Genomic DNA, 121896 nt, shown 5'->3' with positions numbered 1-121896 from the left:
GGGCACAAGGGGGCATTCTTTGCGTCTGGAGGAGAGAAGGTTTTTCCACCAACATAGAAGAGGATTCTTTACTGTTAGGGCAGTGAGAATCTGGAATTGCTTGCCTGAGGAGGTGGTGATGGCGAACTCAGTCGAGGGGTTCAAGAGAGGCCTGGATGTCTTCCTGGAGCAGAACAATATTGTATCATACAATTATTAGGTTCTGTAGAAGGACATAGATCTGGGTATTTATTATGATGGAATATAGGCTGAACTGGATGGACAAATGTCTTTTTTCGGCCTTACTAACTATGTTACTATGGCCGACCCCACACAGGGGTCGGGTTTCAGGAAACCCGACTTTGCCAAAAGTCGGCGACTTCTGAAAATGGCCGACCCGTTTCGCTCAACCCTACTTATCACCATGTGATTTCATTTTTTCTTTTGAATAAATTTGCAAAATTTACATTTGTTTTTTTTTTTTCAGTCAAGATGGGGTGCAGAGTGTACATTAACTCCTTCATGACCGGAGCTTTTTTCGGTTTTGAGTCTTCGTTCCCTCTTTCCAGACCCATAACTTTTTTATTTTTCCGTCAATATGGCCATGTGAGGGCTTATCTTTTGTGGGACGAGTTGTACTTTTGAACGACATGATTGGTTTTAGCATGTTGTGTACTTGAAAATGGGAAAAAAAAGCCGGATTACTTACCGGTAATGCTCTTTTAATGAGTCCACGACAGCACCCCACATGAGGGAGAGGGATCCACCCATAGGAACAGGAAACCTACAGAATAAAAGGAGGTGGTCCCCTCTCCTCCTCAGTTTAGTTTATAGAGTATAAAAAGGGAACCGCAAAAGCTTTAGTATTAATTCTTACTCAGCAATATAAATTTCTTAACTCTATACAACCATTATTTGTGAACTTAAAATTTGAGAGAACTGTGCATAATTTAGGGAGGGTAGTAAATGGGTGCTGTCGTGGACTCATTAAAAGAGCATTACCGTAAGTAATCCGGCTTTTTACCCTTCGCCACGACAGCACCCCACATGAGAGACTTTCAGAGAATCATTATCTGGGTGGGACTACTGTACTAAGCACAGCTCTACCAAAGGTCAGATCAGAAGATGTAGATAGATCAAGTCTATAATGGTTGTAAAAGGTAGAAGGTGTAGACCAGGTTGCGGCCTTACATATTAAGTGGACTGGTACATCCGCTTGTTCCGCCCAGGAGGAAGCCATGGCTCATGTTGAATGTGCTTTAATCCCAACTGGAGGGATCTCGCCCTTTGATGTGTAGGCCAAAGAGATAGCTTCTCTGATCCACCGAGATATGGTAGCTCTCGTGACCCCATGTCCTTTCTTGCGGCCCTAAAAGGAGAAACAGAGCCCTACTCTGCCTCCATGTCTGAGACCTTTCTATATACGTCAAGATGGCCCTTCTGACATCTAAGGTGTGGAACTTGTGTTGTTCTGGGGTTACAGGAGAATCAAAAAAGGAAGTGAGAAAAATTTCCTGAGATCTATGATAGGTGGATGCTACATTAGGGAGGTATGAGGGATCAGGTTTTAGGACTATTCGATCTTGAAATACCAGTAAGGTGGGTCTACTGATAGGGCCTGGATGTCACTAACCCTTCTAGCTGAGGTTAGGGCTACCAATAGGGCTACTTTATATGTTAGAATATTCAGAGGTATGGAATCTAGCGGTTCAAATGGGGAACCAGTTAAGGCCTCTAACACTAAATTTAAATCCCACGGAGGTAGACGGGGAATATGGACCAGATTACTACATTCACAAGATTTAATAAATTTGGAGACCCACTTATTAGCTGCTATATTGTCCCCATATAGAGCTCCTAACGCTGAGACCTGAACTCTTAAGGTGTTTACCGATAAACCTAATTCTCTACCTTTTTGTAGGAACTCTAGAATAGGTATTACCGGAACTTGGTTAGTGAACGGCATTGTATAAAAGTTTAAGAATTTCTTCCATACCCTACTATATAATAGGGTGGTAGATCTCTTCCTACTCAGTAACAGGGTGTTTACTAGTTGTTCTGAAAACCCTCTTGAATTTAATAACTGCCGCACAAATTCCACGCCGTCAAGTGAAGACCTTTCACTTGCGTGTGGAAAAACGGGCCCTGGGACAGCAGCTCTCTGTCTGAAGGAAGTATCCATGGATCACATAGACACATGCTCTGGAGACAAGAGAACCATGGTCTCTTTGGCCAGAAGGGTGCAATGAGGATTACTCTTGCTTGTTCCCTCCTGATCTTCCTGATCACTAGAGGAATCAGAGACATCGGAGGAAAAGCGTATGCCAGTTTGAACTTCCAAGGGTGGTGAAGGGAGTCCAACATGTCTGGGTGATTCATGAGGTTCAGGGAAGCAAATCTTTTCACCTGTCTGTTGCCTCTTGTGGCGAACAGATCTATCTGAGGTATACCCCATGCTTTTGTTATTATCCTGAATATGTCTCTGTTTAAAGTCCATTCTCCTTGGCGTAGTCTGTTTAGACTGAGGTAGTCTGCCTTGGTGTTTTCCACCCCTCTGATGTGTAGGGCTGTTAAAGATGCAAGATGAGACTCTGCCACTTGGAAGATGTCTGCTGCTATGGTCATCAGGGCTCCTGATCGTGTACCACCTTGACGGTTTATATATGCCACTGTGGTGGAATTGTCCGATAGAACTCTTACATGTGCTCCTCGAATCTGTGGAAGAAAATGATTTAAGGCATATTCTACTGCTTTTAACTCTTTCCAATTGGAAGAGCATGTTAATTCTGCCTGATTCCAGGTATCTTGGACCAGATTATCTTCCATATGTGCACCCCACCCCATAGGGCTGGCATCAGTGGTAATCCTCTTAGAAGGATCTATTATCCACGGTACACCTCCTGAAAGGTGTTCCAAATCTAGCCACCAGGATAGTGATTCTAAGACATCTCTGGAAAGAGACAATTTACTCTCCAGATGTCACTTCTCCCCCTGGACTGACAATACTTCATACTGTAATTGATGGGTATGGAATTGAGCCCACGGTACAGCTGGTATACATGAGGATAAGGACATAGCCTTCCTTAGTGTCATGTGGGGTCTTCCCATTGCCTCTGACACCTTTGATTGTATAGTCAATCTTTTTGAATGCGGGAGGAAGCTTTTCTGACTTACGGAGTCTAGCTGGATTCCTAGAAATACCTGAACAGTGTCTGGATTCAGCCTGGATTTTTCGTAGTTGACGATCCAACCCAACTCCTGTAGGGACAAGATCGCATTAGATAACCGCATCTTACATTGAGTTATGGAATCTCCTATTACTAAGAAATCATCCAGGTAGGGTATTATCAAAGTGTCTTGCTGGCGTAAATGAGCCATCACTTCTAACATTACTTTTGTGAAGATACGGGGAGCCATAGAGAGCCCAAAGGGCATCGCTACATATTGAAAATGACGAACCTGTCCCGCCAGAATGACTGCTACCCTTAGGTACTGCTGATGTTCGGCGCGTATGGGAAGATGGTAGTAGGCATCTTTTAGGTCTATCCCGGCCATGACACACCTAGGGAACAAAAGCTTGATGGCAGAACTAATAGATTCCATTTTGAAAGTATGGTTACGCAGAAAGGAATTTAATTTCTTCAGATTTATGATGGTTCTAAATTAACCATCTGTTTTTTTGATCAAAAACAAAGGAGAGTAGAACCCCTTTCCTTTTTGATCCTGGGGAACCTCCACCAACACTTTTTTAGGTAGAAGAGATAGGATCTCTGACTCCAGAGCTTTTTGTTGTTCCCGTCCTTTTGGTGATGTTACTATAAAAGAATCCCAAGGAATTCTAAAACTCTAACTTTAATCCGTGTCTAATAATGTCCAGAATCCAATGGCTAGATGTTATCTGTTCCCATTTAGAAAAGAAAAATTTTAATCTGCCGCCCACTTCAAAGTTAGCAGTACTTGCCACGTTTTGTATTATAGGATCCGCTAAACAGAGCGCCTCTTTGTTTAGGATCCTTTGTTTCCCAACGGTCCCTTTGCTCAAACGGTTTGTTCCTGGTAAAGGGGCGTCTTCCGAAGGCTCTCCTGTAAGATGGAAGATATTGGTTAGGGAAGCCTTTCTTTCGCTCTCCCGCTTTATTTAAGAGCTCATCCAGTGTCTTTCCAAAAAGGAACTCACCCTGGCAGGGGATCGCACAAAGTTTTGCTTTTGCTTGTGCGTCCCCTTTCCAGTTCTTCAACCAGAGTGCTCGCCGGGCTGTATTCACTAGGCCGGCTGACCTGGCTGCTAGGCGTAGCGAATCCACAGAGGCATCTGCCAGGAACGCTATAGCCTCTTTTATTAGAGGGATTTTCGGTAGAATTAACTCTCTAAGTTCTTCCTCTAATTTGTTTCATCCACACTAGCAGCGACCTCGCTGTGCAGGTAGCAGTGATGTCTGGCCTGAATGCCCCTGTATTGGCCTCCCATGATTATTTAAGCAAGGCCTCTGCTTTTTGGTCTAATGGGTCAGTTAGAATCCCCGAATCTTTGACTGGCAAGACCGACTGCCAGGAAGTTGAGGCTACTGCTGCATCAACTTTTGGCACCTTCGACCAAGAATTCAGCTCCTCATCACTGAAGGGATAGCGTCTCTTAGAGGATGATGGTAGGAATCCTCTTGTTTTGCTTATCCCACTTCTTTTTAATTAAATCTTTAACCGTGGGTACTACGGGGAAGGATCTACGTTTCCTTTGTCCTAACCCCGCGAACATGATGTCCTGAGCTGATTTTCTTCCCTTCTCGTCTGGGCACGCCATCGTGCTTCTGACAGCTTTTGCTAAGTTGTCTACACTGCTGTTAGGCTGACACAGCCCCCCTTCATCTTCGGATGAACTCGGCCGAGATTCTGATTCGTCTGAGGACTTATGTACCACCTCTCACTCTGGGCTTGCTGGAGATGGGGACCTGCTTGGTTGGCGGGTACTGGTGCTACTTGCATGCGCCAAACCCTGCATCTCTTTCCGAATTATGGCTCTAACGTCAGACGGAGTCATTATATTTTCCTGACGTAAGGTTAGCATGATGCAATCCGAGCATAACCTTTTCGTATAAGAATCCTGTAGGGGCTGCGCACATAAAGCACACTCCTTGTGCTTGGATTTGTGTGTCTTTTTCCTAGTCTAGAGGAAGGGGACACAGGAGGAACATACATCAGCCTATAGGTAGAGGATTCTTTAAACTCACCCAGAGAAGCTGACAGGTACCGGATCTGGAGGCAGATTCTTTGAGGGATCTCTTTGTTTGGTGGAAGATTGCTCCTGTCGACCACCATCTTTGGTGCTGCTCCTGGCGCTTTTCTCCTTGCTAGGAGAGAGCTCTGTCACAGCTAGGTGCGCCTCGTCGGCCGGTGAAGCCATACTCACACACACCGGCTGACACTAGCACTGCAGATTTAAATCTGGCGCCGAATCTCCTGCCTCCCCGGCCCGAACCCGGAAGTGCTCCAGCGACTTCCGGGTTAGACGCGCCGCTCCTCCTCACCATGCGGCGGCTGTGAATATTAAGCCGGCCGCTGAGCGCGCGCGCCCTCATGGAGCCGGGCGGACGAGCGGTGACCGGACCCGGACCATGGTGACTGATCAGACGAGGGGGAAGGCTTCAAACAGTGGCTCCCCCGCCGCTGCCTCTGGAACCGCAGCCCCTGCCGTTCCCACGGAGACCGACGCAGGCGGGTGCATGGCCCAGGAATCCTATTAACTGTAGGTACCTCGGATTCCCATAGGAACAGGAAACCTAAACTGAAGAGGAGAGGGAACCGCCTCCTTTTATTCTGTAGGTTTCCTGTTCCTATGGGCGGATCCCTCTCTCTCATGTGGGGTGCTGTCGTGGCGAAGGGTAAAATTCCAAGTGCAGTCCCACACTTGTTTTTTATTTGGCTTTTTTGCTAGGTTCACTAAATGCTAAAACTGACCTGCCATTATGATTCTCCAGGTCATTAGGAGTTCATAGACACCAAACATGTCCAGGCTCTTTTTATCTAAGTGGTGAAAAAAAAAATTCCAAAATTTGCCAAGAGAAAAAAAAAAAAAATTGCGCCATTTTCCGATACCTGTAGGGTCTCCATTTTTCGTGTTTCGGTTTGGGTGAGGGCTTATTTTTTGCGCGCCGAGCTGACGTTTTTATTGATACCACTTTTGTGCAGATACATTCTTTTGATCGCCCATTATTGCATTTTAATGCAATGTCGCGGCGACAAAAAAAAAAAAGTAATTCTGCGGTTTTTACTTTTTTTTTAAAATCGCTACGCCGTTTAGCGATCAGGTGAATCCTTTTTTATTGATATAGCGGGCGATTATGAACGTGTTGATACCAAATACGTGTAGGTTTGATTTTATTTTTGTTTTATTTTGAATGGGGCGAAAGGAGCGTGATTTGAACTTATGAGGTTTTTTTTTCAACACTTTTTTTTTTTTATTTTGGCATGCTTCAATAGTCTCCATGAGAGGCTAGAAGCTGCCGTAACTTGATCACCCATGTAGTAAAATTACAGCAGGGTGATGCTCATAGGGATCTGGCATCAACAACCTCTAATTGTCATGCCGACACACCGCTGACCCCAGATCACGTGACGAGGGAGTTGGGGTGGTCAGCGGTGCGCGTATTTCCAGCCCAATGGCCGGAAGCGTGTGTTAAATGCCGGTCAGAGTTTGACAGCGGCATTTAACTAGTTAATCAGCGCGGGCGGTGAGCCCACCTCAAAGCGGGGCGTTGGACGTACTATCCCGTCCGATGTCAAGAAGGGGTTAATGAGAAAAATATAAAACTTTTTTGAATTTACCAAATGGCTGCAATGAAACAAAGAGTGAAAAAATTAAAAGGGTCTGAACACTTTCCATACCGACTGTATATACCAATATCCCATACACAAACCTTCACCTCCCCCCAAAAAAAGACAAACCACTCACCTCACACTCCTTGTTCCTCTGATGCACCAAGACTCAACAGAGGCGCAATGAAATTAAGTCATTGAGTCTGGTGTCTCACATGCTGGTTGGTGGAAGATGACCCGGTGGTCCTCTCCTCCACCGACGTCTTTGCTTGCCGTCTTTATCCTGAGGATGCAGACAGTGGTGACAGCAGGCGGGAATGGGTGAGGGCATGGTGCAGCCAGGGCTGATTTACACTATGATATTTAGCACGGTAATGGTGTTTTAGTTAGTGAAGAAGACATGCATCTGAAAATCATTAGTCTTTAATACATCCATTGCTTTATATATGCTCTACCACACCACATCACTCTGTAGGCGATACCTGTACAGCTAGTAAAATGGCACATATAAAACAGATGTCTACTCCAGTGTCCAGAACAGCAGAGTGTTCAGGTGGCTTACTTCGTTTAGGCACCCCACGTGGTAGGAGCATTGTGCCTGGAAATGCAGCAACATTAAAAGTTTACCAAGTACCTTTTCCCCGTGTCCAGAATATTCACTTCTAGACACATGATTATATAAAAGCAATAGTGTTCCCACTCATCTATTTACACCGAAAAATAAATGTCGTTTTTTGGGGAGCTCAATATAAAGCAACATTACTGGGGAAAATGCCACACACATTGATACTCTGCAGAATGGTGCTGCAGCCGGAGGTGATGTTCTTACCCAAGACAATTTGGGTACATAACGCTGTGGATCTGGAAGGAGAAGTTCCAGATCTGGGCACATCGTAGTTAGGATGGTGCGAGGAAAACTTATTTTCTAGAAGACAGCACTCTCATTACTTGGTGCATTCAGTACACTAAGTCTCAGACTGGTTATTCAGGAGAACTACTTTAACATGGTCTGTAAACATCAGGGTGTAAAAATGCCCAGAAGGGTCGTCTTGGCTGATGAGCATTCATTAGCATGGTGTCACAAGTCTACGACGTCGAATGCATTCCCATATCCAGCGCGGTGTGACACGCTTTGCATCGTCAGCGCATTCGGAAACATCATCCATCACATGTGTAGCAGAAGGAATATCAAATTCTGGGACAAGATCACCATCATAGGCAAGGAAGTAACGGCGCAGTTTCGGAAACTCCTCCAGGGACGATGGGAGATAAAGCTTCACGCCAGTGAAAATATCTAGAAGAGTCTAAAAACACACCATTTTATGAGTGAGAATTCTGTACAATAGGAATAGAATTAGTAAACTCTGGATTAGACAATGCAAGTACATACATACAGTTGTGGCCAAAAGTATTGACACCCCTGCAATTCTGTCAGATTGCAATCATTTTCAGGAAGAAACTGAGTATTATCACAAATTCTTTGGTATTATTATCTTCATTTAATTTGTCTTAAATGAAAAAACACAAAAGAGAATGAAGCAAAAAGCCAAACATTGATCATTTCACACAAAACTCCAAAAATTGGCCAGATAAAAGTATTGGCACCCTCAGCCTAATACTTAGTTGCACAACCTTTAGCCAAAATAACTGCGACCAACCGCTTCCGGTAACCATCAATGAGTTTCTTACAATGCTCTGCTGGAATTTTAGACCATTCTTCTTTGGCAAACTGTTCCAGGTCCCCGATATTTGAAGGGTGCCTTCTCCAAACTGCTATTTTTAGATCTCTCCACTGGTGTTCTATGGGATTCAGGTCTGGACTCATTGCTGGCCACCTTAGAAGTCTCCAGTGCTTCCTCTCAAACCATTTTCTAGTGCTTTTTAAAAGTGTGTTTGGTGTCATTGTCCTGGAAGACCCATGACCTCTGAGGGAGACCCAGCTTTCTCACACTGTGCCCTACATTATGCTGCAAAATTTGTTAGTAGTCTTCAGACTTCATAATGTCATGCACACGGTCAAGCAGTCCAGTGCCAGAGGCAGCAAAGCAAACCCCAAAACATCAGGGAACCTCCGCCATGTTTGACTGTAGGGACCGTGTTCTTTTCTTTGAATGCCTCTTTTTTTTCTCCTGTAAACTCTGTTGATGCCTTTGCCCAAAAAGCTCTACTTTTGTCTCATCTGACCAGAGAACATTCTTCCAAAACGTTTTAGGCTTTTTCAGGTAAGTTTTGGCAAACTCCGGCCTGACTTTTTTATGTCTCGGGGTAAGTAAGAAGTGGGGTCTTCCTGGGTCTCCTACCATACAGTCCCTTGTCATACAGACGCCGACGGATAGTACGGGTTGACACTGTTGTACCCTCGGACTGCAGGGCAGCTTGAACTTGTTTGGATGTTAGTCGAGGTTCTTTCTCCAACACACGCACAATCTTGTGTTGAATTCTCTTGTCAATTTTTCTTTTCCGTCCACATCTAGGGAGGTTAGCCACAGTGCCATGGGTTTTAAACTTCTTTGACACTGCGCACGGTAGACACAGGAACATTCAGGTCTTTGGAGATGGACTTGTAGCCTTGAGATTGCTCATGCTTCCTCACAATTTGGTTTCTCAAGTCCTCAGACACTTCTTTGGTCTTCTTTCTTTTTTCCATGCTCAATGTGGTACACACAAGGACACAGGTTGAGTCAACTTTAATCCATGTCAACTGGCTGCAAGTGTGATTTAGTTATTGCCAACACCTGTTAGGTGCCACAGGTAAGTTACAGGTGCTGTTAATTACACAAATTAGAAAAGCATCACATGATTTTTCGAACAGTGCCAATACTTTTGTCCACCCCCTTTTTATGTTTGGTGTGGAATTATATCCAACTTGGCTTTAGGAAAATTCTTTTTGTGTTTTTTCATTTAAGACAAATTAAATGAAGATAATAACAAAGAATGTGTTTGCAATCATTTTCAGGAAGAAACTGAGTATTATCTGACAGAATTGCAGGGGTGTCAATACTTTTGGCCACAACTGTACCAAGAATCATGCAACTAGCAGTCAATGAAGGGAAGAATTGGAGTTATTGGTTTTATATTTGGGTGAAAGGTTAAGATCCTGGGTGATTGGAATAAGGCTGCTGCTACTACTGTATTCTACCAGTCCTTGTCTATGGTAAAGGAGCCCTTGAGGAACACTTTTGGACATTGATATAAAAGTCCGGTGAGGTTGTTCCCATTTCTGCATCTCCATGTGAAGTACCAGGTCCTCTGTCTATATAGACCTATCAGGTTTGACCTCTGACTGTTGCTTTATTTGGTATCAACACGGTTGGTATATGATGTATGCTAGAGCACACAATTCTTTACTTTTCTTTGCAATTGAGGTGCCTATGCACCAATTTCTGTGTTTGTCACACTGCTTAGTTTAGGTTCTTAAGACCTTTTTACATTTCTAAATGATGGATTAAAAGGTTAAGTTTTAAATAACCACTTTTTGTAAAATAATGTTTCACATACGTTGGTGGTGCACTTTCAGATTAATTTATTGCAAATTTTGCTCATTTATTGGTTTTAACCCACTATTTCCTTTCTTATAGTTGCTCACATCTTCACTTTCATGACATCTAGTATAAAAATAAAAGACTGATACTTACTTTGGAAGTCGTTGTAGATTGCGCCACATTGTGTCCATTGCTTTGGTTAGAATTTATTTTAGCCTGCAGAGACAAGGAAGTTTTTAACAAAACAGACATAGCCATAGAAGGGCAATGGACAAAAATGGGTGGACAGTTGAACATTGCATATTTATTTTAGTGGCCATGGTTTTGAATTAAAGGGAACCTGTCACCCCCAAAATCGAGGGTGGGCTAAGGGTACCGTCACACAGTGCAATTTTCATCGCTACAACGGTACGATCCGTGACGCTCCAGCATCGTAACAATATCGCTCCAGCGTCGTAGACTGCTGTCACACTTTGCAATCTACGACGCTGGAGCGATAATTTCATGACGTATGTGCGATGTAGAAGCCGTTGGTTACTATGCGCACATCGTATACGATATATGTTACACCATGCGATCATGCCGCCACAGCGGGACACTAGACGACGAAAGAAAGTTTCAAACGATCTGCTACGACGTACGATTCTCAGCGGGGTCCCTGATCGCAGGAGCGTGTCACACACTACGATATCGTACTTATATCGCTCGAACGTCACGAATCGTGCCGTCGTAGCGATCAAAATTGCACTGTGTGACGGTACCCTAAGCCCACCAGCATCAGGTGCTTATCTACAGCATTCTGGAATGCCATAGATAAGCCCCCGATGTATCCTAAAAGATAAGAAAAAGAGGTTAGATTATACTCACCCAGGGGCGGTCCCGGTCCGGTCCGATGGGTGTCGCGGTCTGGTCCGGGGCCTCCCATCTTCATCATATGACGTCCTCTTCTTGTCTTCACGCTGCGGCTCCTGTGCAGGCGTACTTTGTCTGCCCTGTTGAGGGCAGAGCAAAGTACTGCAGTGCGCAGGTGCTGGGCCTCTCTGATCTTTCTCGGCGCCTGCGCACTGCAGTACTTTGCTCTGCCCTCAACAGGGCAGACAAAGTACGCCTGCGCAGGAGCCGCAGCGTGAAGATCAGAAGAGGACGTCATCCTATGAAGATGGGAGGCCCTGGACTGCGACGCCCACCAGATCGTACCGCCCGCGTGAGTATAATCTAACCTCTTTTTCTCATCTCTTAGGATACATCGGGGGCTTATCTACAGCATTACAGAATGCTGTAGATAAGCCCCTAATGCCGGTGGGCTTAGCTCATCCTCGATTTTGGGGGTGACAGGTTCCCTTTAAGAGTAGTGATGAGTGTGTGTGCTCAGATAGAGTATCTTCGGCGTGCTCAAATACTAGGTTTGTGTCCCAATGTCTGCATGTGTCAAGCCTGTTCATCAGCTGCAACACATGCAGGGATAGCCTGTTTGTTAGACAATCCCTGCATGTGTTACAGCTGTCGAACAGCGAGACATGCAGCTGCCGGAACTCGAACATATTATTCGAGCACGCCGAAGATACTCTTATGACATGAGAATGCTTGGATAACTCCTTGCCAGAGCACGTTCGCTCATCGCTAATGAAGAGGCTTTCAGAGCCCCTAGAGCCACTGATCAAAGTTACTAGATGTTCGTTCGCAAGATCCTTTACCAGTTATTGGAATTAAGGTTATAGTTTTTATTCCCAGATCAGTTGCATTTCTTTTCCATATCCAGAATATATAATGAAATAATAAAATATAAATAGTAGTAAAAAACATAGATTTTCACACACGACAGTAGAAAATAGCTACAGTACTAATGTACTGTATATAATCGTGCATAAGTTGACCCGAGTATAAGCCGAGCCACCTAATTTTGCCATCAAAAACTGGGAAAACTTATTGATTTGAGTATAAGCCAGGTATGCATTGTCCCCTCATCCCTATCCTTGTATTCATGGCTCCTTATCCCCTATCTTAGTGTGCATGGCTCCTTCTTCCCTATCCTTGTGTGAATGGTTCCTATAAAAAAAAACAAAACAAAAAAAAAAAAAAAAAAAAAAAACACATCCTACTTACCTTCCCTGCATCTCGTTCTGTGCCAGCTCTTCCAGCCGAGCGATCACGTGTCCCGGCTCATTAAGGTAATTAATATTCACTCCACGCCTATGGGAGTGGAGAGAGGTGAATATTAATTACATTAAAGAGCAGGGGACACGTGATCGATCGCTCAGCCGGAACAGCTGCTGGCACCAGAACAAGATGCAGCGAGGGCTCGCAGGAAAGGTAAGTAGGATGTGTGCTGGAAGCCGGAGGCTGTGGCAGTAAATGTGTGCGCTATTAGAGAAATATTCATTGCTAGCGAAGTGAATATTCATTTCTCTTTAGCAGACGCACAGGCTTTAGCTGCAGCCATCTCCTGCCTCTGATCCGCTACTCCGCCGCTCCCCCTCCCCAGCTGTCTTTCTGACAATGACTTGTATATAAGCCGAGGGGGGCGTTTTCAGCACACAAAAAAAAAAAAAAAAATGCTGAAAATCTCGGCTTATACATGAGTATATATGGTACTTGGCAAGGAGATGTCCTGTTTATGTGAATAGAGCAGGACAGTGGAGATAGAGTAGCATCCAACAAAGGAGAAAAGTAATGTATGATTGCTGCAGCCAAACTACTAGTGAAGCGGAGTATGGAATTTTTTCTATTTTTTTGCAAACTCACATTATAATTAGAATAAAGAAAAAAAAAAAAAGCAAACAATACATAATGAAAAGCCTACAACCTGCAGTAACCACTGATCGACCAAACCACTGCACGACCAGCTCTATCCTCACCTACTGTATCCTCACCCATCCCTTGTAGATTGTGAGCCCTCGCGGCCGGGGTCCTCACTCCTCCTGTACCAGTTATGACTTGTATTGTTCAACATTATTGTACCTGTTTTTATGTACACCCCTCCTCACATGTAAAGCGCCATGGAATAAATGGCGCTATAATAATAAATAATAATTATTAAGTAAAGTATTAATAAAAAAAAATATACAAACATGAAAAAAAAAAATGTAAGACTTATAATTCTACTGTATGTTCCATTTATTTATGGGTTGAACTAGGGAATGTATAGACAGGATTACAATGAAGGCATGGTCAGGAAAAATGAATGGAGGAAAACCATGGTGACGATGGTATTAAAGGGGTCTCAACGGCATCATCTCTGATCGCCGTCAGATTTTCACATATCATAACTACTTGTTGAGATGCATTGAAGATTCTGGCAACAGGTAGGAGGTACCGAGCCATTTAAAAGAAGAAGTTAGCATATTTAACGATTATCACCCAAAAGACATATGATTGTAGTGTGGGACATCCTCAGTTAGGGCAGTAATACTGGTAAGAAGGAGGATAACATTGGGAAGGTGTACCACATATGATGCAAGGTGCCTCTCATTCGACAGCCCCTAAAGCACAGGTGAAAGACCTCAGGGTGGGTTAAAGTGCCGGGTGTCAGCTCTGAGAATCAGCTGACACCGGCCGTGAACCACCCGTGTGCGCGGCCGATCGCGATGACATACGATTCCGTCCATGGGAAGTAAGTCCCAGGTCACATGGACGGAATAGTACGTCCGATGGCAGAGAGGGGTTAAACGCATCCAATTGTGGAACTTATTATTCCAAGATCTATTGATTAAAATGAAATTTGTTAATGGGAAAACCCCTTTGTGCCAGAAAGGCCAACATAAGACACATGACAATCTTCCAAAATAAAGGACAATTCAGGCAGTAGCTATATCCTGCTAAAACTATATCATTACAGAAATCTAAAATAATTGCTCACCTTTTTACTCTCAGATGGGGCAAAAGACACAGTTTTCCTCTTCTGTGCCTTAGGTGGCTCTTCACTTTTCTTTGCCTGTTGAGGCTTAGCACCTTAACACAATAAAATGAAAATTAGAACATTTACACCACAACCACAGATTAATCTAAATAAAGGATATCTTATTTGTATATACATGAGGGGTTACACACAAAATATAAAAATCAATTACAGTAAATAGACTGGTGCAGAGGGAAGAGGACCCTGCCCTTGCGAGGTTAAGTTTTACAGGATGATGGGGAAGGAGACAGTAGGTCGGGGGTGATGCAGTGGATCCTGTGGTGTTGATGTAGCAGCGTGGTCATTGCAGGTTGTAAGCTTTCTTAAAAAGATGGGCATTCAGGTTCCGTGTGAAGCATCTGAATGTGGTGGCTTATTGGACGTGTTGGGGCACAGAATTCCAGAGGATGGGGGATATTCGGGAGAAGTCTTGGATGTTATTGGGTAAGGAATGAATAAGTGTGGAGGAGAGAAGGAGGTCTTGGGAGGATCAAGGATTACATGAGGGAAGATACCAGGAGATTAGTTCATAGGAGACAGATTATGGATGGCTTTGGATATGCTGGAAAAACTGGGAGACAATGATGGGATTTGCAAAGAAGGGGGGTGAGGGCAGGGGAAGTAGCGACAGTGTTAGAAGGTAGGCAACAGAGGAGGATGCTGCAGAAGTTGAGGCAGGAGATGATGAGGGCATGCATAAGCATTTTAGTAGATTGAGCGTTGAAGAATGGACGGATTCTGGAGATATTTTTGAGCTGGAGGCTACAGGAGGTGGCAAATGCTTGGATGTGTGCAGATTTCTGGTACAGGGGAAAGCGTGATGTCATTTATTGCGATAGATTAGGAAGGAAGATATGCGAGATGGAGGACACATAATGAGTTCAGATTTGTCCATACTGAACTTGAGGAAGCGAGAGGAGAAGGAGGATATAGCTGATAAGACACTCCGGGATTCTGGACAGCAGAAAGGTTAGGGTGGGGATAAGTGATGGTCAGGTTGGGGAGGAGGTGGGATAGGGGTAAAGTTCACAAGTTGTGAGGTGTGATTTTTTTAGTGAGATTATTGTGCCAGGGTTGTTTATTGATTCATTGCACAAGAGGGTCGACCGAGTCAATAGCGGATGCAAGAGTGGCATTGCAGAAAGCAGTGGTGTTGTCTATGTTGTAAGTCTTACTGTTACTCCTTTTGTCTTTCCCGGGTGATTTTGAGGTTGACGTTTTAGAACCCTTCAGTGAGCCACTTGGTGTTGATGGTCTTGAACTTCCTTCATTTTCACGACTACTGTTTTCAGATGAGCCTTCATCATCTTGAGAAGTTGCGGCAGTAACAATAAAATCAGATTTCTCCTTAGAGACCCGGTAAAGCTCCTAGATGGCAGAGAATACAACTATCATTACACAGCAACTCATAGGCACAACTCGAAAAGTAATGCTCAGCTAATAAAAGAAAAAAAATAAGAAGTTTAAAAAGGGAAGCCATCATCAGAAAACTACTTGTTTAAGTCAGGATGTTTTGTTAAAAAAACAAAACTTGTCTAACATTACGATCTTCATTAATAAAATAAAAATAACCTTGCAGTTGTCGTGCTGGTCACTGGGGCTGTTTAAGGCCAAATTCCCATCCTCTCGGGAAGAATTTACAAGAGTTTTCTCATCATCAGAGGAAGGATTACAATGACAAGTAACACCTTTATATACAGTATACAGAATCCACCATTCACAACAGGCAGCATCACAGTCCCCCTGCTATCAATCCCTTCATGCTAACATTTGCACAGGCTCATTAGATCTTTCAAGAAAGAAAGATGGGGTTGGAATCTGAGCATTGCAGCTAATGCACACTTGTTTCCTGAAACCGCACGTTATAGAGTCTAAAAAAAAAACCCAGTGGCCAGTGTGAAAATTGCTAATTTTAAATGTAACACAAAAACCGGATTTAGTCAATGGGTCACTTTATGATGAAAGAATATTTTTATTTCTTATGTTGTTCTAAAGATCCATTTTTGGACACGTTTTATCCATTCAAGCAAAGTTAAAGCAATGGATCCATCTGTATTCTGTTCTTGGAGAAAACATGGGTTACATTAACACTTGGGCCTGGGCGGTTTTCTTGCCAATCTTTATGAACGGGCATGTTGGAGTCAGATGCTCCCGATTCATTAAAAGGCACACGAGCATCTGAAAACTGGCACACACCTCAACAAGTCTTAATCTAGTTGGGCACTGTGGTGAGGCAAACACCACCGCTCATCATTGATTTGACAATACGGGGTTGTATGAAAAGGGAATGAGAATACTAAGTCACTATATTTTAGCACAGCCTTGCACTGCACCAAAACGCTGCAACTTTCAAAACTTTTTATGGACAGAATTTTGTAAAAAAAACAAAAAAACAAAAACTTTTTTTTCCTTTAAGACTATTTCAACCCACTTTGAACTGATTTTCAGTACATTTAAGTGAATGGTTATATTCAAAACTACAGTTGTCCCACGAGCAGAAAAATAAAATTCATGACTAGCTCACAAAAAAATAAAAAATAAATAAAATCATCAGCCCAAAGGGGAAAGATATTAAGTGTTCAGTAAAAAACACAAGAGAACAATGCTACGTAATCCTGACCAAAACTACAAGTCTAAATCCAGCCTTCCAAGTTTTTGCTCTGAGCCAACCTTAAGTTGCTGCAGTGTAGTGGATGACTTCCAGTCCTTGTCGTCTCTGAAGCGGGTGCAGCGTGGAAAACGAATGGATATGCCTCCAGCTGTATGAGCCTCCGCCTTGGAAAACTCTGCTCCAGTGATTTCCCAGATAGGAGCTTTCTATTAAACGGGTACAAGGAAAACTTTCCGTTTTATAACCTGCCTTGTTTATTACTGATGACTTTCAGTATGCATGAAATAAAATAAGTAAATAAAAAATGACTACATTCAGCCAATATTAATCCATCTTTGGCATGCAACAATTACTCAGCTCATTACACGAACTGTACCATTACCGACCCTGCAATTACAGTGATCATTACACCACAAATTTACATTATGTTTATTGCCATCCCCTTGCTCAATGCACTTTACATAATAAACTTTAAATTCTTATCTACTTTTAAGTCTGAGTTATGGTCGAGAAATGAAAAAACAGGACATTTCATCTTCTGGATTACTGTCCAAGTCTGAAATATAACAGATCACCCAAATTGTCATATTGTAGAGCGGGCATATGGATAGCTGGGTGGCTCACCTTGGCTGAACACAGAATACATTTCTTGGACTACATGGTTGGAGACTATGGCAGTACATATTGGAAGCCTAGATGAGTAATCATATTTCTACCAATGTTTGTCAAGGACATTGTTAGGCTTGTCGACTATAACAATATTGTAGACTTAAATGGACTTTACCTCCGGCTCTCGTATAATGAAATCTGGGTAATAGTTCTTGTTGATCTTCAGCCATGATGGAATTTTCGCTGCATCCTACAATTTAAGCAAAGATCAGAAAGCAAAGTAAAAAACAAACAAAAAACCCACGAGATTAAAGATTATATGTTGACCTATTAACAGTAAATTTAGCCCTCTTGGTAATAACCATGAAAATGATCACTAAATAAGAAAACCCAACATCTCGAACTGAGTACTCAGGGAAGCGGTGGGAGTAAGGAAAAAAAAAAAAAACGAAGAGTAAAAACTGAGCACTTTGTCCTGGTGCCAAATCCGGTTTGACTTCATATTCACTTTACTCCAAAATCAGGAATAGCTAACCTTGCTAATCTTCACCATGTCCAGTTCCTTTTGTAAGCGTGCAAGGGTGGCATCATCATAGCCGCTTGAACACTTTGTTACTGTGCACCATTTACGAGTTTCAGGGTCATAGCATCCCATGAGAAATATGGACATTAGGCCACCTATAATGAAAAACAAAAAGCATGTGTATTAAACGGAACACTTAATTTTAGCAGTTTGAAAAATGAAAAAATGGTTGACAGAAACACAAACCATTTGCTCCCTTTCCGTAGAATGCTCCTAATACTGCAAGATCAGCAGTATCTGCCATAGCGCCTTCATTCAGATAATCCTTCTTCACTTTTAGCCAATGGCGCTTTCCAGGTTCATAGATTGACTACAAGAGAGAATGATAAAATATCAAAGATTAGAATTTAGGTCAAGATGACCTTTCACTTGGCAGATATGCCATTGAGCGGCATTTTCTAAGTGATAATGCATTCAGATCTTAATATACAAAAAAGGAGATTTTTGTGTACTCACCGTAAGCCTCTAATTGGGGGGACACAGGACCATGGGTGTTATGCGGCTGTCCACTAGGAGGCGACACTATGCATAATCTGAAAAAGATTAACCATGGCTCCTCCTCTGCAGTATACACCCCTGGACGGCGTCAGCCTTCTCCAGTTTTGTGCAAAAGCAGTAGGAGCAACGTGACATGAATACCATAACCATGCCTATAAGAAGGCAACTATGTACGAGCTCAAGCAAACAATATGAGAACTCGACAGTAACAACGGCCCGGAAGGGCAACAGGGTGGGAGCTGTGTCCCCCAATTAGAGGCTAAGAGAAAGATTTTACAGTGAGTATACTAAAAAATCTCCTTTACTGTCGCCTCACTGGGGGACACAGGACCATGGGACGTCCCAAAGCAGCCCCTGGGTGGGAAGCAATGGACGAATATTGTGCAGAGAGGCTGCTACACTTGGGGCACCGCCACCTGCAGAACACATCTACCCAGGCTCGCGTCCGCTGAGGACTGGGCATGAACCCTGCAGTGTTTAGTAAACATGTGTAGGCTAGTCCAAGTAGCCGCCTTACACATTTGTTGTGCCGAAGCCTGGTGCCGAATGGCCCAGGAGGCCCCTACCGCCCGTGTAGAGTGTGCCGTAATACCGGCTGGAAGAGGAGAATTCTTAAGGCGGTAGGCGTCTTGTATGGTCGATTTGATCCACCTGGCAAGGGTAGCTTTGGAAGCTGGCAGACCCTTGCGGCCGCCTTCCGGAAGAAGGAAAAGAGAATCAGACCTCCGGAAAGACGCAGTCCTAGACACATATATACGCAATGCCCTGTCAAGGTCAAGCGTATGCAGAGCCTTCTCCACTCTATGAACCAGGACCGGACAAAAGGATGGCAGTGAAATTTCCTCATTGAGGTGGAAGTGGGACACAACCTTCGGAAGGAAGGATGGGACCGTACGGAGAACTACCTTGTCCTGGTGAAAAACCAGGAAGGCCCGTCTGCAGGAGAGTGCCGTCAGTTCAGACACCCTGCGTAGCGAGGTGATTGCCACCAGGAAAACCACCTTCTGGGATAGAAGGCGGAGCGGGACCTCCTTAAGGGGTTCGAAGGGTGGTTCCTGCAATGCTGTCAGGACCAGGTTGAGGTCCCACATTTCTAGTAGTCGTCTGTAAGGGGGAACCAATCAGGAAACCCCCTGAAGAAAAGTCCTTACTTGTGGCTTGGTAGCAATGCGCCTTTTAAAAAGCACTGAGAGGGCTAACACCTGGCTCTTAAGCGAGCCCAGGGACAGCCTGGCCTCCAGACCCGATTGGAGAAAACCAAGTACTTTGGGTAAGGAATAAGGGAGTGGAGTCTGGCCACGAGATTCGCACCAGGTAAAGAAAGCTTTCCAGGTACGGTAATAGATCTTGGCAGAGGCTGGCTTCCGTGCCCTGATCATGGTTCCAATGACGTCCGGCAAGAGCACTGCCTGGGTTAGAACCCAGGTCTCAAGGGCCACGCCGTCAAATTGAGAGCCCCTGAGTTCTGGTGGTAGAACGGGCCTTGTGATAGAAGATCGGGGCGGTCGGGGAGACGCCAGGGGGCGTCTACTGTAAGTTGTACAATGTCAGCGTACCATGTACGTCTGGGCCAGTCCGGTGCGATTAGGATGGTTGGAACTCCCTCTTGCTTGATCTTCCTCACCACCCTGGATATTAGGGGGAGAGGTGGAAAAATATACAGAAGCTGGAACTGGGTCCAGTCCTGAACCAGAGCGTCTGCTCCGAGCGATCGCGGATCGTGTGTTCTGGCCATGAAGTTGGAGACCTTGGCATTGAAGTGGGATGCAATTAGGTCCACATCCGGTGTCCCCCAGCGATGGCAAATCTGGCGAAAAATTTCGGGATGGAGAGACCACTCTCCCGAGTCTATTCTTTGTCGGCTGAGGAAGTCTGCTTCCCAGTTGTCCATACCTGCAATGTAGACCGCTGAGAGAACCGACCCCAGTGGAGGATATGTGACACTTCTCGCATCGCTTGGGTACTGCGGGTCCCGCCTTGGTGATTCACATATGACACAGCTGTGGCATTGTCTGACTGTATTCTGATGTTAGAGGCTGCCAGTAAGTGATGAAAGGCCCTCAATGCAAGGAAGATGGCACGAATTTCCAGGATGTTGATGGGCATGGTCGCTTCCACTGGGAACAACTTGTCCTGTGCCCTGTGGTGTAGGTGCACTGCACCCCAACCAGTCAGGCTCGCATCGGTGGTCAGAACTTTCCATTGACCTGTGAGAAAGGATTTCCCCTTTGCTAACGTGGTTGGCTTGAGCCACCAGTGCAGGGACCTCTTGGTTGACGACGTTATCCGGAACTCGCTGTCGAGAGAGAAAGGGTTTTTGTCCCAGGACTTGAGAATGGCTAGTTGGAGAGGCCTGAGGTGAACCGTGTAACATTGTCCCTTTAAAAATATAATTTTAATCAGATAATCTTTAAAAATACCACTTCCCAGTGAAAACAAAGAAATATACAAAAGAATCTAATGGTGCACCTAGCCTAATACAGTAACCCTACACTTGCCTGCTGTCCCTTCCTAGCAGTGGAGGTTGGCACCCTGATAGATTATTTGGCGCCCCCACTCCGCGGCGGCTAGCACCTGCTCACCCTGTTAAATAACTATCAAACTATAAGAGGGAAAACAATGAGCAAATAAAAGAAATGATAGAAAGCGGAAGGTAAGGAAACTAAGGTGCACAAAAAAAATTAATATCAACCTCCTGCATTTAGATCCCGTGTAGGACGCTAGAAACAGATGAGCAAAAATACAAATCCATATACTTATAGCGTTTTTGTATAACAGTCCTACTGCACACCTCACAGGGATACAACTGTGTGCATAAATTAACGAGATGATAATGGCAAGGGAGATATAAATTAACAGATGACCTGGTTCAGTCTCAGATAAACCTTGTGCATGGCAGCGCCCCCCAGGTAGAAATTAGCAGCAGTCATTATCGGTGCATTCAAAATATTCAACAATGTTAAATACCTCAGTATAGCAATTAGTATCTATAAGCACCCAGTAGTTCATAATGCCATACAAGAGAAGAAAAAATAATGAAGGAATGCACTCAGCTGCACACTGATGGATGAGATAATAGACGCAAGCAATAACAGGTGAGAACTGATAGCCAATAGAAGGTGCTTGTACACATGCACAGTCAGGTAGACAGAGATAGGTGGTTCCGAAGACAGCAAACAAAGAGGGTGTTAACCCCAAAAAGACACTTAGCTGTCAACAAACGCCCCGACGCGTTTCCCCGTCATACGGTTCCTCAGGGGGCAGAGATGATGGTGAACCGGAGGTCAAAGATACAGGTGCCCTGATGTCTGGGCAGACCTGATTAGATCCCAAAGAGGGCGCTTATATAATGAAACATATTGCCTGCTGACCAATGAAACCAATCAGCAGGGAGCCACCCCCCAATTTCCGGAAACACCGGGTGTAGTAAACAAAAACTTGGTCCATAGATACGGACCAGTGGATAAGTACCTGCCCATAATAGTGTGGGGTTCCCACCCCCCGAGACAAGGAAGGATCATTAGTCAAATAAAGAATAAAACATACCGCAACGGAAGCAGATCCCAGGGACTGTTCCCCGCCACATGGTGTGCGCTGGGCGCCGCCATACTGGATATGGAATACCTAACTGCGCGTGCGCCCAAGACCACAGACAGATCGATGGAGTGGCGTGCGCGCACCAGGCACTAGACAGATAGGAAGCCAGTGCGCACGCGCCACCCACCAAAGGTCAGAGGGCAATGGAGCAAAGGGAGGGGGCACGCGCTAGACACCAGAGCGCACCAAAAAGGAGCGCAATATATGGCAACAAAAAAAACGATGACGTTATAGTGGCCAGGCATAAGCGTCCTGAACCGCAAGGGTGCTGGAGGCGGAACCTAAAACTATACAACAAAAACAATTATGCGCTCTAGAGACAAATACAGGTGGAAGAAGGGGGCAGTGATAATATAGCCATTGAGCAAGCGTGCTCGCTTATGATAAATGTATCAAGCACGCCACAAAGTGGCAGACAAACCCCCATGTACAAGCACATTAGAAGATGTGTAGCAGACCCAGGATAATATTAGAAAAATTAACCCCTCAGAGAACGCCCACTGTGATGGCCCATTACAGGTAAAGAATAGTAAAAAAATATTGAAAACGGAGCGGTTTCAGGGAGAGTCCGTGCGGTATCTAGTATAGGGAAATACTCAATTTTCAAAATAAATGTTGGTCACAATCGACATCTACAAAAAATATGTAGAATTGGTATAACGGCTCCAAAATCAGGCTCCCCATTTATCAATGCACCCTGGAACAGGGGCAAAACATAGTTTTAAAGTGTATAGCAGATGAATGAATATGCTATGTTACAGAAAGCATCTATAGGTTAATGATTCATTCAGTCCTCGTGGCGACACGGACTGCATGCAAAAGATCAGAGGCCTGAGGTGAAAATGGGCAAATGGGACGGCTTCTATTGCTGCCCCCATCCTGTCGAGGACTCTCATGGCAAACCGGAGATCGAGGGGGTTTGCGGAGGAGGATGCGAACTCCTAGGCGAAGAGCCAGTGCCTTGTCCTTGGGAAGGAGCACTAGACCCCTGGAGGTGTTGAATAGCATTCCCAGGAAGGTCAGAGACTGACTCGGGGTTGGTGATGACTTTTGTAAGTTGACTAACCAGCCCATGCGACTCAGAGTGTCGATTGTAATTGAGACGCTGAGCTCGCAGTCCTTGAAGGTGGGAGCCTTCATGAGTAGATCGTCCAAGTATGGAACGACTACTATGTCTCTGGAGTGCAGGACGTCCATGGTGGCTGCCATGACTTTGGTAAACACTCTGGGAGCCGTGGCGAGTCCAAACGGGAGAGCCACAAACTGGTAGTGGTCCTGGTCGACTGCGAACCTGAGAAACCTCTGATGGGCAGGTGCAATCGGTATATGCAGGTATGCGTCTTGTATGTCTATGGAGGCTAGATATTCTCTCTTCTCCATGGACGCAATGATGGACAGAAGAGACTCCATGCGGAAGTGACGGACCCGTACATATTTGTTGAGTTGTTTTAGGTCCAATATGGGCCGCACACTGCCTCCTTTCTTGGGGACTACGAATAGATTGGAGTAGAACCCTCGGAAGCGCTCGGCCGTGGGGACCGGTACTGACTCCTGCTTGAAAAAGCGAGGAGACCGCTTGTCGGAAGGCACGAGCCTTGGCCGGTGGTTTTGGGGGGACAAAGAAAGAATCGGTCCGGTGGGTTGGAGGTGAACTCTATCTTGTATCCGGAAGACACTAGTTCCCTGACCCACCTGTCTTCTGTAATAGGCAGCCAGACTTGATGAAAGAGCAAAAGTCGGCCGCCTACGGGTGTGGTGTCTTCCGGAGTCCGTGAGTCATGATGAGGAGAAAGTCTGAGATTTTCCTCCTCTGGGCTTAGACTGGGCTGCTTTTGACTGCCGGGTCCTGTCCGACCTTTGCGTCGACCGTGAGTTTTCCCTGCGTGGGGAACGGTTACGATTTTGTGCTGGACACGAGACGGACCAGCCCGAAGAATTCCGAAAGGATCGGAATCGAGTTTGGTTACGCTTCTTGTAAGTGCGTTTAGGTTTCAGTTGGGGAAGAGAGGTACTCTTACCCCCGGTGGCGTTGGATATCATTGTGTCTTACTGTTCACCAAAAAGTTGCTCACTGAGGTAGGGGAGGTGCGTGAGGGACTTCTTTGAGGCTGCGTCCGCCTTCCATTCCCGCAGCCAGAGGATACGCTGAATTGGGATGGCGTTTGATGCTATGCCCGCTACACCCCTTGCTGAATCCAGAGCTGCATGAAGCATGAAATCTGCTACGACTGCTATTTGAACCGCTTGGTCCGACAGCTCAGGAGCTGATGCTTGGAGGCCAGCTTGTAAAGTTTTGGCCCAGGCCAGAATGGCCTTGGCAGCCCAAACTGAAGCGAACGCAGGAGCCAGGGATTCCCCTGCAGCCTCGAAAATTGAACGAGCCATGTGTTCTACCTGCCGGTCTGCTGCATCCCTGAGGGTTGAGCTATCTGGCAGTGAAAGGAGGGTCTGTGCTGCTAGTCTAGAGACTGGGGGGTCCACTTCGGGTGGGTCTGTCCATTCCTTGGTATCCTTCTGTGGGAAGGGGTACCTCGCCTCCAGATATTTGCGATTAGTTAATTTTTTCTCAGGCTGTGAGAGCTGCTTTTTAAGGATCGCCTTAAACTCTGGGTGGTTAGAGAAAACCTTAGGCGGCTTCAGAGGTCATTCAAAGGAAATCTTGTGTTCTGGGGCCTCTGGTGGCGGATCAGCACCCGATGGATGGAAGAGATTAAGTCCTCAACTAGCGCTGAATTGCTAGGAGGGATTGGGATCAGGGACCCCTCCGTTTCCTTGTCTGAGTCGGAGTCACAGATGCCTTCCGAATCCTGTGTATCACTGGGTGAGCTGGGGCGGAGGCCTTCTCTGGTCGGGGATTGCGGAGATCTGCATTGTCTGCCCCTGGAAGGGGACGGTCTAGATGACCTAGAACTACGGTGTCTCTCCCTAGAAGGGGATGACCGTGTGCTATGGGATGACGCAGATGAACGTGACCTGTGGGTCCGCTTGCGTCCTGACCTAGACGTGGATGTGCCAGGGTCGTCCTGTCCCGGAGTCAAGCTCTCCCTTTGCTGGGTAGCGGTCATAGCCGAGGCATGACTCTTCAGAGCCTGAAGCAATGTGGAGGTTAGGTTATCTATAGACTGCGTCATAGATTGCGACATCTGAGTGACCCATTCCGGCATGGCATTAGACACTGAAGCATTGGCAGGGGCCTCTTGGGGCTCTGACACAGTAGTCTGAGTGCAGTCCTGGCAGTGCGGGTTCGTGCTGCCACTGGGGAGAGCGGTCCCGCAGGCTGTGCAGAATGCATATTAGCAGTCCTGCCTGGTTCTCTTAGACCTTGAGCCCGGGATAGTGCACAGAGTGCAAAAGGGCTGGCTAGCACCTTACAGGGGTAGCTATGCAGAGGAACCTATAGGGGAGCCTTATAAGGAATATGGATTCACAGCCGAGTAAAACAACGCAGCTGTGATCTTACCCCACCAGTTTGCTCCTAGGTCCAGCGCCGAAGAACCACAGTCCTGTGCTCCCGGAGACTGGCTGGCCTGGTCCTGCTGACTGGGAGATACAGGGTTAATCCTTGCTGCAGTAGAAATGGCAGCCGAGGAGAAGAGGCAGGGGGAGAAGGGGGCGGAGAGCTGAGGAAAAAGGCAGCAAAGCTGTGTAAAAGCGCGCCCTTTCTGTCTCGATCCGCCCCCTCTGACACTGTAGAGTGTCATATTTGTCATCCGGGGGGCGGAGAGGAGGCGGCAGCTTAGCTAGGCCAAAGCTGCGGCCTAAATTAGATGCCTGATGCCCAAAAAGGCTCCAGGCCGGAGCGGAAGTCCGGGAGGGGGTCGGATCTGAACCGGACCCCCCCCGGATTTGAAGGCAGGATAGCGGTGGGGCTATAAGCGGAAGGGGGCCCTGTGAGGGGTCCCCCTGAGGCAGTATAGAGCTGGTGTTGCTGCAGACACAGGGCGCAGGGAGCCCTGTGTCTCTATTGTGCCATGCCTGCGTGCACTCCCCCCGGCCCCGACAGAAGCCCGCAGCTGGGCTGGGGTCCCTGGATGCAGGCGCAGTGTGCTGGCCCATTAATGGGAGCTGCAGAGTGCTGCCTGTACAGGCCCTACCTGAGGCGTCTCAACCTAATTCCCCTAGAGGGGGATTAGGGAGGGTGCTGCTATGACCTTCAGGGGGCTTCATCCTCGCCTCGACCTCAACCCATAAACCAAAAGGAATTGGGGAAGGAGGGGGGTTCTCGACTTCGAACCAGAACCCGAGGGACTGGGGAAGGAGCGACATAGGGAATAGCCATCTCGACTTCAACCGGGCACCCCGTAATAGGGGGCCGAGGAAGGAGCCATGCCGGGAGTCTCACAGGAGACCCACTTTTCTTCATCTGTAATCCGTCGGAAAAAACGGAGTAAAAAAATCTTAGGTGTGCCTCCTATGCGACACTAAGCAAAAACTGGAGAAGGCTGACACCGTCCAGGGGTGTATACTGCAGAGGAGGAGCCACGGTTAATCTTTTTCAGATTATGCATACTGTCTCCTCCTAGTGGACAGCAGCATAACACCCATGGTCCTGTGTCCCCCAATGAGGTGAAAGAGTAAGGGTACCGTCACATTTAGCGACGCTGCAGCAATATAGACAACGATGTCGATCGCTGCAGCGTCGCTGTTTGGTCGCTGGAGAGCTGTCACACAGACAGCTCTCCAGCGACCAACGATGCCGAAGTCCCCTGGTAACCAGGGTAAACATCGGGTTACTAAGCGCAGGGCTGCGCTTAGTAACCCAATGTTTACCCTGATTACCATTGTAAAAGTTAAAAAAAAAAAAAAAAACACTACATACTTACATTCCTGTCGCGTCCCCCAGCGTCAGCTTCCCTGCACTGTGTAAGCGCTGGCCGGAAAGCAGAGCGGTGACGTCACCGCTGTGCTCTGCTTTATGGCCAGCCGGCGCTGACACTGGGGGACGCAGGGAAGCTGACACTGAGGAACGTGACAGGAATGTAAGTATGTAGTGTTTTTTTTTTTTACTTTTACAATGGTAACCAGGGTAAACATCGGGTTACTAAGCACGGCCCTGCGCTTAGTAACCCGATGTTTACCCTGGTTACCAGTGAAGACATCGCTGAATCGGCGTCACACACGCCGATTCAGCGATGTCAGCGGGTGATCCAGCGACGAAATAAAGTCCTGATCATTCCCCAGCGACCAACGATCTCCCAGCAGGGGCCTGATCGTTGGTCGCTGTCACGCATAACGATTTCGTTAACGATATCGTTGCTACATCACAAAACGCAACGATATCGTTAACGATATCGTTATGTGTGACGGTACCTTAAGCTGTACATTGAGAGAAATATTCTTAACACTGGTAAGAACCAATTGTGTAATCACTATTAGGACTTTCAGAAAAAAAACAATAGACACCTTCAAGTCTTTAAGGACAAGGCCTTCTAAACCTTCCCGGATGACTCTTGTGATCATATCTGCAAGATCTCCCGCTTTCTAGAAATAAAAACATATCAGTTAAAATAGGCAGACACAATGAAAGTAGAGATGGCCATACACTATAGACGGAAACAGGGCGATTATGGAACAACCCTTGAACAAAATCATAGGATAAAATCAATTGTTCTACCAGTGCAGTAGTTCTAAAATATATGGCCACCTTAGGACATGCTGAACGCCCAGTCAATGCACTCACTGTAACGTGCTTCATCTCCGAGAACAGGATATGGTTAGGGATCTCGATCATGTTGTCTCGCATAAACTTTCGTCGCTCATTAAGTGGTCTGTAATAAGAACAAAGGATCGTTACAGATTGACACAATAAAAATAATTGACTGATCATCTAATTCTGGATAGCTCACACTTACCTGTCCATTAAACTAACGCCATTAAAATATATGCAGTCAAAGACAAAGAGGCAAACATTAGCATCCTGAAAGGCCGCTTTCTAAAAACATAAAATTGAAAAGTAAAAATTAAGCGATACAGATAAGAAAAAAAACAATAAAAAAGCAGCTTATACTGCTATAAGCTTTAAGGTCTATTACACCAATAGTAGGTGGGCATCTATGCATCGGATACCAAGGTTCATTCATTTATCCAGATCACCTTGACCACTCTCTAATAAAAAATGCAGAAAGCCTCGGTCACGATTCTGTAGCCGGATATCCTGGGGCTATGGGCTCCTTCCCTGTCCTTCAAGCTAGGAGGACCCTAGGCTATCCCAGTTCATCAGATTACCCCTGATGGTGAAGATGCTGGGGTCCCATACGTTGCTATGCTCCTATATGTACGATGATCTGTTTCCTTCCCCACGATAGAAGTGTACAGGATAACAGAAAATCTGACAGACCGGGGAAACTGACAGGAATAAAAGAAAACGACAATCATACCAACAGACTCACAAAACAACAGAGTGGAAATCAAGGGAACAGTAGGTGGAGTAAACCAAATGGGAAGGAAGAATTTGCACACACAATATCTAATCCACGCAGATATCTCCTGTAAACACCAGACTGCCAATTCAGAATTCCTTCACCCAAAAAAAAAAAGCTGTAACCATCACCAGCAATTCCCTAGTGCAAGCAGGGAGCATATATACCTGAGCGGAGTGGCCAACACAGAACAGCTGAGGCAATTATGGATGGAGAGCTCCAGGAGATAGACAAAACTGATTAACCCTTGCAATAACAGAGCAAGGAAGACCTGCACTGCTAAAAGGAAGGTGAAGCAGATCCAATACGTGCAGGAATTTGTGTAATCAGACGTCGCCATCTTTTTTTTTTTTTTTATTCTTTATTTTCAAGTTTAAACAACACAGTTAAAACACAACACCATTTAAACGTCGCCATCTTCTGGCCCATCCGTCACATCATTCCCATGACAGCCCCCTTACCTTTAACCTTCTAAAATAGAGCCATGATCCAGTCTGAACCATGATATACTTTTACAGGTGAAGGAAAATATTGTGAAAAATAAAAAGTAATATTAAACAACATACCTTATGAACACCTAGCGTTCCAAATGGAAGCGGCTTGCCAGTATTGGTGTCAATTAGCAGCACTTCAGAGTCCAAGATCATGCTATTCCCACCTGGAAATGCTTTGGGAATATAATCTTTGAAATGAGCAACCTATGAGCAAAATGTAATGAAGGCTCACCAATAAATATTAACCAACATGGCCCCCTCTGTCCAAAACCTTACAACAGCCGAATTACCTTATGAGGAAGAACAGGCTTTAGACTACGACTGAAGTAACTAAAGTGATCCCCGTTTTTATGCACTTGGACTCGCTCCCCGTCATACTTTATTTCTGCATACATTCCATTTGGACATTTCTTCATGGCGTACTCTATAGATTTGCAAGCTTCGGCCTACAAATTTTAAGGAGATGATGTGAGTTACAACTGTGTTACTGCATCCCACTGACACCCATCACCATGGATCCTCTTTTGGCTCACACTGAACCCTTACTTAACTACGGCATGATAGCAGCGGTAAGAGAGACCTACTTCACGTTTATCATTTTTTCTGATGGACCACACAAAGTTGTTTTAACATCTGTAACTGAGGTTTGTAGTCCCCCTAGATTGATCACTGTATGTGTACCAGGGTGACTAATGCTGGACTATATTGGAAATTCATGTCATTTGACGGTTATTGTTCTCCTCCTGCATTGTGGATAAATGTCTACCGGAATTGTAGGTTCAGTTCTACACACCCACTCAATATTGTGGGTATGGATATGTGTTTGTGTAAATCATGGGTTTGTTGTTTTTAGGCAAACCTTTACTCAAACGTTTTGGTACCAACTGCATCCCTCGCTCAACGCACGTTTCGCCTATTCTTCTGGGGCAAAAGAATAGGCAAAACGTGTGTCGGCCCAGGGACACAGCCGGTACAAAAACATATACCTAGGTATTCTCCATTTATGGTATCATATACCACTATAACAGCAACCAGTTTTTTTTTAAACATTCAATATGTCCATATAGCGCTTTTATGTGTGGTTTTCAAGTGACTATATACATATATTTTTATATTCCTTTTAATCTACTAATGCACTTTGCACCTTATCTATTGGATTCTGAATTTATGCACTAGGCACTTTAATGGCAGCATTTGTCTTACTGCATGAATATATGAACATTGTCCTATAGCAATTATTGAGACTTACTCTATGCACTGCATATTTAGAATTTTGACATTTGTGCATATACGAAATAATACCTGCATATTCGTTTTGTGGTTATACCATATATAGAGCTAATGGAATACAATAATATACTCACTGTGATCTATATGAGATATACCTGCACTATATACGTGAGATATATATTTACAATCTTTTTACAATTTGGTTGACCTGTGTATTTTTCTAATATAGACAATGGTAACCGGGCAGAGTCCTTTAATAGCACGAGGCATCTTGTACTTTATTATTTTATTCTTTATTATACTTCTAAAAAGGAGTTTTACATTTTACTGAAAACACCTCGACTCTGGATTATCATCTGGTGTCCTTGGATTTGGCATGTATATTGAAGTGTGACCTTGCTAGTTCAAGAAGATTGGGACAGATAGGTTTGCTTCTTCCCATGTAAATGTAGGTTATCAGCCTAAGAGAGGATTAACATTAGGCAGGTTCCCAGCAATGAGAATCGCCTTATCGTGGCTGCTGGGTACACATGAATAGGCCAATTTATGCGCCAAGTATTCTCAATTTTTCTAATTTTATAGAGCAGTAATGCAAGTCAAATTTCATATATTTCATGCCTGCATGCTATAGCGCTAGAGAGTGCTACTTTATTTGTTGGTTACAGACTAGTATGCGACACATCACTGCAATCAGTTTCAGTCCCTACATTATGCGGGTCTCAGATTATATAGCAAGAACCCGCTGATGGATTCCCTTTAGGTGCAATACATATATTCAAAAAGAGAACTCAAAAACTAAATTTTACCAGCATAGGTTGAACTGGTGTCATAAGAGAAGCTTCAACACTAAGCGTTTTTTTCCCTCCTGGACCTTGCTGTCTGTTGCGCAGAACACGTTCTACAACATCCCCTAAATTACGAGAGGCTTTGAAGGCATCGTACGCATTAGGGTCAAGAGCATCAAGACTGAAACAAAGATAGAATTCAGGTAAGTTTATATAATATCTTACATAGAAATTTTTTTTTAAAAAGTTTATTTTTTTAAAACCATCTAGAAAAATTGGTTGCCCCATGAAAGCAACCACCTGTGATAAAGTAGACCCCCAAACAGCAAGAAAACCGAGCAATATGGCAATCAGCAGTTATCATTGGGCAGACTGAGAACATTTGCACATTTATGCAAAGGAAATGTAGCATTACACCAGACTCTGAAATCAAAGGGCAATCACGGAACGCATGGCTCACAGTCCTTCAGAGCAAATGCAGCAGCTGTACCCTCTTTTGAGAGGCCACTGAGCATATGGACAGGACAACTTCCAGTGCTGAGAGACGAGGTTTATAAGTTACATAATGATTTCTCTAGAATATACAGTATCAATAAGAAAGCATCTAGATGCAGAATCACTTACACATGTTTAGCTCCAGAGTTCATCTTCAAATCATGTTTGATTAGACGAATTATGCACTTGAGGTCATTGCTGGTACATCTAGAAAAAGTACAAATGTAAAGAATCCACTTTAAGAATTAAACAACCTTTAACCTATTCAGATATGGATAGAATATGTCCATTTATAAAAATATAAAAAGAAACAATTAGGCCAGTTTCGAGATCCAGGTATAAATCACGATGTCAGGACTGGTCATGTATCTCCTGACCACAAGTTTTGGCACGTGGACCTACGGTCAGTCTGGACATTGCAGTCCGTAGTCAGATTGTGAAATTAGGACATATGAAACTGGCTTTTGTCAACAGTCCAAATAAGATTTGCCTTTATCAATAATACCATTATATTATCAATGCAGTTATGTGCTGTGTAGGGTTTCTCTCAGGGAGACAATCCCTTTTAACCTCTCCTCAAAGTTGCCTATTTCAGTTTTTGTATTTTTGTCTTTCCTCTTTTTCTTCCCAGAGCCATAACTTTTATTTTTCAGTCCACATAGAGGTATGAGGACTTGATGACTTGTTTTTTACAGGATGAGTTGTACTTTTGAATGACACCATTCACCTTACAACATAAAAACAACACTTTTTTGAGTTCTTGCATTTTTTCCATTAGCTAAATCTGGTGTTAGTACCTGCGTGCAATGTCCTCCAGGACTTTCTGTTGGTCCTCCTCTTTGGTCATTTTGGAAAGCTGATTCAGCATTTCATCCACTTCATGTATTGTCAGAAGACTCTTAGCAGCGGGTGGGAAAGTTTTGCTATCTTCAAAGAAAATTCGAACAGTTTCTGACACATCGCCCTAACCACAAACACATGGGAGTGTGAGAGCAACAATGAAAAGCCGCCATAAAAAAAAAAAAAAAAGACAGCCTCTTATTAAAGGCTTGTCTGGCATCAATCACTTCTGCATCGGGAAGAATGTGCTGCTGATGACATCTGCAAAAACCTGCCAGGACACGTGCACCATAGACCAACATCATGCAGGCAGAATGAGGCTATGTGCACACATTGCGGATTGTATGCATCTTTGCTGCGTTTTCGCCCATTGAATTCAATGGGATTCCGCAATGCTGTGCTAACATTGCGTATTTTTCCATGGCGGAATCGCATCGCAGAAAAATACGCAGCATGTTCATTCTTTGTGTGGAATCGCGGCGATTCCGCACACATAGGAATGCATTGATCTGCTTACTTTCCCCATGGGGCTATGCCCACCATGCGCAAAGTAAGTGGATCATGTGCAGATGGTACCCGGGTGTGGGGGAGAGGAGACTCTCTTCCAGGCCCTGGGAATAAAAAATAGTTATATACTCACCTTCTGGCGGCCCCCGGATCCAGCCTAGGCCTTAGCGATGCTCCCAGCAGCTCCCGTTCCCAGTGATGCCTTGCGACAATGACCTGTGATGACGTAGCGGTCTTGCGCGATGCTACGTCATCTGGGATCATTGTTACAAGGCATCGCTGGGAACGGGAGTTGCCGGGAGCATCGCGAGGATCGGGAAGGCTGCGGGGGGCCGCCGGAAGGTGAGAATATCACGATTTTTTTTCCCTATTTTTAACATTATATCTTTTACTACTGATGCTTCATAGGCAGCATCAATAGTAAAAAGTTGGTCACACTTGTCAAACACTGTTTGACAAGTGTGACGACCTGTCAGTTTTCCAAGCGATGCTACAGATCTCTTGGAAAACGCTAGCATTCTGCAAGCTAATTACGCTTGCAAAATGCTAGTGTTTAGCGGGAATACGCATGCCAATTCCGCATGCATATTTCCCGTGGTAGGTAGTTGCGGAATTGCCACGGCAATTCCGAACGGGTGCTCATAGCCTCAGACTCGTGCCCATATACTGGTGGATAAGTGCAGATGTTGTGTCAGCATTTGCCTAGCTCCTCCTAAGGTAGTCCAGCGCTGCGCCCTTCTATCTTTTTTTTTTTTTAACTCATTACCTGTTCAAGGTCTCGAACCATTTCCTCCTGGTTGCAGTTGAACACCCGACTATAAAGCTTCACAATCTGCTTATCATTGAGGTTGTAGACATTCTTGATAACACCAGGTAACAACAGCTTCACCGTTAAGTATGTGTCTCCATGAAAGACATCTGTTTGAAGGAATAACAAAAAAAAAAATTCATATTCATTACCATTTTTAACAAGTACCGTTTCCATGTAAAATGTTCCCAGAGTTCGAAAAATATGGCACCTAACCACAGATGGTGTGTGGTATTGTAGCTCAGCCCCATCAATAGAGCAAAGCTGTGTAATTCCAGACACTGTCTCACGTGGCAGTAGTTTCTCGAAAAACACAATGGTGTTTTTCTTAAGAGTCCCCAAGGCAGCATAACTTGCGGCCGTTCGACAGCAGCGATGTAGGTAGGTATTGCCTGTTTGTTAGACAATCCCAGCATGTGTTGTGGGTGTCAAAGTCGCAAAACATTCAGCCGCAGGGACTGGAACATACTGCTCAAAAAAATAAAGGGAACACTTAAACAACAGAATATAACTCCAAGTAAATCAAACTTCTGTGAAATCAAACTGTCCAATTAGGAAGCAACACTGTTTGACAATCAATTTCACATGCTGTTGTGCAAATGGAATAGACAACAAATGGAAATTGGCAATTATCAAGACACCCTCAATAAAGGAGTGGTTCTGCAGGTGGCGATCACAGACGACATCTCAGTACCAATGCTTTCTGGCTGATGTTTTGGTCACTTTTGAATGTTGGTTGTGCTTTCACACTCGTGGTAGCATGAGACGGACTCTACAACCCACACAAGTGGCTCAGGTAGTGCAGCTCATCCAGGATGGCACATCAATGCGAGCTGTGGCAAGGTTTGCGGTGTCTGTCAGCGTAGTGTCCAGAGGCTGGAGGCACTACCAGGAGACAGGCCAGTACACCAGGAGACGTAGAGGGGGCCGTAGGAGGGCAATGACCCAGCAGCAGGACCGCTACCTCAGCCTTTGTGCAAGGAGGAACAGGAGGAGCACTGCCAGAGCCCTGCAAAATGACCTCCAGCAGGCCATAAATGTGCAAGTGTCTGCACAAACTGTTAGAAACCGACTCCATGAGGATGGTCTGAGTGCCCGACGTCCACAGACGGGGGTTGTGCTTACAGCCCAACACCGTCCAGGACGCTTGTCATTTGCCACAGAACACCAGAATTGGCAAATTCGCCACTGGCACCCTGTGCTCTCCACAGATGAAAGCAGGTTCACACTGAGCACATGTGACAGACGTGACAGAGTCTGGAGATGCCGTGGAGAGCAATCTGCTGCCTGCAACATCCTTCAGCATGACCTGTTAGGCAGTGGGTCATTAACCCCTTCCCGACCCATGACGCCACGTAGGCGTCATGAAAGTCGGTGCCATTCCGACCCATGACGCCTATGCGGCGTCATGGAAAGATCGCGTCCCTGCAGATCGGGTGAAAGGGTTAACTCCCATTTCACCCGATCTGCAGGGACAGGGGGAGTGGTAGTTTAGCCCAGGGGGGGTGGCTTCACCCCCTCGTGGCTACGATCGCTCTGATTGGCTGTTGAAAGTGAAACTGCCAATCAGAGCGATTTGTAATATTTCACCCATTATAACGGGTGAAATATTACAATCCAGCCATGGCCGATGCTGAAATATCATCGGCCATGGCTGGAAATACTAGTGTGCCCCCACCCCACCCCTCCGATCGCCCCCCCACCCCCCCGATCTGGCCGGTACACTGCTCCGGCTCCCCTCCGTCCAGTGCTCCGCTCCCCCCCGTGCTCGTGCCCGCTCCCCCCGTGCTCCAATCACCCCCCCGTGCTCCAATCACCCCCCCTGCACTCCGATCCACCCCCCCCGTGCTCCGTTCCACCCCCCCGTGCTCCATTCCAGTCCCCCCGTGCTCCGTTCCACGCCCCCCGCGCTCCGTTCCACCCCTCCCGCGCTCCGATTCCTCCCCCCGTGCTCCGATCCCCCCCCCCCCGTGGTCCCCCCCCACCCTATCATACTTACCGATCCAGCCGTGGTCCCGTCCGTCTTCTCCCGGGCGCCGCCATCTTCCAAAATGGCGGGCGCATGCGCAGTGCGCCCGCCGAATCTGCCGGCCGGCAGATTCGTTCCAAAGTGCATTTTGATCACTAAGATATAATCTATCTCAGTGATCAAAATAAAAAAAATAATAAATTACCCCCCCCCCTTTGTCACCCCCATAGGTAGGGACAATAAAAAAATAAAGAATTTTTTTTTTTTCCACTGTTAGAATAGGGTTAGGGTTAGGGGTAGGGTTAGGGGTAGGGGTAGGGTTAGGGGTAGGGTTAGGGGTAGGGTTAGGGGTAGGGTTAGGGGTAGGGCTAGGGGTAGGGTTAGGGGTAGGGTTAGGGGTAGGGTTAGGGTTAGGAATGTGCACACGTATTCTGGTCCTCTGCGGATTTTTCCGCTGCGGATTTGATAAATCCGCAGTGCTAAACCGCTGCGGATTTATGGCGGATTTACCGCGTTTTTTTCTGCGCATTTCACTGCGGTTTTACAATTGCGATTTTCTATTGGAGCAGTTGTAAAACCGCTGCGGAATCCGCACAAAGAAGTGACATGCTGCGGAATGTAAACCGCTGCGTTTCCGTGCAGTTTTTCCGCAGCATGGGCACAGCGATTTTTGTTTCCCATAGGTTTACATTGAACTGTACACTCATGGGAAACTGCTGCGGATCCGCAGCGTTTTCCGCAGCGTGTGCACATACCTTTAGAATTAGGCTATGTGCACACGGTGCTGATTTGGCTGCGGATTGGCCGCTGCAGATTCGCAGCAGTGTTCCATCAGGTTTACAGTACCATGTAAACATATGAAAAACCAAATCCGCTGTGCCCATGGTGCGGAAAATACCACGCGGGAACGCTGCGTTGTATTTTCCGCAGCATGTCAATTCTTTGTGCGGATTCCGCAGCGTTTTACACCTGTTCCTCAATAGGAATCCGCAGGTGAAATCCGCACAAAAAACACTGGAAATCCGCGGAAAATCCGCAGGTAAAACACAGTGCCTTTTACCCGCAGATTTTTCAAAAATGGTGCGGAAATATCTCACACGAATCCGCAACGTGGGCACATAGCCTTAGGGTTAGGGTTGGAATTAGGGTTGTGGTTAGGGTTAGGGGTGTGTTGGGGTTAGTGTTGTGGTTAGGGGTGTGTTGGGGTTAGGGTTGTGATTAGGATTATGGCTACAGTTGGGATTAGGGTTAGGGGTGTGTTGGGGTTAGTGTTGGAGGTAGAATTGAGGGGTTACCACTGTTTAGGCACATCAGGGGTCTCCAAACGCAACATGGCGCCACCATTGATTCCAGCCAATCTCGTATTCAAAAAGTCAAATGGTGCTCCCTCACTTCCGAGCCCTGACGTGTGCCCAAACAGTGGTTTACCCCCACATATGGGGTACCAGCATACTCAGGACAAACTGCGCAACAATTACTGGGGTCCAATTTCTCCTGTTACCCTTGTGAATCTAAAAAAATGCTTGCTAAAACATAATTTTTGAGGAAAGAAAAATGATTTTTTATTTTCACGGCTCTGCGTTGTAAACGTCTGTGAAGCACTTGGGGGTTCAAAGTGCTCACCACATATCTAGATAAGTTCCTTGGGGGGTCTAGTTTCTAAAATGGGGTCACTTGTGGGGGGTTTCTACTGTTTAGGCACACCAGGGGCTCTGCAAACGCAACGTGACACCCGCAGACCATTCCATCAAAGTCTGCATTTCAAAAGTCACTACTTCCCTTCTGAGCCCCGACGTGTGCCCAAACAGTGGTTTACCCCCACATATGGGGTATCAGCGTACTCAGGAGAAACTGGACAACAACTTTTGGGGTCCAATTTCTCCTGTAACCCTTGGGAAAATAAAAAATTCTGGGCTAAATAATTATTTTTGAGGAAAGAAAACGTATTTATTATTTTCACGGCTCTGCATTATAAACTTCTATGAAGCACTTGGGGGTTCAAAGTGCTCACCACACATCTAGATAAGTTCCTTTCAGGGTCTAGTTTCCAAAATGGGGTCACTTGTGGGGGGTTTCTACTGTTTAGGCACATCAGGGGCTCTGCAAACGCAACGTGACGCCCGCAGAGCATTCCATCAAAGTCTGCATTTCAAAACGTCACTACTTCAATTCCAAGCCCCGGCATGTGCCCAAACAGTAGTTTACCCCCACATATGGGGTATCACCGTACTCAGGAGAAACTGGACAACAAATATTGGGGTCAAATTTCTCCTGTTACCCTTGGGAAAATTAAAAAATTCTGGGCTAAATAATTATTTTTGAGGAAAGAAAACGTATTTATTATTTTCACGGCTCTGCATTATAAACTTCTATGAAGCACTTGGGGGTTCAAAGTGCTCACCACACATCTAGATAAGTTCCTTTGGGGGTCTAGTTTCCAAAATGGGGTCACTTGTGGGGGGTTTCTACTGTTAAGCCACATCAGGGGCTCTGCAAACGCAACGTGACGCCCACAGAGCATTCCATCAAAGTCTGCATTTCAAAACGTCACTACTTCACTTCCGAGCCCCGGCATGTGCCCAAACAGTGATTTACCCCCACATATGGGGTATCAGCGTACTCAGGAGAAACTGGACAACAACTTTTGGGGTCAATTTCTCCTGTTACCCTTGGGAAAATAAAAAATTGCAGGCTAAAAGATCATTTTTGAGAAAATAATTTTTTTTTTTATTTTCATGGCTCTGCGTTATAAACTTCTGTGAAGCACTTGGGGGTTCAAAGTCCTCACCACACATCTAGATTAGTTCCTTTGGGGGTCTAGTTTCTAAAATGGTGTCATTTCTGGGGGATCTCCAATGTTTAGGCACACAGGGGCTCTCCAAACGTGACATGGTGTCCGCTAATGATTGGAGCTAATTTTCCATTTAAAAAGCCAAATGGCGTGCCATCCCTTCCGAGCCCTGCCGTGCGCCCAAACAGTGGTTTACCCCCACATATGGGGTATCAGCGTACTCAGGACAAACTGGACAACAATATTTGGGGTCCAATTTCTCCTATTATCCTTGGCAAAATAGGAAATTCCAGGCTAAAAAATCATTTTTGAGGAAAGAAAAATTATTTTTTATTTTCATGGCTCTGCGTTATAAACTTCTGTGAAGCACCTGGGGGTTTAAAGTGCTCAATATGCATCTAGATAAGTTCCTTGGGGGGTCTAGTTTCCAAAATGGGGTCACTTGTGGGGGAGCTCCAATGTTTAGGCACACAGGGGCTCTCCAAACGCGACATGGTGTCCGCTAACAATTGGAGCTAATTTTCCATTCAAAAAGTCAAATGGCACGCCTTCTCTTCCGAGCCCTGCCGAGTGCCCAAACAGTGGTTTACCCCCACATATGAGGTATCGGCGTACTCGGGAGAAATTGCCCAACAAATTTTATGATCCATTTTATCCTACTGCCCATGTGAAAATGAGAAAATTGAGGCGAAAAGAATTTTTTTGTGAAAAAAAATTACTTTTTCATTTTTACAGATCAATTTGTGAAGCACCTGAGGGTTTAAAGTGCTCACTAGGCATCTAAATTAGTTCCTTGGGGGGTCTAGTTTCCAAAATGGGGTCACTTGTGGGGGAGCGCCAATGTTTAGGCACACAGGAGCTATCCAAACGCGACATGGTGTCCGCTAACGATGGAAATAATTTTTCATTCAAAAAGTCAAATGGCGCTCCTTCCCTTCCGAGCCTTACCATGTGCCCAAACAGTGGTTTACCCCCACATATGAGGTATTGGTGTACTCAGGAGAAATTGCCCAACACATTTTAGGATCCATTTTATCCTGTTGCCCATGTGAAAATGAAAAAATTGAGGCTAAAAGAATTTTTTTGTGAAAAAAAAGTACTTTTTCATTTTTACGGATCAATTTGTGAAGCACCTGGGGGTTCAAAGTGCTCACTATGCATCTAGATAAGTTCCTTGGGGCGTCTAGTTTCCAAAATGGGGTCACTTGTGGGGGAGCTCCAATTTTTAGGCACACGGGGGCTCTCCAAACGTGACATGGTGTCCGCTAAAGAGTGGAGCCAATTTTTGATTCAAAAAGTCAAATGGCGCTCCTTCCCTTCCAAGCCCTGCCGTGCGCCAAAACAGTGGTTTACCCCCACATATGAGGTATCAGCGTACTCAGGACAAATTGGACAACAACGTTCGTGGTTCAGTTTCTCCTTTTACCATTGGGAAAATAAAAAAATTGTTGCTAAAAGATAATTTTTGTGACTAAAAAGTTAAATGTTCATTTTTTCCTTCCATGTTGCTTCTGCTGCTGTGAAGCACCTGAAGGGTTAATAAACTTCTTGAATGTGGTTTTGAGTACCTTGAGGGGTGCAGTTTTTAGAATGGTGTCACTTTTGGGTATTTTCAGCCATATAGACCCCTCAAACTGACTTCAAATGTGAGGTGGTCCCTAAAAAAAATGGTTTTGTAAATTTCGTTGTAAAAATGACAAATCGCTGGTCGAATTTTAACCCTTATAACTTCCTAACAAAAAAAAATTTTGTTTCCAAAATTGTGCTGATGTAAAGTAAACATGTGGGAAATGTTATTTATTAACTATTTTGTGTCACATATCTCTCTGGTTTAACAGAATAAAAATTCAAAATGTGAAAATTGCGAAATTTTCAAAATTTTCGCCAAATTTCCGTGTTTATCACAAATAAATGCAGAATTTATTGACCTAAATTTACCACTAACATGAAGCCCAATATGTCACGAAAAAACAATCTCAGAACCGCTAGGATCCGTTGAAGCGTTCCTGAGTTATTACCTCATAAAGGGACACTGGTCAGAATTGCAAAAAACGGCAAGGTCTTTAAGGTCAAAATAGGCTGGGTCTTGAAGGGGTTAATGGTGTGGGGTGGCATTTCTTTGGAGGGCCACACAGCCCCTCCATGTGCTCACCAGAGGTAGCCTGACTGCCATTAGGTACCGAGATTAGATCCTCAGACCCCTTGTGAGACCATATGCTGGTGCGGTTGGCCCTAGGTTCCTCCTAATGCAGGACCATGCCAGACCTCATGTGGCTGGAGTGTGTCAGCAGTCCTGCAAGATGAAGGCATTGAAGCTATGGACTGGCCCGCCCGTTCCCCAGACCTGCATCCTACTGAACACATCTGGCACATCATGTCTCGCACCATCCACCACTGTGTGTTGCACCACAGACTGTCCAAGAGTTGGCGGATGCTTTAGTCCAGGTCTGGGGTCCAGGTCTGGAAGGAGATCCCTCAGGAGATCATCCGCTGCCTCATCACGAGCATGTCCAGGCATTGTAGGGAGGTCATACAGGCACATAGAGGCCACATACTACTGAGCATCATTTCCTTGTCTTGAGGCATTTCCACTGAAGTTGGATCATCCTGTAACTTTATTTTCCACTTTGATTTTGAGCATCATTCCAACTCCAGACCTCGGTGGATATTAGTTGTGATTTACGTTGATAATTTTTAGGTTTTATTGTTCTCAACACATTCCACTATGTAATGAATAAAATTTACAACTGGAATATTTCATTCAGTGATATCTAGTGTAAGATTGCTCTCACTAAGTGTATTGGGGGACACTCGCTTGGCACGGGATTAACGTAGTCAGGCACGTTTTTTTTGCTTAAACACAGTCTATACGGTTTATTAAAGTGTCATAAACCGGGTTGTGCACAGTTCACATTATACATTTCATCAAACACAATAGGCACCAACTGGTGATATTAACTTGCAGCTTTGTCTTAAACACTTCATTCACGGCTTTGTCTCACAGACACTAAACATGCTGGACCTCTCACTTCGCCCAGTTACCATGGGTGTCCGTACGTCGTACACTTCATCAATGTCCCAAGTCACATACAGCGCATATGACACTGGGTCGCGGTCTCTAAACACGCCGAACCTCACTCCGTTCAGTCACCGTGGGAGACCACACAGTTCATAGAACATTACAAGCACCAACAGTCTGTATAGGTACCTGACGGGAGCACCTGCTGACTCCTTGTCAGTCCACTCCTCCGGGAAAGCTGCCTCACAGGGATCACCAACTTGCCTGGGTGGCATATCTTAGTCAGTCCAGACCCACCGAAAGACGGTAGCTTCCCCCACATAGACCATCCAGAATCACAGTCTTTCTGTGGGCTATTCAGGGATCCGGTCCTAGTCCCAGGACCTCCCAACACCCCAGCATGTGCTCTTCAGGAAGCCTCCTCACATGAACCGCACATGTGACCTGGCCAGGTGCTATTCAGGACCTTGTCCAACATCCCAGGCATATGACCTGTCCAGGTAATATTCAGGACGTCAGTCCAATACCCCAGGCATATGACCTGTCCAGATGCTGTTCAGGACGTCAGACCAACACCCCAGGCCACCAGCAAGTCCAAAGCCCCACTATGTGCTCTTCAGGACACCTACTCCCAGGAAATCCAACACAGGTTGTTCAGTGTGCTATTCAGGACTCCTACTCCCAGGAAATCCAACACAGGTTGTTCAGTGTGCTATTCAGGGATCCGGTCCTACTCCCAGGACCTCCCAACACACAGGCTCTCCAGGAGCTTCCACTGGAACCACACAGGAACATGTGACCCACACCCTGGTCACATTATATACCCTTAACCACTCCCCTGGATGGGAGTGTGGATGTGTGGCTAGTTTGTCCCGCCCATCTCACACAACTAGCCTAGTAAGTCTCCCTTACAACTACACCATACATATACACTCTTGAGGGACTACAGGTCCCAGAACAACAACACTGCATCAGACTTACCACGCAGACTCCCTCTGCGACACATATCGGCCATTCACAACACAGCCAGTCACTGTTTCACCACAATTATCACAATAGATATGCCTCCATGCACATCCCAAGGAGCACTCACAGCGCCTCCTACCTGTCACAGGGGTCACTGCATCACACTAGGATGTGGGATTTTAGGGTTCCCTTTATATTTTTGAGCAGTGTTTTATTCGAGCATTCCCAAGATACTCAGTAATACCCGAGCATGTTCGGAAAACACGTCATGTAAGAACGTTTGCTCATTACTAATTTATGCATACATTTCCGCTAAGCAATTTTTTAAGAAGGGATAGCTCAATCCACCCCCACAATAAAAAATAAAACATCTACTGTTGCACTTAGTGTTAAGTCTTACCTCCACCTGTTCCTTTTGTCAAAAAGTCATGAATGATCTGGGTCTTGGTATTGTAGCTTGCCTGATCTGCTACCATGACACATAGCTTACGGAATTCACGCAGCAGACAGTCCTTGTGCTTGGGATCACATTGTGCTGTGGAAAGACTGGAACCACTGCTAGAACTGGGTGCAGGTGAAGATGGATCTGGTTTTGCTGGAAGAACAAGAAATGGAAACGTTTAGACAAAGTTTCTTGTAAAGTTGTGCACACAGCGACTTGGTGACAGCCTTACAACATTCAACAGATGTGGGCAAAACAACATTTGGTTTCATGACATGCTGAATTTTGTAGCTTTGTTTACTTAGTGTCCTCCTAGTGGCAGCACCATAACACCCATGGTCCTGTGTTCCCCCAATGAGGCGAGGGGGAAAAGGAGATTAATGTTGAATAATCGAGCTCCAATGTGTCAGTGCAAGATCATTATACATTTATCTCCTTGCGATATACCTGGGAACCAACCTAGCTTTCTGAAAGTAACCTACCTGAAAAGCCTGAAAATTTCAGGGGTGAGGGGTTTGCAGCGGGTGCTTTGGCAGGAGGTGTACTCTGTGCTCCTGGGGACTGGTTGGTTTTGGATGGAGTCTTTTTCCGAGGAGTGGGTGCAGCCCCTGCTTTGGCAGCAAGCTCTGAAGAAAAGTTATAGGGCAAAATTACAATTTTTAACAATAGTCTACAGAAAGGAACCAACGAAGCCTATATTTTTAAATAAACTATTTATTATCCAAAACTATTCACTAAGCTACGACTTACCAACTTCGGCCACATCATCGGAATAGTAGAAGGAACAAGGCAAAGAAGACCAGAAACCCGATGGCTGGATACTATTATTATTATTATTATACATTTTTATAGCGCCATTTATTCCATGGCGCTTTACATGTGAATACGGGGCAAATATAGACAAATACATTAAACATGAGCAGATAACAAGGCACACGAGTACATAAGGAGGGAGGACCCTGCCCGCGAGGGCTCACAGTCTGCAGGGGGTGGGTGAGGATACACTAGGAGAGGGAAGACTATTAAGATAATGGCAGAGAAGACCCTGGTGGACCTATCTAGGCTTGCACAAGATAGATCTTCCTACAGAGTGTTCGCAGTTAAATAATAATACTTCAAAATTATTCTCACCTGTACAATGCTGTACTAACTGTAGTTGTGCCCGGCACTACAGAGCTTAGGGGTGCCAGGTAAAACTGAAAGCTGCCTATCAATGGTGCTGATGAGGTTATACAGCCTAACATCTCAGCTCTGCTAAAAGAAACTGATTACATCATAACTCCTACACTCAGTAAACCAAGTGCTACATTGCTGGAATCAGGGTCTCTGGTCGTACCCCGTGCTGCTGTCAGATTACATGACAAAAAACTGCGGACATATTAACTTTCAGAAAAATGGCCTTCTTCATGCACCAATAGGTTAATACAAATTACCTTTGACATGCTGGTTAATCAGATCTTTCTCCGGGTCCTGGAGTTCTTGCCAGCCTTCAAGTTCTGTAAGATCATCAATCTTCTTGGTAGTAGCCCGAACACGTTCCAGTTTCTCAAACATACACTTGACATGGTACCACTCCTTCATGTCTCCGGCGGATTCACTAAAGGGATTTGGAACGATTTTTCCAACCCGCACGATTCCTTTGGCAATTTTTTCCTTACATTTCTTGCAGCCAGCAGTCCCACGCTTGGCATACTCTACACAGTACCGCTGCTCTGCCATGTTGTGGCAACTAGATATGTGAAGAGCAAACTTTAAATGCGAGGTACCAGGATGAGGTAAGGGAGAAGAATAGCAGTGTAAAGCAGTAGGACACTGCAAGGCTGTCTTTGTTGCTAGCTGGTAGAAGGTTCTCGCTGCTTGATGAAGAAGTTTAAATGTTCCCGTCATAAACAACTGAAACAGAGAAAGACAGTAGTTTTATCTCCATAAATAAGTAGCAGAACATGTGGCTACATAACTATGTACACGGCGCTCTGCAATGAAATCCAAATACAGGACGTCTACTGTAGGAGATTAGGCCTCATTCAGACGGCCGGGCTGCATGTACTTGTTTGATACCTTTTTTCCCCGGATAGAACACCTATCCGTTATAAACTATGTTGCTAGTCACAAATCAGTTTTTTCAGGGACAAAACTCAGATGTCAGTTTTCAACGGTATTACTGACGAAACGTGCCAGTACAAGTCGGTGGCATCTGGGTGCAATCAGTGTGCTGTCTGTAATTAACATTGGGAAATATAGAAGAAGCAGTCATTTATTTATCCATCGGTGCAAACACTGATGACAGTGATGGACACGCGGACCACACCGCGATGGGAAGGGACACGCGGACCACACCGCGATGGGAAGAAACGGACACGCGGACCACACCGCGATGGGAAGAAACGGACACGCGAACCACACCGTGAAGGGAAATATACAGACACACGGACCACACCGTGAAGGGAAAAATACAGACACACGGACCACCGTAATGGGAGAAACACGGACACGCAGACCACCGTGATGGGAAAAAAAAAGGACATGCGGACCGCACAGTGATGGGAGAAAACGACACGCGGATCACACCGTGATGGGAAAAAAATGGATACAACTAAGCGACTACATCAAGCCACGACCAGAGATAAACTGTTGACGTTGGGGATCCTGACAGGTTCATCTCACCTAAAAGCCGAGATCAGAACAGACATTTATAGGACATTTCATAACGTTCCCACATTATTATGAAAAAATTACATCACATCCTGCACTGAATTACTGAGCCTAATTTATTATACACTGCTCAAAAAAATTAAGGAAACACTAAAATCCCACATCCTAGATATCACTGAATGAAATATTCCAGTTGTAAATCTTTATTCATTATATAGTGGAATGTGTGAGAACAATAAAACAAAGATGATCAACGTAAATCAAAACGAATATCCCATGGCGGTCTGGAGTTGGAATGATAGTCAAAATCAAAGTGGAAAATAAAGTTAAAGTGTGGTGCAACGTGACGTTGGTGGATGGTGCGAGACATGATGTCCCAGATGTGTTCAATCGGATTCACGTCTGGAGAACGGGTGGCCCAGTCCATAGCTTCAATGCCTTCATCTTGCAGGAACTGCTGACACACTCCAGCCACATGAGGTCTGGCATTGTCCTGCATTGGAGGAACCCAGGGCCAACCGCACCAGCATATGGTCTCACAAGAGGTCTGAGGATCTCATCTCGGTACCTAATGGCAGTCAGGCTACCTCTGGCGAGCACATGGAGGGCTGTGCGGCCCTCCAAAGAAATGCCACCTCACACCATTACAGACCCACTGCCAAACCGGTCATGCTGAAGGATGTTGCAGGCAGATCGCTCTCCACGGCATCTCCAGACTCTGCACATCTGTCACATGTGCTCAGTGTGAACCTGCTTTCATCTGTGAAGAGCACAGGGCGCCAGTGGCGAATTTACCAATCCTGGTGTTCTGTGGCAAATGCCAAGCGTCCTGCTCGGTGTTGGGCTGTGAGCACAGCCCCCATCTGTGGACGTCGGGCACTCAGACCATCCTCATGGAGTCGGTTTCTAACCATATGTGTAGACACATGCACATTTGTGGCCTGCTGGAGGTCATTTTGCAGGGCTCTGGAAGTGCTCCTCCTGTTCCTCCTTGCACAAAGGCTGAGGTAGCGGTCCTGCTGCTGGGTTGTGTCCTCTGTTGTGAATTCTGTGGCTGAGTTCACTTCTGTGGTCACAAGTGGTATTGCAGTCTCTGGGCGTCCTCCCTCAGGTGTTTTGGTGAGCTCGTTGGCTGCCTTGCTATTTAGCTCCACCTGAGTCTGTCTTCCTTGCTCCTTGTCAATGTTCCAGTGTTGGATCTGAGCTACTGCATCTTTCCTTGGGCCTGCTGCTCTGCTAGATAAGTGCTTCTAGTTTGTTTTCTGTTTTTTCTGTCCAGCTTGTTATTATCTTTTGCTGGAAGCTCTGAGAAGCAAAGGGGTGCACCGCCGTGCTGTTAGTTCGGCACGGTGGGTCTTTTTGCCCCTTTGCGTGGTTTTCGTTTTAGGGTTTTTTGTAGACTGCATAGTTCTCTTTGCTATCCTCGCTCTGTCTAGAATATCGGGCCTCACTTTGCTGAATCTATTTCATTCCTACGTTTGTCTTTTCATCTTGCTAACAGTCATTATATGTGGGGGGCTGCCTATTCCTTTGGGGTATTTCTCTGAGGTAAGTCAGGCTTGTATTTCTATCTTCAGGCTAGTCAGCTCCTCAGGCAGTGCCGAGTTGCATAGGTAGTGTTAGGCGCAATCCACTGCTGCTTATAGTTGTGTGAGGATAGATTAGGTACTGCAGTCTACAGAGATTCCACGTCTCAGAGCTCGTCCTATTGTTTTGGGTTTTTGCCAGATCTCTGTATGTGCGCTGATTACTGCACGCTGTGTTGCCTGATTGCCAGCCATAACAGTCCTCCTCCACGTTTCCTGGTGTACTGGCCTGTCTCCTGGTAGCACCTTCATCCGCTGGACACTACGCTGACAGACACAGCAAACCTTCTTGCCACAGCTCGCATTGATATGCCATCCTGGATGAGCTGCACTACTTGAGCCACTTGTGTGGGTTGTAGAGTCCGTCTCATGCTACCACGAGTGTGAAAGCACAACCAACATTCAAAAGTTATCAAAAGACCAGCCATAAAGCATTGGTACTGAGATGTGGTCTGTGGTCCCCACCTGCAGAACCACTCCTTTATAGGGGTGTCTTGATAATTGCCAATAATTTCCATCTGTTTTCTATTCCGTTTACACAACAGCATGTGAAATTGATTGTCAAGCAGTGTTGCTTCCTAAGTGGACAGTTTGATTTCACAGAAGTTTGATTTACTTGGAGTTATCTTCTGTTAAGTGTTCCCTTTATTTTTTTGAGCAGTGTATATGTTTAGGAGACGGCGTACTGTATGTTATACCGACTCCACAGCCCTGGCGCCATCTACCCTAAACAAACCATTTCCCTTGCTTAAGGTTTAATTCATGTGTACCGAAATGTGGAATGGCAAAAAAACAAACAAACAAACAAAAAAAACAATTACAACATTAGCTGACCACAGGACACAGAAAAAAAAAACTGCTGCAAACTTTAGAACACCATGGAAAAAAAAGAGAAAACAAAAGCCATGTAGCATAACCCCTGACCCCTAACAAGCATATGGCTGGGTGTACCTGGGGTTTAGGGGAGGAGAATCTGGCAGCGGAGGAGAGGGCATGCCGAGTGCCAACACGCCTGACCATTCTGCTCCCCATAGATTGTGGCCATTTCTGGGGCACCTTCACTCAGGAGTTATTCCGTCACGTGACTTCTATGTTCGAGATAGCAACAGAAAATCTTGGGCTGCCCATAGCAACCAATCAGAGCTCAGCTCTCTTACTACAGACTCTATGGATAATGAGAGCAGCAATAGGATAGGGCAGCAGGGTCACTTCTCTGCTGGTTTAAGTCGCGCCCCAGTGCCAGTGAAGGGCCATACGGCGGAGCTCACACTGCCGCGCACACCGCTACAAGCCTGCGGAGAACACAGGAATCCTCACGGCTGCCATTTTCTCAGTTACCTTCTGTCATGGCCGTATAACGCGCCCTCGTCTCGGCTGAGCAGGCTGCAGGAAACACCGGGGACAGGGGGAGGCCCGGCAGGCCTCGGATAGTTGCGACTTTCCCTTTAAAACCGGAGGAGGAACATAGTTTCGATGTTAATGAAGCGGAGCAAGGAGCGAGTGACGTCACGTTTAAAGGCGCAGAAGGGAAAATTGTGCCGATAACAATGCATTAGCCTGGTGACGTCAGCACGCTGCGTGCTACGTGTTGTATGAGCCACGTCTACGCTAAGTGGGCGGGGAATGCGTTTGACAGACAGAAGTGCAGCACTTGTGGCTTTACCCGAGTGCGGACGGTCTGCCCTCTTCTGTTCCTTCCTGCTGGTGCCAGGACGGGGTCGGCTGCGTGGTGCCTTCGTAATGGCGCCTTCTGTCAGCGGCTGCACACAGAGCCCGCCGGTGCTGTCCCTCGTGCTGTGTGGCATCATCCTGCGCCAGCAGATCTGCAGGCTAATAGCATTTGTTTCTGGTGACCGCTTCCCTTTAATGTTTCATATCATCCAGTTATTTATTTAAGATGAGGACAGTTGAAGTAATTAAATAAACACAAATTGCAGCTTTTAAATTATAATTCCGTTTATTGAACCTATTATAAACCAATATTACCCTTGTGGAAAGGTACATTGCCACCCTAAACCTCATTGCCCACCTTTTGCAATAATTAAAGGCAAATATTTGCAACACTATGCGATGTGCCATTTACATTGTGGTGGAGGCATTTTCTTTCCCGCTCTACTTTGCAGAATTGTTTGCTTTGCCTATTCTGGGCAGTTTTCAAGAATAAATTACCAGTTTAAGGTCTTGCCACAGCACCCCAATGGGATTTATATAATAATAATTTTATTTATATAGCGCCAACATATTCTGCAGCGCTTTACAAATTATAGAGGGGACTTGTACAGACAATAGACATTACAGCATAACAGAAATACAGTTCAAAACAGATACCAGGAGGAATGAGGGCCCTGCTCGCAAGCTTACAAACTATGGGGAAAAGGGGAGACACGAGAGGTGGATTTAAGGTATGTGTGTCAGGGCAGTGGGGTATTCGGTACCGGGTCCAGTCGCAATTAAAGGGGCGGTCACGGTGGTAGCGACCCGATCTGTGGCCCTGGGCGCCTAAGTAAAAGGCATGGCCTTTAAAGGGATTGTGGAAATAAGGAAAGTTTATGACGCCACCTGTGGTTCTCGGTCAGAGGTGACCGACACTGCTTAAAGGGGTCCTCTGGGGGCGATGGTGCTGCAGCAAAGATGGTGTTGCTTCCCACAGGCGAAGCGGGGTCCCCAAGCCTCCCGGTGTATTTGGCAGGGATAGTGAATGCTGGCAAATAAATGGAGGACACAGGGTTGCAGTCTTTACCTGGTTTACTGGTGTTAGGCAGCCTCAGTCCAGGGTACCGGTAACAGGTGTAGATGGAGTCCAGGCAGCCTGAAGACAATGGAAATCCCCTTGACAGGTCAGTTTGGGAGCCTTCCACTATGCGCTGGTCTGTGGTCCCTTGCTGCCTGTAGTTGTTTAGCAAGGTCCTCTTTCTTCCCTGTCCAGGGACAGTACCTGCACGGTAGGCAACATGAGCCGTTTCTTTGGGGTCTCTGTCCATGGTGACTTAAGGCTCTGATTGCTGCTGTACCTCAGGTATTATGTGGGCAAGTCCCTTTTAGTTTCCTGCCCTCCGGTTCTGCCGTGGGACCTGTAGTTCCTCACAACCTTGGGCTCCTGATGCCCAGTTTCTGTGCTCAGCTTAGAGAGGCCCAGTCACAGCCCTCCTCTAGCTCCTAAGTCCTTCTGTGCTCCTTCATTGTCTACTACCAACTGTCTGCACCAGACTAACTGACTCCTCCTCCACACCAGGATGTATATAGGGAAGTTCCCCTTAACCCCTTCATGACCCAGCCTATTTTGACCTTAATGACCTGGCCGTTTTTTGCAATTCTGACCAGTGTCCCTTTATGAGGTAATAACTCAGGAACGCTTCAACGGATCCTAGCGGTTCTGAGATTGTTTTTTCGTGACATATTGGGCTTCATGTTAGTGGTAAATTTAGGTCAATAAATTCTGCGTTTATTTGTGATAAAAACGGAAATTTGGCGAAAATTTTGAAAATTTCGCAATTTTCACATTTTGAATTTTTATTCTGTTAAACCAGAGAGTTATGTGACACAAAATAGTTAATAAATAACATTTCCCACATGTCTACTTTACACCAGCACAATTTTGGAAACAAAATTTTTTTTTGCTAGGAAGTTATAAGAGTTAAAATTTGACCAGCGATTTCTCATTTTTACAACGAAATTTACAAAACCATTTTTTTTAGGGACCACCTCACATTTGAAGTCAGTTTGAGGGGTCTATATGGCTGAAAATACCCAAAAGTGACACCATTCTAAAAAATGCACCCCTCAAGGTGCTCAAAACCACATTCAAGAAGTTTTTTAACCCTTCAGGTGCTTCACAGCAGCAGAAGCAACATGGAAGGAAAAAATGAACATTTAACTTTTTAGTCACAAAAATTATCTTTTAGCAACATTTTTTTTATTTTCCCAATGGTACAAGGAGAAACTGAACCACGAAAGTTGTTGTCCAATTTGTCCTGAGTACGCTGATACCTCATATGTGGGGGTAAACCACTGTTTGGGCGCACGGCAGGGCTTGGAAGGGAAGGAGCGCCATTTGACTTTTTGAATGAAAAATTGGCTCCACTCTTTAGCGGACACCATGTCACGTTTGGAGAGCCCCCGTGTGCCTAAAAATTGGAGCTCCCCCACACGTGACCCCATTTTGGAAACTAGACGCCCCAAGGAACTTATCTAGATGCATAGTGAGAACTTTGAACCCCCGGGGGCTTCACAAATTGATCCGTAAAAATGAAAAAGTACTTTTTTTTCACAAAAAAATTCTTTTAGCCTCAATTTTTTTCATTTTCACATGGGCAACAGGATAAAATGGATCCTAAAATTTGTTGGGCAATTTCTCATGAGTACACCGATACCTCACATGTGGGGGTAAACCACTGTTTGGGCACATGGTAAGGTTCGGAAGGGAAGGAGCGCCATTTGACTTTTTGAATGAAAAATTATCTCCATCGTTAGCGGACACCATGTCGTGTTTGGAGAGCCCCCGTGTGCCTAAACATTGGAGCTCCCCCACAAATGACCCCATTTTGGAAACTAGACCCCCCAAGGAACTTATCTAGATGCATATTGAGCACTTTAAACCCTCAGGTGCTTCACAAATTGATCTGTAAAAATGAAAAAGTACTTTTTTTTTTCACAAAAAAATTATTTTCGCCTCAGTTTTTCATTTTCACATGGGCAATAGGATAAAATGAATCCTAAAATTTGTTGGGCAATTTCTCCCGAGTACGCCGATACCTCATATGTGGGGGTAAACCACTGTTTGGGCACACGGCAGGGCTCGGAAGGGAAGGCGCGCCATTTGACTTTTTGAATGGAAAATTAGCTCCAATTGTTAGCGGACACCATGTCGCGTTTGGAGAGCCCCTGTGTGCCTATGCATTGGAGCTCCCCCACAAGTGACCCCATTTTGGAAACTAGACCCCCCAAGGAACTTATCTAGATGCATATTGAGCACTTTAAACCCCCAGGTGCTTCACAGAAGTTTATAATGCAGAGCCATGAAAATAAAAAATAATTTTTCTTTCCTCAAAAATGATTTTTAGCCTGGAATTTCCTATTTTGCCAAGGGTAATAGGAGAAATTGGACCGCAAATGTTGTTGTCCAGTTTGTCCTGAGTACGCTGATACCCCATATGTGGGGGTAAACCACTGTTTGGGCGCACGGCAGGGCTCGGAAGGGAAGGCACGCCAATTGGCTTTTTAAATGGAAAATTAGCTCCAATCATTAGCGGACACCATGTCACGTTTGGAGAGCCCCTGTGTGCCTAAACATTGGAGATCCCCCACATATGACCCCATTTTGGAAACTAGACCCCCAAAGGAACTAATCTAGATGTGTGGTGAGGACTTTGAACTTCCAAGTGCTTCACAGAAGTTTATAACGCAGAGCCATGAAAATAAAATAAAAATTTTATTTTCTCTAAAATGATTTTTTAGCCTGCAATTTATTATTTTCCCAAGGGTAACAGGAGAAATTTGACCCCAAAAGTTGTTGTACAGTTTCTCCTGAGTACGCTGATACCCCATATGTGGGGGTAAACCACAGTTTGGGCACATGTCGGGGCTCAGAAGGGAAGTAGTGACTTTTGAAATGCAGACTTTGATGGAATGGTCTGCGGGCGTCACGTTGCGTTTGCAGAGCCCCTGGTGTGCCTAAACAGTAGAAACCCCCCACAAGTGACCCCATTTTGGAAACTAGACCCCGAAAGGAACTTATCTAGATGTGAGGTGAGCACTTTGAACCCCCAAGTGCTTCACAGAAGTTTATAACACAGAGCAGTGAAAATAATAAATACGTTTTCTTTCCTCAAAAATAATATTTTAGCCCAGAATTTTTTATTTTCCCAAGGGTTACAGGAGAAATTGGACCCCAAAAGTTGTTGTCCAGTTTCTCCTGAGTACGCTGATACCCCATATGTGGGGGTAAACCACTGTTTGGGCACACGTCGGGGCTCAGAAGGGAAGTAGTGACTTTTGAAATGCAGACTTTGATGGAATGGTCTGCGGGCGTCACGTTGCGTTTGCAGAGCCCCTGGTGTGCCTAAACAGTAGAAACCCCCCACAAGTGACCCCATTTTGGAAACTAGACCCCCCCAAGGAACTTATCTAGATATGTGGTGAGCACTTTGAACCCCCAAGTGCTTCACAGACGTTTACAACGCAGAGCCGTGAAAATAAAAAATCATTTTTCTTTCCTCAAAAATGATGTTTTAGCAAGCAATTTTTTATTTTCTCAAGGGTAACAGGAGAAATTGGACCCCAGTAATTGTTGCCCAGTTTGTCCTGAGTACGCTGATACCCCATATGTGGGGGTAAACCACTGTTTGGGCACATGTCGGGGCTCGGAAGTCAAGTAGTGACGTTTTGAAATGCAGACTTTGATGGAATGGTCTGCGGGCGTCACGTTGCGTTTGCAGAGCCCCTGGTGTGCCTAAACAGTAGAAACCCCCCACAAGTGACCCCATTTTGGAAACTAGACCCCCCAAGGAACTTATCTAGATATGTGGTGAGCACTTTGAACCCCCAAGTGCTTCACAGACGTTTACAACGCAGAGCCGTGAAAATAAAAAATCATTTTTCTTTCCTCAAAAATGATGTTTTAGCAAGCAATTTTTTATTTTCTCAAGGGTAACAGGAGAAATTGGACCCCAGTAATTGTTGCCCAGTTTGTCCTGAGTACACTGATACCCCATATGTGGGGGTAAACCACTGTTTGGGCACACGTCGGGGCTCGGAAGGGAAGGAGCACCATTTGACTTTTTGAATAAAAGATTGGCTGGAATCAATGGTGGCGCCATGTTGCGTTTGGAGACCCCCTGATGTGCCTAAACAGTGGAAACCCCTCAATTCTAACGCCAACACACCCCTAACCCTTATCCCAACTGTAGCCGTAACCCTAACCACAACCCTAACCCCAACACACCCCTAACCACAACCCTAACCCCAACACACCCCTAACCCTAACCACAACCCTAATTCCAACCCAACCCTAACCCTAAGGCTATGTACCCACGTTGCGGATTCGTGTGAGATTTTTCCGCACCATTTTTGAAAAATCCGCGGGTAAAAGGCACTGCGTTTTACCTGCGGATTTTCCGCGGATTTCCAGTGTTTTTTGTGCGGATTTCACCTGCGGATTCCTATTGAGGAATAGGTGTAAAACGCTGCGGAATCCGCACAAAGAATTGACATGCTGCGGAAAATACAACGCAGCGTTTTCGTGCGGTATTTTCCGCACCATGGGCACAGCGGATTTGGTTTTCCATAGGTTTACATGGTACTGTAAACCTGATGGAACACTGCTGCGGATCCGCAGCGGCCAATCCGCTGCGGATCCGCAGCCAAATCCGCACCGTGTGCACATAGCCTAATTCTAAAGGTATGTGCACACGCTGCGGAAAACGCTGCGGATCCGCAGCAGTTTCCCATGAGTTTACATTTCAATGTAAACCTATGGGAAACAAAAATCGCTGTACACATGCTGCGGAAAAACTGCACGGAAACGCAGCGGTTTACATTCCGCAGCATGTCACTTCTTTCTGCGGATTCCACAGCGGTTTTACAACTGCTCCAATAGAAAATCGCAGTTGTAAAACCGCAGTGAAATGCGCAGAAAAACCGCGGTAAATCTGCCATAAATCCGCAGCGGTTTAGCACTGCGGATTTATCAAATCCGCTGCGGAAAAATCCGCAGAGGACCAGAATACGTGTGCACATACCGAAACCCTAACCCTAACCCTACCCCTAACCCTACCCCTACCCCTAACCCTAGCCCTAACCCTACCCCTACCCCTAACCCTACCCCTAACCCTACCCCTACCCCTAACCCTAACCCTAACCCTAACCCTAGTTCTAACTCCAACCTTAGTGGAAAAAAAAAAAAATTCTTTATTTTATTATTGTCCCTATCTATGGGGGACAAATGGGGGGGGTCATTTACTGTTTTTTTATTTTGACCACTGTGATAGATTATATCACAGTGATCAAAATTCACATTGGAACGAATCTGCCGGCCGGCAGATTCGGCGGGCGCACTGCGCATGCGCCCGCCATTTTGGAACATTGCGGCGCTCGGGGAAGAAGACGGACGGACCCCGCCAGGATCGGTAAGTATAAGGGGGGGAGATCAGGGCACAGGGGGGGGAGATCAGGGCACGGGGGGGCGTCGGAGCACGGGGGGGAGGGATCGGAGCATGGGGGAGAGTGATCGGTGTGCGGGCGGGTGGATCGGTGTGCAGGGGGGGTGGATCGGTGTGCAGGGGGGGTGGATCGGAGCACGGGGGGGGATCGGAGTGCGGGGGGGTTTGATTGGAGCACGGGGGGTGTGATTGGAGCACGGGGGGAGCGGACAGGAGGACGGGGGAGCGGAGCACAGGACGGAGGGGAGCGGGCCACAGATTGGGGGGCTGGGGGGGCGATCGGAGGGGTGGGGTGGGGGCACATTAGTATTTCCAGCCATGGCCGATGATATTGCAGCATCGGCCATGGCTGGATTGTAATATTTCACCATTTTTTTAGGTGAAATATTACAAATCGCTCTGATTGGCAGTTTCACTTTCAACAGCCAATCAGAGCGATCGTAGCCACGAGGGGGTGAAGCCACCCCCCCTGGGCTAAACTACCACTCCCCCTGTCCCTGCAGGCCGGGTGAAATGGGAGTTAACCCTTTCACCCGATCTGCAGGGACGCGATCTTTCTGTGACACAGCATATGCGTCACAGGTCGGATTGGCACCGACTTTCATGACGCATACGCTGTGTCACAGGTCGGGAAGGGGTTAAACCGGATTTAGAGCTCCCCCTTCTGGCCTGGAGTCAGAAAGTGCTGCATGTAAGATTACCTGCCAAAGGGATCCCTCCTGTCTCCAGGCATGGCATTACCCTCCCCGAGAGGAAGGCAGCACCACTGTGGCACCCGAACTCCTGGGGTGCCACACATGCTACTCAAGAACCTGAATATTGTTTCTTTTGATCCATTTAGAGTTGGACTTGCATTTTTGCTTTGTTTAATTGTCCTGTTGCCTAACCCACCTGCACTTGAGCCTTAGGTCACAAACTGACATGCAGATATTTTTAAATTTTCTGACAGAAGAATTCATGGTTCTGTTAGTTATGACCTGTGGTCCAGGTGCTGCATAACTAAAGTAGCCCTACATCATTACACTACCACCACCATGTTTAACTGTTGGTATGATGTTCTTATGGTGGAATACTTTACTCCTGACTAGTGTTGAGCATTCCGATACCGTAAGTATCGGGTATCGGCCGATATTTGCGGTATCGGAATTCCGATACCGAGTTCCGATACTTTCAGTATATCGGAAACCGGAATCGGAAATTCCCATCATGCAAACTCCTGGTTTTATTTAAATCGACCAATGAGGAATGATTTGAAGTGTGGGCACATCCTGTTCTGCATGGTGGGCATGTAACTACTGGCATGGCTGTGATTGGCTGCTGAAATGATGTCACGACGCCCTATAAAAGTCACCACCGCCATTTTGGGCTCACTCTGCTGTGAATTTAGTTAGGTACAGGACGCTGTGTTCTGACTGAGGGCCAGTTTAGAGATAGCGATTTGCTTCATTGTGCTTTACCCAGGCTAATTTAGCAACCGCTGTGTTCACCTTGGTTTTGCCTTGCAGCGCTGTTCACAGCTGTCTGCAATGTCTGTGTGTGTGTGTGAGTGCAGCTCGCTCTGTTGTCTGTCCACAGCCACAGCCGGTCGTGGTCAGCTCAGGGTTCTTCACTGCCTCATACTGCTCAATCCATTGTCCTTTTTTGCAATTAGTGCAGCCTGCTGCACATTTTTTCAAATATATCCTATATTAGTGGCTTTCCCTCCGTATCCTGCTAGATTGTGGAAAAACATTATATAGGATTAGATAGAGGAGCTTTGTTTGGCCTTACAGCGCCGTTCTCGGCTGTCTGCACCGTCTGTGTGTGAGTGCAGCTCGCTTTGTAGTCTGTCCGCAGCCACAGCCGGTTGTGGTCAGCTCAGGGTGCGTCACTGCCTCATACAGCTGAATCCATTGTTCTAAATTGCACTTAGTGCAGCAGCCAGCTGCACATTTTTTCAAAAATATCCTATTAGTGTCTTTCCATCCGTATCCCGCTAGATTGTGGAAAAACACTATATAGGATTAGATAGAGGAGCTGTTCTTGGCCTTGCAGCGCCATTCACGGCTGTCTGCACGGTCTGTGTGTGAGTACTGCACTCACTCTGTAGTGTCTGTTCTGCAAAACAAACCCAAAGTTCACCAAACACTCCACTTTACTGTTGTGTAGGCCACATAAGCTCATAATAAAGTGTAGTCCACACTTCATAAAATAAGTGTTTCTTATACCTGTTAGCAGCTGTTCAGGAATAAGCACACTAAGCCCTTAGTACTTTTCTGCCTATCTTTATCAGTCTATCACGATGAAGAAGGCAGGGAGTAAGGCACATGGGCATGGAGCAGGGAGAGGACACAGGGATTCTGTGCCTGCTGCGGGCACTGGTGACTCATCATCCCCCAGTTTTAGCAGGGAGCAGACCTTCATGCGCAGCTTTGTAGGAGCTCGCCGTACCCCGCTGCTGCGGGACGAACAAATTGAAGCCATTGTCGGATGGATGGCAGCTAACGCATCGACTTCAATTAGAGCCACATCCTCTCAGGCACAGAGCACTGAAGAGCAACCATCTGTCTTTTCACCACCTGCCAAATTGCCCAGGCAGTCAGAGATCCCAGGATAGGAGCCATCTCTACTTCTGTTCTCTGAATCTCTTGGCTTGGAAACGGGGTCAGCCAAGCAGCATTCGAGAATCAGAAGAAGAGGCTGTATGCAGTGATGCCCAACAGCTTTGTCTCTCTGAATCAGAAGAGGCGGGTGGGACAGTGCCTCCGGTTACCACTTCTCAGTACGCATCTGATGATGAGACTCAGGTGCCAGTTTCTGGTGCATACTGTGCTGCCGAGACTACCCAGGAGAAGCAGTTGATGGAAGAGGGTAGCGTAGATGATGAGGTCCTCGACCCATCATGGCATGAGGAACAGAAAGGTGGTGGGAGCAGCTCTGAGGAAGAGATTCCCCGAACGGCCGGGAGAGGGAGGGGGAAGACTGCGGTGCCTGTAGCCTCCACTTCGGCACCCATTAGGAGCATGCCTCTTCCAAAAGCCAAAGCGGGCGCTCCCAAGACTTGCAGTGCCTGGTCCTTTTTTTACACAGTTGCAGATGACATTTGCTTTGTCAAATGCAAGCTGTGTCTTCAGAAAATCAAACAAGGTAGAAATGTCAGCAACCTCAATACCTCAAATATGTGGAAACGTGCGGACCAAGCACGAGGTGGAGTTACAAAAACACACTGAAGACCTAGGCCAACCTACAGCGCCACCTACCACCTCTTCAGCTCGTGTTGGAGCCTCTTCCTCCAGCTCACACACTGCTGGTTCGGCTTCCTCACAGGATCGCCATGGAAGAACCTCTGGCACCGTTGTCCAGAGACCCAGTGTAATTCCACCCACAGCACCACGTTCCCAGTCATCCTCACACTCCCTGCCCAGTCTACAGCCATCAGTAGCACAGGTATGGGAGAAAAGGCGACCATTCTCGAGCACAGGCTCTGAATGCAGGCATTGCAAAACTTCTGTCCCTTGAAATGCTCTCATTCAGGCTGGTGGAGACTGACAGCTTCCGTAACTTGATGGCATTGGCAGTCCCACAATACAATGTGCCCAGCCACTTTTATTTCAGCAGGCAATCCGTCCCTGCCCTGCAAAAGTATGTGGAGGGAAACATTAAACATGCACTACTAAACGCTGTTAGTAGCAAGGTCCACCTCACCACCGATGCGTGGACCAGTCACCATGGACAGGGACGATACCTTTCCCTCACTGCCCATTGTGTCAATGTTGTGGAGCCGGGTACAGATCTGGCGAGTGGCGCTGTACGTGTACTGCCAACTCCAAGGATTGCAGGAATCCAGTCTGTACACATTGACTCCTCCTCATACTCCAGTTCCTCAGAATCATCGCTGCAGGAGCCGTCACGGTCTTCCTCCACCGTGACCCGTGAACGCTTACCTGTTACGACTGATATGAGCACAGCTGTGGCCAAACGGCAACAGGCCGTACTGAAATTAATTTCTTTGGGGAATCGAAGCCACACAGCGCAGGAGCTCTGGAATGCCATCAATCAGGAGAGCGACGTGTGGTTTGTGCCAGTGAATCTCCAGCCAGGCATGGTAGTGTGTGACAATGGCCGAAATCTGGTGGCAGCTCTGGGCCTTGGCAACCTCACTCACATCCCATGTCTGGCACATGTGCTCAACTTGGTTGTGCAGAGTTTTCTGAGGGACTATCCAGATCTTGATGCACTGCTGCACAAGGTCCGCCTTGAGTGTGCTCACTTGTGGCGTTCCAGCATGGCCAGATCGCGCATTGCAACTCTGCAGCGCCGATTCCGTCTTCCAGAACATCGCATCATATGTGACCTCCCCACCAGGTGGAATTCAACGTTACAAATGTTGGAGCGGTTGTGTGAACAGCAGGCAGCAGTAATGGAGTACCAGCTGCATCAGGCGCAAAAAAAGTCACACTGCGCGCCGTTCAGACTTCACAACCACTGAGTGGGCCAGTATGAAGTACATCTGCCAGGTTTTGCGTGCCTTCGATGAATCCATGCGGATGGCGAGTGCAGATGATGCACTAGTCAGCATGACTGTCCCCCTTATCTGCCTGCTTGAAAGAACACTGCAAGCGCTAAGGGATGAGGTGGTGGAAGAGGTTGAGGATGAGGAGTCAGAAATGCCATCTGCTTCTGGACAGTCTGCGCGACGTGGTTCCTCACAAAGGCCTAGGCAGGGGACATTTTGTGAGGAGGAGTCAGTGGAGGAGGAAGACATCTTTCCAGAGGAGGGAGTTACACAAATCTCCAGTAGTCAGTATGTAGAGCAAGGGTGGGGTGATGCAGAGCAGGCAGACATCACGCCTCAAGCAGGGGGCAGCGTTTCTTGGCCAGTTGGCAGTCTGCAGCACATGGTTGATTTCATGCTGCAGTGCCTGAGAAACGACCGCCGCATTGCCCACATTCTTACCACGGCTGATTATTGGGTGTACACCCTCGATCCGCGCTACAGGGACAATTTACAAACCCTCATACCACCGTTTCAGCGGGAGCATAAAATGCGGCTGTACCAAGACACACTGGTGCAGTCCATCATCTTCTCCAGTCCAATCGAGAGAAGTGCTGCGCCTGCTAGTGCTTTACAAAGCAGTTCTGTGCATCGAGGCAGTGGAGGAATCTCTGCACAAAGAGGGAGCAGAAGCAGTGCCTGAGCACAAGGCAAGACCAGTCTGGCCCAACAGTGGCAAAGTTTTGTGTGCCCACCACAAATGTCTACACCATCACAGACGGATCCAGTCAGCAGGAGGCCACGTTTCCGTCAGATGGTGACAGACTACATGTCTTCCCCTCTCAGCGTACTCCCAGACGGCTCTTCCCCTTCAAGTTTTGGGTCTCTAAGCTGGATACATGGCCAGAGCTTAGCCAGTATGCATTGGAGATGCTGGCTTGCCCTGCTGCCAGTGTATTATCGGAACGTGTCTTTAGTGCCGCAGGTGGTGTACTAACAGATCATCGCATGCGACTATCCTCCGATAACGTTGACCGGCTTACTTTCTTGAAAATGAACAAGGCCTGGCTCTCACAGGAATTTGCCACTCCTCTTACCGATTAACCCTGCTGTTCTGTTCGGGTCATAGTGACCCGAACAGACTTTTTGCGGCCCTGTAGATTTTTTTCTGTAAGTCTATAAAACTTGAGACTCCTTGACTTTTCCTCATTTGGGGGGACCTACCTATGAGTATTTTTTTTTTTTCGTTTACTTTTTGCTACACGCAAAAAGTTACACTTGTTGTGTTCGGGTCATTAGTGACCCGACATCGTTTTTACAGCTGTGAGGCCATATTTTCAGTGAAATAAAGGAGTTATAACCTCAGTTGGGTCTATTTATTGCATCTACTATTTCCTAAATTATTTCAATGGGGTCGTACACGCGCTCTACCAGGGGTATGCATTGAGATCTGCGCACCATAAAAATGGCTTTATATTGATTATTTTTGGTGCGCAGTCTCTTCTAAAATGTAGAGGGCATCCGGAGAGATCACTAGGTGTGCACTACACGTGTATATTATGCGCAGAATGGACTGCTCAGAACGTGCTGTCTAAGACGTTTTTTTTTGTAAAGCTGAGCTGTAAAGTCTTGCAAATAATTTTTAGAAGAACTGGGGAAGTCACTGGTTAGGCCTTATATTGAGAACAGAAAAGTTACACCAAGAACAGAAGCAGCAGCAGGCCTGGTACAAAGCATCCATCAACATGCCCAGGACAGTGAAGCCATGTCCTCCACAAGCGCTTCTACCCCCATGGCCTCTTCCGGCATCAAAAGAAAAAGATGCAGCTATTGCCCTTCTACTTGTGACAACAAGACGAGTATAACATGTTCTGGCTGTAAAACATTTCTATGCAAAAATCATGTGTATTGTTTTTCATGCAAGAATCCGTAAATTTATATGATCATGTAAATATATTCACATTGTAATGTTTATTATCTTTAATTTTTTATCACAAAATGTTTGATTTGATTGTTTTGTTTTTTTTTTTACAAAATATGTGTAGTTTTCTATTTTCGTTTTGCTCATTGATCTGTTTTTTCAGAATGAAAACAAAAAAAAAAAAAGATTTCTAGTTCATTTTTCTTTTTTTTTTACTACCAAACATGTTCACAAACAGTCTAGTAAGCAAAAAGTATAAAAAAAATGGAGTTAGAGTGTCTAAAATCAAGGTTTAATAAGCCGGGTCATAGTGACCCGGAACACTGCAAGTGTATAGTAAATGCGAACAAAACAGCAGGGTTAAATAATTGGTTGCCAACAGTATCCAGGTCTCCTGTTGTGTTCATGTTTCAACCACCTGAACTTTAATCCCTGGGCTCCAACACCGCCAGTTGCTGCCCAGAAGTGCCGGCTGCACAGACAACACATGACCCAGTGTTATTGGGTTTCAGTAATGTCAGCTGTTCCCCTGCTGTGTAGCCGGCAACGTGTCCAGCAAAAGCCACGCTGGCACTACAACAGCAATTAAAGGGAACCGGTCCCCCCCCAGGCGTTTGTAACTGAAAGAGCCATCTTGTGCACCACTAATACTGTACAAGGAACAGATGGCTCTTTTAGTTATGCTCCTTGCAGACGCTGCACTTAACACTTATAAAATATGTGTCCCCTCATACCGTGAAACCGTCCCGGAGGTGGGACTTTCCTTCGCAATGAGACGCAGCACAGCCAGCATTCATGCCCCCATGACGCCGAGCGCCGCCTCCTCAGCGTTGTTTGAATCTGTCCTGGAGCCTGCGCTGTTATGTTTAACCTTGGGCATGCGCTGTTAGCACTGCCTTTCTTCTGACATCATTTGATGTCAGGCTGACTGTGCCTGTGCGTACGCGCTGCCCCGAGATCCCGCCCCGCAGTGTCTTCTGATTTTGTCACACTGCGGGCCTGGGATTCATGGGCATGGGCAGTGCATATCTTCACCTACTCATCTGCTTCCGCCTTCCTCAGACTGTGTGGCGTCACGGCCGTGGCATGTGATTATGGATCAGCTGATGCCGCACACTCTGAAGAGGGCGGATGGAGAGGAGTGAGAGGCAAAGATATGCACTGCGCATGGCCATGAATCCCAGGCCCAGAGTGTGACAAAATCAGAAGACACTGCGGGCAGTGATCTCTGGCAGCGCACCCGCACAGGCGCAGTCAGCCTGACACCAAATTATGTCAGAAGACGGGCAGCGCTAACAGCGCATGGCCAAGGTTTAACATAACAGTGCAGGCTCCGTGACAGATTCAAACAACGCTGATGAGGCGGTGCCCGGCGCCAAGGGGGCCTGAATGCCGGCTGTGCTGTGTCTCATTACGAAGCAAAGTTCCACCTCCGGGATGGTTTCTTGGTATTAGGGGACACATTTTATAAGTGTTTAGTTCTGCGTGTGCAAGGAGCATAACTAAAGGAGCCACCTTTTCCTTGTGCAGTGTTAATGCTGTACAAGGTGGCTTTTTAAGTTGCTAATGTTTGGGGGGGGGGGGGTTAAAGGTTCCAACACTGCCAGTTGCTATTCAGAAGTGTCTTTGGCACGGGTACTCCCTCCTGCCCAGCCTGGTTCCAGCACGCCAGCTGTTTCCGGGTAATGTCAAGGTCACTTAGACTCTAAAACGTCCTGTCGTGTTGCGGTCGGGTATGCCGACTCCATGGTGCCTGCAGTTTAGGTGCTTCCTATGTGGTCTGCGGGAAGTGGCAATCAAGGCTGGTTCTGTAGTGCCAATAGGACAAGCTCCCCCTGTAAGACTGTTGGTTTTCGGTAACTGCGGCCGGCTCGCGGCCTACCTATTTTTTCTTTTACTGTGGACCTTCTGCCTGAGTTCCAGCACCGTTAGCTCGTTCTTGGCAACACAATCTTGACTAGGTCCCCCTGGTTCCAGCACCGTCAGCTGGTTCCGGGCAGAGCCTTTGACTTAGGTGCCTCCTTCTGGGTATCCGAGTTTCCCCAACGTCAGGTGGTCCTTGGTAGTGCTTTGTGGCACGGGTACCTCCTGCTTAGTAACCGGGTTCCAGTACCGTCAGCTGGTCCTCAGTCCTGCCATTGGCTCTTCTACCTTCGGGTAGCCATCCGGGTTCCAGTACCGTCAGCTGGTTCTCGGCAGTGTCTTTTGCTCTTTTACCTTCTGCTCCCCATTCTGGTTCCAGGACCGTCAGCTGGTTCCAGGCAGAGCCTTTGGCTTAGGTGCCTCCTTCTGGGTATCCGAGTTCCACCAACATCAGGTGGTCCTTTGTAGTGCTTTGTGGCATGGGTACCTCCTGCTTAGTAACCAGGTTCCAGTACCGTCAGCTGGTCCTCGGTCGTGCCATTGGCTCTTCTACCTTCGGGTAGCCATCCGGGTTCCAGTACCATCAGCTGGTTCTCGGCAGTGTCTTTTGCTCTTTTACCTTCTGCTCCCCATCCTGGTTCCAGCACCGTCAGCTGGTTCCAGGCAGAGCCTTTGGCTTAGGTGCCTCCTTCTGGGTATCCAAGTTCCACCAACGTCAGGTGGTCCTTGGTAGTGCTTTGTAGCACAAGTACCTCCTGCTTAGTAACCGGGTTCCAGTACCGTCAGCTGGTCCTCGGTCGTGCCATTGGCTCTTGCACCTTCGGGTAGCCATCCGGGTTCCAGTACCGTCAGCTGGTTCTCTGCAGTTCCTCGGCCTTTTTGTACCTCCTGCTACAGTTCCAAGTTCATGACCCTAAGCATGACGACCCTGAAGACCGAGAAGCAAAAGAACAAGAAGCTGCAGAACAAAAAGCAGAAGAACATTAAGCATAAGACTAAAAATCAGAGCAAAAGATATCTAAATTATAAGCAGAAGAAGACTATGCAGTGTATGGGGGTGAGTCCGTTCCTCCTCGTGGTGCCCCTGGAAAAAACCTGCTGCTGCAGGCCAAACTGAACGTGGACAAATCCTGTTTTAAATCTTTTGTGACAGGCAGACTGGAAGGTGTAATCTTCAAACTTTGATAGATAACAACTACAGGAATGCCTGTCACACATAAGATTTTGATGAAGAAGAGGAATATGAAGGAGATGATGAAGTTGAATATGAAGAAGAAGAAGAGTTGAATGAGAAGAATATGAAGAATTTAAAAAAAAAAGAATAATAGGAAGAAGGTGAAGAAGAAGATGAATAAGGTGAAGAAGAAGTTGATGAAAAAGATGCTGCTGCTGAGGATGATGAAGAAGAAAGTGTGGTAGAAGTATAAAAAAAGGTGCAGAGCATGGAAGTTGAGAAACATAAATATCTGCCAAAATCTAAAAAATCTAAACATAGTCAAAATCTTTTTAACTCCAAACGTCTTAAAAAATTTATAATTCCTGCTATTCCATTTGAATGGGCTAAACCTCTATGCCTTTAATGTCTCCTCCACCTCCTCCGATACATTCTACGTTATTCTTAATTGTTTTCCTTCATGTGGAATTAACCTACAAGGAAAGAAAGGGTTTATTTTAATTCCGATATTTTTCTCCCATTGACTTGCATTGGTATCGGGTATCGGTATCGGCGAGATCCGATATTTTTTCGATATCGGCCGATCCAATCCGATACCGATACTTTCGAATATCGGAAGGTATCGCTCAACACTACTCCTGACATAATACATTCTTTTCTTTGACTTTCTCAGTTCACAGAATTATATGATTTTTATATATTATTGTTATGGGAAATGTGAAATAAGTAAGGCTAAGTTCACACTAGTTAATAGCTAAATCATGAAGCACCAAGGTAGATAGTGTAAGAGAGCAAACCAAATCAGCTCTCCCAAAGCGCCCAGTGGGCGACAAAACATGAGGACAACTCCAATAAAGATTCACAACAAAAAAACAGAGTAAAAAAGTCCATAACCACATTATCTACTATATAAAGCTGAATGTGTGTGTGTGTGTGTGTATGTGTGTGTGTATGTCCGGGATTGGCATCTGCACCGTCGCAGCTACAGCCACAAAATTTTGCCCCTATCTACATAATGGGGAAAAAAGTGAAAGGAAAAGTGTTGGAGGCGTCGCAGCTACAGAAACAAAATTTTGCACAGTCACACGTCTGGACCCTGAGAGCGTCATAGGCTACGTTGTGAGGTGAAATTTTAACCCCGCGCGTTCCAATTCACCAAACAATTTTGCCCCTATCTACATAATGGGGAAAAAGTGAAAGGAAAAATGTTGGAGGCGTCGCAGCTACAGCCACAAAATTTTGCACAGTCACATGTCTGGACCCCGAGAGCGTCATAGGCTATATTGTGAGGCGAAATTTTAACCCCGCGCGTTCCAATTCACCAAACAATTTTGCCCCTATCTACATAATGGGGAAAAAAGTGAAAGGAAAAGTGTTGGAGGCGTCGCAGCTACAGAAACAAAATTTTGCACAGTCACACGTCTGGACCCTGAGAGCGTCATAGGCTATGTTGTGAGGTGAAATTTTAACCCTGCGCTTTCCAATTCACCAAACAATTTTGCCCCTATCTACATAATGGGGAAAAAGTGAAATGAAAAGTGTTGGAGGCGTCGCAGCTACAGCCACAAAATTTTGCACAGTCACACGTCTGGACCCTGAGAGCGTCATGGGCTATGTTGTGAGGTGAAATTTTAACCCCGCGCTTTCCAATTCACCAAACTATTTTTCCCCTATCTACATAATGGGGAAAAAAGTGAAAGGAAAAGTGTTGGAGGCGTCGCAGCTACAGAAACAAAATTTTGCACAGTCACACGTCTGGACCCTGAGAGCGTCATAGGCTTCGTTGTGAGGTGAAATTTTAACCCCGCGCGTTCCAATTCACCAAACAATTTTGCCCCTATCTACATAATGGGGAAAAAGTGAAAGGAAAAATGTTGGAGGCGTCGCAGCTACAGCCACAAAATTTTGCACAGTCACATGCCTGGACCCCGAGAGCGTCATAGGCTATATTGTGAGGCGAAATTTTAACCCCGCGCGTTCCAATTCACCAAACAATTTTGCCCCTATCTACATAATGGGGAAAAAAGTGAAAGGAAAAGTGTTGGAGGCGTCGCAGCTACAGAAACAAAATTTTGCACAGTCACACGTCTGGACCCTGAGAGCGTCATAGGCTATATTGTGAGGCAAAATTTTAACCCCGCGCGTTCCAATTCACCAAACAATTTTGCCCCTATCTACATAATGGGGAAAAAAGTGAAAGGAAAAGTGTTGGAAGCGTCGCAGCTACAGCAACAAAATTTTGCACAGTCACACGTCTGGACCCCGAGAGCGTCATAGGCTATGTTGTGAGGTGAAATATTAACCCCGCGCTTTCCAATTCACCAAACAATTTTGCCCCTATCTACATAATGGGGAAAAAAGTGAAAGGAAAAGTGTTGGAGGCGTCGCAGCTACAGAAACAAAATTTTGCACAGTCACACGTCGGGACCCTGACAGCGTCATAGGCTTCGTTGTGAGGTGAAATTTTAACCCCGTGCGGTCCAATTCACCAAACAATTTTGCCCCTATCTACATAATGCGGAAAAAGTGAAAGGAAAAGTGTTGGAAGCATCGCAGCTACAGCCACAAAATTTTGCACAGTCACACGTCTGGACCCCGAGAGCGTCATAGGCTATGTTGTGAGGTGAAATTTTAACCCCGCGCTTTCCAATTCACCAAACAATTTTGCCCCTATCTACATAATGGGAAAAAATGAAAGGAAAAGTGTAGGAGGCAAATTGACAGCTGCCAGATGTGAACAAGGGGGACTTAAAGAATGAGAGCGATGGCGCCAAAGAGTATATACCGTACAGTTGCTAAGGTGGGGCCTCGACATGGGATACTCACCACACACGGGGATATGAACACACACAAAATGCGCCACACACTACCACGTGCTTGAACACATATTACCCTCAGCACACATTTCACCACAAATACACCAACCTCGCCACATAAAAGTCAAAACACAAAAGTCGCCACTCAAAACTCGCCACGCGCAGAACTCGCCACATGCAAAAACTAGGCTCTTGCAAAACTCGCCACAAGTGCAAAATTCTCCTCATGAAAAACTCGCCACACGCAAAACTTGCACACGCGGAAAAATTGCCACATGCACAAAAGTTGCAACACATGCAAAAGTTGCCTCACACAAAACTTGCACATACTCAAAAGGCACCACACATAATACTCGCAACGCGCAAAACTCGCCATGCGCAAAACTTGCTGCACACAACTTGCTACACTAACCTGTCACATGTAACTCGACACACAAAAAGTTGCTACACGCATGTTGCTACACAAAACTCATCTCACAAAAGTCGCTACATGCATGTCGCCACACGCAACTCAACACACACAACTTGACAAACGAAACTCGCCCTAAAACACACACAAGTCTGGTATTATCCTTCAAAAATAAAAATCTGATTAATAAGCAGACAAACTACAACAATTGCACCATATAGGAAATACGGCAGCTGTCAGTCACATGACCTGTCTATTATGTGTATGTGTGAGCTAATATATACTGCCAGGGGGAGGGCTTCCTGTTGGCTGGGGATTTATCAGGCTGCCAATTTAGCTTACAAATACTGAGGTAAAAATACTGAGCAAATAACGTGTGAACGAGGTCTAATACAGGAGGAGATGACACACAGGTATATACTATATACAGGGGAGATGACACACAGATATATACTATATACAGGAGAGATGACACACAGGTATATACTATATAGAGGAGGGGATGACATATAGGTACATATATATACAGGAGGAGATGACATACAGGTATATACTATATACAGGAGGAGATGACATACAGGTATATGCAATATATAGAAGATGACATGCAGGTATATACTATATGCAGGAGGAGATGACACTCAGATATGTACTATATACAGGGGAGATGACACACAGGTATATACTATATACAGGAGGAGATGACATACAGGTATATGCTATATATAGAAGATGACATGCAGGTATATACTATATGCAGGAGGAGATGACACTCAGATATATACTATATACAGGGGAGATGACACACAGGTATATACTATATACAGGAGGAGATGCCATACAGGTATATACTATATATAGAAGGAGATGACATTCAGGTATATACTATATATAGGGGAGATGACACACAGCAGGTATATACTATATACAGGGGAGATGACATACAGGTATATACTATATACAGGAGATGACATACAGATGTATACTATATATAGGAAAAATAGTGGAGTGATCAGAAAATGACAGATGTGAGGTTAAAATGACAAGTGTTAGGGGGGAATGAGAGGAGTGAGGGAGAAAATGAGAGGTGTGAGGGAGAAAATGAGAGATGTGAGGGGGAAAATGAAAGATGTGATTGGGAAAATGAGAGGCGTGATGGGAAAATAAGAGAAGTGAGGTGCTATAAATAACCACAGATATTTACTATGCCCAGGCAACGCCGGGCTCTTCAGCTAGTCTACTATATAAAGCTGAATGTGTGTGTGTGTGTGTGTGTGTGTATGTGTGTGTGTATGTCCGGGATTGGCATCTGCACCGTCGCAGCTACAGCCACAAAATTTTGCACAGTCACACATCTGGACCCCGAGAGCGTCATAGGCTATATTGTGAAGCGAAATTTTAACCCCGTGCGTTCCAATTCACCAAACAATTTTGCCCCTATCTACATAATGGGGAAAAAAGTGAAAGGAAAAGTGTTGGAGGCGTCGCAGCTACAGCAACAAAATTTTGCACAGTCACACGTCTGGACCCTCAGAGCGTCATAGGCTACGTTGTGAGGTGAAATTTTAACCAAGCGCTTTCCAATTCACCAAACAATTTTGCCCCTATCTACATAATGGGGAAAAAAGTGAAAGTAAAAGTGTTGGAGGCGTCGCAGCTACAGCAACAAAATTTTGCACAGTCACACGTCTGGACCCTGAGAGCGTCATAGGCTACGTTGTGAGGTGAAATTTTAACTCCGCGCTTTCCAATTCACCAAACTATTTTTCCCCTATCTACATAATGGGGAAAAGTGAAAGGAAAAGTTTTGGAGGCAAATTGACAGCTGCCAGATGTGAACAAGGGGGACTTAAAGAGTGAGAGCGATGGCGCAAAAGAGTATATACCGTACAGTTGCTAAGGTGGGACCCCGACATGGGATACTCACCACACACGGGGATATGGACACATACACAAAATGCGCCACACACTACCACGTGCTTGAACACATATACCACCCTCAGCACACATTTCACCACACATACACCAACCTCGCCACATAAAAGTCAAAACACAAAAGTCGCCGCTCAAAACTCACCACGCGCAAAACTCGCCACATGCAAAAACTAGGCTCACGCAAAACTCGCCACAAGTGCAAAACTCACCTCATGGAAAACTCGCCACACGCAAAACTTGCACATGCGGAAAAATTGCCACATGCACAAAATTTGCAACACATGCAAAAGTTGCCTCACACAAAACTTGCACATACTCAAAAGGCACCAGACATAAAACTCACCACGCGCAAAACTCGCCATGCGCAAAACTTGCTGCACACAACTTGCTACACTAACCTGTCACATGCAACTCGACACACAAAAAGTTGCTACACGCATGTTGCCACACAAAACTCATCTCACAAAAGTCGCCACACAACTCAACACACACAACTTGACAAACGAAACTCGCCCTAAAACACACACAAGTCTGATATTAGCCTTCAAAAATAAAAATCTGATTAATAAGCAGACAAACTACAAGAGCAACAAATGTACCATATAGGAAATACGGCAGCTGTCAGTCACATGACCTGTCTATTATGTGTATGTGTGAGCTAATATATACTGCCAGGGGGAGGGCTTCCTGTTGGCTGGGGATTTATCAGGCTGCCAATTTATCTTACAAATACTGAGGTAAAAATACTGAGCAAATAAGGTGTTAACGAGGTCTAATACAGGAGATCACACAGATATATACTATATACAGGGGAGATGACACACAGATATATACTATATACAGGAGAGATGACACACAGGTATATACTATATAAAGGAGGAGATGACATACAGGTACATACTATATACAGGAGGAGATGACATACAGGTATATACTATATACAGGAGGAGATGACACACAGGTATATACTATATACAGGAAGAGATGACATACAGGTATATACTATATATAGGAGGAGATGACATACAGGTATATACTATATATAGGAGGAGATGACATACAGGTATATACTATATATAGGAGGAGATGACATACAGGTATATACTATATACAGGGGAGATGACACACAGCAGGTATATACTATGTACAGGGGAGATGGCATACAGGTATATACTATATACAGGAGATGACATACAGGTGTATACTATATATAAGGGACATGACAAACATGTATATACTGAGGTGAAAATGAGAGGTGTGAGGTGAAAATGAAAAGGTGTGAGTGCAAAATGAGAGGAGTGAGGAAAAATAGTGGAGTGATCAGAAAATGACAGATGTGAGGTTGAAATGACAAGTGTTAGGGGGGAATGAGAGGAGTGAGGGAGAAAATGAGAGGTGTGAGGGAGAAAATGAGAGATGTGAGGGGGAAAATGAAAGATGTGATTGGGAAAATGAGAGGCGTGATGGGAAAAGAGAAGTGAGGTGCATACAGGTATATACTATATATAGGAGGAGATGACATACAGGTATATACGATATATAGGAGGAGATGACATACATGTATATACTATATATAGGAGGAGATGACATACAGGTATATACTATATACAGGGGAGATGACACACAGCAGGTATATACTATATACAGGGGAGATGACATACAGGTATATACTATATACAGGAGATGACATACAGGTGTATACTATATATAAGGGAGATGACAAACATGTATATACTGAGGTGAAAATGAGAGGTGTGAGGTGAAAATGAAAAGGTGTGAGTGCAAAATGAGAGGAGTGAGGGAAAATAGTGGTGTGATCGGAAAATGACAGATGTGAGGTCGAAATGACAAGTGTTAGGGGGGAATGAGAGGAGTGAGGGAGAAAATGAGAGATGTAAGGGAGAAAATGAGAGATGTGAGGGGGAAAATTAAAGATGTGATTGGGAAAATGAAAGGCGTGATGGGAAAATAAGAGAAGTGACGTGCTATAACTAACCACAGATATTTACTATGCCCAGGCAACGCCGGGCTCTTCAGCTAGTTATATATAAAAGTATGTAGCGTCTTTATTTATTTTAGAAATAACACAATATCAAAAATTGCAACTAAGTGCTGTAGGCACTATGCACTTAAAAGAGGACAACAGGAAGGAGACATGACAACAGCCAAACAAAGGTGGGGGAAGGAAAATAAATGTGCATATTTTCAAGTAAAGCAATGGTCGTACAGCAATGATCTATATGTATAGGGTCCAACCGGTGTCCCATTAGAAGAGATGGCACTAATACAATGCATGTAATACAGCAAATAATGGATCAAGCTTACCCATTGCAGTCATCTGAATAAAGTACCCCCTCCTTATTTGGCGCCCCCCGGACGCGCGTTTCGCGTATTCGCTTTCTCAGCGGGTGGTACCCTAAAGGTACCTTTACACTAAACGACTTACCAACGATCACGACCAGCGATACGACCTGGCCGTGATCGTTGGTAAGTCGTTGTGTGGTCGCTGGGGAGCTGTCACACAGACAGCTCTCTCCAGCGACCAACGATCAGGGGAACGACTTCGGCATCGTTGAAACTGTCTTCAACGATGCTGAAGTCCCCCTGCAGCACCCGAGTAACCAGGGTAAACATCGGGTTACTAAGTGCAGGGTCGCGCTTAGTAACCCGATATTTACCCTGGTTACCATTGTAAAAGTAAAAAAAAAAAACACTACATACTCACATTCTGATGTCTGTCACGTCCCCCGCCAGTGTCCACAGGGTTAAAATTGCTTTCGGCAGGAGCGCTGCTAATGCACGCGCTGCTGCCGAGAGTTTCCCTGCACTGACTGTCAGCGCCGGCCGTAAAGCAGAGCACAGAGGTGACGTCACCGCTGTGCTCTGCTTTACGGCCGGCGCTGACACAGTGGATGCCGGGGGACGTGACAGACATCAGAATGTGAGTATGTAGTGTTTTTTTTTTAAACTTTTACAATGGTAACCAGGGTAAATATCGGGTTACTAAGCGCGGCCCTGCACTTAGTAACCCGATATTTACCCTGGTTACAAGTGAACACATCACTAGATCGGTGTCACACACGCCGACCCAGCGATGACAGCGGGTGATCAGCGACCAAAAAATGGTCCTGATCATTCCCCAACGATCTCCCAGCAGGGGCCTGATCGTTGGTCGCTGTCACACATAACGAGATCGTTAGCGGGATCGTTGCTATGTCACCAAAAGCATGACGTTGCAACGATATCGTTAACGATATTGTTATGTGTGATGGTACCTTAAGATAGCAGTTTGGATTAGTGCAGTTTCATTAAATTAGTAATGTGTACAAAGTAAACATTGGCCAACAAAGTTGTGAAATTGAACATTGCCTGTGGCTGACCAAGGTGTGAGATAGCACAATGTGTGAGCAACTTAATGGCTGGGCAAAATGTAAAAGTTAAACTGTGTCCTACAAACTCAATGCACTGCCAGGGTCTTAGGTAAAGCTATTAGATTTGTATGTGTATTTTTTCATGAACATATGTATTGTATTAGTGACCTGTGTTTATGCTTCTGTGATGGAAGCAAAGCTGAACTTTGGGATTCCGAAAAACACACCAAAGCATGCATTTTTGATGCTGCTTATTTCCTTCCAGGAATGCAGGTTTTCCTGCAGAAAAAAACGAAGCAAAAACGCCTAGTGTGAACTTAGCCTTAGTGGGTTCTTTTTAATCAGCAGTGATATGTGCCTTACAACTTTCCTGTGGATGCCATTTTTCCCACAGTTATTCATATTGTTGAAACGTGTACATTGACCTTAATTGATGCAAATGAGGCCAGCAGCCCTTTGGATATTTGTCTTGGTACTTTTGCAACCTGGATTAATCATCATTAGATAAATTTTGGTAGGTTCGCTACTCACGGCAAGGTTCCCCACAGCATTAAGCTTTCTTTCTCCATTTGTGGATAAGTGCTGTGTCTATAGTTTGATGGAGTCCCAGGGCCTTAGCGATGGTTATAACACTTTTCTAACTGCCAATTTCCATTGATGTATTCCACATTTATATTTAAATCTGTTTAGAATGGGGCATCGTGTTACATGTGAGGCCTTCTCTCTGGCAGCGCTGACTTCTGCGGGAGGTCGTGCCTGCACATTCCTGCCGGGGTGAACGCACAAGTGGCAGGTATTGTGCACCTATCCTATTCATTAGACTTGGACACATGCACAATACCTGCTGATTGAGCATGTGTCCCAACAGGTCTGCTTGAGGACAGTTGTCAATTAAATTTGGTTAACTGATTGATTATTAGCTAAGAGAGCAATTAATACTTCACATAGGGCAAGGTAGGGCTGAGTGTTTTTTTTTCGTACATGAAATCATCATTTAAAACTGCATTTTTGCACAAATATGCAAAATTAGAAGAAATTGGGAAGGGGGCAAATGCTTTTTCACAGTACTGTATATGAAGCAAATGACCATATAATGATGATGATGCCTAAGTATTTGTAATTATATTTTTTTTATTCTAGCTGCGATTTATTGCTACTCCTCAAATCTCAGAATTAAAGAGCAATTCTGCACAAAATATAATGTTTTATGGGAGCAGTGAATAGCATCTGGTGAGACACCTGTCAGCATGTCTCCTAAATATTTCATCACTATGTATAGGCCAAGATGATGTACACAGAAGCTTATTATTGGTCACATTGACTTGAAAATTTACAAAACGTGTTAACTGTTAATTAATTACCGCAGTGTAAGAAGCTGCACGTGGGTCACTAATTATATACCTACAAACAAATAGCTTTATATATTGACTTTGGGAACAACATGACAAAAATATCAAACAGTGACAGTTAATGTTGTGGTGTCAAACCCTATAATACCAGTAACCACTGATGTAATTTGTTTCTTCACACAGAGTTAATATATTGCAGTCAGCGTTACTACTGACAAAAAAAGGGAGAAATTATACATTCCTGGCACAGTTTCATCTGTCAGGGATTTTGACATTATTATTAGGTCTGTTTGACAGACCTGACTGATCCAATTGTTGTATAACAGCATCTGATCTGTTTATACTAGCTCTACATCCTTAAGAGGCAGCGCATCGGATGAAATTTAAAGCTTGAGAACACATTGTATATATCTTTTCATGTGTCTTAGAGACATGGTAAAACATAGATGTGGATCATAGGCCAAGACCAACACCACAAGCTAGAAAGCTGGAAAATATTGTGCAACTTTGTTAAGGTTATAGATAGCAATTGTTAACAAGTCAGAGGCAGACATTCCATTGGTGCAATCTATGATTGGCACAGGGGCCTAAGAGGTAGCAGGCCACTTCCACCTCCTAAGCATGTGACATTGTGCATTACGATGAGCTATGGAACTGCCGAGGGCCCATGTATTGTTCTTGCACAGGGGCCCTCTTCTGTCTGTGTGATATCTGGGCTTAAGCTTGCTATAGTCTATCTTATCTTTACGGAAAAAGTTTCTTCATTAAGGTCCGCTTACACAGACTGACCGTTGGCACGATATGACCGCCAATGGTTGAACTTTTACACAGGCAGACCAAAGTAAGTACTGTGCACAGGCTGCCATTGTTTACATACAGGACAATGCACCACGGAGATCGATGATCTTTTTGATCTTTTATGTTGCATGAAAGATCATTTCACCTGATGAATGATTTTCTCGTTCATTGGGAGATTGACAGCCAGTTTTACACAGAAATATAATCAGGAAATTAGTGTTTTTTACAAGGCTCGTTGAGAATTATCTAGCAATGTAAATGCCCCTTTACCATCTGCACCTCTGTCCTCTGCTACTTCTGGGTGCCAAGTATTCCCCTTGGAATAAGACAGAACAATTATAATATCTTGGGTACCACATTCGTTGGGTGTTATGAACATCATTTGTTTGGTCACATATTAATGATCTAATTATACTCGTGTTTAATTCTGTAGCAATTATTAGATTTTCTTGACATTTCAAGAATTAGCGTTAATTCTATCAATTCTTGGAAGTGGATGAACACTACTAGTACATATTTATTTCTAGCACTTTAGACAATTTAATCCAAGTATGGTCAAGTATTACTAATGGGCTCAGCATTGTTTCTGTTTATAAATTGTTATTGAAACAGCAGTTGTTTGTTTTGTTAACATATTTCATTTAAATGCCGTACAGTTCTCCTCTTAAAGACAAGGACCATTGTGTGTCTCTAGTAATGCACTAAGGAAGTCAATTAGCCTTGAACTGTTTTCCCAATAAAAGCAAATCAATTTGTTTAAAAGTTTTGTGCATGATTATTGAATTGACAAACAATTAAGCAGAACGGCGGTAGCAGGAAATAAAAAGAATGCGGTTAGTGGCGGCTGTATTAACCCGATAATTAACCATTAACTATTCTTATGAGCCCCTCTAGAAATTGATTTAAATTACTATTGGATGGTAATTATTCCATTCAAGGTCTTGAAACCCGACTAAGTAATAATTGCTCTCCACTAGGTTAAGACCATGAGTCTACAAATTCATTAAAGGGACTCTGTCACCCCCTCCAGCCGTTAGAAACTAAAAGAGCCGCCTTGTGCAGCAGTAATGTTGCATTCTGGCAAGGTGGCTATTTTAGTTATTGGTGCAGTCAAAGCAGAAATAAAGCGTTTTATAATTTCGCAAAAATACCTGTCTTTAACCCTGGAGGCAGGTCTTAACCCCCCTGCTGCACACGCCACACTGCCGTCACTCAAGGCTTCTTCGGCGCCGGGCGCCGCCCCCTCCGTGCTGTTTTCCAATCAAATCCGGCGCCTGCGCTGTTTAGTTCTGCCAGGGGCAGGCGCAGTGAGCGCTGCCCGTCTGACCTCAGATGCAGTCTTGCAGACTGCGCTTGTGCTGACGCCCTGCCTGTGAATCCCAGCCCCGTAGTATGAATAAAGCATAACACACTGCGGGGCTGTGATTCACAAGCTGAAACGAGTTTTGTTTCTACCAAACAGTTCTACTTTGGTTTCATCAGACCATATGACATTCTCTCAGTACTCTTCTGGATAATCCATATGCTCTCTAGCAAACTTCAGACGGGCCCGGACAGGTACTGGCTTAAGCAGGGGGACACATCTGGCAGTGCAGGATCTGAGTCCCTGGCAGCGTAGTGTGTTACTGATGGTAGCCTTTGTTATGGTAGTCCCAGCTCTATGCAGTTCATTCACCAGGTCCCCCCTTGTGGTTCTGGGATTTTTGCTCACCGTTCTTATGATCATTTTGACAGCACGGGGTGAGATCTTGTGTGGAGCCCCAGATCGAGGGAGATTATCAGTGGTCTTGTATGTCTTCCATTTTCTAATTATTGCTCCCACAGTTGATTTAATCACACCAAGCTGCTTGCCTATTGCAGATTCAGTATTCCCAGCCTGGTGCAGGGCTACAATTTTGTTTTTGCTGTCCTTCGACAGCTCTTTGGTCTTCACCATAGTGGAGTTTGGAGTGTGACTGTTTGGGGTTGTGGACAGGTGTCTTTTATACTGATAACAAGTTCAAACAGCTGCCATTACTACAGGTAGTGAGCGGAAAACAGAGGAGCCTCTTAAAGAAGAAGTTACAGGTCTATGAGAGCAGGAAATCTTGCATGTTCTTAGATGACCAAATACTTATTCTCCATCATAATTAGCAAAATAAATTTTGCCAATTCATACAAGGTGATTTCCTGGATTTGTTTTCTCATTTTGACTCTCATTGTTGTGGTCTACCTATGATGTCAATTACAGGCCTCTCTCATCTTTTTAAGTGGGAGAACTTGCACAATTGGTGGCTGACTAAATACTTTTTTTCCCACTGTATAGGACTAAAAGGGGTTATTTGGCCATGACTAATGATGAGCGAGTATACTCGTTGCTCGGGTTTTCCTGAGCACGCTCGGGTGGTCTCCCAGTATTTGTTAGTGCTCGGAGATTTAGTTTTTGTCGACACAGCTGCATTATTTACGGCTGCTAGCCAGCATAAGTACATGTGGGGGTTGCCTGGTTGCTAGGGAATCCCCACATGTATTCAATCTGTCTAATAGCCATAAATCATGCAGCTGCTTTGGCAAAAACTAAATCTCAGAGCATTAACAAATACTCGGAGACCTCCCGAGCGTGCTCCAGAGCAATGAGTATACTCGCTCATTACTAGCCAGTAGCCATGACAAATTGAGTGTGAGCCGCTGAAGAGTTGAGATAAAGGGCTCGCTCATTACTAGCCAGTAGCCATGACAGATTGAGTGTGAGCAGCTAAAGAGTTGAGATAAAGGGCTCGCTCATTACTAGCCAGTAGCCATGACAGATTGAGTGTGAGCCGCTGAAGAGTTGAGATAAAGGGCTCGCTCATTACTAGCCAGTAGCCATGACAGATTGAGTGTGAGCAGCTAAAGAGTTGAGATAAAGGGCTCGCTCATTACTAGCCAGTAGCCATGACAGATTGAGTGTGAGCCGCTGAAGAGTTGAGATAAAGGGCTCGCTCATTACTAGCCAGTAGCCATGACAGATTGAGTGTGAGCAGCTAAAGAGTTGAGATAAAGGGCTCGCTCATTACTAGCCAGTAGCCATGACAGATTGAGTGTGAGCCGCTGAAGAGTTGAGATAAAGGGCTCGCTCATTACTAGCCAGTAGCCATGACAGATTGAGTGTGAGCAGCTAAAGAGTTGAGATAAAGGGCTTCTCATTATATCTCCACCCCTGGGTGTGGTTCACTTTGTAAATTGAGAGTTGCTTGTCTCGCACATCTCTGTGTATATGGAGGGTGCAGATCTAGATTGAGTGCCTTTGCTAAAGGACTAAGAAGCTGGGCTCTGAGCCTGGTGGGCTAATCAACACTATTGTATGGACTTGTTACTTTATGTTTTACTTTATGCCGGATAAGGGCTGGGTTTTGAGTTTTCATGTGATTGTTGTTGATGATGACTGAAATAAATCAGCTGGACTTTAAATAGAAATTGTGCCTGTGATATCATAGTTCGCTCCCAATTGGGTAGCATTGTTACACTGTTCTGAATATTCATCCATTATTATAGATATTAGGGATCAGGAGGGAAAATTTTCCCTTTTAGAGCAGATAGGTAAAGGTACATTTTTTTTCTTAACTTCAGATCAGGAATGTCAAACTCAAATACAGAGAGGGGCAAAATTAAAAACTTGGACAAAATCGCTGGTCGACCTTGATATTTATTAAAACAATGTCTACAATTGATTATGTTCCTTATCAACAAATATAAGTGCGTCATATGTTGTGAAGGTGTTAAAGGTGTTGTCTAGTCTAAAATGACTTGTCTGCAGTCACTCTCTGTGGCTGCAGACTTGTGAATCCTCCCAGTTCATGCACTTACAGTAACTGTCAAGGGTGTACCAGGTGCCTCAGCAAAGTGAAGGACAGCATCCAATCCAGGTGAAGTATAAAAAGTCCTTTATTGTGCCAAATGCAACGTTTCAACCATATAGGTCTTTTTCAAGCTTGATTGGATGCTGTCCTTCACTTTGCTGCGGTATGTACTTTTCCATTTGGGTCCAATGGAACTAGGACAGGCATCCCTATATCAGTTGTGCTGTCGGCTATTTTCTAATATATGGGTGTACCAGGTGCGACAGACAGTGATTTTGGATCCCGCTGTAGAAGGTCATTGCACTTGGCTTTGCAAGCACTTTCTTGATTTTCATCTCTGTATGCAGTAATATCCTCCTCCCTTTAGGACCTAGCAGCGACTTCCACCTTCTGCTTATTGACGCACCCTTACTGGATGCTTACATACCATGAGTCACTTCAGCAAGGTGCTGGTGTTAGCTCTATTTACTTCTGTCTGTTGGAAGTGCTAGAAATTGACTAGTTTCTTCTTAGAGTCTCTTGGAGGAATGCTGGCGTGAGCTCTCTTGTGTAATCTCAAGCTAAGTGTATACCCTTGTTTGTCATCCTGCTTTGTTTTTAGTGGTAGTGGGGGCTGACTAGTGCTTACCCTGTCCCCTCCCTATCCAAGGCCTATCACTAGGGGCATTAGGTTCCTGCTCAGCTATAGGTGCAGAACCTATTTAGGGACGTTTAGGGCAGACGGGGTGTTGTTAGATCTTCCTAGGGGTTTCCACTCCCCCCGTTCCTAGTGTTTGGGCTCCCCCTCTCTATTCCCATTGTTGTGCACGTAACTTCTCCATAACCCAGCATGACATTAGCACTCTGAGGATTCTCCAGTTTCAGCGCCGGGAAATTGTGCTAACGTGACCGTAAGTATGCATTATGCAAACTCCTGACCAGAACCTGACTGGACTGTTTTTGGCATGCTTAATATTAGTATATTGCACAAGGCTGAAAACAGTCTAGTCGGGTTGTGGCCAGGAGTTTGCATATCGCATACTTGTGTTCACGTGACCGCTGTTCCCGGCTTTTACAGCGGAGGATCCCCACAGTGAGCAGTGTGCACTGGGAGTATTTATAGGTATGGAGTGAGTGCAGACTTGTTATTTTAAATAAAGAGGAGGTAAATGCCATTACCTCTTCAGGTACACAACTCCACACTCACTATTTGCTGCAGGGGTGAGTGACCTCACATGGCAGAGCACTAGGTTCAGGCACTTTATGAAGGACACCATTCCTACTGTAGTGTGCTTTACTACAGAACGTGTGCATGGGAGAGAGGAGGAGGGGCAGGCAGTGGTGATGTTGGGTGTCCTTCTCTGGTGCCTTTTTAGAAAGAAAAAAAGTAAAACTTAAGACTGACATCAAAATCCCCAAGAATGTAGTAAAGGAAAAAACAATTGGTATGGAATGAAAATGTAACCAAACCTACAGTGCTGTAATCTTCAGCCCAGGAGAGCAGTACATGTGTGGAATCCCTGCTGTGTTTCTGAATGGCACAGGCAAGGTGCTGTCACATGGGGATCTGCTACACACAGAAGAAAGGTCTTAAGGTACCGTCACACTCAGCGACGTTGCAGCGATATAGACAATGAGCTGATCGCTGGAGCGTCGCTGTAAGGTCGCTGTAGAGACGTCAAACACAGCAACTCCAGAATGATGCAGGAGCGATCCTGTGACGTACTTATTGTTCTCGCTGGTTGTTAGCTCCATGTAAAACATTGCTCGCATCGTTGCTTTCGCTGTCAAGCATGACGATACACGCCGACCTGACGACGAAATAAAGTTCTGGACTTCTAGCTCCGACCAGCGATGGCACAGCAGGATCCAGATCGCTGCTGCATGTCAAACACAACGAGATCGCTATCCAGGATGCTGCAACGTCACAGATCGTTGTCGTTCTCGTTGTAAAGTTGCTGAGTGTGAAGGTACCTTTATCTATCCTTACACAGAAACATCTCTTGTCTGGTCACCTGCTGAGACTTTGCTTCTCCAATTACACAATACAGTTGGCTGTATGAAGAAGTGCTGCCAACATTACATACACTGTGCACAGGGCACTTGCTTGGCTCTGATGCAGCTCCTTCAGACTGCAGGATGGGGGTGGGAGGTGTTATGACCTGGTGGTCAGGACAATAATGGACCTGGTGGTTAAGAGCACACAGAATGACCTGATAGTTACTGATAATATAGGCCGAGCTCTGGGACGTGGGAACTCTGCTAACCGCAATCCCTAATCCTATCAACCACACTAGAAATAGCCGTGGATTGCTCCTAACGCTCCCTATGCAACTCGGCACAGCCTAAGAAACTAGCTAGCCCTGAAGATAGAAAAATAAAGCCTACCTTGCCTCAGAGAAATTCCCCAAAGGAAAAGGCAGCCCCCCACATATAATGACTGTGAGTAAAGATGAAAATACAAACACAGAGATGAAATAGATTAAGCAAAATGAGGCCCGACTTACTGAACAGACTGAGGATAGGAAAGGTAGCTTTGCGGTCAGCACAAAAACCTACAAAAAGACCACGCAGAGGGCGCAAAAAGACCCTCCGCACCGACTCACGGTGCGGAGGCGCTCCCTCTGTGTCCTAGAGCTTCCAGCAAGCAAGACAACAATCAAAATAGCAAGCTGGACAGAAAAATAGCAAACCAGAGAAAAACAAGCAGTCAATTAGCTTCTGCTGGGAAGACAGGTCACAAGAACGATCCAGGAGTGAACTAGACCAATACTGGAACATTGACAGGTGGCATGGAGCAAAGATCTAAGTGGAGTTAAATAGAGCAGCCAGCTAACGAATTAACCTCGTCACCTGTGGAAGGAAACTCAGAAACACCCACAGCCACCAGAGAAAGTCCATGGACAGAACCAGCCGAAGTACCATTCATGACCACAGGAGGGAGCCCGACAACAGAATTCACAACAGTACCCCCCCTTGAGGAGGGGTCACCGAACCCTCACCAGAGCCCCCAGGCCGACCAGGATGAGCCAAATGAAAGGCACGAACCAGATCGGCAGCATGAACATCAGAGGCAAAAACCCAGGAATTATCTTCCTGACCATAACCCTTCCACTTGACCAGGTACTGGAGTTTCCGTCTCAAAATACGAGAATCCAAAATCTTCTCCACCACATACTCCAACTCCCCCTCAACCAACATCGGGGCAGGAGGATCAACGGATGGAACCACAGGCGCCACGTATCTCCGCAATAACGACCTATGGAACACATTATGGATGGCAAAAGAAGCAGGAAGGGAAAAACGAAATGACACAGGATTGATAACCTCAGAAATCTTATACGGACCAATGAAACGAAGCTTAAATTTAGGAGAGGAAACCTTCATAGGAACATAACGAGACGACAACCAAACCAAATCTCCAACACGAAGTCGGGGACCCACACAACGCCGGCGGTTAGCGAAACGTTGAGCCTTCTCCTGGAACAATGTCAAATTGTCCACCACATGAGTCCAAATCTGCTGCAACCTATCCACCACAGTATCAAAACCAGGACAGTCCGAAGACTCAACCTGCCCTGAAGAGAAACGCAGATGGAAACCAGAATTGCAGAAAAACGGCGAAACCAAAGTAGCCGAGCTGGCCCGATTATTAAGGGCGAACTCAGCCAACGGCAAAAAGGACACCCAATCATCCTGATCAGCAGAAACAAAGCATCTCAGATATGTTTCCAAAGTCTGATTAGTTCTTTCGGTTTGGCCATTTGTCTGAGGATGGAAAGCCGAGGAAAAAGACAAATCAATGCCAATCCTAGCACAAAAAGATCGCCAAAACCTCGAAACAAACTGGGAACCTCTGTCAGAAACGATGTTCTCCGGGATACCATGTAAACGAACCACATGCTGGAAAAATAATGGCACCAAATCAGAGGAGGAAGGCAATTTAGACAAAGGTACCAAATGGACCATCTTAGAAAAGCGATCACAAACCACCCAAATGACCGACATCTTTTGAGAGACGGGGAGATCCGAAATAAAATCCATAGAAATATGCGTCCAGGGCCTCTTCGGGACCGGCAAGGGCAAAAGCAACCCACTGGCACGAGAACAGCAGGGCTTAGCCCGAGCACAAGTCCCACAGGACTGCACAAAAGAACGCACATCCCGCGACAAAGACGGCCACCAAAAGGATCTAGCCACCAAATCTCTGGTACCAAAGATTCCAGGATGCCCAGCCAACACTGAACAATGAATCTCAGAGATAACTCTACTAGTCCATCTATCAGGGACAAACAGTTTCTCCGCTGGGCTATCAGCCTGAAATTTTTGCAGCACCCGCCGCAAATCAGGGGAGATGGCAGACAAAATTACCCCCTCTTTGAGAATACCCACCGGCTCAGGAACACCCGGAGAGTCAGGCACAAAACTCCTTGACAGGGCATCAGCCTTCACATTCTTAGAGCCCGGAAGGTACGAAACCACAAAATCAAAACGGGAGAAAAATAACGACCATCGAGCCTGTCTTGGATTCAACCGTTTGGCAGACTCAAGATAAGTCAAATTCTTGTGATCTGTCAAGACCACCACGCGATGCTTGGCTCCTTCAAGCCAATGACGCCACTCGTCGAATGCCCACTTCATGGCTAACAACTCTCGATCACCAACATCATAATTGCGCTCAGCAGGCGAAAACTTTCTAGAAAAGAAAGCACATGGCTTCATCACCGAGCCATCAGAACTTCTTTGCGACAAAACAGCCCCAGCTCCAATCTCAGAAGCATCAACCTCAACCTGAAACGGGAGCGAAACATCTGGCTGGCACAACACAGGGGCAGAAGAAAAACGACGCTTCAACTCCTGAAAAGCCTCTACAGCTGCAGAAGACCAATTGACCACATCAGCACCCTTCTTGGTCAAATCAGTCAACGGTTTAGCAACACTAGAAAAATTAGCGATGAAGCACCGATAAAAATTAGCAAAGCCCAGGAACTTTTGCAGGCTCTTCACAGTTGTCGGCTGGGTCCAATCGTAAATGGCTTGGACTTTAACAGGGTCCATCTCGATAGTAGAAGGGGAAAAAATGAACCCCAAAAATGAAACCTTCTGAACTCCAAAGGGACACTTTGACCCCTTCACAAACAAGGAATTCGCACGAAGGACCTGGAACACCATTCTGACCTGCTTCACATGAGACTCCCAATCATCCGAAAAGACCAAAATATCATCCAAATACACAATCAGGAATTTATCCAGGTACTCTCGGAAGATGTCATGCATAAAGGACTGAAATACTGATGGAGCATTGGAAAGCCCGAATGGCATAACCAGGTACTCAAAATGGCCCTCGGGCGTATTAAATGCTGTTTTCCATTCATCGCCTTGTTTAATACGCACAAGATTATACGCCCCTCAAAGATCTATCTTGGTGAACCAACTAGCCCCTTTAATACGAGCAAACAAATCAGACAGCAACGGCAAAGGATACTGAAATTTGACTGTAATTTTATTGAGAAGGCGGTAATCAATACAAGGTCTCAAAGAACCATCCTTCTTGGCCACAAAAAAGAACCCTGCTCCTAACGGTGATGACGATGGGCGAATATGGCCTTTCTCCAAGGATTCCTTTATATAACTCCGCATAGCGGTGTGTTCTGGCACAGATAAATTGAACAATCGGCCCTTAGGAAACTTACTACCAGGAATCAAATTAATTGCACAATCACAATCCCTATGAGGAGGTAGGGCACTGGCTTTGGGCTCATCAAATACATCCCGATAATCCGACAATAACTCTGGAACTTCAGAAGGAGTGGAAGACGAAATAGACAAAAATGGAACATCACCATGTACCCCCTGGCAACCCCAGCTGGACACAGACATAGATTTCCAGTCCAATACTGGATTATGAACCTGTAGCCATGGCAACCCCAAAACGACCACATCATGCAGATTATGCAACACCAGAAAGCGGATATCCTCCTGATGTGCAGGAGCCATGCACATGGTCAATTGGGTCCAGTACTGAAGCTTATTCTTGGCCAAAGGCGTAGCATCAATTCCTCTCAATGGAATAGGATACTGCAAGGGCTCCAAGAAAAAACCACAGCGCCTAGCATACTCCAAGTCCATCAAATTCAGGGCAGCGCCTGAATCCACAAATGGCATAACAGCATAGGATGAAAAAGAGCAAATCAGAGTAACGGACAATAGAAATTTAGACTGTACCGTACCAATGGTGTCAGACCTAGCGAACCGCTTAGTGCGCTTAGGACAATCGGAGATAGCATGAGTGGAATCACCACAGTAAAAATATAGCCCATTCCGACATCTGTGTTCTTGCCGTTCAGCTCTGGTCAAAGTCCTATCACATTGCATAGGCTCAGGCCCATGCTCAGATAGTACCGCCAAATGGTGCACAGCTTTACGCTCACGCAAGCATCGATCGATCTGAATGGCCAAAGACATAGACTCATTCAGACCAGCAGGCATGGGAAATCCCACCATGACATCCTTAAGGGCTTCAGAGAGACCCTTTCTGAAGATTGCTGCCAGGGCACATTCATTCCACTGAGTGAGCACAGACCACTTTCTAAACTTCTGACAATATATCTCCGCTTCATCCTGACCCTGACACAGAGCCAGCAAGATTTTCTCTGCCTGATCCACTGAATTAGGTTCGTCATAAAGCAATCCAAGCGCCAGGAAAAACGCATCAACATCACGCAATGACGGATCTCCTGGCGCAAGGGAAAATGCCCAGTCTTGAGGGTCACCACGTAACAAAGAAATAATGATCTTTACTTGTTGAACAGGGTCACCTGAGGAGCGAGGTTTCAAGGCAAGAAACAATTTACAATTATTTTTGAAATTCAAGAACTTAGATCTATCACCAAAAAACAAATCAGGAATTGGAATCCTAGGTTCTGACATCGGATTCTGAACCACAAAATCTTGAATGTTTTGTACACTTATAGTGAGATTATCCATCAAAGAGGACAGACCTTGAATGTCTACACCTGTGTTCTGAACCACCCAGATGTAAAGGGGAAAAGAGACAAAACACACTGCAAAGAAAAAAAATGGTCTCAGAACTTCTCTTATCCCTCTATTGAGATGCATTAGTACTTTGGGCCACCTGTACTGTTATGACCTGGTGGTCAGTACAATAATGGACCTGGTGGTTAAGAGCACACGGAATGACCTGATAGTTACTGATAATATAGGACGAGCTCTGGGACGTGGGAACTCTGCTAACCGCAATCCCTAATCCTATCAACCACACTAGAAATAGCCGTGGATTGCTCCTAACGCTCCCTATGCAACTCGGCACAGCCTAAGGAACTAGCTAGCCCTGAAGATAGAAAAATAAAGCCTACCTTGCCTCAGAGAAATTCCCCAAAGGAAAAGGCAGCCCCTGTTCTGGCTGGCAATCAGGCAACACAGCGTGCAGTAATCAGCGCACATACAGAGATCTGGCAATAACCAAAAACAATAGGACGAGCTCTGAGACGTGGAATCTCTGTAGACTGCAGTACCTGATCTATCCTCACACAACTATAAGCAGCAGTGGATTGCGCCTATCACTACCTATGCAACTCGGCACTGCCTGAGGAGCTGACTAGCCTGAAGATAGAAATACAAGCCTGACTTACCTCAGAGAAATACCCCAAAGGAATAGGCAGCCCCCCACATATAATGACTGTTAGCAAGATGAAAAGACAGACGTAGGAATGAAATAGATTCAGCAAAGTGAGGCCCGATATTCTAGACAGAGCGAGGATAGCAAAGAGAACTATGCAGTCTACAAAAAACCCTAAAACGAAAACCACGCAAAGGGGCAAAAAGACCCACCGTGCCGAACTAACAGCACGGCGGTGCACCCCTTTGCTTCTCAGAGCTTCCAGCAAAAGTTAATAGCAAGCTGGACAGAAAAAACAAAAAACAAACTAGAAGCACTTATCTAGCAGAGCAGCAGGCCCAAGGAAAGATGCAGTAGCTCAGATCCAACACTGGAACATTGACAAGGAGCAAGGAAGACAGACTCAGGTGGAGCTAAATAGCAAGGCAGCCAACGAGCTCACCAAAACACCTGAGGGAGGAAGCCCAGAGACTGCAATACCACTTGTGACCACAGAAGTGAACTCAGCCACAGAATTCACAACAGTACCCCCCCCTTGAGGAGGGGTCACCAAACCCTCACCAGAACCCCCAGGCCGACCAGGATGAGCCACATGAAAGGCACGAACAAGATCTGGGGCATGGACATCAGAGGCAAAAACCCAGGAATTATCTTCCTGAGCATAACCCTTCCATTTGACCAGATACTGGAGTTTCCGTCTAGAGACACGAGAATCCAAAATCTTCTCCACAATATACTCCAATTCCCCCTCCACCAAAACAGGGGCAGGAGGCTCCACAGATGGAACCATAGGTGCCACGTATCTCCTCAACAACGACCTATGGAATACATTATGTATGGAAAAGGAGTCTGGGAGGGTCAGACGAAAAGACACCGGATTGAGAATCTCAGAAATCCTATACGGACCAATAAAACGAGGTTTAAATTTAGGAGAGGAAACCTTCATAGGAATATGACGAGAAGATAACCAAACCAGATCCCCAACACGAAGTCGGGGTCCCACACGGCGTCTGCGATTAGCGAAAAGCTGAGCCTTCTCCTGGGACAAGGTCAAATTGTCTACTACCTGAGTCCAGATCTGCTGCAACCTGTCCACCACAGAATCCACACCAGGACAGTCCGAAGACTCAACCTGTCCTGAAGAGAAACGAGGATGGAACCCAGAATTGCAGAAAAATGGAGAGACCAAGGTAGCCGAGCTGGCCCGATTATTAAGGGCGAACTCAGCCAACGGCAAAAATGAAACCCAATCATCCTGGTCAGCGGAAACAAAACATCTCAGATATGTTTCCAAGGTCTGATTGGTTCGTTCGGTCTGGCCATTAGTCTGAGGATGGAAGGCCGAGGAGAAAGATAGGTCAATGCCCATCCTACCACAAAAGGCTCGCCAGAACCTCGAGACAAACTGGGAACCTCTGTCAGAAACAATATTCTCAGGAATGCCATGTAAACGAACCACATGCTGGAAGAACAAAGGCACCAAATCAGAGGAGGAAGGCAATTTAACCAGGGGCACCAGATGGACCATTTTAGAAAAGCGATCACAGACCACCCAAATGACCGACATTTTTTGAGAAACGGTAAGGTCAGAAATGAAATCCATCGAAATATGTGTCCAAGGCCTCTTCGGGACCGGCAAGGGCAAAAGCAACCCACTGGCACGTGAACAGCAGGGCTTAGCCCTAGCACAAATTCCACAGAACTGCACAAAAGCACGCACATCCCGTGACAGAGATGGCCACCAGAAGGATCTAGCAACCAACTCCCTGGTACCAAAGATTCCTGGATGACCGGCCAGCACCGAACAATGAAGTTCAGAGATAACTTTACTAGTCCACCTATCAGGGACGAACAGTTTCTCGGCCGGACAACGATCAGGTTTATTAGCCTGAAATTTCTGCAACACTCTCCGCAAATCAGGGGAGATGGCAGACACAATGACTCCTTCCTTGAGGATACTCGCCGGCTCAGATAACCCCGGAGAGTCGGGCACAAAACTCCTAGACAGAGCATCCGCCTTCACATTTTTAGAGCCCGGAAGGTATGAAATCACAAAATCAAAACGAGCAAAAAATAACGACCAACGGGCCTGTCTAGGATTCAAGCGCTTGGCAGACTCAAGATAAGTAAGGTTCTTATGATCAGTCAAAACCACCACGCGATGCTTAGCACCCTCAAGCCAATGACGCCACTCCTCGAATGCCCACTTCATGGCCAGCAACTCTCGGTTGCCCACATCATAATTACGCTCAGCAGCAGAAAATTTCCTGGAAAAGAAAGCACATGGTTTGAACACTGAGCAACCAGAACCTCTCTGTGACAAAACCGCCCCTGCACCAATCTCAGAAGCATCAACCTCGACCTGGAACGGAAGAGAAACATCAGGTTGACACAACACAGGGGCACAGCAAAAACGACGCTTCAACTCCTGAAAAGCTTCCACGGCAGCAGAAGACCAATTAACCAAATCAGCACCCTTCTTGGTCAAATCGGTCAATGGTCTGGCAATGCTAGAAAAATTACAGATGAAGCGACGATAAAAATTAGCAAAGCCCAGGAATTTCTGCAGACTTTTTAGAGATGTCGGCTGAGTCCAATCCTGGATGGCCTGAACCTTAACCGGATCCATCTCGATAGTAGAAGGGGAAAAGATGAACCCCAAAAATGAGACTTTCTGCACACCGAAGAGACACTTTGATCCCTTCACGAACAAGGAATTAGCACGCAGTACCTGGAAAACCATTCTGACTTGCTTCACATGAGACTCCCAATCATCTGAGAAGATCAAAATGTCATCCAAGTAAACAATCAAGAATTTATCCAGATACTCACGGAAAATGTCATGCATTAAAGACTGAAAAACAGATGGAGCATTGGCAAGTCCGAACGGCATCACCAGATACTCAAAATGACCCTCGGGCGTATTAAATGCCGTTTTCCATTCATCTCCCTGCCTGATTCTCACCAGATTATACGCACCATGAAGATCAATCTTAGTAAACCAACTAGCCCCCTTAATCCGAGCAAACAAGTCAGAAATCAATTGCAAAGGGATACTGAAACTTAACAGTGATCTTATTAAGAAGGCGGTAATCAATACACGGTCTTAGCGAACCATCCTTCTTGGCTACAAAAAAGAACCCTGCTCCCAAAGGTGACGACGATGGGCGAATATGTCCCTTCTCCAGGGACTCCTTCACATAACTGCGCATAGCGGTGTGTTCAGGTACGGACAAATTAAATAAACGACCCTTAGGGAATTTACTACCAGGAATCAAATCGATAGCACAATCACAATTCCTATGCGGAGGTAGGGCATCAGACTTGGACTCTTCAAATACATCCTGAAAGTCCGACAAGAACTCTGGGATGTCAGAAGGAATGGATGACGAAATAGACAAAAATGGAACATCACCATGTACTCCCTGACAACCCCAGCTGGTTACCGACATAGAGTTCCAATCTAATACTGGATTATGGGTTTGTAGCCATGGCAACCCCAACACGACCACATCATGCAAATTATGCAGTACCAGAAAGCGAATAACTTCCTGATGTGCAGGAGCCATGCACATGGTCAGCTGGGCCCAGTACTGAGGCTTATTCTTGGCCAAAGGTGTAGCATCAATTCCTCTCAACGGAATAGGACACCGCAAAGGCTCCAAGAAAAATCCACAACGTTTAGCATAATCCAAATCCATCAGATTCAGGGCAGCGCCTGAATCCACAAACGCCATGACAGAATACGATGACAAAGAGCACATTAAGGTAATGGACAAAAGGAATTTGGACTGTACAGTACCGATAACGGCATAGCTATCGAACCGCCTAGTGCGTTTAGGACAATTAGAAATAGCATGAGTAGAATCACCACAATAGAAACACAGTCTGTTCAGACGTCTGTGTTCTTGCCGTTCTACTTTAGTCATAGTCCTGTCGCACTGCATAGGCTCAGGTTTACTCTCAGACAATACCGCCAGATGGTGCACAGATTTACGCTCGCGCAAGCGACGACCGATCTGAATGGCCAAGGACATAGACTCATTCAAACCAGCAGGCATAGGAAATCCCACCATTACATCCTTAAGAGCTTCAGAGAGACCCTTTCTGAACAAAGCCGCTAGTGCAGATTCATTCCACAGAGTGAGTACTGACCACTTCCTAAATTTCTGACAATATACTTCTACATCATCCTGACCCTGGCATAAAGCCAGCAGATTTTTCTCAGCCTGATCCACTGAATTAGGCTCATCGTAAAGCAATCCCAGCGCCTGGAAAAATGCATCAACATTACTCAATGCAGAATCTCCTGGTGCAAGAGAAAACGCCCAGTCCTGTGGGTCGCCGCGCAAAAAAGAAATAATAATCAAAACCTGTTGAATAGGATTACCAGAAGAATGAGGTTTCAAGGCCAAAAATAGCTTACAATTATTTCTGAAGCTCAGGAACTTAGTTCTGTCACCAAAAAACAAATCAGGAATCGGAATTCTTGGTTCTAGCATCGATTTCTGATCAATAGTATCTTGAATCTTTTGTACATTTACAACGAGATTATCCATTGAGGAGCACAGAGCCTGAATATCCATGTCCACAGCTGTGTCCTGAAGCACTCTAATGTCTAGGGGAAAAAAAAGACTGAAGACAGAGCTAAGAAAAAAAAATGATGTCAGGATTTCTTTTTTCCCTCTATTGGGAATCATTAGGGGGCTCCTTGTACTGTTCTGGCTGGCAATCAGGCAACACAGCGTGCAGTAATCAGCGCACATACAGAGATCTGGCAATAACCAAAAACAATAGGACGAGCTCTGAGACGTGGAATCTCTGTAGACTGCAGTACCTGATCTATCCTCACACAACTATAAGCAGCAGTGGATTGCGCCTATCACTACCTATGCAACTCGGCACTGCCTGAGGAGCTGACTAGCCTGAAGATAGAAATACAAGCCTGACTTACCTCAGAGAAATACCCCAAAGGAATAGGCAGCCCCCCACATATAATGACTGTTAGCAAGATGAAAAGACAGACGTAGGAATGAAATAGATTCAGCAAAGTGAGGCCCGATATTCTAGACAGAGCGAGGATAGCAAAGAGAACTATGCAGTCTACAAAAAACCCTAAAACGAAAACCACGCAAAGGGGCAAAAAGACCCACCGTGCCGAACTAACAGCACGGCGGTGCACCCCTTTGCTTCTCAGAGCTTCCAGCAAAAGTTAATAGCAAGCTGGACAGAAAAAACAAAAAACAAACTAGAAGCACTTATCTAGCAGAGCAGCAGGCCCAAGGAAAGATGCAGTAGCTCAGATCCAACACTGGAACATTGACAAGGAGCAAGGAAGACAGACTCAGGTGGAGCTAAATAGCAAGGCAGCCAACGAGCTCACCAAAACACCTGAGGGAGGAAGCCCAGAGACTGCAATACCACTTGTGACCACAGAAGTGAACTCAGCCACAGAATTCACAACAAGCCCCCCACATATAATGACTGTGAGTAAAGATGAAAATACAAACACAGAGATTAAATAGATTAAGCAAAGTGAGGCCCGACTTACTGAACAGACTGAGGATAGGAAAGGTAGCTTTGCGGTCAGCACAAAAACCTACAAAAAGACCACGCAGAGGGGGCAAAAAGACCCTCCGCACCAACTCATGGTGCGGAGGCGCTCCCTCTGCGTCCCAGAGCTTCCAGCAAGCAAGACAACAATCAAAATAGCAAGCTGGACAGAAAAATAGCAAACCAGAGAAAAACAAGCAGTCACTTAGCTTCTGCTGGGAAGACAGGTCACAAGAACGATCCAGGAGTGAACTAGACCAATACTGGAACATTGACAGGTGGCATGGAGCAAAGATCTAAGTGGAGTTAAATAGAGCAGCCAGCTAACGAATTAACCTCGTCACCTGTGGAAGGAAACTCAGAAACACCCACAGCCACCAGAGAAAGTCCATGGACAGAACCAGCCGAAGTACCATTTTGTGACCACAGGAGGGAGCCCGACAACAGAATTCACAACAGGGAGGGCTGCCTTCCTCCTGGGCCAAATGTTTTCAGCCCTGGGGCCAAGTTTGGCCCATGGGCCAGAGTTTGACACATGTGCTTTAGATCAATAGGGTGTATCCTTTCCTTTATTCATATTTTCTATGCAAATTGCCTCATGCGTCGCACTGACGAGGGCCAACAGCCCGAAACACCGTGTCTGCGAATTGAGATATTGATTTGGCTTTGATCCTAAGTCATATTGCACGACTCGTTAAAGGTTTGATTGTGACTTGTAGGATCACTACTTCCAACAGGCGGCGCTATAGAGTTTAAGTCCTCTTTTTCTCAGAAGAGGCAATTTGCATATTATATTTCCCAGAGGAGCATTGCATGGCGAATAAGCCTCCTTACCTTGACAAGCCAGAGATGGTATGTCACTCTCCATAAGGAGAAACGATACCCCTTAGACCCCAGTCCAGAGCCTCTCACCTAGCCAAATCAGTTCTCATGCTTCGCACTGACGAGGGCCAACAGCCCGAAATACCGTGTCTGCGAATTGAGATACTGATTTGGCTTTTATCCTAAGTCATATTGCACGACTCGTTAAAGGGTTGATTGTGACTTGTAGGATCGATACTTCCAACAGGTGGCGCTATAGAGTTTGTCCTCTTTTTCTCAGAAGAGGCAATTTTCATATTTTCTATAATCCTTTGGCTGAACCTGTTGGACATATGTCTTTTTACAATCATATTATGCAACTGAATAAATGCCTTAGTCACATCCCAACCGAGCCTATTGGAAATCATTTAGGTTCATTGGATTCTGGTGGTATCTGTCGTGCATGTATCAGTCATGTAACAGATGTGCTAATGCCTTGTAGTTTCCTTGATAAATGAAAGCCATGACACAAGTGGGAACAGAGCTTAAAATACTCAACTTTTCTCAGTTAGTTTCACTTTTTCTAAAATACTTGTGATAGTGATAGAATTGAATGCATTATTAGGTCTGTTTTATGACTGTCAACCATTAATAAAACATAATTTCATAATGAAGTATCTTCCTGGTGGATAAGCAGCCCCCATCAGGTTCCAGAGAAATTCAAGCTGTCCTGCAGGTTCAAGATATATCAGTGTCAGCACAAGCTACCCGTAGACATTTGAACGAAATGAAACGCTATGGCAGGAGACCCAGGAGTGCCCCACTTCTGACACAGAGACATAAAAAAGCTAGATTGCTACAAATCATTCTACTGTTCACTGAAAACGGAATGAGGCCTCCAAAAAAACCCACAGTAGCTTCAGTTAAATGATGTAGGTTCAAAGATGTTTTAAGGATTTTTTTGCTGCCTCTGGCACTGGGTGCCTTGACTGTGTGCAACACATTATAAAATCTGAAGATTACCATTGGATTTTGGTTCATAATGTAGTTCCCAGTGTCAGAAAGCTGGGTTTGGCTCCTATGTCATGATTCTTCCAGCAGGACAAAGACCCCAAGCATAATTAATGAAGGATCGAGAGATGGATGGAAACAAAGCACTGTAGAGTCCTGAAGTGGTCAGCAATGAGTCCAGATCTAAATCCTATCGAACACCTGTGGAGAGATGTTAAAATTGCTGTTGTAAGAAGGTGCCTTTCAAATATTAGAGACTTGGACGTGTTTGCAAAAGAAGAGGGGTCCAAAATTCCAGTTGAGAGGTGTAAGAAGCTTGTTGTTGGTTATAGGAAGCGATTCATTGCAGTTATTTATTCCAAAAGGTGTGTAACCAAATATTAAGTTAAGGATGCTAACAATTTTGTCTGACACGTTTTGGGGGTTTTCTGTGAAATTATGTTCAATTTGCTTTTTTTTCTGTGTTTTTGGTGTTGTTCCATTTTTTGGAACAATTTCAAGGGTGTCAACACTTTCGGCCATGACTGTATGCATTATAATGAACAATCAGCAAAAATATCTAATGGATTCTAATTTACAGGCACACCATGGTTTATTAGACAGTGCTACAATTTTACTTTTATTTTTGTGGCTTTCAGATTAATTTTTTTTTCTTACACTCTTGTTGGCTTTTTTTGGATTACATTTGCTTTCTTTGTGTTTGCATTGGTTGAATTGCACAAAAAATAATTTGTTGATCTTTGTTTGAACTCATTGTTCTAACTGGTCAATGTTATCAAAATCCAATGATTGAAAGTTTATTGGATTTTCCTGAATCACCAATCAATGGCATATGTCGAGGAAAAGAATGATGTTGAATTTTCTTTGTTGTCACAGGAAATAAGTCACTACTATAGGGATCTAGCACCAAGTTATTAACTCCTTCCTTCAAGGGACCCATTCCGCAGGTTTTTGCTACATAATATGAGGACAGCATGAGGTAGGGGTTAAAACACAAAAGTGTGAAATTGGTAATGAACCTTATTTCCCACTCCCAGTGTTACCCCAGTCTCCCTGTCCATCCTCCCATCTCCTGTGTTATATACAGCTCTGGCAAAAATTAAGAGACCACCACATCAAAACCCTGTCATGGGCAGCCCAATCTCCAGACCTGAACCCCATTGAAAACTTCTGGAATGTAAACAAGAGGATGATGGATAGTCACAAGCCATCAAACAAAGAAGAACTGCTTACATTTTTGCACCAGAAGCAGTGTGAAAGACTGGTGGAAAGCATGCCAAGATGCATGAAAGCTGTGATTAAAAATCATGGTTATTCCACAAAATGTTAATTTTTGAACTCTTCCAGAGTTAAAACATTAGTATTGTTGTTTCTAAATGATTATGAACTTGTTTTCTTTGCATTATCTGAGGTCTGAAACACTGGTTATTTTTTTTTTTAATTTTGGCCATTTCTCCTTTTCGGAAAAAAATGCAATATTTATTGCTTGGAAATTTGGAGACATGTCAGAAGTTTATAGAATAAAAGAACAATTTACATTTTACTGAAAAATATATTGGATGTTTATGCTTAGTACCCGTATCTCCCATGTTCTTAATGCAAGACAGGATCTGATTAAACAATATTAATTATTCAAACTTTATTATCAACAGATCATATGGAATTGTACTTTATATATTGATAATATATTTATTATGTCCTATTTTGATAATATATTAATAATATTTTGGTCTGTCATTTGCATATGTATATGTGTTTTAATTGTTTGTCCAATCACCATTGTGAACACAATATATATGTGTATTTTTTTCTTATAAGGTAGATCATGAGTAAGACTTAAGGTTGAAATGCGTCGATCTCCTTCACTGGTGTGCCGGTGCCTAACATGCATATTTTTTCTTGCATTCTTTCTAAGCTTGTTTAATAAAGGAATTTAATGTATTAGCCACCTCCGTTTACAGCTGGATCACTACTATATAAAACTGTCCCATTAGTTAACCCCTTCAGTGAACACCATAAAAAAAACAAATGGCAAATAACAATGCTTTAGCGTCATACCGCCGAACAAAAAGTGCAATACAATGCGATCAAAAGAGGAATGTAAATAAAAATGGTACAGCTGAAAACATCATCTTGTCCCGCAAAAAACAAGCTACCATACAGCTCTATGAACAGAAAAATAAAAAGTTATAGCTCTCAGAATAAAGCGATGCAAAAATAATTTTTTTCTATAAAATAGTTTTTATTGTGTTTAAAAGCGCCAAAACATAAAAAAATATAAATGTGGTATCGCTTTAATTGTACTGACCCAAAGAATAAAGCTGCCTTATCAATTTTACTGCATCCAGAATGGTATAAAAAGCAAAAAAGCAATTCCTGAATTGCTGTTTTTGTTAATTCTGTATCCCAAAAATCAGAATAAAAAGTGATCAAAAAATGTCATGTGCCCGAAAATGGTACCAATAAAAATATCAGCTAATCCCGCAAAAAACAAGCCATATCATGACTCTATCGGCTGAAATATGGAAAAATTATGGCTCTCAAAATATGGTGATGCAAAAACTAGTTTTCACAATAAAAAGTATCTTTTAGTGTGTGTCAGCAGCCGAACATAAAAACCCGATATAAATCTGGTATCGCTGTAATCTTACCGACCCGAAGAATAAAGTCGCCTAATAACTTATACTGCACGAGGAACAGCATAAAAAATAATTAAAGCCAATTCTTCACACGCTGTTGATTTTCTTTATTCTGCCTCCCACTGATCGCAGCAAGGCTTGGCGCACATTTATCCTGCGCTCTGCGCTGAGTGCTTACATAGGGGTTTCTCTGTACATCTCTGAAATACGTGATTCAGACAGAAACGCTGGCAGAAGATTCCCTGTAATGAATCAGATGGAGGCAGTGTGGACGCCGTAGGACCTGTGATCTTGCGGTGTCCGTCTTTTTAAGACTGCATTAAAGTGCCGTCGGCCACAGTTTTGTGCACTTCTGAAAAGGACACCGCTGAACAGAGGCCAGATGGAGCCTCATTATAGTGAATGGATCCATCTGGGGTTTCATCTGTCACATCACTGATATTTAGATGGAAACCCCAATGTAAGTGCTCAGCATAGAGCGCCGGATGAATGTGATCATAAATGCTATGTAAAATGCCATGTAAAATGTTCCCAATAAAAGCTTCAACTCAATCCACAGAAAAAAAGCAAGTCCCCACTCAGACCTGTCATCTGTTACAGAAATATAGGGGGCTTCCAAGTTACTGGTAGCACAAAGGCTCTGGAAAAGCGAAATGGCTCCTCAACTGCCAAAAGAAATTCCGCAAATTCTCCGCTCCCAAATCCAAATGCCCTCCTCCCATCTGAGTCCCAGTGTGCCTAAACCACATTTAGCTCCCACATGTTTGGCATTTCTGTAGTGATGAGACCCCGCCTAATTAACAGGTGCATGTCTCCAGAAGCATGAGCTGGGTGGGCATAACGTACTGGTGACTGCAACGTACTGGTCACTACAATGTACTGGTCACTACAACGGCAGTTTGCAATTTTTACTCGGCAACATCCAAATGTAAGTTATTTTATCTTTACTGCTCAATGGTATAAAAGTCTGTGACACCCCTGTTGTGTCAATATAATCCCTGAAGCCCTAGATGAATTAATTGAGAGGTTTAGTTTTTAAAATGGGGTCACATATAGGGGTTTCTGCTGTGTTGATACCTCAGGGGCTCTGCCAATGTAACATGGCACCCTCAAACAAATGCAGTAAAAATCAGCACTGTAATATGGAGTTTCTTCCCTTCTGAGCTTTGCACTGTGCCTCAAAAGTAGTTTTCAAAGACATATGGGCTATCGATGAGCTCAGGAGAAATTGCACACCAAATTTTGGGGCCCATTTTCTCCTGTTACCTTTGTGAAAATACTAAATTTGGAGCTAAAAAGATTTTTCCGAGAAATATTTGATTTTTTTATTTTGCCTCTTCAGGGATCCAGTCCTACTCCCAGGACCTCCCAACACAGAGGCCCTACACAGTGCGCTATTCAGGACGTCCGTCCCCACCTGGGACTGTCCAACACACAGGCGTGTGGCCTGTCCGAGTTCTATTCAGGACGTTCGTCCAACACCCCAGGCCACCAGGTCCAAAGCCCCATCATCTGCTATTCAGGGAGATAGCACTCCCAACACATAGGCTCTTTCAGGACCTTCAGCACAGACCATTCAGATACATACTCAGAGATCATGTGACCAGACCTCAGTCACATTATATGGTTGTAACCACTCCCCTAGATGGGAGTGTATGTGTGTCAAGTTCAACCCACCCATCTTTCATAACTAGCCCTGCCAGCCTCCCTTCATACTTATACCAACAACTATACTTGTGGGACTACAGGTCGCAGAACAACAATATTGTTTTAAGCTGACAGCGCAGAGTATCTTCCTCTGCGACACACATACCGGCCATTTACAATAATGCCGGACTTTGTCTCACCATCATCTTTATGCATGCAACTGCCATACACTCTCATGGCCTCAATACGCCTCCATGCTTATTCTGGGGAGACCATGCAGCGCCCCCTATCTGTAACAGGGGTCACTGTATCACACCATATAAAGTGACACTGTTCAAATTTAAAAAATGAGGCTTGTTCATTAACGTACAAAGTGGCTTGGTCCTTAAGGGGTTAGTGAATAAACATGCATGTTTACATGGATACATGGTGTTCTGTGTTTCTCTTGCTGACACAATGGACACCAGAGTGAATGTGGTAATGTTTTGATTACTATAAAGCTGGTAGTATGTTATTGTGAACTGGGTCAGCATTCAAAGAACGCAGGCAAGAATGATGGGGCCCCCAACATTTGGGGGCCCACTCTGCTCAGTTTTTAACTTAATAACTATATCTTATAAAAAAGATTAGTGAATATTGTGCAGTGATTGGCTGGGCCGTACAGCACCATCCCGAGTATAAGAGACTTGGTGCTGCCCTGCTTGCCGCATTCTGTTGCTGTTTCAGCAAGAGTAGGGAGAGCTGCTGCCGAGATAGGGTCAGAATCGTGGTTTTAAAGTTAGTGTAGGTCTGCAACTTTTACATCCACAACTCCTCAGAAACTAAAAGTCCTTTTTAGGGCTAATTTGTGGGTCCCGATATTGCAGCGCTAGGTAGGCAGGGCACAGCATATCCACATCAGTGAAAGGCCTGCAGGCACTATATGTGCGTCCATTGGTCCTACTGCATCCTTCCCAAAGCTCCATAACTGCCTGCTGCTGCTGCAGCTTATTTACTGTCTATATACCATTTTTTTATTTTCAAAAAATCCCCCCCCCCCAAAAAAAATACAGTCTGTTCTGTCTGACTGAGGCCTGTTGAAAAGTTATAGTTTGTCAAGCATACGTAGCATAGTTGTGTGTGCTACCCTTGTGCCCCACTTTTTTTTGGTGTTGTAAATTCACCGAAAAAGGCCTCATATATCTGCGTGCTCCAAGTTTGGTTGTTGGAGGCCAGTGTACTTATTTTTTGGCTCTCTGATACTCAAATTCTATACAGCACTATTTTGCATAAAAAAATTGAAATGCCACAGATTTGCCTGTGTGATATTTCCTTTACAGCCGTCATATATCTCTGTGCTCCAAGTTTGGGCATTGGAGGCCAGTGTACTTATTTTTTGGCTTTGTGATGCTCAAATTCTAGACAGCTCTATTTAGCATAAAAAAAAAATTGAAAGCCACAGATTTGCCAGTGTGGTATTTCTGTGAGAGCCCTCATATATCTCTGCTCCAAGTTTGGACATTGTAGGCCAGTATACTTATTTTTTTGCCTGTGTGATGCTCAAATTCTATACAGCACTATTTCGCATAAAAAAAATTCAAAGGCCACAGATTTGCCAGTGTGGTATTTCTGTGAGAGCCCTCATATATCTCTGCTCCAAGTTTGGACATTGTAGGCCGCTGTACTTATTTTTTGGCTGTGTGATACTCAAATTCTATACAGCACTATTTCGCATAAATTAACTTTAAAAAAAAAAAAAAATTGAACACAGTCTTTTAGGTCAGGCTGAGGCCTGGTGTTTGGGTTTGGAAAATCGTAGATTTGCAGGCATACTGATCACATATTATTTTTCTACTAATAAAGACATTTGTGTTGAGCATTTGAAATAAGGTAGTAGTCCATATAAAATGGTTAAGGGGCAAGGGACGTGGAAGTGAACATGATGCTGATGGTGCATCCAGAGGATGCGGCCGTGGGCAAGGTCAAAGTGGGCAACAACAAAGACCCACATCTTCTCGCTCGACCTTCCTGTCCCAGTTTCTAGGGGACCACAGCACACCACTTTTGAAGCCAGAGCAGTGTGAAACGGTTGTTGGTTGGATAGCGAATAATGCTTCCAAATCACTTAGCCACCACCACCACCTTGTCTTCCACACGGTCAAGTCTGAGTAGCAGTGAGTGTGGCCAGGACATTCTTCACCCTGATCCTCCTTCCTCCCACCATGCCGAGTGCCCTGAGACAACTGATCCCACACTTGGACACTCTGAAGAGCTGTTAAGTTTTCCATTCCAAGATTCCGAAATCTCTGCCGGTCAAATTGAATTAGGGAAAGATGAGATCGCTTGTAGAGCTGCCCGAAGCTTTGACAAGCCACGATCACACGAAAGCGATGGTGGGAAAGTGTCACAAGAGGTGGACGATGATGAGACACAATTGCCAGAAAGTCAGGAGGAGCAAGGTGCAGATGTGGAAGACGAGGTGGTGGATGACATAGTGACTGACCCAACCTGGCAGGAGGAAATGCATAGCGAGGACAGCAGCACAAATGGGGAAGGAGGCATATGTTGCAGAGTGCGTCTTCTTGCAGTCACCACTGTACTTAGGAGAGCTTCAATCAGCAAGATATCTTGAGTAAACAGTATTTACTTCATACTGGATAAACATGAGATACAATTCAGTGTCACACAGTCCGTGCACTGAAGACAACACATTCATGAAGAAAAGCAAAACCGAAAGTAAGAAAACAACCAACCACTGAGAGCTTCCCTCCCCACATTACAGCAAGTATATTACTTTACACACTATCGCCATCTGCTGTCTGGTTAGTATAAAGTCCTCCTTTCACTTATAATAAGTCCCAATCTGTTGCATATGCCAACAGCATATCCCCAACAGGCAGGAAGAAGCAGTGTGGTGGCCACAGATAGAAGGCGTGCATCCGTTCCCCGTAACACCAACATGAGTGAAGTTGCCATTCCACCTGTGAGATCTTCCTGAGTCTGGCTATTTTTTAAAGACTCTGCCGATAACCCCAAACAGGCGATTTGCAGCACCTGCCATGCCTGCATCAGCAGGGGTAGCAAAACAACCAGCCTGACCACCACCAGCATGATCGGGTACATGAAAGCAAAGCACCCGACTTTGTGGGCCGAACCCCAGGCTCCAGGACCACTGCCTGCTGGTCATACTACTGCTTCTTCCACTGTTTTGCGTAGAAGCCAATCCCAAGTACACCGTGCATGTGAAGATGTCTCTAGCCCTGCACCTGTTGTGGCCCACAGTGAAGCAGCACCATCAGCAAGCCCGTCCACGTCCTTGTCCCAGCACAGTGTTCAGTTGTCTATAACCCAGTCTTTGGAACTAGGTTATAGAGTCCTCAATTCTAATATTTCTCTTCTGCTTGCGCTAGAAATGCTGCCTTTTAGGCTCGTTGAGTCGGAAGCTTTCCGCAACCTGATGGCGGCAGCCGTCCCAAGGTACTCGGTCCCCAGTCGCCACTATTTATCCCAGTGTGCGTGTACGTCAATCAGGGTTGCCCCCACAGTCTACAGCTCCTGCACCTCCTCCGCCTCTTCATCCTCCATCTCTGAAATCAACACATTAGTCAGAAGCTGGAAGCACTGCAGCACTGCCTCAGCCAAGCGGCAACAGGCTGTGCTGAAGCTAATCTGCATAGGTGCCGCACAATGCAGAAGAGTTGTGGACAGCGCTGAAAGAGCAGTCAGATGTTTGGATGACACCGCTGAACCTACAGCCAGGCATGGTCGTGTGACAAAGGCCGTAGGTGGCTTTGAAGCAAGGTGAGCTCACACACGTACCTTGCTTGGCCCATGTGCTTAACCTCATGGTTCAATGTTTTCAGAAAAGCTACCTGGAACTGCTGGATCTGCTAGTGAAAGTATTCCATCTGTCTGCCCATTTTAGAAAGTCAGCTACAGCTTCAGCCGCCCTTGCCGTGCTTCAGCAGCGTTTTCAGCTTCCAGCTCACGAATGTTGTGTGATGTCCCCACCCTGGAACTCTACGCTGCATATGTTGGAAAGGATTTGTGAGCAGAAGAGGGCCGTTGTTGACTACCAACATCAATAAGGCCGTCGAATTTCAAGTCAGACTCCGCACATAAGACCTCAGGAGTGGACATGGATGAGAAACATATGTAACATCCTCCAAAACTTTGAGGACTGCACCAAGATGGTGAGCGGTGTTGACGCCATAATTAGCATCACCATCCAGCTTCTCAGCATTCTGAAAAACTCTCTGCTCACAATCAAAGAGGATGCATTGCAGGCGGAGCACGAGGACATGGAGCAAGGAAACATACAGGGGGATTACACTCAGCCCAGCCTCATGTCTTCTCATCGTGGATTGGTAGGCAATGAGGAGGAGGAGGAAGAGCAGGAGCTACTTTCATGCGCTATAGACGGTACTACAAACACATCTGTTCAGCGGGGATTGCCTGAGGACAGGGAGGAGGAGAATGAGGAGGAGGAGGACAGCATGGTCAGTCGTCCTATTGGTGAGGACACGGAAGTCTTGCCTGTTAGCAGTCTGGCACGCATGGCTGACTTTATGTTGCTCTGCATTTCACGTGACCCTCGGATTATCAAAATTTTGGGTGACACTCATTACTGGTTGGTGACACTTCTAGACCCACGCTGCAAGGAGAACTTTCAATCTCTTCTGCCTGAGGCAGAGAGGTGTACTAAAATGTTGCAGTACCACAGGGCCCTTGTAGCGGAATTGCTTAGAAAATTCCCATATGAAAACGCTGGCAGCAGACGTCAGAGTTTGTTGTACAACCAAGGACCCCAAGCGAGAGAGACAGAAGTACAATCCAGCTCAGGCAGGGGAACAATGGCCAAGTTCTGGGACAGTTTTCTCAGACCCTCCCATCATAGCGGCACAGAGGCAAGGGTTGCTGTCACAAGAAGTGCAATGTTTGGGAAGATGGTGAGGGAGTACCTTGCAGATCGTACAAACGTCCTCCGTGATTCCTCTGTGCCTTTTAATTATTGGGTATCCAAGCTGGACACGTGGCATGAACTGGCTCTCTACGCCTTGGAGGTCCTGGCCTGCCCTGCTGCTAGCGTTCTGTCAGAGAGGGTTTTTAGTACCACTGGTGGAATCATAACAGATAAGCGCATCTGCCTGACAACTGAAAATGCTGACAGGCTGACTCTTATGAAAATTAACAAGGCCTGGATTGGGAAAGACTTCTGTACACCACCAAGTGAAAACAGTGAAACATAACCTCAAATACATTCTCTCTTTTGGGGAGGTGTATTCTCATGCACCTCTTCACAACCACACACGGGTATACTCTTCCAGATTTGGTCTGTTTGTTCTTATCCTCATCCTTATCCTCACCCTCCTCATCCAGAATCACTATATCAGGGGTGAACGTGGTTTGTACGATGCATTTTGGCCAAGGGTGCTGTGATGGCACTCTTTTATCTTTTAAAAAAAGGACAACACATTGGGTAATTGGGCATGACATAACATTGGGCCTGTTGAAGCGCTGCTGTAGGCGCGAAACGGACGTTGTCTTTCCCTGCTCACCTCCTTGTTACTCCTGCTCCCCCGTGCCGTGATAATGCTACTGTTATCGTAATTGTCTTCAATAAAGGATTTGGACCACGCTACCTTCGGTGAGTGCTGCCGCATTTTCTTCTGTTTATCATGGATTTGTTACTTGCCTTCATGAGAGCACCTCTGCTCTGAGGAACGGGCTCTTCTATCACACCACGTGTGGATTGTAGCTGGCATTAATTTGCGGCTGTGCAGCTTACTTTTTTCTCGTTTGGATAACATTGGGCCTACTTCTTAACTCGGTCTCCTGCAATATGTCCTGTACCTGCCAGTAGATCACCAGGGTGAACGTGCTCTGTACGATACATGTTGGTTAAGGGGGCTGTGATGGCACTCTCTTATTTTTTTAAAAAAGGACAACACATTGGGGAATTGGGCATGATATTACATTGGGCCTACTTCTTAACTCGGTCTCCTGCAATCTGTTCTGTACCTGCTAGTAGATCACCAGAGTGAACGTGCTCTGTACGGTGCATGTTGGCCAAGGGGGCTGTGATGGCACTCTTATTTTTTAAAAAAAGGACAACACATTGGGGAATTGGGCATGACATTCCATTGGGCCTACTTCTTAAGTCTGTCTCCTGCAATGTGTCCTTTAACTGTCACTAGATCACCAGGGTTGATGTGCTCTGTACTCTTACAGGCCACTGAATTTTGGGCTAGGGGGCTGTGATGGCACTATTTTAATAAGTCCAAAAAAGACCCCACATTGGGGAATTGGGCATGGCATTCCATTGGGCCTACTTCTTATCTCTGTCTCCTGCAATGTGTCCTTTAACTGCCACTAGATCACCAGGGTTGACGTGCTCTGTACTATTATAGGCTGGTGAATTTTGGGCAAGGGGCCTGCGATGGCACTAGTATATTTTTTAAAAAGGTACCCCACATTGGTGAAAACACATCCTTGTTGGAAGACTTTATAACATTTGTGTACCTTAAAGAGCTCCCTTAACCCCTTTCTGACATCGGACGTACTATCCCGTCCATGTGGGGTGGGCCCCTATGACCATGGACGGGATAGTACGTCCAGCGCGATCGGCGGCGCTCATGGGGGGAGCGCCGCCGATCGTGGCCGGGTGTCAGCTGTTTATCGCAGCTGACATCCGGCACTATGTGCCAGGAGCGGTCACGGACCGCCCCCGGCACATTAACCCCTGGCACACCGCGATCAAAGATGATCGCGATGTGCCGGCGGTACAGGGAAGCCTCCCGCAGGGAGGGGGCTCCCTGCGGGCTTCCCTGAGCCCCCCGCAGCAACGCGATGTGATCGCGTTGCTGCGAGGGTCTCACCTCCCTCCCTGCTCCCTCCAGCCCCGGATCCAAGATGGCCGCGGATCCGGGTCCTGCAGGGAGGGAGGTGGCTTCACAGAGCCTGCTCAGAGCAGGCACTGTGAAGGCTGCAGCGCTGCATGTCAGATCAGTGATCTGACAGAGTGCTGTGCACACTGTCAGATCACTGATCTGTGATGTCCCCCCCTGGGACAAAGTAAAAAAGTAAAAAAAAAAAATTTCAAATGTGTAAAAAAAAATAAAAAAAAATATTCCAAAATAATAAAAAAAAAAAAAATATTATTCCCATAAATACATTTCTTTATCTAAATAAAAAAAACAAAACAATAAAAGTGCACATATTTAGTATCGCCGCGTCCGTAACGGCCCGACCTATAAAACTGGCCCACTAGTTAACCCCTTCAGTAAACACCGTAAGAAAAAAAAAAAAAAAACGAAGCAAAAAACAACGCTTTATTATCATACCGCCGAACAAAAAGTGGAATAACACGCGATCAAAAAGACAGATATAAATAACCATGGTACCGCTGAAAACGTCATCTTGTCCCGCAAAAACTGAGCCGCCATACAGCATCATCAGCAAAAAAATAAAAAAGTTATAGTCCTGAGAATAAGGCGATGCCAAAATAATTATTTTTTCTATAAAATAGTTTTTATCGTATAAAAGCGCCAAAACATAAAAAAATGATATAAATGAGGTGTCGCTGTAATCGTACTGACCCGAAGAATAAAACTGCTTTATCAATTTTACCAAACGCGGAACGGTATAAACGCCTCCCCCAAAAGAAATTCATGAATAGCTGGTTTTTGGTCATTCTGCCTCCCAAAAATCGGAATAAAAAGCGATCAAAAAATGTCACGTGCCCGAAAATGTTACCAATAAAAACGTCAACTCGTCCCGCAAAAAACAAGACCTCACATGACTCTGTGGACCAAAATATAGAAAAATTATAGCTCTCAAAATGTGGTAACGCAAAAAATATTTTTTGCAATAAAAAGCGTCTTTCAGTGTGTGACGGCTGCCAATCATAAAAATCCGCTAAAAAACCCGCTATAAAAGTAAATCAAACCCCCCTTCATCACCCCTTAGTTAGGGAAAAATTAAAAAAATGTATTTATTTCCATTTTCCCATTAGGGCTAGGGTTAGAGTTAGGGCTAGGGTTAGGGCTAGGGTTAGGGCTAGGGCTAGGGCTAGGGTTAGGGCTAGGGTTAGGGCTAGGGTTAGGGTTAGGGCTAGGGCTAGGGTTAGGGCTAGGGTTAGGGTTAGGGCTAGGGTTAGGGCTAGGGTTAGGGCTAGGGTTAGGATTAGGGTTAGGGCTAGGGCTACAGTTTGGGTTGGAGCTAAAGTTACAGTTAGGGTTTAGATTACATTTACGGTTGGGAATAGGGTTGGGATTAGGGTTAGGGGTGTGTCAGGGTTAGAGGTGTGGTTAGGGTTACTGTTGGGATTAGGGTTAGGGATGTGTTTGGATTAGGGTTTCAGTTATAATTGTGGGGTTTCCACTCTTTAGGCACATCAGGGGCTCTCCAAACGCGACATGGCGTCCGATCTCAATTCCAGCCAATTCTGCGTTGAAAAAGTAAAACAGTGCTTCTTCCCTTCCGAGCTCTCCCGTGTGCCCAAACAGGGGTTTACCCCAACATATGGGGTATAAGCGTACTCAGGACAAATAGGACAACAACTTTTGGGGTCCAATTTCTCCTGTTACCCTTGGGAAAATACAAAACTCGGGGCTAAAACATATTTTTTGTGGAAAAAAAAAAGATTTTTTATTTTCACGGCTCTGCGTTATAAACTGTAGTGAAACACTAGGGGGTTCAAAGTTCTCACAACACATCTAGATTAGTTCCCTGGGGGGTCTAGTTTCCAATATGGGGTCACTTGTGGGGGGTTTCTACTGTTTAGGTACATTAGGGGTTCTGCAAACGCAATGTGACGTCTGCAGACCATTCCATCTAAGTCTGCATTCCAAATGGCGCTCCTTCCCTTCTGAGCTCTGCCATGCGCTCAAACGGTGGTTTCCCCCAACATACGGGGTATCAGCGTACTCAGGACAAATTGGACAACAACTTTTGGGGTCGAATTTCTCCTCTTACCCTCGGGAAAATACAAAACTGGGGGCTAAAAAATAATTTTGGGGGGAAAGATTTTTTTTTTTAATTTTCACGGCTCTGCGTTACAAACTGTAGTGAAACACTTGGGGGTTCAAAGCTATCACTCCTTCCCTTCTGAGCCCTCCCATGTGCCCAAACAGTGGTTCCCCCCACATATGGTGTATCATCGCACTCAGGACAAATTGGGCAACAAATTTTGGGGTCCAATTTCTCCTGCTACCCTCAGAAAAATACAAAACTGGGGGCTAAAAAAATAATTTTTGTGGGAAAAAAATTTTGTTTTATTTTTATGGCTCTGCATTATAAACTTCTGTGAAGCACTTGGTGGGTCAAAGTGCTCACCACACCTCTAGATAAGTTCCTTAGGGGGTCTACTTTCCAAAATGGTGTCATTTGTGGGGGGTTTCAATGTTTAGGCACATCAGTGGCTCTTCAAACGCAACATGGCGTCCCATCTCAATTCCTGTCAATTTTGCTTTGAAAAGTCAAACGGCGCTCCTTCTCTTCCGAGCTCTCCCATCCGCCCAAACAGTGGTTTACCCCCACATATGGGGTATCAGCGTACTCAGGACAAATTGTACAACAACTTTTGGGGTCCAATTTCTTCTCTTACCCTTGGGAAAATAAAAAATTGGGGGCAAAAAGATAATTTTTGTAAAAAAATATGATTTTTTATTTTTACGGTTCTACATTATAAACTTCTGTGAAGCACTTGGTGGGTCAAAGTGCTCACCACACCTCTAGATAAGTTCCTTAGGGGGTCTACTTTCCAAAATGGTGTCACTTGTGGGGGGTTTCAATGTTTAGGCACATCAGTGGCTCTTCAAACGCAACATGACGTCCCATCTCAATTCCTGTCAATTTTGCATTGAAAAGTCAAACGGCGCTCCTTCCCTTCCAAGCTCTCCCATCCGCCCAAACAGTGGTTTACCCCCACATATGGGCTATCAGCGTACTCAGGACAAATTGTACAACAACTTTTGGGGTCCAATTTCTTCTCTTACCCTTGGGAAAATAAAAAATTGGGGGCGAAAAGATAATTTTTGTGAAAAAATATGATTTTTTATTTTTACGGTTCTACATTATAAACTTCTGTGAAGCACTTGGTGGGTCAAAGTGCTCACCAGACCTCTAGATAAGTTCCTTAGGGGGTCTACTTTCCAAAATGGTGTCACTTGTGTGGGGGTTTCAATGTTTAGCCACATCAGGGGCTCTCCAAACGAAACATGGCGTCCCATCTCAATTCCAGTCAATTTTGCATTGAAAAGTCAAATGGCACTCCTTCGCTTCCGAGCTCTGCCATGCGCCCAAACAGTGGTTTACCCCCACATGTGGGGTATTGGCATACTCAGGACAAATTGTACAACAATGTTTGGGGTCCATTTTCTCCTGTTACCCTTGGTAAAATAAAACAAATTGGAGCTGAAATAAATTTTTTGTGAAAAAAAGTTAAATGTTCATTTTTATTTAAACATTCAAAAAATTCCTGTGAAGCACCAGAAGGGTTAATAAACTTCTTGAATATGGTTCTGAGCACCTTGAGGGGTGTAGTTTTTAGAATGGTGTCACACTTGGGTATTTTCTATCATATAGACCCCTCAAAATGACTTCAAATGAGATGTGGTCCCTAAAATAAAATGGTGTTGTAGAAATGAGAAATTGCTGGTCAACTTTTAACCCTTATAACTCCCTAACAAAAAAAAAATTTTGGTTCCAAAATTGTGCTGATGTAAAGTAGACATGTGGGAAATGTTACTTATTAAGTATTTTGTGTGACATATCTCTGTGATTTAATTGCATAAAAATTCAAAGTTGGAAAATTGCGAAATTTTCATAATTTTCGCCAAATTTCCGTTTTTTTCACAAATAAACGCAGGTACTATCAAAGAATTTTTACCATTGTCATGAAGTACAATATGTCACGAGAAAACAATGTCAGAATCACCAGGATCCATTGAAGCGTTCCAGAGTTATAACCTCATAAAGGGACAGTGGTCAGAATTGTAAAAATTGGCCCGGTCATTAACGTGCAAACCACCCTTGGGGGTAAAGGGGTTAAGAAGCTCCTTTTTGTGTTGCCTGGTTGCTCACATTGGACACAATACACTTCATATAAATTTGATAAAGCAATTTTAGCAAATGTTAGTTTGGCTCAGTAGTTCATTAAAAATATTTCTTTGTCGACTACATTAGTTTCTCTCCTTGAGAGCCATAACTTTGGCTGCCTCAAATGTACAAATAGCAAATATACAAATGGCGATTTGTAACCAAGATTTAAAGACTGTATACCGAATGCATTCAGAGAATCACATAGCTGCATTTCTTGTAAAACATTTACAGATGTGACAGACAATGCTCATAGTGACACAATCTTGATAAATGTTTGTTTATTCACTTCACAAACAGTTCTAAGCCTCTATATGTTTGCTGTTTGTCATTTTAAAACATTAAGGTTTACTGAAACTATGCCGGTGGTGGTTTGATCTAAATCCTTGTGGCTTTTATTTTCTAGGGGTTTATGGCCCCTCGTCTGATGACTCCATGATATCTCAGTTTAATCCAACCTTGAAAAGTGGCCACTTGAAGGTCTGGGTGAAACTAGAGTTACTACATAGTGTAAATCACTATATAAGACCAGAGAAACATGACTAAGACAGATGCCAAAACTGGGGTACCTGTACATGTACAGTGTGCTGATACCTGCATAATTGGGGATGCCCATGCAGTGTAGGTCTGCCAGGGGTTCTCTGTCTTGGTGTTGCTTCTCTGATATTCCAGATGGATGATGTTTAAAAGCCTCTTGGTGATGATCTAACTATACTGTATGTGGTTAATCTTCATATATATACGTAATCACTATATTTATTTAATCCTTATATGCACTTATTAACCTTTGTATGTTAACATATACAAAAGTGTACACACTCGCACTATTCAATCATACTATTCCTTGAATTTTGTTGTTAGCAAGAAAATTGCGTTGTATTGCAAGTATTAGCCTTTTTAAAAGCCGTATCTGAACCTTAGTGTTAACAACATGGCAAACAAAATTGCCAAATTCTCCTGAAAATAATTGTGCTAAGAGGGAACTATCACATCATTGCAAAATACGAGTGGATTTTCATTGGCCCATCCACTATGTGGATTCCAAGGCCTAATGGGGTGCATATGACTATGCAGCAGGGCTGTCCTTGCTGGCAATGTCTAAAACCAAGGAGTACAAAATGCATATTGTGAAGTGGATTTTCATGGGCCCATCCAGTATGTGGGTTCCAAGGCTTAATGGGCTGCATATGACTGGCTATGCAGCAGGGCTGGCCTTGCTGGCAATGTGTAAAACCAAGGAGTACAGGAGTACAAAATGCATATTGTGAAGTGGATTTTCATGGGCACATCCACTATTTGGGTTCCAAGGCCTAATGGGGTTCATATTGCTATGCAGCAGGGCTGGCCTTGCTGCCAATGTGTAAAACTAAGGAGTACGGGACGGGAGTACAAAATGCATATTGTGAAGTGGATTTTCGTGGGCACATCCACTATGTGGGTTCCAAGGCCTAATCGGGTGCATATGACTATGCAGCAGGGCTGGACTTGCCGCCAATGTGTAAAACCAAGGAGTATGGGAGTACAAAATGCATATTGTGAAGTGGATTTTCATGGACACATCCACTATATGGGTTCAAAGGCCTAATGGGGTGCATATGACTGACTATGCAGCAGGGCTGGCCTTGCTGCCAATGTGTAAAGCAAAGGAGTACGGGAGTGCAAAATGCATACTGTGAAGTGGATTTTCCTGGGCCCATCCAGTATGTGGGTTCAAAGGCTTATTGGGGTGCATATGAAATGGTAGCAGGGCAGCCTTGAATTCAATGTAACACTTTTTCAGGAGTCCCCCTGGACATCTTATGACAGGGGTATTGTGGTGCGTCATAATTCTTGGCAGCCAATCCTCTCACAGCATAGGCTACAACAGCTTAGGAGACCCACTGTTTCACAATGGCCCTTTAAGAAGATTAATGCGGCCTGATGTACCAGTAAAAATAGGCCCTGTGACTTTAAGAGTCCCTCCTTCGTAAATGAAACAAGATGGGTCTGCTTATGTGTCACACACCACATGGCCACCTAGGGTTGTTGAATGTTACAATGACATTTCCTAGTGAATGCATTTGTAGTGGTTGAAAGCAATGTTAAAGTTAAAAAAACGCTTCAAAAACGCTGCGTCTGAACTAAGCCTAAATGGGAGAGGAAATTTTCGGTCTTGGGTTAAATATTACAGGCAAGGCATTAACCTGCAAAGGGTGTACCTTGACATATTTCCAAGCAAAACCCGTTTTGGTTTCGTTTTAATGTGTTTTTGTGGCACCGGGAAAAATGGCATGAATTTCGGAAAAAATTGTTTACAGCTGTGAACTAGGAGTCAGAAATGCTTCCAGGGGCAATCCCCATGATGTTCCAGTGTCATTTGAGCAGTGCTTCCATCATTTTCAGATGTTTTTACACCTTAAAAGGACCCCCGGGGGGATTGCGGTAAAAATATTTGGGTCTCCCATAGACTTACATTGGGCTCGTTGTTCTGGCCGAGTACCCGAGTATTCCAATTTGCTCGACCCGAGCAACGAGCACCCGAGCATTTTAGTGCTCGCCCATCACTAATCACTATGACATCCGTAGGGCCTACTTAAGGCCCAATGTCTGGGGATGTCTGTGAAACCTAATATCTGGCAGCAGCTTTTCTGTCAGAGAACAAAGGGATTAGCCATTGGAAATTGAACCAGATATTTCTCTTCGCCCTTCACATCAGTGGCCATGTACGTTGTCTAAAAGAGTAAAATGAATGTGTATGTGATCCTTACTCTGACACATTTCAGACTTCAGGCTTCTTACTAATGTGAAATATGGTTGCCATTGATGTACAATGCTTTAATCTCAAGGATGGTTGAGACCCCCAGTGATCTCTCTGCATACATCTTCCTAATTAGTACAGGATCAGACTTTCGTCTAGAATGTATTTATTTTTTCCTATTATAGCACAGAATGTACATTTAAAGATCCTTCAGTGAATATGTTACTTTAATAGAAACTAGGGATTTTTTTTCTCCTCTCTCGTCATGATCAAAGTTGTTCCACCGCACCATGTTTTATCACATCAATACCATTGCTTCTGAACTTTTGACTTTGGAGACTTGGCAAGTCTAGCTGTCGGCACAGACATCCTTATTATTCATAAGCTGAACGCAGTGTTCAGTGTTTGTTTTTACTTTTCTTGTGCTATTCGAGCTTCTCAATAATTTATTCATTCCACTCAGCACCGACACTTGCTTATGTTCTGCATAATATTCACTGCATTTGCGGTAAATGTTTAGTTACTATAAGTATCATCTCTAAGCCTTAGTGATTTACTCTCATATTAATAGACATTATGCAGTTTAGTTTCATGGCAAATGTACTATATTTGTTTTATAGCAGTGTCCCATAGCTAGTGTTACTGGCTGGTAAAGGGAATATTTTATGATTACTTTGTAGCATGTTAGAAATTCTAACCTCTTTGCCTTTATTTAGTTACACTAATTAAGAACATAAATGTGCAATGTACACTGAATGGCATGGTATGGCATTGGTCTCTTCCCCAAAAATCATAGGCCGAGAAAAGAGTTGTGTTTTTATTTTTTAGATAGTAATTTCTTTCTGATCGTCAATTAAAGGGACGCCCCCACAAAGTAGCCACAGCAGTGACAATATGCATTGGTCATAGCAGTCCAATTTTCCCCTACTAGTTCATCATTTATTTGATATTTTTACTTTTTTTTTTCATCTGTTGTATTTCTCTTTAGCTTTTTATCCCTTTCTTTTGGTGTATTGATAAATATGTTCCTTGTTTACTATTGGGATTTTTTACTGGCTAGTAAGGTTTTGATTAACTAGGATTTACCATATTTATTATATGAACTGTAACAATAGAAAATTAGAAGTTTGTGTTACTACTGATACATTATTACAAACTTATTGGTGCTCGGATTCTTGTCTTGATTGGATTGCAACCTCACTATCAGTTGGTCTCCCTCTCATTAATCTCTTCCCTCTCTAATGCATGAGTAATGTAGCAGCCAGATCCATATTTAGGTGCAAACCAGGAGATGACACAGACAAAAACGGGCCCCTGTGCAAGAAAAATACAGTCGGTATGGAAAGTATTCAGATCCCTTCAAAATTTTCACTCTTTGTTTCTTTGCAGCCATTTGGTAAATTAAAAAAAGTTTTTTTTATTCTCATTATTGTATACTCTGCACTCCATCTTAACTAAAAAAACCCCCAGAAATGTAGTAATTTTTGCAAATTTATTAAAAAAGAAAAACTGAAATATCACATGGTCATAAGTTTTCAGACCCTTTGCTCAGTATTGAGTAGAAGCATCCCTTTGAGCTAGTTCAGCCATGAGTCTTCTTGGGAATGATGCAACAAGTTTTTCACACCTGGATTTGGGGATCCTCTGCCATTCTTCCTTGCAGATCCTTTCCAGTTCCGTCAGATTGGATGGTGAACATTGGTGGACAGCCATTTTCAGGTCTCTCCAGAGATGCTCAATTGGGTTCAGGTCATGGCTCTGGCTGGGCCAGTCAAGAATGGTCACAGAGTTGTTCTGAAGCCACTCCTTTGTTATTTTAGCTGTGTGCTTAGGGTCACTCTTGTTGGAAGGTGAACCTACGGCCAAGTCTGAGGTCCAGAGCAGAGGTTTTCATCCAGGATATCTCTGTACTTGGCCACTTCATGTTTCCTTCAATGACAACCAGTTGTCTTGTTCCTGCAGTTGAAAAACACCCCTTAGCATGATGCTGCCACCACCATGTTTCACTGTTGGGATTGTATTGAGCAGGTGATGAGCAGTGCCTGGTTTTCTCCACACGTACCACTTAGAATTATCACCAAAAAGGTCTATCTTCGTCTCATTAGACCAGAGAATCTTATTTCTCATAGTCTGGGTGTCCTTCATGTGTTTTTAGCAAACTCTATTCGGGTTTTCATATGTCTTGCACTGAGGAGTGGCCACTCTGCCATAAAAGCCCGACTGGTGGAGGGCTGCAGTGATAGTTGACTTTGTGGAACTTTCTACCATCTCCCTACTGCATCTCTGGAGCTCAGCCACAGTGATCTTGGGGTTCTTCTTTACCTCTCTCATCAAGACTCTTCTCCCACGATTGCTCAGTTTGGCTGGATGGCCAGGTCTAGGAAGACCAAACTTCTTCCATTTAAGAAGGCCACTGTGCTCTTAGGAACTGCAGAAATGCTGTTGTAATCTTTGCCAGATCTGTGCCTTGCCACAATTCTGTCTCTAAGCTCCTTGGCCAGTTCCTTTGACCTCATGATTCTCATTTGGTCTGACATGCACTGTGAGCTGTGAGGTCATATCAGAGATTGGCAGCGCAAAGTCATGCAATGCGCAAGTGCCAGCTTTACTTATACGTCACCGGCTCTCTGGCTGTTCAGTAGGGCAAAGTGATGCATGCCTGAGCACGTCTCTGAGTCTACTGGGCGGGTGCAAAACTTTGAGCACTGTGTGGATGGTATAGAAGACGGTCACCCACTTCCATCCGAATAGAAAAGATGGAATTTAAAGAGACCAGTGCAGCGCTGAGTGTGATCTGGATTCGCCCAACGGAGTAGACCACACAATTTGAATGAATAAAGCAGATTTTCAGAAGTAGACAGGGGGATCTATTAGGGTACATAGGGGCTGTAGGAACCCCATTTCCATGATTTTAAAGTTGATGGGCAGGGTTTTTAAGGCAAAAAACGGTGACAGGTTCCCTTTAACTTACTGTTATTTATATTCAATTCTTCATAATTAACACTTATTGGGGCTGTTATAAGTTATCATTTTATTATAGTGCTCTTGTCTTTATACTACTAATGTACTCAGTTTTGTCCCATAAGATTTTTAAATATTTTGCACTTATTTTAATAATTATTATATACCAATATAATATAATAATGCCACATTATTGTAATGTTGTATAAGGTATTTGTATGTTATTTTAAACATTCATAGAAAGTTCAATATTATAAAAGCTCTACCCTCATATATACTATACTAAGTTAACATGCAGGAACACTCTGGGAACTCATCTTTTGGAAAAGTGCACAATATTCATTGCACTAGGTAACGTGACCTGTCTTAGAGGACATAGACATTCATTTAAATAGGAAGCTGTGAAAAAAGTGAATTGAGCACCTACAGGTTCCCCACAGATTGCAGGGGCTCGAGAAAGTTCTAGCAGATGGACATGTGCCTCTAACAGCTGCGGGTGGAATTGTGATCCACCCGCAGATGTTAACCTGTTAATTTAACTCTTGCTTCTGATAAGTACCGGTAATCCCGCCCATCGGTGACCCCATCACGCAGTCGACTGTCACCGATGTGTTGACATGACAACCAGAGGTCTCCAGCAGACCTCTATGGTTCTCATAGCCGGATTGCTGTGAGTGCCGCCCGGTGGTTGGCGCTCATAGCAAGTTTACATTTCTGCTACATACAGGCAATCTGATTATCGCCTATATGTAGCAGAGCTGATCAGACAACTGCAGCTTCTAGTCTCCCATGGAGACTATTGAAGCATGCAAAAAGTAAAAAAAAAAGATTAAAAAAATATAAAAGTTCAAATCACCCCCCTTCGACCCATTCAAAATAAAACAATAAAAAAATTAAACCTATACATATTTGTTATCGCTGAATTCAGAATCACCCGATTTATCAATCTAAAAAATGAATTAACCTGATCGGTAAACAGCGTATCAAGAAAAAAATTCAAAACACCAGAATTATGTTTTTTTTTTTGGTTGCCACTACATTGTAATAAAATGCAATAACGGGCGCTCAAAAGATCGTATCTGCACCAAAATGATAGCAATAAAATTATCAGCTCGCCGTGCAAAAAATAAGCCCTCACCCAACCCCAAATCACAAAAAATGGAGACGCTGAGGGTTCTGGAAAATGGCGCCATTTTTTTTTAAACTAAAGTTTGGATTTTTTGTCACCACTTAATTAAAAAAGAACCTAGACATGTTTAGTGTCTGTGAACTTGTAATGACCTGGAGAACCATAATTGCAGGTCAGTTTTAGCAGTTAGTGAACATGGTAAAAAAAAACAAAAGTGCACAATATGTCAAAATCAATTGTGCCGTTCAAAAATACAACTCGTCCCGCCATAAACAAGCCCTCATATGGCCATTTGGACCAAAAAAAAAAAAGTTATGGCTCTGGGAAGAAGGGCAGCAAAAAACGAAAACGCAAAAAACGAAAATACCTCTTGTCGTTAAGGGGTTAAGGAAACTTTCTTCAGATTGTTCAAAGTGCACAAGAATGTCCTCTTTTACACATGGAGTGTACTCCCTTATAGTTCACAAGAGTTAGTGGAGTACAGTAACACTCTTTGGCTTACTATTAGGGCATTTTTTGGCTGATGTCAGATTCTCTTTAAATACGTTTGTGCTGTGTTGGATCAAGTGAATCATTCTAATGTGACAGTTCATATGCAATGATTGAAAACTACTGCTTACCAATGTTAATGTTTGCAGCATGTCCTGACCCCAATGGAATTTACTGGTTTACTTCCAAGACAGAGTTAACAAATTCATTTTGACCTAAAACAAAGTACTGATAGCATTTGGATGTGTGTCAGGATGACTTCCAAGAAAAATCACAGAAGGCAACAGTCAACTCAATGAACAGAGGCTGGCATCAAATATGGGAACATCTGCTCACAGCTATTTACCAATTGCCCTTTGTAAAATATTTTTGGAAAGCAGCTAAAGGTCTCTCTATAAAAAAAAATTGGCTTGCTTTTGCAGACCAGGACCATATTCACCTTCAATACATTTACTTTTTGATATTGAACAAAACAATTTTTAAAGACTGGAAAACCTTTTTAACGAGCTAATATGGTTTGAGCAAGTAAAGCTCGTTGGAGCAGATGTATTAAAACTATCTGATTTTTAGACAGTAAGGAAAATAAACCAGGAAAAGGCAAAAATTATAGGTAACAGCTCCGTTGGCTCAACCAACAATTATTTTAATAAAAGCAATGGTTAAAAAATTAACATAAAACACAACGCGTTTCAGCTACAACCAGCCTTCATCAGGTGTCTACAAACAGTGTCACATGCAACCCTCTTATAACCTCTCTGTTTCAAAAGGAGTGACAGGTAAAATCATTCCTTATTTGTTATTTTTTATATGTATTTTATATATTGAAAGGTGTTTATAATGATATCATGGCCTCAAAATAGAAAATGCAAAAAAAGTCTCGTACAAACAGAAGACTATATATCATCTGTTGATTTACATTGATTATGATCGCCAATGCAAACATATTAGTGAATGTGCTACGGAAGCCCAGACAGCTCTAAAAGGTATGGAAAACATTGTTCATTTAACGCCGCCACACAGTTAATGATTCGTGAGTATGTTATAGCGCTAGACTAGCTACATGAAGATGACATATATAGTTTATGCATGCTAAATCTATTCTATTCAAACCTTTAAACATTAGTTTATTGTCTCGCCATCACACAAAGGAAAATTGAGGTGTATTGCTACCTTAATTAAACCGCTTGGGAGTTGTTTGTACATATTTCCTTATTAAATTTGTTCTATTAGATCGTTTAATCCTTCTGGATACAAAGTTTTCTTTACGTGGGGCGTACTATGCACAATTAAATTATAGGCGTGACTTGAACTAGATTAAAATTCTTATTGTGTTTAATTGTGTATAGTATTGTAATACGTGGGCCGTATTATATAGACATTACGGTCACGGATGAATGGGCATAGACACAACACCGAAAAAGTTTTTTTTAAACAAAATCTTTTATATCATCTGGCCATTAAACTCAATAAGAATTTTGATCCAGTTCGAGTCACACCTCTAGAACAGATCACCTTTCTATATATAAAATAAATATAAAAAATAACAAATAATGATTTTACCCGACACCCCTTTTGAAACAGAGCTTATAAGAGGTTTGTATGTGACATTGTTTGTAGTGCCTGATGAAGGCTGGTTGTAGCTGAAACGCTTTGTGTTACATGTACATTTTTTAACCATTGTTTTTATTGAAATAATTGTTGGTTGGACAAACGGCTTTTTCTGTTTTTTTTTTTTTCTTGCTGTTCATTGATGTTGGAATTCCCCTTGAGGAATCATCCACGTTCCACCAGGCCGGCTGCAGTCCACAAAATGAACCGCACCTTGGATTCATTCATTTTTAGAGTGGTGCCTCAGTTAGGGTACCGTCACACTATACGATTTACCTACGATCACGACCAGCGATATGACCTGGCCGTGATCGTAGGTAAATTGTAGTGTGGTCGCTGGGGAGCTGTCACACAGACAGCTCTCCAGCGACCAACGATGCCGAGGTACCCGGGTAACCAGGGTAAACATCGGGTAACTAAGCGCAGGACCGCGCTTAGTAACCCGATGTTTACCCTGGTTACAAGCGTAAAACTAAAAAAAACAAACAGCACATACTTACATTCTGGTGTCCGTCAGGTCCCTTGCCGTTGGCACTCACTGACTGCCGGCCGTAAAGTGAAAGTGAAAGCACAGCCGCTGTGCTCTGCTTTCACTTTACGGCCGGCAGTCACAGTGCGGGAAGCAGACGGCAAGGGACCTGACGGACACCAGAATGTAAGTATGTGCTGTTTGTTTTTTTTTAGTTTTACGCTTGTAACCAGGGTAAACATCGGGTTACTAAGCGCGGCCCTGCGCTTAGTAACCCGATGTTTACCCTGGTTACAAGCGAACGCATCGCTGGATCGCATCGCTAGATCGCTAGATCGGTGTCACACACACCGATCTAGCGATGACAGCGGGAGATCCAGCGATGAAAGAAAGTTCTAAACGATCTGCTACGACGTACGATTCTCAGCAGGATCCCTGATCGCTGCTGCGTGTTAGACACAGCGATATCGTAACGATATCGCTGGAACGTCACGAATCGTACGGTCGTAGCGATCGAAATAGTATAGTGTGACGGTACCCTTAGCACAGCTCTGCCAGATGAGAACACACTCCATTGTTTAACCTAATCCATTTATTACCTTAATTACTATTCTTAGGGTACCGTCACACAGTGCAATTTTGATCGCTACGACGGCACGATTTGTGACGTTCGAGCGATATAGTTACGATATCGCAGTGTCTGACACGCTCCTGCGATCAGGGACCCCGCTGAGAATCGTACGTCGTAGCAGATCGTTTGAAACTTTCTTTCGTCGTCTAGTGTCCCGCTGTGGCGGCATGATTGCATGGTGTAACATATATCGTATACGATGTGCGCATAGTAACCAACAGCTTCTACATCGCACATACGTCATGAAATTATCGCTCCAGCGTCGTACATTGCAAAGTGTGACAGCAGTCTACGACGCTGGAGCGATATTGTTACGATGCTGGAGCGTCACAAATCGTGCCGTCGTAGCGATCAAAATGCCACTGTGTGACGGTACCCTTAGATTAGAATTTTTAGACAGTGTTGACATAAACTAGACAACCCTAAAATGTGCCCTATTTATTATGGAATGTAATGATGGTTGATAAACTTTTAGACTGTTTAAGTCTCTTAAACATTTCAGAAAGCTGTTAGCCGACCTGTGGTTCAGTCGATCGTTCAGCTGGCAGCTGTCTTGCCCAGGTCACCCATACACAGGAGCCACTGACAGACACTTTGGATCTTTAGCTCCACCAACATCATCTATCCGGGCCCTCAAAACACTTTAGTTTGTCAGTCATCAGTAGTGTTGAGCATTTCGATACCGCAAGTATCGGGTATCGGCCGATACTTGCGGTATCGGAATTCCGATACCGAGTTCCGATACTTTTGTGGTATCGGGAGTCGGTATCGGATCCATATTAATGTGTAAAATAAAGAATTAAAATAAAAAATATTGATATGCTCACCTCTCCGGAGGCCCCTGGACATCACCGCTGGTAACCGGCAGCCTTCTTTGTTTAAAATGAGCGCGTTTAGGGACTTCCATGACGTCACGGCTTCTGATTGGTCGCGTGCCGCTCATGTGACTGCCACGCGACCAATCAGAAGCCGCGACATCATTCTCAGGTCCTAAACTCCTCGTTCTAGGAATTTAGGACCTGAGAATGACGTCGCGGCTTCTGATTGGTCGCGTGGCGGTCACATGAGCGGCACGCGACCAATCAGAAGCCGCGACGTCATTCTCAGGTCCTGAACGCGCTCATTTTAAGCAAAGAAGGCTGCCGGTTACCAGCGGTGATGTCCAGGGGCCTCCGGAGAGGTAAATATATCAATATTTTTTATTTTAATTCTTTATTTTACACATTAATATGGATCCCAGGGCCTGAAGGAGAGTTTCCTCTCCTTCAGACCCTGGGAACCATCAGGATACCTTCCGATACTTGGTGTCCCATTGACTTGTATTGGTATCGGGTATCGGTATCGGCGATATCCGATACTTTTCGGGTATCGGCCGATACTATCCGATACCGATACTTTCAAGTATCGGACAGTATCGCTCAACACTAGTCATCAGTAAAATTCATCAATATCGATGTGTTCGTCCAATGGTAGTCTTATGTGTATGGAGGCCTTAATTGCTATGGTTCTCAAGATCTGTGTTTGCTGTTGTTATACGTAAATCTTTATCTTCTACATCAGACCTAGGCAAACTGCAGTCTGCGGGCCACATTTGAACCTTTGGTCCATGGACCAGGACAGCCGAAAGGCTGGAAATAGTGGCATATCCCACGTGAGATGGGGAGCCCTGTGCCAAACAGTACAATGTCCCCTCCAAGCATTTCGATTTCAACAAAAGTGGAATAGGGAACCACCATCTCCCTGTTCCACCACTCAGCCTGTGTGTCTGACCCTGAATATCAAGGCAGCAGCCATAATTTCATTACTAGAATGCGCCTGCTATACAGACCTTAGTCCACAGCACAGAACTGAGCAGCGCTTCTGTAGAATAAGGGTATATGAGAAGTATTTGTGTTATTTTTTACATTGTACTTGAGGGTAGAGACTGTGGGGCATCATACTGTGTGGAGAGCTGTGGGGGCCATTATACTCTGTTGGAAGAATTGCTGATCAAAGTACAAGGGCTAAATAAAAGGAGCAGTATAATTTAGAAACCTTATAAAAAGCAGTAAATTATATTGTTTTGATTAGCTGCTACTGTTAATAATACATGTTACAATAAGCCGTATAGTAACAGTTATTAGCAGTAGCTACTAGTCAGCATAGTTAATTCGTCTCAATATTAAGAGATAAAATTAATCTATCTAGATCTAGATCTAACTAATCTATGTCTAAGGGCTCATAAGGCAAAGAACAAGAAAAAAAAATCCAACATCCCAGGTATTACTATAATATACAAAATTTTTATTATACAGATCAGATACATGAAGAGAAGGAAAGGGATAAAAATATGCAAGCATGCAAAAAATTGGGCGCATGAACAGAGATCACATA

General features: G+C 44.8%; 1 protein-coding gene across 1 annotated transcript; it reads right to left on the bottom strand.

Moving 5' to 3' along the window:
• Positions 1-7196: 7196 nt before the first annotated feature.
• LIG3 (DNA ligase 3) lies at positions 7197-48652 on the bottom strand. The gene is made up of 21 exons (XM_069757392.1): positions 48406-48652; positions 44263-44722; positions 43312-43455; positions 42788-42982; positions 33601-33752; positions 32285-32451; positions 31617-31694; positions 31014-31173; positions 29268-29423; positions 29050-29181; positions 27917-27996; positions 27745-27832; positions 27468-27545; positions 18156-18279; positions 17922-18064; positions 17562-17636; positions 16837-16983; positions 15342-15534; positions 14128-14219; positions 10425-10487; positions 7197-8093 (listed from the first exon to the last, which is right to left on the bottom strand). Exons 2-21 carry the CDS (start codon positions 44714-44716, stop codon positions 7857-7859), a joined length of 2958 nt encoding a protein of 985 aa, XP_069613493.1. The 5' UTR covers positions 44717-44722; positions 48406-48652; the 3' UTR covers positions 7197-7856.
• Between the last annotated feature and the right edge of the window lie 73244 nt (positions 48653-121896).

Source organism: Ranitomeya imitator, chromosome 3, assembly GCF_032444005.1.
Source record: "Ranitomeya imitator isolate aRanImi1 chromosome 3, aRanImi1.pri, whole genome shotgun sequence".
NCBI lineage: Eukaryota > Metazoa > Chordata > Amphibia > Anura > Dendrobatidae > Ranitomeya > Ranitomeya imitator.
Note: the sequence above shows the minus strand (reverse complement) of the source record. Positions and strands in the feature narration are given on the sequence as shown.

Excerpts from the sequence above, each read along its gene's own strand:
- LIG3 (XM_069757392.1), bottom strand. The coding sequence starts at position 44,716 with ATGACGGGAACATTTAAACTTCTTCATCAAGCAGCGAGAACCTTCTAC. Across the intron at positions 18,280-27,467 it reads TTGTCCTTAAAGACTTGAAG|TCAATCTATGAACCTGGAAA; the intron begins GTGTCTATTGTT and ends TCTCTCTTGTAG. Across the intron at positions 14,220-15,341 it reads GAAAGACAAAAGGAGTAACA|GTGCTAAGCCTCAACAGGCA; the intron begins GTAAGACTTACA and ends TATTGTGTTAAG.